Source organism: Amblyomma americanum, chromosome 5, assembly GCF_052857255.1.
Source record: "Amblyomma americanum isolate KBUSLIRL-KWMA chromosome 5, ASM5285725v1, whole genome shotgun sequence".
Lineage (NCBI taxonomy): Eukaryota > Metazoa > Arthropoda > Arachnida > Ixodida > Ixodidae > Amblyomma > Amblyomma americanum.
Genome location: NC_135501.1, coordinates 135,582,283 through 135,724,745, shown reverse-complemented (window position 1 = coordinate 135,724,745; position 142,463 = coordinate 135,582,283). Strand labels below are relative to the sequence as shown.

The following is a 142,463-nucleotide window of genomic DNA, read 5'->3' as shown; positions in this document are numbered from 1 at the left end:
CTATGTCGTACTATATTTAGTTATTATTTCACCGATTGTTTAATGAAATCCTTCAACATCAATGCATCCGTGACGCGGTTTTATGTTAAATGTTTGGAAAAGAGGACCTTTGACCCCACCTCGAGGCAGAGAAAAATATATATATCAAACCACGCTTAGCGGCCGAACGATATCTATATGGAGCCACCATGGCGGGCTGTTTATTTTTTCATACTGCAGATCTTATTACAAATCTAAGCGGGATGGCAAGAACAAAATGAACAACTAGAAATAAAGATTCAGCGCGCATCACTAAAGGCGCCCATGTGCTGTGCGATGTCAGTGCACGTTAAAGATCCCCCGGTGGTCGAAATTATTCCGGAGCCCTCCACTACGGCAGCACTTTCTTTCAGTCTCTTACGGCGCGGTTCAGGTGTCCGCCGATATGTGAGAGAGTTACTGCGCCATTTCCTTTCCCCAAAAACCAATTTTCAATTTTCACTCTGCGCTGTCGTTGTGTCGACCAACTACACTCTGTTATGGTACTTGGAAAAGGGAAAATTATTAAGTATAAATTCGAGCAATGTACGGGTAAAGTGAACCGGGTTGATGGGGACTTGTGGGGTGTGTAGTCAGAAGTGATAGGATGCAGGATCAAGTGCCAGTTAGTTATTCCTTAGTAAGGAAAGAAATCCGTCACTGGCGTTCCGTCAAAGGTTGAGGCTTCCGCAAACACACATAACCCGGGTTTTTCAGCTTTGCTATTGAAGTAGTGCTTGCACACTAAAAACTAGAACTGGAGTAATACTAGATTGTAATCTCTAGGAAGGCGCATCTAGCTGCCGAGGAAAACGTTGCGGTATCGAATCCCAGCCGCAGCGGCAGAATTTAGATGGAGCTGAAATGCGCGCGCGTTCCGTGCGATGCGAGTGCGTTTTAAGGAGGCCCAAGTGGTCGAAATTACGTAATCCGCAGCAACATACCACTGCGTAGTCTCTCAAAAAGCTCACGCTGATTGTGGATATTAAGCCACGCTTACGAACAAAAAATAAACTGACTTCACACCAAGTTCTGATAATTTGGTCCGCCAGCATGTGGCGCGGAAACCTTAGAATATGTGGTGCGTATTAAGAGCTCCCAAACTTGTATAAAGTTAGGGCAAGTCCACACCGTTCGCCACAAGTCCGCCGTTCCATCGCATTCCTTGCATCGAGGGCTAAACACCTCGGGGTGCCATGTGTATAAAAGCTGCGAATTCGGAAAGACTCCAGTTTTGCAGTTTCCTCCACGCTACCTCTTTCTTGGAATGTTTACTGTGTGCACATCGGTACGACTGACGTTCCAACGTGCAACGATTAAGGAGCGTCAAGTCATCGGTCTGGCCATGGCTGCCGCAGCGATCTAAGAGATCCTGACCGCCGGCAATGGGGGGAATTCAAGCGACGGCTCCCCTGCAAATTCTCTGGCGGGTGCCAATAGTTATTTCTCTCCCAAACTTATGACATTTTTTTTTTTTTTGCGGCGAGGGAAAGCGACAGCTATTCTGCAACCCACACTCATCTTGCGCCCCACACACTCCATGATAACGCCAACTTCCTGACAAGCATGTTCCTGACTTACCTGTATCCTGTAGCTGAAAACGTAGGAGTTTTCGTTTGCGACGTACATCGCCGGTACATTGTGCTTAAGAGGCAGTGCAGCGCGAGGCCGGGATTACGTGCTGGGCGCTTGGCCCCGCCATTGGCGAACGAAGCGGCGGCGCTGCAATCGTTCGGCCTGCATTCTTCTGCGAACAGAATGGCAACTTGCGTTGCGGCGCACGCCTGGTGCACAAAACGACTAAATATTTATTTGCGGTTGCACAGCCAGCGGATTGACAGTAATTCGAAAGGAAAAAATTGGAGTACGCCTAAGGTTCGTCTTTAAGAGCGAGACGCGACAGCATGTTGCAGCGCTGCCAAGAATGCCAATCGGGTGGCCGGAATTAATCTGGAGCCGTCCATGGACGGCTCCAGATTAATTCCGGTTGTGCGGCACGACGCATGGCCCGTTGGACAATTTAAGGAAAGGCCGTCTGTCTCACATATATCGGTGGACACCCGAACCGGGCCACAAGGGAAATTGAAATTGGTTTTAAGGAAAGGAAATGACGCCTGTCTCACAATTCTCGCTGTACACCTGTACAGCGCTGTACGTATCCCTTCCTTTGCGTCGCGGTTCAGGTGTCCACCGAGATGCGCCATTTTTCGCTCACAGCCAAATACGCTAACGACAGCGGCTTTTCTGCGACACGAACTCCTTAATGCTGTCGCGTTAAAGTAATGCCGCTTAGAACACTCGAACGCCGTGGTGAAAACTGTTGAAAGCGGGCCCCTATAGTGGGGATAAACGGAAACTTGCGTCTGCTGCAGTGTCTGTTCTAGTTCACTGCACCGCCGGCAACGAACGGTGGAAAAGTGATCCAACTGTGACGGAGCCTGTAAAGGTGCCTGAACCACAAAGAGGTAAACGTGTGGCTGTTTATTGAACATTTCTAAATACAGGAAAAATTCGATTCCACCTGGTCCGAGTGCCATACATTGAAACTAGCATACTTCAAGCACTCTCTAGTAAAACAGTAACACCAAAGTTAAAACGAGAACACAGAAATGAGCAAAAATATTTTGTGAATTGAGCTGCTGGTGGCAAAAGTCGATCCCTGAGATTCGAAAATGCCAGAAAATGTTTTCTACGTGCATGGATGAAACATACAGAGGCAAAATGAGTTTGCCGATGTGTGCTTGGCCACACCCAACCCCACACAGGACCTCACTGGCGAAAATCACGCTATGGTAGTCTCCAGTGAAATACGAAACAAAATATGGCGGCACTGTTCAAGTTGTTTTTTGCACATAGGGCACCAGCTACAGCACGTTTGTGATAAACAGATCACCTGCAGTCTTTTTACCGTAAAAAATAATTGGGCCACAAATTTAACGTGTTTCTGGGGTTGTTATCGAGGCTTTCAGTGTTTGCATCTGGACGTTAAATATAACAAGGTAATGAAGAGTGCATAGGGCTCTCAGGTGCTACAGGTGCTCGGTGGCGTGCATTGGCAACGACGTCGATCCTATTAAAAATTCTGCGCTGTTAGACAATGTGGCCTTTCCTGAACTAACCTTATCCAAGAGACCCTGTTCGTTTCGTGAGTGCGTCAACGCATCTCAAGCCTACAGAAGACATAGAAGTCTTTCTCCTCTAAATTTCATGACTGTCGGAGCATGACTCTCACTCGATGTGCTATTTTTCCAGCAGAAATGGCAAAGGTTACCGCTCAAGTGCACTTTTCAAGTTGTTAATACATGGAACATCTTGGTATGTTATAATGACCACCTGATTCAGCTGTACTAAGAATGAGGAGGAAATTGCTCAGGCAAAACTCCTTAGCATAAATTCGGTAAAATTGAAGGAAATAAGAGTATGTAAGTACCAGACCAGTGAAAATCCTGGGTTCTTCCCAGTCAGTACGCGGTTCCATGCAGGCGCACGCGAACCTCCTCACACTAAAAAAAAAGACACATAATTAAATACGTTTAAGTTGATCTCCACAGTGAACAGCTGTGTTAGTGTTAAATGACTCCAAATGTTTTGAACTGGAAATTCTGACATCAGAAAAGCAGCTGTTTGTTATTCTCAAGTACTACAACTAACTTTAAAATCACAACCTTATGTGATCACCATAAAACATTCAAATAAAATTTTTCATCAACCGAAACATTACTCCATGCACCAAGTTTGACGGTTCGTCACTTCGTGCACAAAAAGTCTCAATGAAATTTTCAATTAACCAAATCGGATTTTCTGCTGGAGAGCCTAACGAGGCGTTTTCTCTTGGCAAACCCACGGTGGCAGCTTGACGGACCTGTTGCCAATCAGCACGCTCATGATGTCGAAAGCGTCGTCCTTTGCCAAGATGCTGTCAGCTCCCATGGAAGTGATGAATGACACGAACTCCTCCAGAGTCAGGGCCAGGAACCTCAGCTTGGGCAAAAAAGGAGCGATGGCTTTCTTGACATCCACGGGCTTCTTGTCCGTGGTGGCGTTCCTCTGGCAGTAGTCTTGGGCCCATCTGTGCACGGCCAGGAGGACACAGACCTCTGGAACATTTGTCACCTGCAGTTGCGGTGTGTGCAGAGCTTAGAGATTAAGGCAATGGATTGGATGTGCAGGGGCTGAAGAAGATGCGATGTAGCAAAGATAGGATGGGGTGAGCTCTTGAATTAATGTACATTTGCACAGAGAACGAAAAAAGCTTGAGGGGCAAACACATAGGCGACTCGCTGGTAAGAGAGAAAGAAGAGGGTATCAGGACTTCGCTGCAGAACCGATATTCCGTTTAACCGAGCATGGCGACCTTAGCATTCAAGCGATGAATAATAACCTTGCAAGAACGTTGGGGCCTTCTTGACCGCATTCTTAAAGAAACTGTTACATTTTAAGCTGGCCTACCCCAATTATTCCAAAAGAACCCCTAAAGGTTGGAAGAAGCCCACCCCAGGACATGGAACAAGGTGGATATGTGGGTTGATTAAGCTGAATTAATGGGTGGATTAAGGTGGAAGAGTGGGTCGAGTTGGTATAATCCCATACGATAATCCATGGGAGGTACTCAAACATTCTAGTCCTCAGATTTGTTATTATGGTGGTGCTGATGACGTCACGAGCCTCTCAACGAATCAGGGAATTTTGATAAGGAGACACCTGGTGGTTTTTTCAAGAGGCCAACCTGAATGATATCACATTCGTGTCATTACGGAGTGTGCACTAGAAATGGAGGGTAAGGCAGCTAAGCGGAACACCAGCGAGCTCTCTCGGGAGACGAAAGATCCGATTTAGTAACGCCAAAGCACGAAAGCCTCCAACCCCATAGATAGGATAGAGCTGGGAGAACTGCTTACAGTTCTTAAACTAATCAAGAAGCCTAAGATGACCGACATGAGGAGGCATAACATGTAGAGAACTGAGCACCAAGCAGCCAAGATAAAGCTAGGCACAGACAAAAATCAGATGTGCACAGTAAGAGATAGGAATGTCAGTGTCATTAGCAATATTGATAAGATTGTTAAAACAGTCAACATACTCTACATATAACCGAAAAGCAACCGAAATAACCAGGACGTCAATGACAGAGCCTGTAGTGCGCAGGAAATGCATATCCCGGGGCAATTAATGAATTGCAGAAAGGCTTACAGGCAATACAAAGGGGATCGGCGCCAGAGGAGGACCAAATAACTGCAGGTTTGTTAAGGATGGTGGCGACATTGTGCTAGAGATACTTGCTACCTTGTATACGCAATGCCTCACGACATCGAGCTTACCAGACGTCTAGGGGAATAGTCAAGTTATCTTAATCTACAAGAAACGGGATGTCAAGGACTTGAGAAATTATAGATCGATTACAGTCGCACAGGACTGACTGCCCCAGCACCACAGCTAATCGACCCCAAATTCAGAGTGTATTGGTAAAGGCCGGTCCTACTAAACAACAGAGTGAAACCATTCATCTGAAATATTGGGTCGATTACCTGTGCTGCTTGCGATATATACGCAGAGCTTCATTCTTCTGGTTGACCTCCCCGCCTTTCCGCTTGTACAGCCTATCTCATTCAAAGACGTTTTTTGATCTCTTGGTACTTCATCCAACAGAACCATCTAGGTTCTTGTTAAAGGACACAGCTTACCTTGTCCAGAACGTAGTGCACTGCCTGCTCATGACAGTCAGTGAAGGCATCCGACGCAAGCACTTGCTCAGGATTCTCCTTTAGCAGAACGTCAACCACTTCGTCGATGTTTCCACCATCGCTCAACATTAGGCAGTCGATCACGCGGCACACTTGTTCAGCTTTCACGTGGGCCTTGATGTACAGAGTACAGGCCAGCTCCAGCTCCGGGACCAGGTATTTGCCGGCAGCGGATCGCGTGTAGATCGCTTCCTCAACGCTATTGATATTGGGCTTTCCCTTGTACAGGTACCTGCACGAAAAAACTTGAATATGCACTCACGTAAGTTGAAACAAGATTCAGTGTCAACTCTTAATAAAGTCGTTTCATGTAAGGTAACTATTAAAAAGTGTCCAGCGCCGAGGGTTTCCTGAGGAACCCTATTACTGGACAACTACGGCGTCCCTATGGTTCCAAAATCACGGAGGGTAAGCAGATTATTGTCCTTCGTACTGCAGGGCTCTGGAGGTTCAGCGGTGCCATATGTGCCTTGTTGCACAGTTAACGGCTGAACTCAGTGTGCTGCATACTTTTGACAAAGGCGATGTAAATGGAGGTCAGTCAGGTAAATGGAGGTCGGTAAGGTCATCCACGCCTCTTATTTGCAGATCCATTTTGTATAGCATTAAGAGGCAATGCTGTGAAACAAATTTCTGAAATACTCTTGGGAAGAAACCATTGAAAGTAAAAGCTGACCCTCCGAATGTTGAGAACGAAATGTGAAATACGGTTGATCGAAATTCTTGCGTCAGTGGCTGAAGAATAGTGGAAGGAGGTGAAAATAGTCTTGATGTTTTACAAAAGTGGGTTATTACTACTCGTTCACTGAACGACTAAAACATGCCGCAGTTATAGCAGCTGACTTAGTTATAGCAAGACTTAGTGATAAAGCAGAAGGTATTCGAGTTTTGTCAAAAACTAACAGGAAATTTTGATCAATGAAATATAGTTTATTCAAGTTGATTAACGCAATGCTTGTTGTAACTAATGAGTCATTGAAAGGACAGACAAAATTTCTAAACTGTTTTTACAGTTGATTTCCCGAACACTGTATAGCCGCCTGAATGGAAGCGCCCTCGTTGATATTCGTTTAAATTGCGATTGCTTGTTATCGAAGGTAACGAATAGCAAGAAATATCACTTGTTTAAATTTTGGTCACTGGTAACAACATCCTGTAATTTGTATAAAACATCCTGAGTTTAAAGCATGTTTATAGGTCTACTTTCATGGGCACTCCCATGGGTATTGAAAAACTTGTTGCAAACAATCTAGGTGACGGGGAGTAGCTGCGCAGAAGTGCTTTAAGTTTGTCTACTGATTAGCCCACAGAAAACAAAACTTCATTTCGTTCTGCATTCCGATTAATGCACGTCAACCCCATTCTCCAGCACTTATTTGAACTGCCCCGTACGAACATGACAGAGATATCTTCCCGAATCTAGGATAGCTCTGCACTTCTGAAGAAAAAAAAACAAAAACAACGAGTGAACTGTAATAGACCTACTTGAGCAAACTGTAGAAGCCGTCAGGGTGGAGGTCTTTGATCACCACGGTGTCTTTTTCGGCGAGCGGGCCGTAAAACATGGCGCCGAACACTTCATTCTTCATGGCCAGTAGTTGTCGGTGTCCTTTGAATGTCTTAGAGACAGGATACTTCTCTGACTTCACATTGAAGTCCACGTCGGAGTACTGGCCAGTTTCCAGGAATTTCTTGAAATTGAACTGTCCAGCCCCGTACGTGTCGGGAACATGAAAGACAGCAGAAAATGCATGTAATCATCAAGCATAAACTTGAACAAAGCCTTAAGGAAATATTTTCGAATGATCCGACAGACACACGAAGTGATTAAAAAACAGGGTTCATGTGATTTGCAGAGTTCACTGAAACTATCCGTTCCCAAAGGCTTCCGCTTGATTTATATCCTTTCTCAGAATTATTCCCGCATGACGTATAGTAATGGACACAAGTTAACGGGTGCAGGCTCACAGAAAAATAAAATTCGGCATGGTTTAACACGGATAGCATTTTGACGAAATTCCGGGCCAAATTTGGAGGTCGCCATCACGCCGCAGGCCAGCTCACTTATGTGCAAATAAGCAAAGGTCAAATTTCGGGGGTGACTGGGCCAAATTTTGGGACTAACCAGGGCCAAATTTGGAGATTAATATCGTGATGACCATAGTCAAATTAGTGTGGAGATCGAGCTTGGTACAAATCGAAGGTGACATTTCAGGGGTGGGCCAAATTTAGGAGTGGCTTGGATCAAACTTGGAGGCTACAATCTATTGCGCCATTCAAATTAGCCTGGACATCAATTTTTGTCCAAATCGAAGGAGTCAAATTTCTGTGGTGGGCCAAATTTAGGAGTGACCCGGGCCAAACTTGGAGGCCAAATCTATCGAGCACATCCAAATTAGCCTGGACATCGATTTTTGTCCAAATCAATGGAGGTCAAATTTCGGGGTTGGGATGAGCAACATTTTGGAAACGATCCGGGTCTGATTTGGAGATGCCATCGCATTGACCACAGTCAAAGTATGCTTTGGCATATAACTTAAGTGTTTGCTGAGAAATCGCCCAGTTCGAAGGCCACTTCAATGCCATATACGCATAGGGATCGAAACTCGTGTTTTGCATTGAGTAAAGCTATCGCTCTTAAGTATTTCTGTGCGGTCGGGCAAAGCATAACCGTGCGTAACAGGAGGGCGGACTAGGGACACCGCACGAGATGCCTACGGTGGTATGATCACGTGGCCACCACGTGCACATGGCCTGGGACGCGAAGTGACTACAGGACGCTGCTGCGATTTCGAGACACGCCTAACGACTCGAGGCCACTACTATGAGTCACTTGAAAATTCATTCTTGTAGAATTACACAAAAACTAAAGCTGTTCTGCTCTGCCGCAAATAACAACATGTAATGCCTTTACCAATTTGCATTTCAATGATTCTGTAATTGAACTTTCTTCTGTTCTAAATCACTTGGTATTTGTTCCACGAGTTTATGGTGTGGGATCATTACGCTGATTATTCGCTGCGATGTTGACACTTGCTACCAACAAATCAAAATCGCTCACTCTAAAAGCACTTTTTAACTCACACTTGAGCTATATGTGTATGAAGGAAGCCAGCAGTCACCGGAACAAAGGAGAGTAGGAGATGTTTTTTATATATTTGTTGTATTGATTAAAAAGAAATAATGGTGTAATTATTTTTATCGGTTAAAGGTAACTGATCAGCAAGCGCAAGAAAAAACAACCACATGCCAACGGTGAGACCCGAAACCACTAAACCTGTGCACCGGACGCAAAACTCGGAGGTCATGGGTTCGGATCCCACCGGTGGTATGTGGTTCTTTGATGTTCTGCTTTCTGATCCCATCTTCTCTTACGAATATCTTTTCTACTACACCACATAATGTTGTGATGCCTGCCTGCAGCGGAAACTTCACTCAGGAACGACAACTGTACATTTCGCCTGCCCCCAGTGCCGAACGTGCTGTGCTCCGAGGTGAAGAGGCGCAAAGAAACGACACAACTTATTACAGCGGAAGAGCTCAACTATAAATTTTTTCTAGCTTTAAACAAAAATCTCCTTGATTAAATCACCCAAATTTAAAGACAATAAACTGCTAAAAATTACCATCCTTTGTTTCTAATTTTACTTGGACCAACTAAGGGTGATAGAAACGCCTGTTTATGGTCCAAAACGCACTTGTCTGCAACTTCAGTATTTTATTTCACTTCGATGTATTCAGTTCCACGAGCTATAACATTTTTATAGGTAATATACATTTAGAGAATTTCTTAATTTTCGAGAGGAAGTTGATGTTTCTTAAAAAAATTCGAAACAGTACAATTTCATTGTGAAAAAGAAATTGGAGAGGACACTTAAGCTCCGCCTCAAGGGTATGACGAAATAGCGTAATGGGCTATTCCCCATATATGCATAAGGTTATTGTCTGCCTCACATTCATAGGCCCCTGGGAGGAGTCACACCCCTCCTGCCCACCGATGGCAGGTGCTCCCAGTGGTGGGCCTTGAGCGGCCCAGCTCGCTCTTCCCGAGCCACCAATAATTTATTTAACAACCACCTGCCACGATAGGCAATTTTCTCACTATCCAGTGGGTAGGTTGTGATGACTCCGCAAGGGCACCTGAAAATCCGCCGACGCCGAATTTTCTACGTAACGGGGCCTTTTAACGTTATTGCATTCACATTTATATCGTCCAAAAATCCATCATCTGAATTATATAAAAAACCATAATCTGTGCAAATGCTATTAAAAGAAGTCTGTGAAGTGTTCTGTACACATTTTCAATTTTTTATCGATTATTGAACGGTGCCCGGTTTCATGCCTTTTCGAAACACGCAGACTGAGCCCACCTCACTAAGAAATATTTTTTGGAAAAAATATTTCAGGCTTGATTTACGCACGTTGCGAGAATTTTCCATGAATTTTTTCAACAAATTGGAGACGGTCGAGCACAACGTCTCGGACGTTTAGCGTGGAGACCCCAAAGCATGCGTTCATCATTGGCGGGGTTTAAATAGGGCATTCGCTCCAAGGAGGAAAGTCCGGTGAGAGAGAGGAGGGCGTGAAGTGGGAAGGTTGTTAGAACAGGGAGGTTGAATCTTGTCCAACCATGATGGCTGCTAGGATTAATCGGTGGACCTGCAAAACTGTGAAGTCATCCCTGGATTCTTAGCGTCAAATAATGGCTAATAATTTAGTACATTTTCAAATATACACATTCCCATTAGAGTGTGTTGAAAAGAGCCCACTCACAGCAAACATGGCTGGGCACCTTGTGAAAGGCCACTTGTTGCAGCACGCACTGAAGCCGAGCGATCCTGCGAAAGCCAAAAGTAATTTGTAGAGCACAAAGCAGATGCACACTCTAGTAATGACGCGCAACAGTAAACAAAACACGGAAAATAACAGCATAACATTATTTAACTCTTCATGCCTCGTCATACCAGGAAACGTGTACAACCGCCACTGTTCAGAGCATAAACAGTCCTGAACGGCGAACGAGAAACTGAGATAGGATTAAGAGTGCATTCGATCCGTATCATTGTGGGCTACTAGTTAACTATACTGGTTTACTATTTAGTAACTAATACTAATGTCTGAAAGGCCTTTAAGTCAAAGAATTTAGGGTGAATACGTTTATGAAAAAGCACACGACATGCGTGTACATAAAAAGTGCATATTTAACCAAGTCACCGCCCCTCTTCCGGTTTGTTTCGGTCTGCTGACATCACTTCCAGTTTGACTTCCGGTTTGGTTGACGTCAATTCTCTGTCATCATCATGGAGACATCGTTCTCCAGGGTGCTGCTCTGAGTCTTGTGTCATTTTTGGCATTCGTGAACAGGATCTTTTAGCAGGACATAAGAACTGAGACACAGTAATAAATATTTTATTTAATAGGGTTTAACGTCGCAAAGCGAAGCAAGCTATGAGGGACGCCGCAGTGGGGGGCTCCGGATGATTTCGGCCACTTGATTTTTAAGAGCGTTAGCTCTTACTCATCACGTTTCTCGATTTCTTGGGGTCTGCTACCCCCTCCCTTCTAAGTCCGAGTAATTCAAGATGGCGGCCCACATAGCAAATCTTTATAGCAACCAAATTGGTGATTGACTAGTGATGTCACCAGTATAAAAAAATCAGTGATTGGTGACGCCACTTATAAATCCAAGATGTCGGCCAATAGTCGTAGTTAATTGATTATGAATTCTATTAAACCAAACAGCTAGCGCTCGTTACTTCAACATCTGCCAGACGGTGGCAGGATCTTTTTTTTTTAAACGTTCGCAGACATAGCACACTACAGGAATTTTAATAAATCTGCAAAAACATGTTTTGCCTAATTTATCTTGGGCGCTTTTCCTAAGCCGCCTTGCACGATTGCACGAGGGCATAAACATTTAGGCACCCTATTGTGCCTCTCAGTTTAGGTGAATGATTCAGTGAACCTCAGTACCATTCTCATAAATCAAAGCGCTGTTGCCGAAATCGTTCCCACTGAGGTTCTTTTGAATTTTTTTTTCGCCCTAAAAGCAGCTATCACGTATGAGTGCCTATGACAACCAACATTCCATGTCTATATACACACATGTAGGGAAAAAAAGATGCAAAACAACAACTTTTCTTGAACCAAATTTGGGCATAGTTAACAATAAAGTCATTTATTGTGAACGAAATGAAATATGTAACAGTAATCGAAAATTTTAAAAAGGCTGTACCTTTTAGACGGGCTAAAGAAAACAGCGGATGATATACAGTACTTTTTGTGCAAAGGCAGCCAATACACGTGTGAGCACGCCCATCCAAACTAAAAACTTCTTCGGGACATGAGTTATATCTTACTACCCGCCGCGGCGCACCAGTTCAGGCTTGAGCATTCGGCTGCTGAGTGCAAGGGAGCGGAACCCTAATCCGAGCGGACGGAGGTGAAACACTTAAACGCTCACTTGCTGTACTATGTTATTGCGAGTCAAATATCTCCACCCCGCAGGGGGGCGCCTGCAGTTTGCAGGCGTCGCGACGGTGAGTGGCGACACCGCGGGTTTCCGAGCATCCGCAGGGACATCTCCGCAAGGGGATGATGGTGAACTGTGCATCACCACGGACCCGAGCACCCGCGCCTCGCCGTGCATGGCATCGCCGTGTCCGGGGAAAAGGGGATCCTGGTGGTTGAGCCGATGCCGAGCGTTTGGACCCTTAAGGCCCCTCGGCGGAGGCAACACACCACTTCGGCCCCAGCTTCCTGTAGACGGGACCTTCGGCCTGACCCGACCGGGGGAAATCGGCAGTCGCCTTTTCCTATTCTCCACTTCATCTTTCACTTTCCTACCCCTTTCTCACAACTCTCCTGTCTCCCACTCACTTCTTGGTTTTTTCCTTTTTCCTGGCGGCGAGGGTTAACCTTGTGTGGCTGACGAACCTTTGTTACGCCATATTTGGTTATAGTGATGGTGTACAGCTGGCGCAGACAGGGCTTTTTAAAGGCACCTGTCCCATCCCCATGTAGGGCTCCATGGTGGGTGGCTGCCACCATTGCCGAACGAAGAACGCATTCCATGGCTTCTCATTTTTTTCAACCCGATCTCCCTCGAAAAAGAGGGCGCACCGAGACAGATAAATTCTTCAAAAAAAACGCTACAAGCTTCCCTCGATTCCACGTTGTTCACAGCGAACACGAGGAACAAACTGCTAGACAAGTGTCACCATTCATTGTTACCAGGACTTTAACAAGTGCCATAGGAGAAGGGTACAAGATCAAAAAACTAGCAAACGGAGACCTTCTTTTAGAAGTTTTATACAACCACCAACAAAAAAAATTGTCAGAAGTGAAGTCATTCGGAGATATACCGGTCACAATCAGCACACACCGATCTTTCAATACTGTTAGGGGAGTTATCTCAGATGATGACCTCAAATATGTAACTGATGAAGAACTTCTGGAAGGTTTGAAGGAGCAAAACGTGACCAACGTGTACAGGATAAAAATGAGACGAGATAATAAAGAAATCCCCACAAAGCACATTGTCCTGACATTTGCATCTAGTATCCTCCCCGACTCCGTAGAAATAGGCTACATAAAGCTCCAACTAAGACAATACATACCAAACCCACGACGCTGCTTCAAATGCCAATGTTACGGCCACAGCTCTCAGAGTTGCCGGGGCCAACTCACATGTGCTAAATGCTCTTCCCATGAACACGATTCCGAAAACTGTGCAGTTGAACCACACCTATGTGTAAATTGTGAGGGCAGCCATCCTGCATACTCACGCACATGTCCAGTTTGGAAACAAGAAAAGGAGACTGTCACAATCAAAGTCAAAGAAAACATAACATTTAGGGAAGCGCGAAAGAGGGTAGCTTCAATACACAAACCTACTTTCTCCGATGTGGTGCAAAGGGGCACAGCACCACAGCCGCTTTTGGCTCCCACTCAGGCCACACGCAGTGAGCCTGTAGTGGGGCCACCCGTGCCCAAGGTGGCAGCAGCTAGCGCTGCGCCACCACCCACAAAACAGGACGCGCGGACCTCCAGGTCCGCGGACCCCAAGGTCCCTCCCCACACGGAGAGGCCGAACATGAAAACAAACGTGCGGCTTGCATGTTCGTCCAGCGTGTCGGAGGATGCGATGGACACGATGGACACAAGTCAAAGTAGTCCTAAGGCGTCGACGTCGAAAGGGCGGCGGGGCTCCATAGACCGAAACAAAAAAGAAAAGCCCCGAATAAGGGCGCCTGAAAACCCAACCTAGTTCCTTTCAGTACCCACATAATACAACATGGCTTTTATACACTGGAACTGTAGGGGACTCTTACATAACCTAAGCGACATAAAAGACATATTAGCCACATACTCACCTGTCGCCTTGTGTTTACAGGAGACAAATTTAGGCTTTAAACACGAAAACATTCTAAAACACTATAAGGTCTTCCGCCGTGACCGAGAGCAGGTGAGCCGGCTTTCGGGTGGCGTAGCCATCATTGTTAACAGTGGAATCGCAGCCCGAGAACACAAGCTTAAAACCAAATTAGAAGCTGTGGCGGCCATCCTGCACACATTTAAAACACTCACAGTGTGCTGCGTTTATATTGATCCACATTTTAAAATAACACTCCAAGACTTACAAGACCTTTTAGTGCAACTACCAGAACCGTTTTTGATGGTCGGAGATTTTAACGCCCACTCCAGTTTTTGGGGCAGTAACAAAACCGACACTAGAGGCCAACTGATCGAGGATTTTATACTGTCCAATAACCTTTGCCTCCTGAACACTGGCAAACAAACCTATTGTTCCCCTAGCTCAGGAAAATTCAGTTGCATAGATTTGTCTTTTAGTTCGTCCTCGATTTTTACAGATTTTAATTGGGATGTCTTAGATAACCCATATGGAAGTGATCATCTACCCATACTAATTAGCTTAGCACATTCACCCGAAGTAATCCCAACTAAACCACAACGATGGAAACTGCACTTAGCCGACTGGGCACTGTTCCGTGAAAAAGCCAGCCTAGATAGAATAGTTTCTGACGACGGGAGTGTAGACGAACTAAACGAATGTCTCACAAACTGTATTATTGCCGCTGCACGCCAAGCTATTCCTCAATCCTCTGGAATAGTAAAACAAAATCACAAATACTGGTACACAAAAGAATGTAAAGAAGCAAAAAAGAAACAAACCAAAGCCTGGGGCATTTTTCGCAGATACCCCACAGAGGAGAATTTTATAAAATTTAAAAAGGCGAGAGCAAAAGCTCGTTATATCCGTCGTAGTGCAGAAAAATCTTCTTGGAAAAATTACGTGTCGTCGATAAACAACTCAACCACATCAAAACAAATGTGGGAGAAGGTCAGAAAGCTAAAAGGCAACTACTCTCCGTTCACAGTCCCCCTTCTTACCGCCCCCGGTGTACAGACTAGTCTAGAACAACAGGCAGATATTTTAGGCGAATATTTTTCCGAAGTTTCCAGCTCATCCCACTACAGCGATTCATTTTAAAATACAAAAAGACAGCAGAGAAACAAAGACTGCCGACAGACTGCGGTACAAACGAACCGTACAATAGTTTAATTACAATACAAGAAATCCAAACAGTACTTTCTGCCGGTAAACATACCGCCCCCGGCCCAGACCAAATACATTACCAAATGCTAGCCCATCTTTCTGAACCTGCCGTAGAGGCGCTTCTAAAGTTTTTTAACAAAGTTTGGGTATCAGGAAAAATACCCAAAGCTTGGAAGGAAGCTATTATTGTGCCGTTTCTTAAACCCGGGAAGCCACCAACCGCTCCGAACAGTTATAGACCCATAGCCCTTACCAGTTGCCTCGCCAAGTCCTTTGAAAGTGTCCTAAACATAAGATTAACTTTTGTCCTTCAATCCCGTGAACTTCTCGACAGCCATCAATGTGGTTTTAAAAAAGGATGCTGCACCACAGATCACCTAGTCCGCCTTGAAAATACTGTCAGAGATGCGTTTATACACAGACAACAATGTCTTGCAGTCTTTTTTGACTTAGAAAAGGCATACGACACAACCTGGAGGTTTGGGATTCTGCAAGACCTTGCCGAGCTTGGCGTCCGCGGCAGGATGTTAAATTGCATAAAAGACTTTTTATCCAATCGCTCATTCCATGTGCGCCTAGGCTCGACCTTTTCAAAGAATTTTATTCAGGAAAATGGGGTACCCCAAGGCTGTATTTTAAGTACAACTCTCTTTGTCGTAAAAATGAATTCTATTAGGAAAATAATCCCAAGGTCCATTATGTATTCTGTTTATGTTGACGATAGCATGTACATCCTCAAACATATCCACTTGCGAAAGACAAATACAGCTAACAATAAATAAACTGGCAACATGGGCAGACAGGAATGGTTTCCAGTTCTCTCCACAGAAAACAGTGGCCTTACTTTTTTCACTGAAACGGGGTCTACAGACAGACCCCACATTATACCTGAACGAAAGCCAGTTACCTTTAAAAACTGAACACAAATTCTTAGGCATAACATTTGACCGAAAACTAACTTTTCTACCTCACATAAATGCCTTGAAAAAGAAAGCTTCTCGATCGCTGAATATACTCAAAGTGCTTTCACACAAACACTGGGGTTCTGACAGGGCAAGCCTTCTACACATCTATCGCTCTGTGGTACGGTCCTGCTTAGACTATGGCTGCCTGGTGTATGGTTCTGCAAGGCCATCCTACTTGAAACGACTAGATCCAGTGCATAATTTGGGGTTGCGTCTTTCCACTGGCGCTTACAGGACGTCGCCCATAAACAGTCTTTATGTCGAAACAAACGAACCATCACTTACAGATAGAAGAAGCATGCTTACATGCTCATACGTCCTAAAAATCCGTTCCCTTCCAAAACACATCTGTTATGAAATAGTTACAAAGTGTCCATCCAGAACAATCTTTAACAACAAACCGCAAACCACCAGGCCACTGCTCTTGCGCTTTGAAGAGATCTGCCAGAATCTCGGCATACTGAACACATTACCCAGCATTGCGCAAAGACGAGGTCCACTGCCTCCATGGTATGATTTTCCTACATTCTGCGATTTCACTCTCACACAGTTCCGCAAAAAGCAAACTCCACAACTCCAAATGGTACAAGAATTTCTGGCACTTGAGGAAAAATACAATGGTTTCACAGCCTTTTATACTGACGGTTCGAAAACGGATACTTATGTAGGAAGTGCAGTGGTGCGAGGGAATTCGGAGACAACAATACGACTTCCACAGTGCGCATCCATCTTCACTGCAGAATGTTACGCAGTATATGTGACCGTAGAAAAAATACTCAGCGAGAACCTCGAAAACGCTATTATTTACACAGACTCTTTAAGTATACTTACAGCCCTCCACTCAAGAAACGCAATCACTCCTATACTTGGTGACATTATACACAACATAGTAACAGCCACAGCTAGAAGACAAAACATTAAACTCTGCTGGGTCCCGAGTCATGTCGGTATAAAAGGCAATGAGCGAGCAGATTTCTGTGCTGCTCAAGCTCGTGGCAAGGAAATAAAAAAAGTAAATATACCCTTGAATGACTGCATGAAATTAGTACAAAGGAAGTTAAGGAAAAAATGGCAATCGGCTTGGAACAGCGAATTGAATAATAAACTACACTTAATAAAGCCGATTTTAGGTGAATTTAAGTCATGTGTGCACCAAGAACGTTTTAAAGAAGTGATTTTATGCCGTCTCAGAATAGGCCACACGCACCTTACGCACAACTTCCTGCTAACAAAACAAGATAAACCTGTTTGCGAAGAATGCGGTGGTGAACTTACAATTAACCACATTTTATTCTCATGTATAAAACTAGAAAAAGTAAGGAAAAAGTACTTCACTCAATTTTATCATGAATGCATTCCTTTCCACCCTACATTGCTTTTAGCTGATAATGCCATTGTTAACATACCTTCCATTTTTAGCTTTTTAAAAGCAGCAGGCGTACTTGAAAAGCTGTAATTTTTTTTTTTTAACCACTGGATCGCCTTTATACATGATATACCTCAGCCACTTTCTCATTCTTGAGAAGTAGGCTGAGGCTGTTTATTTGATTGGTTGGGAGCCTCAGGATCCTTGCTAGCCAAGGAAAGTCGCTTAGGCTGCCTGACCATCTTTAAGGCTTTTACCATTAGCCATTTCCAAATTTCTCCCCTTTTATTACTAGGCAGTACAATCTTTTTAAGTCATCTGCACCATCGCCTCTTTTTTATACTCCAAAACATTCTGTAGAAAAGCAATTCTATACCTTGTGCTTGGCGCATGATGGCCTTAGCTGCCTATGTGCCATAAAACCCAACACAACACACAAACACTCAAATAACTCCAGACAGTAAAAACTAAATTCGGAGTCCCCCGTTACGACGTTCTTCACAGGCCCAGGATGTGAAACCCCACACACCGCGCCAAAAAAAAAAAAATTGCAAGCGCTACCAGATGTGCGTGGCACCGGAAGTCGGTGAACAGAAACTTTGCCGCCTTCCCTGCCAGGCGGAATTCGAGGGCGTTCATCTGGCGACGCATCTGCTCTTGAAAACGTCTGCCATAACACGGGCAGCCATCATCGTCGCAGAGTCCCGAGCGGCACTTCAAACCCTGCGCCGAACTCCCCCCCCCCCCCCCACCCACACACACACATTTTAATAATCACAACGTGTTAGCGGCCAAGGCAACGGCTTATGTCATAATGCCCAAATAACTGTCCGATCCTCTTTACCTGCTAGTTCGACTGGACCGAGGCGCCCGTGCAGGCTCTTCCGACGTTAATAACCTCCTCACAATGACCTTCGAAGTTCGCTAGGAATGAAATATGAAGTGATCACCTTCGTGCGAAGCCAGTTTCGAGGCAGGAATTCTAGGTGCTTGCGAGTGTGCATGTTGCGTCGGCTACACAGGTTTCGGATCGACGGTGCGTGCAATTTCGCCATGCGTATCGTATGAATGCTACGCAATACGCCGAATTTAAGCTACGTGTATTAACGCGTCATTTCAGAAAAGCGTAAACTTCAAACCTGCAGTGTTTAACCCCAGCGCAGGGAGTACATAACGAACACTGCACATTCGAATGATTAACAATCTATACGGACACAAACTACGAACACACAACGGCATCCGACTAGAACCATTATCTCTTATTAGGAGCCTTTTGTTGATCTTTGCCCCACAACACACGTACCGAAGAAGCGGACACGGAGGCGCAGGTGAGTGCCGCGAATTCGGTACGCTTCTTTGGAACGAGATGTGAAGACCGCGCCAGCCCATTCACGAGATGAAGTAATGGAACTCAACGCGAAGCTTCAGAAACGGTGCGCTAAAAACGACAGGGAGGCGACGCAGCATTCACCCAACATCGCCAGACTACATTACCAGCCAAGGGGAAAGGGGACAACAACAAGCGAGAATTGCTAAATAAAAATGAGTTCGCACCAGTTTCCAAACAGAGAGGGTTGTGTTTTCAAGCGGCGCCTTCCGACCCTCCCTTCAGAAAACCGACACGGACCGCAAGCATCACAGCACAGAACAAGTGAAAGCGATGACGCGAGCGCGAAACACGAAGGACGAATTCATCCAGAGCTACGGATTCAAACGAGCACACGGTAACCAGCCTGGCAAACTGTTCGCGCGGAGGTTACGCGGTTCCAAGCCCAGCCGTCCTCTTGGGTCCTTGGCGGCTTTGGTAACTACGATTATCGAACTAAAGAAAAGCGCCCCGCTCGATTTCCGCGCGCGCGGGTACAACACGCCTTGCTGACGCAACGTCAGTCAAAAGCGGAACTTAACGACGCTTCAAGCGTGTGCCAATATCAGCCGTCGAGCGCACACACTTGCCTGTTCAGTTGGGGATACGTCGGAGACCTTCGGGGGGGGGGTCACGACCGCACGGCGACTTGTACGGTACGGTGTAGCGAAGGCAGCAAGCACCACGTGGGAAATCGAAACTAGAGAACCTGCAGGGCAACCGAGAAGCCCGAGATGTGCGCCGCGCTCGCCTCACGCTCACCTCCGCTTTGGGCGGACAGCGCCGGCAAGCGAGAGCGAGCTACCACGGGGGCGCTACTGTAGAGCTCGGTGGCCTTGGAGCCCCTCATCCGTCCTGCGTTTCGGTTTCTGAAACGTGTTGAGTACCTTTGTCCGCAGGGATGCTGGCAGCGCCGTCGCGGCGTGGGATTGAGAGGCTGTAGCTTACTTGGGCAAATGAACTGTGGTTCGCTAAGCTGTCTCAGGAAACGAAGCATTATGTGTATTGGAAAGATTTCTAGCACCAAATAGGAGATAGCTGGGCTGACAGCTGAAGAGTGAAGACGACGCACGATGACTCACTGCCAAGGATTTCCTTATTATTATTACATTTTTTTTTCGCATTTATTCACCTAAGCGATTCAGTCGCTGTAGGATTTGGGCTGTTATTCATGACTTTGCGGGTGTGATCGTGCCGCAACAGGCTCATTACGATGGACCTAGGCGACTTGTAGAGATGCTCATTTAGTTAGGTTTGGTCTAGGTTAAGTTGTGTCCTTCCATGGCTCCTACTTCAGCCAAATAGCACTTCCATGCAAATGCACCTAATGACCGTTTTATGTTTATATGCATTTGTCCATATGGTGTACGTTTTAATAGTATATCAAGTGTTTCGTCCACAAGACGTTACTTCCTGTTACTACAATTGGTGAACTAATATGGCGATGGCAACCGTTTTGTATTTTGAATAATTATTTCTCGCTTGAAAGTTGCTCGCTTATTGTTGCCGCGGTTTAGTGAATTGCATTTACCCAGTCTTTCTTCAACTGCGTGCGACGTATTGTCACATCTCTTTTCTTTACTGTTGTAGGCTATCTTTATGTTGGGGCGCGAATTAACGGCAGGATGCCTTATTACTTTTTCAAACTGTTTATTAACAAGGTTAAGTTTAGAGTGATTACATGGGTGCGTACGGTTCAGGGTCCATCTTGCGTCTCTAGTCCTCCTCCCCAGGGTTCCTAGCCGCCTGCTCGCCCAGGGTGCCCGGACAACTGCGCGCGATCACCGCGCACCGGAAGGTCCGCTAACATTCGGCCATTCTGGCATCAGAAGCGCCCTCGCTTTCTTCCGAAGTCTCCTCAAAGTCTTCAACATCTTTGTTCGACGTGGACCATGTTTTTAGCGAACTGATGTGAGCCGTTGTTGCGTAGTGCCTGCTTCGTGTCCCCTTCAGTGCCGCTACTCCATACGTGTCATTTGGCTTAACTTCGGTGACAACCAGCGGCCCTTTGTAGCGAGGCTCCGTCCTTGTCGGCTCGCCGGTGTGCTCGGGCGCACCTCGCATGACGACTGCGTCGCCAGCCTTGAGCGCGTCTCCACTGCAGTGACGCACGTCGAACCTTTTCTTGTACTTTGCCAGAGAATCCAGTATACGCGTTCGCATTTCAGCTAGAAGTTGTTCTGGATTCGTCCCGGGGACATTAACTTCTGTCTCTGCAATCTCACGCAACGCTCCGTCGTGAAATTTCGAGTTGTAGCCATAAAGCACCTCGAACGGAGTCCTTCCGGTACTCTTGCTGTAGGACGTGTTGAGGAAAGCTTCGACACCCTTTAATCCAATGTACCATTTTCGCTGGTCGTTTCCGTCCATGGTGGTCATGATGGTCGGAACAAGGGTTCGGCTGACCCTCTCAACTTGACCGTTCGCGCGAGGGTGTCTCGTTGAGTTCAGCACGTGCTGGATAGCCTGGCTTTGCAGAATTACTCAAATGCTTTTGATGTGAAGCACGTTCTTCGGTCGGTTGTTATACTTTCCGGCTGACCGTGACTCAAGGTGAAGACCTCACAAGACTTGATCACACTTTTTGCCGATGTGTCTCGAGAATGGAAGAGCTTCACGTACTTTGTCAGGTTGTCGATGACGACAAGGATGTACTTGTCTCCCTTTTTGCTTCTCACAAATGGGCCCAGGTGATTTGCATGAATGGTCTCGAACGGTCGCCGCCCAGGAGTGATTGAGTGCAGGAGTCCCTTTTCCTTGCCACTTGGCACACTGCAGATCAGGCACGCAAAGCACCATGTGATGTGCTCACGGACGTACCTGCGCATCACTGCGAACCAGTATGTTTCACTGACCTTTGCGATTGTCCGATCAAGCCCGAAGTGACCTTCCAAGTCGTGAAATTTAACACAAAGGCTTTTTCGCATGGACTTAGACATAACGTAGAGCAACTTTTTCTTGCCGTTTGCCTCTGTTTCGCGAAACAGTCGTCGCTCCTTCGGCACAAAGTTCTGTGCCAAGGCGCGTTCTTCTGCAGTTCGACAGTATGACTTTTTCTCTAGAGTGGTAGCTATCCGACGAATTTCTTCGTCCGACCTTTGAATTATAAAAGCTTGGTCGTGCAAACTGATTGTCATCCCCGTGTCCAGTTTGTCGGCGATGACGTTATACCACGGATCGCTTGGGTCTTCAACTGCAGCGCGACTCATTGCATCAACGTGCTCCATCTTCGAACCTGGTCGATGGCGTATATCGAAGGTATACTCTTGAAGCATGTCAAACCATCTGGCTATCTGTGGCTTGAGCGTCTTTGTGGCATTCAGGTAGATCAGAGCCTGACAGTCCGTCACAAGGGTGAACTCAATTCCAATCAAGAACGATCTCAATCTCTCGATGGTTCACACTATTGGCAGCAGCTCTAACCTAATCGAATGGTAGAACCTTTCAGCTTTGCTGGTCTTTTTGCTGACGTAGTAGACGGGGTGTAGGACTTCATTCTCGTCCGCCTGCAGAAGAATGCCCGCCAACCCGTTCGCACAGGCGTCGGTGGGCACCTCTGTTCTCGCCTTCGAATTTTAGGGCTGCAGCACAGGATGTGATGTCAATGCGCTCTTCAAGGCCTGAAATGCGTCCTCCTGATCCTGGTCCCAGTGAACTTCCTCGCCTTTTCGAGTTAACCTACTCAGCGGCTCGCTCAGCGCTGCGTAACGCGGGACAAAGCGTCTGAAGAAGAAGCTGGTGAGTGGCGTACTTCCTCCCTTCAGAACAATGTCCGTTTCAATAAGGTTAGTGCAGCCTAGCTCCTCAATATTCGTTGCGAAACACTCGCGGTGTTGGTTGAGGAGTTTGTGTAGGTCTTGGCGTTCCTTCGTCGTCACGCCGAACCAATTGCAACATCCTTTTCGTGAATCGGATCCGCGCTTGCCGTCTTCACTTCCGTTGTTTCACTTGTTGTACTGAGCTTAGCCGTGTCTAGATTTACTTCTTCTACTCGACCAAGGCTCACCCCTTTATTCATAACCTCGCAGTTGGAACTGTTTGCCACAGGTACACTGATCTGCTTGCTGGCAACATGAAACACGCTTCCAGTCATCGTACCCTTTCGCTGGTACAGGACGTCAGTCTCGCCTTCAAGGTCTACACTTGCCATGATAAAATTCACTGAACGTGCCTCGAGGGCTACGTCGTTGTTTGTCGTGATTTTTATGGCTTGGTTTTGGGTGAAGGGTTCGAGATGCCCGAACGTATCGTCTCTCTTGTCCATGATTTTGAAGGTGTCGTCTACCTTGACATAAGCGACGTTAGGCAACTCCGTCCACGTGCGACCAATGATTACCGAGAAGTGCTGTGCTGTGTCCGGCACGACATGAAACATGACGTTTTCGCCTTTCACGCCATCTATCTCTATTGTTGTTCTCTATCTTCAAAGGCATTTGACAGGGCTTTGGCCAAATCTATACAACTCCAGGTTGTCTTCTTCGAAGCAAGAGCAACAACCCATGGTGTCGGATGCCTTGATCGTGCAGACTGAACTTCCGGTGTCGACGAGCGCATCATAGCTCTTCTGGTTGACCACCGCAGTCTTCACGTACTTGATGTTGGGTAGCTCGCTACTCGATGACGCAGACACGTATTGCGATGGCTATCCAGCCCCCGGCATTGTGGTTTCCTTGTTGGTGCGGTGAACAGGCATCGGACAGTCTTTAATAACGTGACCATATTTCCGGCATCTGTAACGTTTCTGTTCCGTGGCCCTTTCAGCGCTACCGTGCGCGGTCTGCTTCGGCTTCGTTTCCACGCCTTCTGGTGAGGCCGACACACGCTTGCTTCCGCCCTGGCTGGGTGGCCGGTGGCTTCCATGGGAACTAAGGTAGGCTGCCTCCCCTGCTTCGAGGCTTTTTGCCGCCTCAAGCAGCTCCAAGGATGTAGTGAACCTTGCTGCTTTAAGCCGCAGTATTGCAGCGTGGTTTGCATTCTGCAGGCCCGCAATGAACAAATTCTTCCATTGCAAAGTGTCCTCCTTGATGTCGCACTTTGTGCAGAGGTAACTCTTGTCGAAAAAATAGTCGACAACGGACTCGCGTGGACCTTGCGTACGGCGGAGCATTCTTTCGTAGAGGGCAAGCGGGTTGCTCTCGTCGTCGGGAAAGACCTTCTGCAGCTCCTCCGCCCATTTCTCCCAGGTCTCCAGCTGCTTCCCCCTTGCTCTGTGCCACTTCAAGGCAGTCCCGCTGAGCTTCGACGCTGCAACAGCGAAAACGACACCGTCCCTCCAGCCGGCCTGCCCCGCCGCCATCTTGACATTCGATATCCACTCCCTTGCACTCTCTCTCGCTCCGGTCCACGCAATGGCGGTGCCCGAGAAGGCGGGTATGGATGCCGACAAGTCCGGCATTGCTGTAACTTGTGCATTGCCTTGGATTTGGGCTGCCGACAGCTGTACGTGGGCTAGTTGTTTGGTGAGCGTCGTCAGCGACTTGATTATTTCCCTGTCTTGGGACATGGCGATGCTGTAGAGGTTGCTGCTATAGCTGACCGCTTCACTTCGAGGAATCAGAGTATTGGAAGGAGGCTCACCGGTGCCGTCTTCACGTAGTCGGCGTCGTTGCGGTTGCCTTTTTCCCGTTGCTCCAGGCTTTCGGAGGCGGTAATTCCACTTCTGATTTGTAGGCTTCTCTTGTGTTGGGGCGCGAATTAACTGCAGGATACCTTATTACTTTTTCGAACTGTTTTGTTAACAAGGTTAAGTTTAGAGCGATTACGTGGGTGCGTACGGTCCAGCGTCCATCTTTCGTGTCTCGTCTTCCTCCCCAGGGTTGTTAGCCGCCTGCTCGTCCAGGGTTCCCGGACAACTGCGCTTTTTACGCTGCGCGCGCTCGCCGCGCATAGGAAGGTCCGCTAACACTATTAGGATGTCCCCCAGTGTTTTCCTTAATTTGGGAGCTCCTCATGTTTTATGGTGTCTTCGACTGGTCGCTCCCGCGATCCGGTTTGGATCTGGCAGAGTGGGAGCCGCTCTCGCTCCGAGCGCATAGCGAGACTGGTCAAGCCGAATGGTCTGCGAATTCTTAGAGCGGAAGCGCAGGAGGCAGAAGGGGGCCGTCACTTCCGGAACCCCGCCGCGGCACCTGGCGGCACCGCTGGTGTCAACACTCAACAGTAGCCGCACGTGGTCGCACTCAGTCTGCGTCGCAGTCGCCGCTTCTGCTTCACACAGTGGCACGCTGAAGATTTCTTTAAACATCGCCTTGTAGACAGCACTGTCGTCCTCGTCTGAGCTGCTGCTGGAATCGCTGTTGTCATGTGCTAGATGTGACAGCAACACAGACGGCATTCCAAGCGTAGTTAACCGGCGCCTCTTGGACATTTTTTTTTGTTTCACACAGCGCGGCCCACGCAAAACACAACTCAGCAAGGACGCTACAAATGCGTGACTACACCAAAAGCCGACACTTGCTTCTGCCTACGAGTAGGGAATGCCGCGGTTAACTCGCACCGCTTCCGCGACGTAGCGGAAGTGGCTCTGTCACGTGAACACATCTCGGAGCCGCTCCGACTTTTTTCTCGGAGCGCGTCAGAGCGCTCTGAGCTGGAGGCGAGCGCTCAGAAACAACCAGCCGAATGTAGTCAGAGCGCCCGGTTTCGACCAGCCGAATGTGCGGCCGCCTCTCAGAGCGCTCTAGAGCGATCTAAAGCGACCAGTCGAAGACACCATTAGTAAAACAAATGCGCAGTTGTTGTGTGGGCGCATGAAAAAAGAAAACTAGATTTGAGCGAACTGCCTCCACTCTCGGTGGACACCTCAACCGCGCCGTGAGGAAAGGGGGAAAGGAGGGAGTGAAAGAGAGAAAAGAGCGTCGTACTGGTGGGCTCCAGAATAGTTTTCACGACTTTGGATGTTTGGCCTGCACTGACACCGCATAGCACACCGGTGCGTTTTCATTTTTTCTCCATCAAAACGCGGTCGCTACGGCAGGGGTTCGATCCCGCGTCCTGGCACTCAGCACTGCTCTTCCGCGGCGCATCCTGGGATGGAGGAGCTTGAGAATAGACTGAAAAGTAACAAATAGGTGTACTACTTTGACGAGCGCTCCCGGCGTGTGCTTTTCATGAATTCTGTAATACTTGAGTAAACGCAAGCTCAGCCCTCCCAGGCGGGTCAGGCTTCCATCTTTTCGTAAAGCTTGTTTCTTGTCTTACAGAGACTGCTGTTGCTCCCTCAACCCCTTAGATCGTGGTCTCGTCATCCACATAGAGGAGTAACGGGGAACTGTGCGTCCGACGGCGCCCGCCAGTCGCTGCTGCTATTCTATAGTACGATAGAACTCAAGAACGAAGCGGCAGATGCTCTTCAAAGGAGGCCTTCCAGCCAATGGCATCGACCGATTTTCGTGACGCCGCGGTCGATCCTATTAGGCCTTGGTTTTCCCAATTCATCTGCCAACCCCTGCGATTTCACGCTTGCAGGTCAATGGGGAGAATCGGTCGACGCCATTGGCTGGAGTGGCTCCATTGAGGGGCATCTGCCCCTTCGTTCTTGAGTTGTGTCCGACTATAGCGCCATGCTCCTCTGCCACAGCGTTGCCTGGCTCACGTAAGTGTGTGCTGACAGCCTGGCTGATCGGAGTCGTAGCATTTCTGCTCCAAGACCCGATAGGAAAGCCGGCTACAACACATCCAGGTGCTGCATAAGTTTTAGCAAGTTGGTGCGGTGCAAAGAACATGCGGTGCGCGCCATCGAAGCTGTGGAAAGACGCCTTCAGCATCAGCCGCACAGCGAGTCCCGCACGAGCCGAAGAAAGGCGAAGTCGGTGGAAAGCAGGGGCCGAAGAAACCACGAATGCACAAGCAGCTCCGTGACAGCCCGCTTGGTTACAGTTCCTCTGTCCGTGATCCTTTGTGGTTTCCAAACAACCTAATAGAAGGTATACGAAACTGCTTGAAGGTCTGCCAACACCGGTTCCGGTTTTCATCTTGGCTCGGTCGAGCACGGCGTCTTTGGCTAGCGTGCTCTCTTGATATCAGTTAAGGTGTCGTGAACCTCAGAAGAAGAATTTCAAAATCCAAGCTTCAGCCGCTACACTCTTTATGCCGCTGATCGTTTGACAAATGCAGGTCCTTTCTCGTTTTGTAGCCAGCGTCAGCATGCTTCTACCGCATCTTCTGCGTCGCTTGAAGTGCGGCACTGAAGATGGCAAGAATCGGCACCGGGAATGAGTAGAAAATCCGAACTCAATGCCGTGGTTCTCCTGATGTGCGCATTTAGGCATCGGTTCAGGCACCGCGCATTATCGCCGCTGTTTTATTTTCTAGCGGTCGAGCGGTTATTTTGTGCAGCCTGTGCCCATGCGTCCCTTACAAAAATATATTTAGACGGTCTATAGACTGTCCACAGACTTCTGTCGATAAAGTTTATTGACTTTCTATAGAAAAATCCTATAGACTAGTCTATTGGCAGTACAAACCCTATAGACAGTCTACAGACAATCTGTAGATTTTTGGCCATACACTTTTAGTAGACTTTTGTTCATAGACATTCGACTATCAATAGACAAAAGGAAATATCCATAGGAAGGTAATAGATCAATAAGAAGTCTATAGACAGTCTATAGACCACTTTTATATGTTGGCCGGAAGGGAATTCTATGGAACTGCGTACTTTCATGTGCTACAGCGTTATGCCGCATGCAGACCCCTCCGCAGCACAAGTTATCGGCCAGATATTGGAAATATACCGGTAAAGGACGGTCCTACATACGTCCAGAGTGAAACCGTGCATTTCCGATATTGGACCGATTACCTGTGCTGAGAGACCGGAAGCGGGTAGAGTCGAAATCAAGAGGAAGAAATGGGCTTGGGCTTGGCATGTAATGCGAAGTCAAGATAACCGCAGGTCCTTAAGGGTAACGGAGTGGATTCCAAGAGAAAGTAAGCGTAGCCGGGGGCGGCAGAAGGTTAGGTGGGTGGATGAGATTAAGAGGTTGTGGGGATACGGTCCGCAGCTGGCAAATGACAGGGTTAATTGGAGGCACATGGGAGAGGCCTTTGCCCTGCAGTGGGTGTAGTCAGGCTGATGATGATGATGACCTGCGCTGCTTGGCGCAGTGTAATCATACACGACACGTGGCATGCCGCTTAATGCCGTCCCTTTAAGTATATAATGTGTGATGCCCATCCGCGTTTATCAACACCACCGTTACAGAGCCCGGCGCAGTTATTTTAGTCTAGCGCCACATTTTAAACAACTTGGAAGACGTGTGTAGCAGATATTGCAAAGTTAACAGCCAATATTAGCAATAGGAAACGAAGCGTTTATTGTTTGCAGCATTGCAAGGAAAGAGGAAAAATTGAAAATTGGTACTTGAGGAAAGGAAATGACGCGTTAACTGTCTCACATGTCTCGACAAACACCGGAATAGCGCCGTAAGGGAACGGATAAAGGAGAGAGTGAGAGAAGAAAGGAAGAAAGAGGTACCGTAGTGGAGGACGCCGGAATAATTTCGATCATCAGAGGATCTTTCAAATGCAATGACATCGCACAGCACACGGGTGCCTTTTGCGTTCCGCTTTCATCGAAACGCGGCAGCCGCGGTCGGTTTCGAACCCTGGTACTCCGGCGCAGTAGACGAGCGTTTTAAGCACTCAGCCACCGTGGCGGGTACAAGCAAAGAAGCAGATTTTTTTTATTTCCTTCTTGCGATGTTGTAGCGACATTCCCTGCTGTCATGTAAAGCGCACTTGACAAAAAAAAAACAGCACACAGTTTTTGAACTTGCATCGCGTGGATGTCGAGTGTAGGAAGCCTGAGGTAAAAAATTTGATTTTTACACAGAGTATTTACATTACAAGTTTTGCAGTAATGCGCATAACACGCCGGCGATCGCACAAAATTAGCGGAAAACAGTGTCTGGAACCGTCCGATAATTGCACTGTCAATAGCATTGCTATCACTGAAAAATAACTAAACAGGGAAGAGTCTCAAAACCTGAACACGTTATGGGCTCCGTGCGCTGGTATGGTGGCGCCAGCAGCGACCACATCGTCAGCGCCGCCTCGTGGCACTCGCCGCGTTTACCGGACGCTCAGTCACGGCCGGTCTCTCGAGGGAAAGAGCGCGCGCGCCCCCTTCGAGACTGGCCGTGGTGGCCCTGCGCCTTCCTCCATGCCCAATGCGTTAGCGCCAGCCCGGCCGCATAGCAGAGGCGCACTGACCGCGATGCCATTCTAAGTCAACGCCTTCTTCTCTGCGGATTTCAACGCATTGAAAGCCTTGACGCCACTACTGCTGCATTTCGTTTTTGGGCTGATCACCGATTCCGTGCAACCATGATTGTGTTGCAGTCCCGACGGCACTGCAATATCTGGCAGCGCAGTTGAGCTCATTGAGATTAATTAAGTACCTTTACAGTTTGAGAAACAAGGCTCTGACCCAAATAATGAAATCAGCTATGTAATTTACATCCACTGTGACATCGACTATGTGAATGGTCGGCTAGAAATGCGAAAAACGCAAACTTACTACACATAAATATCAGATGATAGTGCTCTACATCCTGCACGATTGACCCTGCTTTACTTTATATATTTCCCTCAGAGGAGCATAGCTCTAAGCATACAAAAAGACGATGGGTTACTTGGTAAGTATCATCCACAGTTAGAGCAGTTTCATTTCAGGAATTTCATGAAGGCACCAATTACATGAATTGTTTTGGTCGTATTTCTCTTTTGGTAAATACTTAACTATAGAAAGGCCGCCGCGGTGGCTCGGCGGTTATGGTGCTCAGCTGCTGACCCAAATGTCTCGTGTTCGATCCTGGTTGCGGCGGTCGCATTTCGGTGAAGGCAAAATTCTAGAGGCCCGCGTACTGCGCGATGTCAGTGCACGTTAAAGAACTCCAAGTGGTTGCAATTATCTGGAACCTCCTACTATGGCGCCCCTTATAGTCTTCGTTGCATTGGGACGATAAACCTAATTAAAATCAAAAGATTAATTCCCGAAATTAAGGGTTTAGTGATGTTGTGAAATCCAAGAAATATATAGATAAATTTGAACCACTCTTTATTTTTCTTTTTATTCGTCTAGAACAGGATTTGAGATCTCATAAATGCAACAAATAAAGATACAAAATTTTACACCACTGAAGGAAATAAAATGATGCAAATAAATACACAAAAGCTTAGGTGAAACAATGTGAAAAACGACATAAGCACTCTCAAAAGTACGACGTCGCTCCCACTGCATACACACACGCACGAAAAAAAACTAGAAACAAAATTGACACGCTGAACCACAGATGAGCATAACAAACGAAGACTTAAACTTCAGATGCTAGCTCCAAGAACTTCACCGTAGGCCATTTCCTGTGACTGACTGAACGCATTCCTTCACTCTACATAAAGACATAAAGCAGCTCCTACCAATGATGTCACGTTCGAAACACCCCAGTCAATGTAAACCATTTCCCAGTTCACTACCATGAATTTAATTCCACAGTGCACTCATTTCCAGCATACCCTCTGTGCATGAGCGAGCATGCACGATGTCCAAGAAAAGCGTTTAAATATATTCGGTACTTTGACTGCAGTATTTTTATAGCTGTTATGACATTGAGTAAAGACAGCAGTAAGTAGAGCACCCATAATTATCCAAATTTGTTCTCGCCTCCGGACGAAACACCTCACCGCTCGCCTCGCGCACTGCAAACTGAACCAGAGAGCTGCGTTGGCTGCGTCCGCCTTTCGCCACCGCTGTTAACCAGGTGGCGCCACTCGCGCGCGCCAAACTGCAGCGCACGGAGCCCATAGAGAACTAAGCGCTAACCGGCACATGGTTCTTGGAATGCAATTTAGCATACGTCACGGCTCGACCGATGTACGTTTGCAGATGGAGACGCATTGAATGTGCATGGTCACAATTTACCGGCAAATTAAGCAACACCGCTTACGCAGGTAGGAAATAATTTGCCACATCTAATTCGTCGTTCAAGTGTGTGTCGAGATGTTTACGTCCTATTGATCATGCGCTGGCTGAGAGTTACTAAATGAACGCGATTGGCTCCTTTTCTGGTCAGAATCAAAAAATAGTCTGGTCCATACCGTAATTTAATAACATATCATATGTGCGACTTTGTGACTGATGAGCGCAGCAAACGAAAGCTGTAAAGGGGTCGACGTGCTTCCACAGGATACCTCGCCATGGATGTGGTGTTATTAATATGTTCGGGCAGAGTATTAAAAAAAAGGAGTAATCGAGAAGACGAAGGTTTCCGCACGCATCTTAATATCCTGGCAGAGTGCATGGCGTGGAGGTATGGTGCATTCACCTTTCCCACGATGTGCAGCAGTGTTTACCCAACGTCAGGCCGGCGGTTTCGTTTTCTCGACCGGACCAGCATGACGGGCCTAGTTGTCAAAGCGCTAAGAGATGGCACTAAGCACTTTGCATATCCGCATATGTGGAGTTGCGGGCACGGTGGCTGCGCGTATGTGCCATATTGCTCCCCCAAGCATCCACCTTCTGAGAGAAAGCCGCAACTCTTGCATGCAAGAGGCGGACTTGTTGCAGTGATAAGAGCGAGTGCACGGTCAATCCGCTTGATTCTGGCTTCCAAACTTGCTTGATTCTATGCAGATTACTGCTGCATTTATGGACACAGCTTGCTAGTAACGCGTCGACTTCACCAAGGCCTACCTCAATGAGTTACGAACGAAATACTCGCCATGTCGGTGGGTGGCGCCATCTGTTGTAAACGCCACAAATGACAAAAGTTTTCTTTTTTTGCAACTAGCGATCACCAGTGACAAAATTGCGCGTTATTGATCGTTTTATGCGAGCATGTGCACACGGGCAGAATAAAATGCCGCAGAGCACGATAACAGTAAGTGCACGAATGAACTGTCAGCAACGGGCTAGTGCTAAACGATGCAAAGGATTTGGCTTCTCAGCAATACTTGGATGTTTTTCAATCATACGATCGCGTTTAGCCAGTAGAGGTGCGAGCGATGTAAGGAAAAAAAAAACGCACTATTCTATAGGTACGTATACAGTAGCCCTACGCATACCGTCTATTGAAACTCTGCACGCGCTCACGCTGAATTGCGCACTGCATTAGCGTAAACATAGAGTCAAATTTTGAAACATCTCAGATCCTGTTTGAACGCTGTGGGGTCGTGGTACATACCAGGAACAGGTTTTTTAGGGAAGCCCGCCACTAATCTTTTAAAAGCTTTCTTTAGGTAAATAGAACCTTCTTGCGGCATAGTAATACAAGTGTTGGCGGACGTCACAAGGAGAAGCCTTGTCTTGCTAACTAGTAAAGGTGACGAGGAGTGACGAGCACCACGCGGGCGGGGCAGGGAATGCGAGACGCATGTGCGCCATGGAGCGACGCTACTCGATGGACGTCAAGCTGCGCTCTCCGATTTCGCGCGGTTTTCGAAATGCGCGGTTAACGGCCCAAATGTATTGAGCCACAGTGGCGAGGGTAATCGCGTTTTCGAAACTCTAAAAACTGACACAACTATTGCTGTGCCTGTCTGCAATGGTTAGAAGTTAACTATTAGAATTGATATGATCTCTCTCTCTCTCTCTCTCTCTCTCTATATATATATATATATATATATATATATATATATATATATATATATATATATATATATATATTTATATATATATATATATATATATATATATATATATATATATATATATATGTATATATATATTATTATTAACTCTCTCAAGGTTACATCAGCAACAGAGGAGAGAGGACGCAAGGCAAAATGCTGCGTTGTTGCAGCTTGAGAGCCACCCTGCGCCCTCTGCCGGGGTGCATAGCCCAGCAGCTGATCACAACAACAGTGGAAGAGCGCACTCACAAACACAAAAGAAATACAGCCATAAAGTATCTACATCTGACATTTGCATGAAGGTACGCCTCTAGTATCATTGGACGTTATTTCACAAAAACTACTCCATATTTCTATATACAGGAAACATTTGCAATCACCCGAGATACAATGCAAGTAAAATGAAGGAGGTTACACAAAACTATATATATATATATATATATATATATATATATATATATATATATATATATATATATATATATATATATATATATATATATATATATATATATATATAAGTCCTGATCACGAGCTATGTACATTCAAACATAGGAATAAGTGTCACTCATTTACGCCGTGAAGTCTCTTCAAGTATTACGTTGTTCTTTTGCAGAATATTGAGGTAATGGGATAAACTATATGTCAGTGACTGCTTACGGTGTGTACTGCGGCAGAAAGGTACGCACCATGACATTTTGTTCCGTGTATTGTAGAATGGAATCGAACGAGTCAGGTTGAAACTTGATAAAAGGAACTCATTATTAGTGGAAACAGCGTTTTTGTACATAGATATTAACTTGAATGGGAATAACTCTGAGATTGTCATGATATTAAACCTTGCAAAGTAGGTACCCGTATGAGTACACCATGGCACATTAGCTATTAATCTAATTGATCGTTTTTGGGCAATTAGAATTTTCATTTTATTTTGCGTGGTGGTTTTCCCCCAGACCATGAGACAATAAGTTATATGTTGCAATATAAATGCACTGTAAATTAATATTTTCACTTTAGTGGGAAGTGTGTGCCTTTAGTGGGAAGTGTGGTTATGATGTCTACCATGGAGGACACTAGCAGAATAACTTACAGCATCTTGAATTTATTTCCATGCACCAAAATTCCTATGTCGCGTGCGAATTCTATGCGCAAGCCCAGGAAATCTGGACACACACTTCTAGCTTGCACACTACGTACTACATGGCGCTGAATGCTCAAAATCACGGTATTTCGAATTCTCGGTGAATTCCAATGATTTTCTTTGGCCATCGGAAATACTTGGCGTGAACGCAGGCAGCAGTTCATAGGTTGAGTATTGCAGCAAGGAGGAAGGGCCTGGCATGCATGATAATCACGATATTCTAGCAGAATTTCTCGGGACTCTCTATTTTTTTTAAATATTACTTGTTCAAAATATCTACGTGAAATTACGCGGTTCTCGCATCTGGCAGCCCACAGATAGCTCTAGTTTCTGAATATCTAGGAAAGCTGAGCATGGATACGACTAGGATTAACGTTCCCACTGGTTCGCTCTGTAATGCAATTTGCAGTTGAGGAAACACGCAATGTGCGGCATTCATTTGCGTATTCTAAGTCGTTCGGTTCACAATTTAAGATTTACATTTCTTGGGCACCGCATGCTTTACGTCGCCTTGTTTTCTGCGATAAAACAACTCCCTACCACTTGCATCCTCTGCCCTCGGCACGCCTCTTCCGTATCCACATCTCCTTTCCTCCTCACTTGTTGTCCCTCCCTTCGTCACGCCTTCCCTCCCCATTTTCTCCTCTAACTCTTTATTCCCCTCTGATCAATGACAAAGGCGACGGTGAATAGGACTCCAGGACCGCTCCCTGTAAAGGAACGTAAAGTGGTGTAGGCAGGTTAAAAAGAAATGAAAATAATCGTGTTCAGACCGCACTGGATGTAAAGGAACAGTTCCAAAAAGCCACTCGCTCGGCTATATTCCTCGACCCCCCCCCCCCCCCTCCTAGTCACGGAGGAGGAGGAGGAAAACTTTTATTTCTATTTACAGTGAGATGTCGATGGGGCGAGCCGGAAGGGCCCGTCCCTTACAAACACTAGGAGGGAGCCCTAGTCCGGGATCCCTGTAGCTTCCGCAGCGGCCGGGCTCTAGCTACCAATGCCTGTTGGGCATGGAGTTCAGAGCAGCCGCGCAGGGCAGCTTCCCAGGCCTCTCGAGTGGGGTGGAGGTGGGGTGGGTAGGCAGGATTGGAAGGGCATGCCCACACCATGTGGTAGGTGTCCGAAAACTCCTCCTCACAGTGTGGGCACGCGCCCGAGAAAGAAGAATTGAAGTGCTTAAGTACTGCCGGGCACAGTACAGTATTGGTATAGAGGCGGAGAAGCCAGCGCTCCTCCACCCTGGTGAGGCCTTGACAGGGAGGGGGATAGAGACCATGAAAATTTTGATAAAGAGAGGTGATCTCTTTAAAGGTGATGGCCGGATTGAAATTGAATTCCGGATCAGGCTGCGGATGAGGCGACGCCCGGTGAGTAAGAGCGCGGGCGGCAGCGTCGGCTGCCTCGTTCCCCTCAAGACCCGCATGAGCCGGAGCCCACACGATGGTACGATGGGTCGGAAACCCTGTGTAATCGCATGCGTGGAGAATTTTGAAAGCACGGTCTGGAATGTACCCTTGCTCAATATTGCGGCAGGCGCCCCTGGAGTCCGTAATAATGACTCGGGACTCTGGATCTGCGGCGGCCAGTGCAATGGCGATCTCTTCCGCAAATGTAATGTTTGGGGCACGGAAAGTAAGGCCCTGAACTGTAGTGTTTTGGTGGATGACGGCCGCCGTGTACCAACCCCCATGGTGTGGGCCGGCCGCATCCACATAGAAGACACCTGGCTTGTGGCCATATTGTTGAGAAATAGCCTCCGCCCGCGCGATACGGCGACCATCATGGGTGTCTGCAGTCATGTTCTTCGGAAGGGGTCGCACCTGGAGTGCAAAGCGCCAGGCTTCAGGGATGCGGACCCGTTCTTCTGTATGTGTTGCGTAGGAAATGTGTAAGCGGGTTAGAAGGCGGCTCCCCGCAGGTGTTTTGCTTAGGCGCAAGTATTGATTGTTAAGATGAGCTTCTCGTAACTCCCCAAAGGTGTTGGTCATCCCCAGACCGAGGAGACGCTTGTTGGACGTCGTTATGGGGAGGTCGAGCGCTCTCTTATAAATCTTGCGGAGAACTACCTCTAAGGCATTCTCATCGCATTTGCGTAGGTGGAGGTAGGGAGCCGAATATAAAATCCGGCTGGTCACGAATGCATTGGCTAGCCGCAGGGCATCTTTGCATCGTAGTTCCCCCTTTTATTGGACACCCGGCGGAGCATCCGACCCACCTGGTCCCCCACCTTACGTAACTTGTTTAGGGTAGTGTCTATCTTGCGCCTATGATGAATGAAAAGCCCCAGTACCCGGATCTCCATGTGTTCAGGTATCGGTCCGCTAAGTAGGGAAAGGGCAATTTTGGTTGTGCACTTTGAGTTGGGGCGTATGTGCACAAATTCAGATTTGCTCGGGGAGCATTCAAGACCACAGCGACGAGCGTATTCGTCCACTATAGCTGCCGCTTGTTGCAGGTTGGTCTCGATGTCTCCAACCGATTGTTGTGTTGCCCAGATGGTGATGTCGTCCGCATACAGAGCGTGCTGCACACCGGCGACCTCCGCCAGCTGGGTAGGGAGCTTCATCATGGCCAGATTAAATAGTAATGGCGAGAGGACAGCTCCCTGTGGGGTCCCTCGTGTACCAAGTTGATATGGGCCATATTCTGTGTCTTGTAGCCGGATATAGGATTGGCGATCTGTAAGGAATTGTTTGATATAATTGAAAGTATTGCGCCCACAATGTGTTTGCGACAAGTGGGATAGGATGATCTCGTGGGTCACATTGTCGAAAGCCCCCTGCAGGTCAAGTGCGACGACTACTTTATCATTGCTGGGGTGCTCGACGGGGTCGAGAATCTCCTTGTGAAGTTGCAACAGGACATCTTGTACGGACCGGTGTGGGCGGAAACCGTACATGGTGTCTGCGAAAATGTTTTGTTGTTCCAGGAAAGCCGACAATCTGTCGCGGACCATAGTCTCCATCAGCTTCCCCACACACGAAGTGAGGGAGATGGGCCGGAGGTTGTCGGTGTTAATGGCTTTACCTGGCTTGGGAATGAAAGTTACTAGTGCCGTTTTCCAATCTATGGGGAGTGGTGTGCTTCCAATCCAGATAGTGTTGAAGTAATCGAGGAGAGTTTCGTAGGCGGGATCTGGGAGGTTGGCAATAAGCTTCACCGTCACCTTGTCCCGGCCTGGTGCTGTACCTCGTTTCATTTTAGCCAGGGCTGCTTTTAGGTCATGGAGCTGGAACGGTTGATCCAAATCCGCGTTCTCGGAACCGGCATACGAGTACGCCTGACCACGGGGATCCTGGTGTATACTCAAATATTGGTCGCGGAGCGCATCGGCCAGTTTGGCCGTGTCTCCAGTGAAGTTATGTATAGCCCTTTGAAGCTGTTTTTGTGTCTCAGTACGGGTTTGTGCCGGATCAATAAGAGCGCGGAAGAGGCGCCACGTACTCCGACTCGACATTTGCCGAGCTGCAGTGTTGCATCGGTGCACCCAATTGGAGTCGGCGAGTTGGGCCGCGTATTGTGCCGCCTGTTGGGTGATATCCGCAATGCGAATTTTGAGTTTCCGATTGTGTTTTTGACGACGCCAGCGGCGGACTAGGCTGTGTCGTGCCTCCCAGAGGTGGAGGAGGTGGTTATCCACCGCCGGGCTCGCCTCTGAGAGTTGAACACTTTGCTCGACTGATTTCAAGTGGGATACTAGGTGTTGGGACCACGTTGAGTATCCTTGGTCCATTATCGATTGAGGATTGGTGTAACTGTTCCTAAATTTGGTCCAGTCGGGTAGTTTTGCATTGGCCTGTGGTCTTGTGAGTGGCTTGGTATGGATTGTAGTGGTAATTATGCAGTGGTCACTACCGAGGGATTCCTCGGTGTTCCTCCAATCTGCATAGCGAATATTTTCGTAAAGGTGAGGTCCGGACACGTATCGCGTGTAACGGAGTTACCTATACGAGTGGGTTGCGCGGGATCCGTGTGAAGAGTAAGGCCCAGTGTGGAAACAAGCTCCGCCAACTTGCGTCCGCGTTTCTCTTCACGTGTGTACCCCCATAAGGTGCTGGGAGCATTAAAGTCCCCAACGATTATGAGGGGATCCCGATTCGCGACCTTCAAAGCCCGGCTGAAGATATCTGCGAATGTAACATTTGGTAGCTTTGGGGGACAGTAAATGTTGAGTATGTGCAATGGGGGGTCCTGTTTGCGTAGCGGAAGGATCGTCACCATTACATAGGAGAAAGTAGCGCTAAGATCCAGGTCAACCTGGGAGGCCGTGTAATTTTTATGTACGCAGAGGCAGCTATGCGCATCCTGCTGGTACACCGTGTAACTGGCAAGGGTGGCGCCATTTCCTGGCTCCTGAAGGGCCACCACAGCAGGTAATTCTGGGAACGTTGTAAGGAAAAGGCGTAGAACGGCTCGCTTTGTGCGTGCCTTGAATCCGCGACAGTTCCACTGTACAATTTGAATAGGGATCGAATTGCGTCGCGGATGCTTCCTATTTCTAGGGGCGCCCGCCATGATCAAGGGTAGAGTTGTGAGTTTGGAGAGAGGAGGCTTGAGAGCCAGTGGCTCCAAAGAGAGGAGCGTTCTCTGTACTGAGGATGGCACAGGGGACCTCTTCTTCTTCTCCGGCGATTCGACGCCTAGACGCTTTGAGCTGCCGGCCTGCGGAGGTTTTGAGCGGGCCAGCGCGCTTGGGAGCGCGGGTGAGTTGAGCGAACTGAGCGGTTATGAGGTTCGGGATAGATGCCGCAAGGTGGCTAATTTTGTTGAGTGCCGCCGTAAGTGTGGCATTGATTTGCGTTTCCAATGCGGATATTCTGTTGTTAACTTGAGTTTCGAGCGCGCTCACTCTCGCCTCGAGTGCCGTGAGGGCATGCGCAGCCTGTCCTGAAGGGGTTGCGTCGCTTTCCATTGCCTCTGCTGCGGGTGAGGCAGAGGTGTGGTTGGGGGAATTTTGGCGGGCCTCCGCTATTGCGAGGCGCTTTTGAAAATTTGCAACCTGCTCGCGGAGAGCAGATATTTCTTTTTGTTCGGCAGAGATTGGCCGTTGTTGGGATTGGGAAGGGGGAGCGAAGGGAGAAGCTGCCCTGCCGGCGCCGCTCACCTGGGAGTGTTGCTTGACAACGTTTGCCCACGTCTTGGAGCCGCCGTTTTGGGGAGGTCCGAGGGGCTTCGCTGCACCGGCTTGAGGCGGCGGTGGCGCAGCTGGAGGTTTCCCTTGGCTCCCAGTAGAGGAATTCACAGGCTGGTCCATGGCTTGGTCGGCAGCCTTGGCCTTCACGGGATTGAAGCCCAGCCATACATCGCGGCGCCATTCAGAAGTGGCCTCGAACGCGAACAGTATCCCCTTACATGAAGGGAACAAAACCGAGACGCCACATTAACACCGCACGGCCTTAAGTGGCACGTCCGCTGTGAAATAGAGATGGCTCCGGCACTCGACGACCTGAGCGGTAGAGGCTGGCGCCGACGGGGAGAGGAGGAAGACATTTTACAAACATCGGGTATGGGTGAAGAGAGTCGTAGACCGTCCTGTAAGGACACTTCATGTACTCAGCTCTCTAATACAGTTCTTTTTCGTTTTCCCCCCAAAAGAGTCTTTAAGAGCCAGTGCATGATTAAGACATCCAACACTCCCCTCCGCCTGCGTTTATGGACTTCGCCACGTGTTAACAAAGGGAAAGCGAAGGCCGATCCCTGCTGCTCCTGGTTCGAATTTCAGTCACCCCTGAAGAAGAGACCGAGTTGGTCTCGAACTGTTGGGTTGAAAATAAATTACTTCTCGGGGTCGGCATTTCTCAACTTGTGTTGTTCAAAAACCCAGTGAGGCGGATTTTTTACGGAGATGTTATCGTTGCTTTGACCACATGCCATAAACGTAATGCGTCATACCCAACAATTTTGGACGAAAGCATATTTGAGTAGTAAACCGTTTATGTACGCGTTTCTTTTTTCATATAATGTAAGTTTTCACTGTAACAACTAACATATCCGCAGATCACCTGACATAAGTCTTGCATATTTTTCTATGAACTTTTTGCTGTCGTCAAAAGCGTTCCCCATTGGTTTTCTGTGGTTGTCTTAAATGTTGGATGCGTTCGATGGACACACTTTGAAAGAAAGAAATTGCTGCATATTAGAAGAATTTCATTAAATTTTATTTACTGTTTCCTTTAAGGCCCGAAGGCATTACATAAGGGGGGACATATTGGTTTGCAACGGTGAAAGTGATGTGAACATGCATAAAACAAAATCAAACTTACAAACATAACAGTGGCTGTATTCATGTCACGGTTCAACAGCAGGCGATACACCACTCTTCAAAGACATATTAAATAATATTCGCTACAAAGTGCGCAGAAGCGATCAAAATCAATACGAGATGAATTTTTATTTTCTCGTGGAGGTGTTAGTGATCACTGATCAGTGCATGAAGCAATGTCGTTAGACAGTGAACTGCAGAGTGCTATTGCGTTGGGAAATAATGAGTTGTTGTAAGCAGACGTGTGGCCACTGCTGCGTGCTATTTCGGGTCACCGTAACTGAGCCGGGAGGACGTTCGTAGTGGGACGGTTAATAGCGGCTGTCGTGATCTTGTGTTATGATAAAATGTATGAAGTAAACATAGGCGGGAAACGACACGGCGTGATTCTAGTGTTGACGGACGGAGGGTCTGCTTGAGGGCGGTGACACTGACTTCCTTTGAGTAACAAGAAGTGATCAACCGAATGGAACATTGCCTTCAATGTTTCCAGAACACTATCTTACAATTTTAGAATTTTCAAAATTTTTGTCCGAGATTGTTGGACGTGAGCAGAACAATTGTTTTTTACACTGCAATCAATCATTTCTGCGCGTACTTACATTAGCGTGGAAACCTATCCGTCTGCTCTTCCAGGCAGGTGTAATAGTCTGCGTGCAACACATGCGCCTGTCTTGTTGAATTTTTTGCGCAGTTTCTCAACGGTCTGTCTGTATGCATCGTGGAGTGAGATATGCCACTGCAAGATTACTGAGGCTACCCTCTTAATCAGGTTAAAGATAGGTCGCTTCCATTTACATCTTTCTTCCACAGATTACTTCTTTAACCTCAGTTTTTTGCTCGTTTCAGTGTCTGTATGTGCTCGGTTGGTCTGTTTTTTTTTTCGGAACAGCATGCGATTTGCTCCTACCGTTTCGTCTATGCATGACACACTACGGTAAAATATATCACGGCATATGCACTAATTTAAGACATGGCACGTGTTCATCTTAAGGCACGTCGGTTCCAGTAAAGGCACCAACACTTTGTATTTATTTATTCGAAAACTGTCAGCGTTCCAGTGATACCCGTGTGCGCTGCGCAGACGAAAATGGAGTTGAAAAGGAACGGCTCCATGACTCGCTGCAGTGGCGGATTGGAGGAAAAAAAACGATGGTGTTTTGATTCAGATGAACTGTATTTTACTCCCCGTATGAACGACGTCAGCGTTAGTGGGGCAAATATGGAGGCAAGATGATACACTAGAGTAGACATTTGGGCTATTTGGTGTGGGTTCATCTTTAAAAACATCGCAAAAGGAGTGGACGAGACAGAGACAACAGGACGAGCACGGACCGAGTTGGGTTGTGAAGAGCATGAGAAACGAGAGAAGTGAACACACTCTTGTGCATTTTATTTCTTTTACATCGGGCCCTTTTCCTCGCGCTGTTTTTTTTAAAGATGAAGATGATATAATTTTCAATAAGGGTCGAAGGAATCTTGAATGAGATTGCACATAAACGAGTGAATCTTTTCGCGCTCGCGTGGGTTTTTCAGAGTTGTCAGAAGAAGAAGCAGAAGTGAAGAGGTTCCCATGCTTACTAAGGAGAACAAGAAGAAGAAGAAGAGGTTGCCTTCTACGGCTAGGGCGGAGCGATGGCTAACTTCACCGAATTTGCCGATTTTGCTGATCCAGGTACGGCCTTTACCTGGCTCCTTTTCGTAGACATCTGTGGTTTGTGACGAAGACAAGCGAAACGCGGGCGCAATGCCGCTTTACCAACCGATAAATGTGAACCCTCGCGAGGAACAGGCGTGGGTGCTCTACAGCGTTTGGCCTTTTTTTCTTTCTCCGTGCTGAGCGGCGCATGCGGCGAATACATAAGTTACTGCCGCCTTGTGGAACAGTTCTGAACTGTCGTATTTACCACAAAGTATATACTGTTACAGCCTTCAAACTGGTGCCCGCGAAGAAATGGTCTAATGGAAAGAGAGCATGAGTTGGGTACGCTGTCGCTAAGCTGAAGAAAAACGCTTACAGGCGTGAGCTACGCTTATTCTCCCTAAGTCATGACACATTCTGTAGCAATTTGGTTAAAATCTCGCCGGGTGTTGCATTGCTGCACTGCTCCCTATACCAGTCATTCACGTCCATGAGACGGTATAAATATTTCGCGACTCACTTTGTGGAAAGGTACGTAGGACTTCTTGCGACGACGGAAGCTGTGTTCCGGTGAAAGGTACGTAGTAGGCACACCCTATGGATATCTGGCATGACCGATCGAGTAGAACTCCAAGCACGAAAATGCAAATGCCCTTTGTCAGAAAGAGTTTTAAAATCGAGTCTTTTATGTCACAGACGCTCCAACGATGCTTTGCGCCCCACTGCAAGCACATGGACTGATGACTATAACCGCGCTTTTGCACTGTGCTCAGTAAACAGGCTGTATAAGGAGGAAACTCGTTGCAACCCATGGACTCAAGTTGTCGCATATAGTTGTCGCATATACATCATAGGTATATGAGGTGCCTTGGCTGACAGTATAATGCGAAGTTTGTGGAACATCCCTGGGACGTGTGGTGTTTTCATTAGGGATATCACGCTCTCTTCGAGACAAGCCCTCACGAGAGCACCTGTCATTTGGCTCCGAGGCTATGGGGAGCTCCGCTGCTCACTGTGTTAGGACTAATACGGTTTTGGGCAGAGGTGCTCGTCCACAACAGCAGTGTTCACGTAAAGTGACTTGTTTAGGCACCAGCTCTAAAGGGGTTCATGTTGTGCAAGGGAGTCATGCGAGTCATGTAATACACCCTTTGGCCGGAAGTCTTGATGCCTCATGGTTGATTCTCATCTGTGCCATGCGGAATGTATGGTACGCCTGACGCTACAATTAAATACCTGCAGGGTGACAAAGGGCCTCGTCTTTACATTTTAGGACATTTATTCCTTAGGGGTGCTGAAGAACTCCACTGTATCGCTCAAACCAAACCACGTGGCCCGAAGCCTTTCAACTGATGCTATGTAATTAAGGCAGCTAAGCCTGTGTGTAAAGGGTTGAATGGGTCCTATGATCTACTGGCATTAATGGGCTACATGGCCGTTGATGACGTCACTGGTGATGGTCACTTGTTGATGTGTAATTTTTTGCAAATGGCACCATATCAGCACAAGAAGCAACATCTGGGCTGTAGTATACCTACGTGCGTTGGAATTGGTTTGCACATTAAAGAACCCACACTTGTCGAAGTTAACAAGGCGTCGTTGTCTGAGCTGGCGTATCTCACAACTGGATGTAACTTGGTGACGCAAAACTTTGTATGTTTTAACTATGGCAGTTAATTGCATTCCGGAATATAGAATGCATTGTTTTGGTGCAGATTATTATTGCACAAAGCCCTACAGGTGGCGTCAGGAAAGAAAGATAAAAGAGAAAACAAAATAACGCAGCTCCCAGCACAGGTACTGCCGCGTAACGGTGTTTTCACCTATAGCGTCGTGTATTTCTTCTCCAGATTTCGTCACCTTGCAGCCGCCTGCACTCGGAATCAGGAGGAGGCCTGTGTTCAGCATTGGATTCCACGACTACCTAGAGAGGCCTAACGGCCTTATGAACCTCATGGAGATAGTGAGCCTTGCATCCTGCACTTTGACGAAACGGGCCTCGCCTGACCTCTTAAGGCGGTCAGCCAATAGTCCGGGCGGATTAAAGAGGGAGGTTGCACCCCTGGGAAGCAATTTTGATCGGAAAAAACCGCATTAGCCCTACTCATGTCGAACATCCTGGGAAAAAAAATGAAAATTATAAAATTATAACATAGTGTTATAGAATTATTGAAGTGAACTGTCCATTCTATTGATGCATTGCAATATCTTTCTTATCAAATGTTTCCATCTAGCGCATCGAACAGTTAAGACTGACGTAGAAAGCCAATGGGGAAGGAACGCTTTTCACGGTATCAAACACGTTAATAGAAAACAAAATGCAAGACTGCTGTCGGGTGATCTGCGGATATGTTCATTCTTGTAGTGAAATCTTACATCATATGAAAAAATCGCGTTTATAAACGATTTCCCGCTCAAAAATGCTTCTGTCCAGAATTGTTGGGTATGACGACTTTAGTGGACGAAGTTCAGGAAATACAATTGATAATTTGTTTGTTGCTACTGGGCTGAACGTGCTGATCTCTTTGCTCGTTTCATCCGCCGTATGGCTGCGCCAGGTGGGCGGCGTCGCCCTGTACGTGCTGATGACCACCGGCAAGAGGGACTCGAAGGCGGTGCGCTTCCTGGCCGGCACGGCCTGCACGTTCGGCTTCAACGGCGTCTACATGATGCTGTCCTGCATGATGAGCGCCACATCGGCCTATTACCTGCCGCGCCTGTTCTACGTGAGTACGAATTGCTGCCCAGTGGGAGGAAGGTATTCAATTCGTTTTTAAGAGCGTTCAGCTCTACTACTCGCGTTTCGGGTCTCAGCGTTATTGTTATAGCGCAAATCGTAACCCAGTGGTTCCCACGGTAACCGAGGTGGTTGCATAGAATAAAGTGTTAACAGGCGGCAGCGTAATGCCCGGGAACAACAACATGGAGGCAAACTATCTCGATCCGGTATAGTCCCTTCGGTTACGAATTAAAGCGAAGTAAAGGAAAATTATTCCACGTGCTTTTTCTACAAGACGATGTTCCGAAAATGGAAATTAAAAAAAAATCCTTCCCGGGTTCGAACCCGACCGCGGTGGCTGCGTTTTTATGGAGGAAAAACGCTAAGGCGCCCGTGTGCTGTGCGAGGTCAGTGCTCGTTAAAGATCCCCAGGTGGTCAAAATTATTCCGGAGCCCTCCACTACGGCACCTTTTCTTCCTTTCTTCTTTCGCTCCCTAGCTCCTTTATCCCTTCCCTTACGGCGCGGTTCAGGTGTCCAACGATATATGAGACAGATACTGCGCCATTTCCTTTCCCCCCAAAAAAACCAATTATTATTATTTTAAAAAATCCACTTGAAAGTGGATCCGGTATGTCGATCCCTGTCTAGCAAGCGTCAAAGTCAGGCCACTTAGTCCCAACATTGGTGTAATATTTGTGGCCGGAATGTTCGCCGCAGAATGTTTCGGATGGTGGCATACGGTTGAAAGTTTCGTACAGCATAAACTTATTTGTTTAGGCAGTGCCTAGCTCGCGGCAGGTATTCGAACCGGCAACCTATGTACCCCCAATTCCACGTCTTTACGAATCTTCATAAAACTGCGGCTCAATCGCTTGTCGGTGCGTACAGTGTGGGGGCGTACGATCTGACGTCTCGTGCAGCATAAATTTGCTAGTTCATTTAGAGTCTAGCTGGGGGCAGGGATTCGAACCGTCGACCTACGTTAGGTGTGTTAACGCTCGACATTCGATCGCTGCCTCAACGTCGGCTCATTTTTTTTATTCGGGGGAGGAACGTGCCTGAATGACGGAAAATGAAATTTCACGCTCCTTGAAGAAAAATTAACGTATATTTGTCGATCCTCAATTGTCCTCTATATGGATCTGCACAAAGTTCAAGGTCTCATTTATGCCCGTTCTGACTCACTTCGGTGGGACGAAGCCACTGTGCAATCAGTTCAGCTTATTTCAACTCATTTAAAGCACACTTTAAGAAACCGAAAACGGGTGCCCTTCGGGACCAACGCTCACGTTAAGCGCGGAGGTGCCCATCCTAGAAAGCAGTGTTCTGCGTTCATTTCACATGCCTAGGGGGTTTCGCGCACCCTGTTGCAAAGGTTTCTGAGTGTTAAGAAAATTTATATCGTAAATAGCAGGATTTAACGTTACGAAGCGAGACATGGGCTGTGAGGGACGCCGTAATGCACGGATCCGGATTAATTTACACCGCCCCAATGTTCTTTGACGGGCGCTTACATCGCACAGCAGACAGGCGTTTTGTATTTCACCTCCAGCAAAACGCGGCCGCAGAGGCAGGGATTGGAGCCTGCGACCTTGGGGTGCGTAGCCGAACTCTAAAGTCACTAAGTCACCGCTGCGGGTCCTAAATGTAAGTTCGAGTCGTTTTGTGGTATACTTCAGCTGTGTCTGTCTTTACCTCCGTCCGTCGTCTTCTTCCCGGCGCTGCTGTTCTAGGTATGCAGTATACCAACTAGCCGACACCTTGCTCTTGTGAACTTCACTATCCAGCAGCAACAAAAATCTATACAGACAAGTTATTCACACGCATGGCACCTCTTTCTTCCTTTTTTTCTCTTAGACCCTCCTTTATTCCTTCCCTTACGGCGCGGTTCAAGTGTCCACGGATGTGTGAGACAGATACTGCACCGTTTCCTTTAATAATAATAATTGGTTTTGGGGGGAAAGGAAATGGCGCAGTATCTGTCTCATATCGTTGGACACCTGAACCGCGCCGTAAGGGAAGGGATAAATGAGGGAGTGAAAGAAGAAAGGAAGACCCCAAAACCAATTTTCAATATCAATTTTCACGCGTGGATGCACCGTGGGCGAAGCCAATGTTAGTGGTAAAGTCGGCAGTGCCGACATTAAGCGTCAAAAGAGTTTTTTTCCTCGAAAGAACCAATCCAGACACCGAATTTTGATGAAGTTCCCCTGTAATTGTAAGTTCACCCAGATATATTTCCCCTGAAAATGTATCAAAATTAAATTATTCATAAAACTGGCATTTTAAAGTATATCGCGTAAGACATTCCGATGCGTTTCTTCGAATAAAAAAAAACGCGTTGGCCTCTGTTCCTGTCCATTGGTGGATTTGGCACATTTTGAAAAAAAAAAAACTCCTCAAATATTGCCTAGTTGGTCTCACGTGCTTGGATTAATGGTAGGTTCACATTTAATGTTTTTAGGCGGGAGTAGCGAGTGAAATGGCGGCTGCGAATCCCGTCGCTCTTCCGCCGGGTATTCATATGCGAATGTGCACAGTTGCGTTTACTTCCGCAAGAAGGCTCAAGGGAATTATTTTATCGCATATTAAGCTGCCGTCACGTTAAAAAATTTAAGTGTCCTTTTTGGCCGAAACTGACGCGATCGCCTTGAAATCACGAATGACTGTATCGTAAGGAAGGGGCGCAGTGAGTTTGAGACCGGCATAAGAACGACGCCACGCAGCCTTATTCTGAGCACATCCCGCGATGAATGAACTGCACTATACACACAAACTGCTTAATAAGGGAGCACAAAAGGAGTAACCAATCCTCTAGAGCCCTCCCTAAATGAGGCCTGGTATGTTGCCCAACCCGCCGCGGTGGCTCAGTGATCACGGCGCTAGGCTACTGATACGGAGTACCCGGGTCCGAACCCGACCGCGGTGGCCACGTTTCTATAGAGGCGAAACGCAAAGGCGCCCGTGTGCTGTGCGACGTCAATGCACGTTAAAGATCCCCAGGTGGTCGAAAATATTCCGGAGCCCTCCACAACGGCCACCTCTTTCTTCTTTCACTCCCACCTTCCTTTCTTTCCTTACGGTGCGGTTCGGGTGTCCACTATTTCATTACTGCAGGAAGTGAGCATATAAGCAGGTATTGGCTTGTGGAGTTTTAAAGTACCGAAGCTTACACATGTGTGAACGTATGGAAACTGCGACTGAAAGAGAGAGAGAGAGAGAAGTTGTTGCCAGGAAGAAAGAAAAGGAAAGTGCACAGGCCTGCTCACTGGCTCAAGCCGAGCCACAATCGCTACCACGTGCAGATAGTAGGACAGTTGGAAGATGGGATAGAAAGACAGGATAGTAAAGACGCGCTAAAGACAAGGCCGATTCCGGAGGCAGTGCAATACTGGGCCAACCGGTGGCGGGATTGAAGCATCCTTCAAGCTCTCCGCCACATTTCCAAAAATAAGTCCAATTGGACCCGTAACAGATACTCTACGGGGTCCGGACAATCGTAATGCGACTGAAACTAAATAGGCGATGCTTTATATTGTGAAGACAGGGCTCTCCCTTCCCTCATTATGGTGCCTCCACATGTTGTCACGCGCAATGTGGCCTGGGGTTGAAAGGAAACGAAAGTGTGCCTCGAACAGCCTCTTCAAACCAGCAAGCGCGTATTTTAACCCAGAGAACTGCCCTTTAAAGTAAACCCGATCGTAGCCATTAAAACAGCACTCAGGTGCTTGTATACGAGCGGAGTACGCGTCCAAGTACACGGGGTCAGTGCATGTTTTGGTGTCTCTTCCCCACGACCCCCTCGCAGTACATCGTCTTTCAAGGAACCGGTGCCGCCTGCTACCTTGTCAGCTCGCTGTATATTGTGCGAGACAGCCACCAGGTGGCGGTGCAGCCTGTGAGTACATACTGACTACACAACGCTTCAACCATAGGTACCGATGCCAATGCTTTTAGCGTGGTTCCTTCTTTAAAGCGAAAGCTCTACTCTTCGCACTCCAACTCTCAAGGTCAAGTTCGGTGCGCGTTTGACCTTGAGCCGGCGGGGCGGAGCTGTGGCAACTGACGTCATACCACGTGACTCGGGGAGAGGCGCGCAGCTGCGTTCGCTCGGATCCTCGCCGCTGCTGTACCACGTGACTAGCGAGGGTGTAACAACTGCTTCGCTGGCGCTCGGTCGCTCAGTCTCGCCATAGATTGGGGGCGCGCCGGGCGGACTCCAGCGCCAAACCATGCTTAACCATGCTCAACAGAACTTTCTGTCGTATCACTAGGTTTACCAAGCGATAAACCACTGCTAGTTTTTTTTTTTGTCCAGAGTGAACTCTGCTTCAAGCCGATCCTCATGCACTCGGGTTTGCCGATGATTCAACTTAAGCGAGTTAAAATGTGCCTTTTTAGCATCCATTGCTATCCAACCCCCTTCAACCCCCAGAGAAAAGAGGCACATTTTGTCACTTTGTTTCTCCTCATCTTAGCAACGCATTTCTTTATGTTGTTGAGAAGATTTCTCTAGCCCTTGTACACACTCAACCAAAAACCTTCACACCACATGATTTGTTCTTAGTTTTTGCTGTAAGCAGCTTGTGGCATCCCCTAAGCTCTAAGCCTATCTGGAGTGAGAAGGACCCTCGTCTTCACCTTTTGGGACGTATTGGTTTTCAGGGTTGCCGTAGGGGCTCCACTGAAGGGTTCAGTACGGAATCATGCGGCCCGAAGACTTCTGACCAAGGCTGTACATGGGCCGTGGCACAGGCTGTCTCTGTGTCAGTTTCAAACCCGATCGAACCACTTGGGCACCGGGGTATTTTAGCGCTATTACTTCAGTCACATTCAAATATATTTTTCCGTCAGGCCGCCGCGGTGGCTCAGTGGTTACAGTGCTCGGCTACTGACCCGAAAGACGTGGGTTCGATTCCAGCCGCGGCGGTTGAATTTCGATGGAGGCGAAATTCTAGAGGCGCGTGTACTGTGCGATTCCAGTGCACGTTAAAGAACCCCAGGTGGTCGAAATTTCTGGAGCCCTTCACTACGGCGTCCCTCATAGCCTGAGTCGCTTTGGGACGTTAAACCCCCATAAAACCAATACCATATTTTTCCGTCATCGCTGGTATACATTAATCGCAGGCCCTTCCTAAACTTAATGCTTACAGTTACTAATTGCCGGATTAGATAAGCCAGATGTTCGGATTAAATGAATTGACATTAAAGACTATAGACCACATATTTTGCTTGACATTGACAATATTACTGCATTGCTACAACCAGACCTCGACGAAATCTCTTGCGGGTGTTATTAACGGCACATCATGTCGAATGCTACTAAGTGCTAAGTAGTGCGGTTATCACGTTGTAAAGTCATAAATCTACCATTCTATTGTATTATCAATGCGTCATTACAACCATTCACATCGAGTAAGCACCTTTGTATTGCGCTTACCCCAAGCCTCAGTTGAATAGATCATATTGACCACATTTTCACGAACTCCGATCGCATTCAGGGAGATTTAAAATTTTCATATATTCTTGTACCAACTAATATACCTTATTAATTTTTGATTCGTAGTAAGGTAGAGTATACATTTTCAATAGTGGACTGTCTAATTAACGAGTTTATAGGCGCAGTTGAAACAACGCAAAATTACACCGTTCGCTTCATTCTTTCTAATAATAATCGTTCCACAAGCAGAACGCTCATGAATCATACCTTACAATTATCATCCCTTTAGGTACGTAGGACGATTTGTCACGACTGAGCCCTTTTTTTAATATTTATCATTCGAACACAGGTCTAAAAAAAAGTCCTGTTCGTACCCGACCTATTTACATTACCACCCGTGTTTGATTACCCGGACAAAGTCGACCAGCATTACTGCTTGCTTCGCATCTGTCAACCCCAGGACATCATCGACAGCTTTACTTACTACTAACAGCAAAAAACGATTTCGAGTTCATTTTGTAGTTAATTAGAATGCGCAACTTTTATTTTCTTCACGGTGTAATCATATAAGGCGACGCCGATTTCACACTTAGCTGTCTTATTCTTGCTGCTGTGAAAGATTTAGACACGAAGTTTTCACGTGCAAATTTTTCTTTGGAGTTATGCGCTGAACAATGGTATGCATGAGACACGATGTAGAATTCACCTATGGCAGCTGAATAATTTATAATTGATTTTTTTCTCGTATCGTTCCGGTTTTGGTTTCAAAAGCCGAACAGCGGCTGTGACATACAAGATGCTCTCAGGTCCCGTGAGGCGTGCAAATACTGCGATATAATCTTTGCTTGTCCATTTTTTGTCATTCCAATTCTGCAGTTGGTTTGCGTAAAATTGATGTGAAATAAGCCGCATGAAGCAGCGACCATATTGCAGTTTTTATATGCCTCATGTGACCTGAACGCGTCTTGTACGTCGCAGAAGTCCTGGCTGTTGAAACCGAAACAGTATGGGAGAAAAAATTCAATGATGACTTATTTACCTATTGCTGGTCCAATCCACGTGGCTTTCTGATGTTTTCTGATGTGTTGCGAATCATTCTAAAGGGGAAAAAAACACAACTAGAATTGGATGGCTCTACTGCGGTAATACAACTTGTAGGTGGTTCTTGCTTACTGTACTGTAAATTATTTATATTATAACCGCTTTTGTAACAGCTTCCGAATAATCTTAACCTTGTAATACCACCTTGCATAGTTTTCTTCACACGCTCAAATTTTAAATGCGTTCTGCATAATATTTATAGTACATAGGCGGCTTTATCAAGAGCGCCACTATCTTTGGAAGGTGCTGCCATGCCGTGTCTATAGGCCAGTCCCCATCGCCATGTGCGAACGCAACAGGTCACGGGTAGCTTAACTCAGTATTTCGGAGCTTCCGCATTCATTTTTCATGTTTTAAACGTTCCCGGCTGAGGTAAAAGAATTTTAAAGCAGCAATGAAGCCGTTCGGTGTAACAAGTGATGGCCTGAACTTGGGTGGATGATGGGGCCGCAGAAACTTGGCTGACGTATATAGTCATAAAAATCTGAATAGCAGTTTTCGTGTGACATGCATGGTGCAAAGCGGCGGTGGAGTGCAGCTGACGGAGCACATGGTGGCCCAAACGGCCGTAAGGCAGGGCTAATTAAAGGGATTTGCGAGATACATTTGTTCTACCGTGGACGTACAGTTAAGCTTATATGATGGTGATGATGTACGATTTAGCATTGCTGAAAGCTGGCGAAAATAGTCATCTCTTGACTGTTTTAAGTGCGATGTTTTTGCACATATGTCGAATAGGCCCATCGTGGACACAATCAGAGTACTTTTGAAATAGTCACAGAGATCAGCTCGTTTCGTGAATTCCGACGCGGATATGTGACAATAGAAGTTTCCACCGTGTTATCACAATATGAATTGAAGGCCTTGCGGCTACAAATCAATTGCCCCGCCGAATAACGGAAAACATGGTAGAAGCAATTACGACACTCAAGGTGTGGCTTCCAATAGGAGATACAACTGTGTCCTTTTCAAATGTACAAGCGACGATGTGGGACAAGTGAGCTCTAGTACAATGCTTTCTTGAGCTCAATAGTGCGGCGGAATTTGAAAGTGATGAAAAAACGCATGGAAATAATTCCTGCAAGAGTTCACGAACGCAATGCCTTGGCATGCACTAAACGAAACGAGGCCCACCCGTTTGTGCATTGAGCTCTCTTTTTTCTCTCGGCACGTAGGCAGTTCTCACCACACTTTCCAGCCGAGTTTAATGGGAGCAATTTTTACCTGCATGCATGGTTATTTTCTAACGTACCTTATGTTCGACCGTTCGCATGTTTCGGGGATTAATTCGCTGTCACGTAGTAGGCACACATGAAGCCAAGCATGTCCGACATTCTCGGACAAAAATTATAAAAATTAGAACATTGTACGATACTCTTATGGAAATATTGAAGGCAATGGTCAATTATTTTGATATGCGTCAAATTCTTTCTTTTAGATGTTTCCATCAAACGCATCGAGCAGTTAAGGCTGCCATGGAAAACCAATGGGGAATGTTCTTGACAATACCAAAAACGTAATATATATAAAAAATGCAACACTTCCGTCCGGTTATCTGCGGGAATATTGCTTGCTATAGTGAGATTTTACATTATATGAACAAAAATGTGTTCTCAAGCATTCATAAAAATGATTTTGTCCACAATTGTTGGGTAATGACATATATAGCGAAATGTTTCTTTTTCACGTTCCACGTCACATTTGCGGTAATACAGGCCGTACTACGTAAGTCACCATGAACGAGGCTGGCACTGGTGGACACTCAAGGTTAGCTTACACGCAACATAAATACCCCCTTAAGTTACGTGGATATTTGCCGCCGTAGCACAGTTGGTAGCGCACCGGACGCGTCATTGGGAGGTCGTGGTTACGTATCACAGCGGGGGCTAGCGGTTGTTGTTGTTCTACTTTCTTATCAGTCATCATTGAGCCATACAATAATTACGCTGTCAATTTCCGATTCATGAGCACCGGATGTTAAAAATCTATATTTCCCTATTGTTTCTTTGGTATCGGTGTCGATTGGCTTCCTTCATGCCTATGTCATAACGAGCACCTCATTTCCCCTCCTTCTCTTGTCTTTGACGCATAGTCACATGAACACATACTACCAGCAGCAAACTGTAAAACACTGACTCGCAACCAAATCGCCTGGCAGCGTTAGTACCAGCAGGTGGAGTATGCATATCCTCTCATACCTTCATAAATTTCAAGCTATTGTCTTACGTGACTGCACTGAACTTATTTTTCCTTCAACCGGCACTGCGTAACTTTTGCTGCCGACATTTCTTTCCACTCTTAGGCCAGCTTTAGCATCGGTACTTGGTTTGTGACCGTCCGTTCGCCACCAACGTACGCAGCATCTGCCGCCAGTGGGCCGAAACGTTTTCCGTTGACGCGTGCAACACATGACGATGATGGATGTTCATGACGCAAGGGCATCTGTGACCAGAGGGCGCCCACAGAACAAGGTGTTTTCGTCGACTCAAAGCGCCGCAAAGATGTATTTCGCAAGCATTTCGCCCGAATGAAGTAGTGCGCTAGTCCAGGGGAAAGCTTGTACCCATTGTAACACAGAGGGGTACCCGGCGGTACTGGGGATCGAACCCCGCACCTCCCGTATGTAAGGCGGGTGCTAAAACCAATACGCCAGCGCTGTGGTGCACGCTTGCTATGCAAAGATGCCGATAGTATTTTTTATCCAATGGAAAGAGGTGCAGCTGCAACATCTTGCACCCACACACGTGCCGCGGCTGGCGACGCAGTTCGCGTGGTTCTGTACCTAATTTTTTTTTCTTCATGCGTCGATGTTGCTTCAGCCGACAAGAACAGAGTGGTAGCCGGAGGACCTTGCATCTCGACTCATAGCGACATATTGACTCAAAACACTTTGCAGCTACTTCGTGGCCCAAACGCCTGCGTAGCATGCTGATAGCTATTCTAATGATGGAGTAAATACTCATAAGCATCCGCACAAACGCAGCCATACGGCTGCATAGGAAACCTATACACCTTCCACAGAAACTTCGTAGTTTAAGACAAAATTCATCCTGGCCCGGGGTTCGAACCCGGGACCACCGCCACACCGGGCCAGTCGATCGACCAATTGAGCTGTTCGGGATGGCTAGAACGTCGTTTGGCGAGAGCGCATTCAAATTGCTTGAGCGAATTTACTCTCTCATTACAAATCTTCTTCACTTTGGGAGATTCCCCTAACTCTTTCATGTCGCGATGCCCGCACATGCCAGAGAGGAGGAGAAGGAGAAGGAGAGGAGGAGGAGCTGTGCGCACCTAATCAGTTCCTCCGAGAAAGAAAAGGCCCTGCACTCCTCCACTGACGTCATTCACCTTGTCCTGTTGACCATATTCTCCCATCTATTTAGACCACAAGGCCCAAATAGCGACGGTCGCCGTACCTTGGCAACCGGGCAATGCGCGTGACGTCACAGGAGGAGTGCAGGGGCCGTTTCTTTCTCGGAGGCACTGGCCGGATAAAGGCTATTTGCCTCCTGTCCGCGAAAACAGTGTATAGTCTGCATTCTCTTTACCCCGTAATCCAGTACATTCTTGCCACAAAATTTCATGTACATGCTTTAGTTTTATTATTGCAAATAAGCAGTTTTCTGAGCATTGTTCTCGTTCACTATTTTGTAACTGCTCACTTCCCTCTCTAGTGCCCTCATGGCCATGAGAGAACCTGAAATAAATAAATAAACAAATTCTGACAGTGAAGTTTTTGTTGGGCGCAGATCATCGGGTTCTTGACGGGTGGCGTGCACGCCATGCACTTCGCCTACACGAGCTACAAGAAATACTACGCGAAGAGGGACACCGGCTGGTTCTGACGAGTCGGCGCCCTTCCAGTGGCCGGGATGCAGTCGCTGCCTCTGCCTCCAGAAGCCTCCCGATGACGTCACTTGCTTGCGTCCCTTCTCTGTGCGCAGAGGGCGCCTGTCTACAGCTACTAATTTCGAAATGGAAGCCCTGAGACTTTATAAGCTACGCGGCCTTGTGGTAATGTGCAGCCGCTGCATCTACATTACGCGGGCTGCAATACGTTCATTAACTCGAAAGGCTAGTCTTGCAGTAATTTTGTTTGTGGCAGAGTTCAAGGGCGTACGCTCCTTCACTTCAACACACACATACACACACACGCGCGCACGCGAGGTGGTTTATAACCCGGCCCATGGTCAGACTTCACGAAGCCCTGGGGATGAGCCGCGTAATGTGCCAAGTGCCTTTAATTTCCCCATCTTTGTATCGCAGTTTTAACGTCTAGAAATTGTGCACTCAAAGAATATAGGGAGAGCCCTTAAAGTTCCGCGGGTAGCCGGGAACACTCAAGTTCTTCATGAGCCACTGCCGAAACCACTTAGCTAGTGGCCTAGGTCTTACCTTTCGGAAACGAAGCCGTGAGGGCCTCCACTGCAAGTTGACATTCCTCGCGTTTCGTTGAGCTGAGTACGGCTTTGGCAGAAACGCATTTGCCCGTAGTGGAGCATTTGGAAACAGATTATTCTAACCACCTCCAAGTTTTCACCGATGGTTCTGAGGACAACGTTAGCGCGGCTATACGCGGATACAACTCAACAACGAAGCGGCGTTTCCCGTCAAAGGACTTCATTCTAGCCAAGGGCGACCGGCCAAATGCTAGATTGACAATGCAGAGAGGGCACTGTCCCGGAGCATGGAGGGAGGGGACTATCCCCTTTTATCTACCACTCCCTGCATTGTCACGCTAGTAGGCTCATGAGAATCCGCCGACTCCATAGGTTGGAAGAGGGTTCTTTAACGGCGAAAAGCCGCTTCGTCATTGAGTTGTATTCGCCTATAGCACATTGGCATTTCATGTTTGATCTTTGAATACTGCCTGGTCTATCTTCCTTATTCGAGTCGTGTCTTCCGCAACTGCTGACAGCGTTGCTGTAGAGGCGGCCTTTTGTCTTGTCCGGCTCAGCGTGGTGTCATATGACAGATCCAAAATCTGCCCTTCAAAGGCAAGAGAGTGGACTCCCCTCTGAAGTGCTGTCTCTTAGTTCTTTGCGCGTGATGCCCAATCTACACAGCAGAGGCTTTTCTATAGGCTTCTAACGAGTCCCCTTGCACATATATGTATCTCAGCCAACGAGGGAGTGTCCGGACAGCCTAGCCTATGAAGCGTTGTCTGTGAATCCCTCAAGTAAAGTTCCTCAAAATGTCAAGACCTTCTTCGAAGAAACTGTGCTGAGCGATTTCAGATCCCTGTGGGGTCCATTCAAGCAGCCGTGTGTGACGAAGAAACTAAAGAAACTTCACCCCACTCTGCTACACCGGATTCGCACGGGCTCGGCTCGTACCCCAGCGTGGATGAACAACACTGGTCTCGCATCGTCTCTGCCGCGTCGTTCGTGCGGTGTGTGTGGGAATGTAGAGCACTATTTTTTGTTAGGTCCGGATAACAACGCGGAGGGTTCTGTCCTACGCACTTCTAAGGATAGGAGCGTCACACTGTTCACTTCAAGATATCGTTTATCCGCTCTGAAACAGGCGGCTTCCTGCCTTCTAAATTTCACCATAATCATCATCATTATCATAACCATCCTCACTACACCCACTGAAAGACAAAGGCCTTTCCCATGTCTCTCCCTGCAACCCTGTCCTTTGCCAGCTGCTGCCACTCTCTCCCCGCAAGCTTCTTAATCTCATCCTCCCGCCTATCTTTCTGCCGCCCCCTGCTACGATTGCCTTCTCTTGGAATCCACTCCGTTACCCTTTGGACCATCGGTTCTGTTCCCTTCGCATTAAACTCCATGCCCACGCTCCTTTAATCTTGATTTTGAACAGGATTTCATTATTCCGAGTTTTTTTCCTGACCTACTCTGCCCTCTCCCTGGCTTTTAAGGTTCCATCTATCATTTTCCTTCCCCAGCCTTCTAATATTCCTTCAGAACTCTAATCCGGACTGCCGGGCCACAGATGTGTGCCTCAAATTACCGAGAGCAATCAGCATATCAGTGTCGTTATGGTAGAGCCATTGCTCGCAGAATAAACGCAAGCCACGTCACACATTACAACAGCCTCAACCCAACGTAAGTGGACTCCGTCGCTGCAGCATCGAAGAAGATGAGGAGAAAGAGGAAAGGAGGAACGTCGCAGTGCGTGGGGGAGTGGCTCTTATTTCTCCAATATGGCGCCTTGCAACTGGCGTTCGCGAGTGCTGCCATGAGCCTATTCCCACCGTCACATTTGCAATCGGTGACAAAACGCCACATACCGCACCTTTCAAAGAGCAATGTTCAAACTGAGCCACACAAACCACTTTTTTATGTCAGCGAGAATTGTAATCATGGCCAAACTTTTAACCCATACCACATGGTACGGGCATGCCAGAAGAATTCAGTCATTCCAAGAATCAATAACCCAACGTATGAGAACTGGGAGGTGGCAGTGTCCAGCTCGCATTTGGAAGACCAGCTTTTGCTGGTGAAGCGGGCAAGAGCGGTGGCAAAAGCCAATGGGCTCCTGAAATGATGCCCCACCCAACTGCTATTTCCTATATGCATTGTCATCTTCGTTACATTGTAAGCAGGGCCTATGGCATTTCGAAATATCTTCACTACTGTAAGTGGTCAAAGTATTCTTGTGGGCTAGCACACAGTCCTGTGTGCCAGAGGCCTTGCAGCTGCTGTGCGTTTAACACCTCGCACAAGACGGAAGTCAAAGTTCATTCGTCAACCTTCCCCTCTTGACGTTACAGAAACACTGGCGACGGGTGGCTGCGCGCTATGTTATTTAATCGCGACAATAAATTAGGTGAAGCGAAAGCGATCAGCGCGCCAGAAGAAGCCACTGTTTCGGCAGTGACGCCCGATGGTCCGTCATTTCTCGTAGTAATTCTTGTACGTCGCGTAGGCGCAGTGGAAGGAGTGTACGCCTCCGGTCATCAAGCCCAACGTCTGCGAATAAAAAGGGGGGGGGGGGGCAAGCTGGGTAAGGTGTATGACGTTGACACTGTTAAATGTATTACAGTTAACAATGCCGGAGTACAGAATTCTTGACTACTTTATATGATCTCTCTCTCTCTATATATATATATATATATATATATATATATATATATATATATATATATATATATATATATATATATATATATATATATATATATATATATATATATATATATATATATATATATATATATATATATATATATATATATATATATATATATATGCGATGTACTTTGCGATATGAGCGCACGTTGAAGAAGCACAGGTGGTCAAAATTTCCGGAGCCCTTCGCTACGGAGTCCTTTATAGCCTGAGTCGCTTTGGTATGTATCGCAATTAAGGATGTAACACAATTTGGTATGTATCACAATTAAGGAGGCTCGTGTAGCTTAAGATGGGTAACAAAATTACTGGTGGCGCTTATAAACTCGCGTACGAGCAATGCAAACACATTCTAATTCTATTCGAATTCCGTTCTAGTCATTCTAGTCATATTCCCGGTCTGTTCTGATTCTACTCCATTCCCCTGTGGCTGGTGCATTTTTAAATGCTAATACTGAATGAATGGATGAACTTTATTCCCGTCATCATAGGGCCTCAGGGTCGGGGCGCAGCAATTAGGAGGGGGTGCCTTCAGACTGGCTCTCAGCACCGGAGACCGCGGAGAGAGTCTTACAGTAAGCTGTCTCCGCCTGACGGATGAGGACTCTTTGCTGATCCGGGTCGTGACTCCGGATCAGCTCTTCCCAGGTGGTAAGGTCTGGGATGCATTGTGATTTAGCACCAGGAGAATCCTGAAACTCCCAAATTAAGTGATTTTGCGAAGTCATTCTGTGGCAGCTACTGCAGAGCTCAGGCACCCCAGTGTCTTCATCGTGTAGTGTAGAGTACGGAAAGAATCTGTTGACCTGAAGCCTCCTCCAGGCCCTGCACTCCTTTGGTGTAAGTGACCTATCCGGAAGTGATAGTGTTTTCCTATCCTATCCAGAGCAGCTCGGATGTATATTTCTTGAGCAAAGCTATGAGGAGCCTCATGAATGCCCTCATGAGCAGGAACCTATATGAGAGGGACCTCGCTGCTTGAGGGGTACCTTCTTAGTGATTTGGCGGCTTGACTGGAGACCACCCCCTTACAAAAGTTGTGAACAGCTGCCTTACTGTCAGGCAAGATGATCTTGGCTTTGGTACTGACGCGCGCTAGGGATATAGCAGCCTCCTCTGCCACTAACGAATTCCTAGTATGCTACAGTCACTTTCTCCCCATTCCCATCAACGACGGCAATGACCGCGGCGCCATCGGACCCACAGGCTGCGTCGCAGAAGGCTATCTTACCCGGCGGGTCCAGGGCAATATTGCTCATTATTGTTCGAGCTCTATGTCTTCTCCTTTCTTTATCATGCTCCGGGTGCATGTTCTTAGGTATATTGGCAATTCTGAGATGTTTCCGTATGTCTAAGGGAATTAGCTCTACAGTATACGGGGGTTTCCTCTCGCTCTCCCCTAGGTCATTAAGGATATGCCTGCCTACTATTGAGGAGCTAAGCCTCCCAATTTAAGCTTCTCTTACTGCCCTGGTGATCTCCGCACAGGCATTGTGGACTACCATACATATCAGCTTCTCCGTTGAGGTGTTAGGTGAGATACCGAGGGAGATCCGCCCAAAGATACCTATAACTTGGGCGACATAGGTGCTAAGCTTCTTGGTAGTGGTTATGTTACGTCCGTTCGTCTGGAGAAAGTATCCTAGGAATCTTACAGTGTCAACCCTAGGTACTACCCTGCCCCCAACGACAACCTCTATCGGGCCGTATAGGTGAGGGAAGCGAGTCTCTTTCCTCATCTGGTCTTTGGTGTTAAGCGAGAAGATCTCAGATTTTAGAGGGGAGCAGGAAAGCCCTCTCTCCAGAGCATAGTTTTCAACTACCTCTGCCGCTGCCTGCAGCCGGTATGAGATGTCAGCGTTCATTCCCACTGCTGTCCAAATGGTTATATCATCGGCATAAACGCTGTGCTTTAGCCCCTTAATTTTATGCAGCCTGTGGGACAGTCCTCTCATGGCAAAATTGAAGAGCATTGGAGATAGGACGGAATCTTGAGGGGCCCCCTTATTGCCGAGCCCAATCTGCTTTGAGGAGAGCCCTACAAAGCTTATAGTGGTCTTTCGATTGCTTAAGAATATTTTGACATAGTTAAAGCACTTGATGCCTACTCCGGCCTCACTGAGGCCTTCAAGGACCGCTCTATGTTCCACATTATCGAATGCTTTTGTAAGATCCAGCCCCAAGATTGCCCTACCCCCTTTAGTTCCGTCGGGATCATCAAGTATATCATGTTTAAGCCTTAACACAACGTCCTGTGCGCTAAGACGCGGTCTATAACCTACCATTTCAACAGGCCAGAGTCCCTCGCTCTCCATGTAGCGCAAGAGTCTTGTCGGCACCACCTTTTTCATGAGCTTGCCCAAGCAATACTGACAGCGTCTGGTTACCATTTCGTATTTACCCACATTTGATGACGTCACACCGTTCAGACCAATCGCGAGTTGTGCAACGCCGTCGCTTTTGGGCGACACCAGATTTTCGTGCCAATGAACTATCTACTGCTTTCGATTTAATAACTCCTGCAAACTTCCAGAAGCTTTAGGACAGCGATTATTTATAAAGAGTTGGCCGTAAAGGCGGCATGTGGGACAGCAGCGCACTTACGGGAGGTCCGCCCACTTCTTTGGAATCTCGGACGATCATGATGCAGGTGCAGATGTACAACAGGGCGGCTGTCCCATGGAACATGACATACTGCGAACAAGTCAGAAAGGCATCAGAGGGGAGAGCTAAAAAAGATAGAAAGCTAGTCCCTTGACATAGAGTTCTTCTATACTAAAATAATCACTTGGATTTTTATGCGCCAAAACTAAGCCATGGGCTCTGAGACCCGCCGCAAAAGATTGCTGCTCGCCAATGTCGGCCACATGCCTTAAATTACTTAAAAGCCAACTATGAGGTCTGCGGACAAAGGGCTCGAAGTTACCGGGCGCACTATTCTGATGAGGACATAGAAGGGTACGCACCTCATCGGAAGAGGGGGCCTTCTATGGAGTTCCCGCAACGGCCTCAGCGTCGGTACTGAAGCCGACAAGAATCCACCACATCGCGACACCGAGTCTCACCGACCAATCCTTCGTCATATACTGCTTAAACGGACCGAGTCATCGCTCTCTCCTCAGCTTCATTAGATAGGCCAATCTTTTTTTTTTATTTATTTAACCACTATTTTTCTTTACCCATCATTTTATACCTGTTTTATGTTCTGAGACAACAAATATTGCATGTAAAAAAATTCCTGCGTATCATTCTGGAAGGGGCTAACTTTTGTACATGTTTACCTTTTTCTACAGACTTCAAATAAGCGCCCTCCCTCATTATATATTTATGTTCTTCTGTATTTCACCTTTACACTCTCGCCAATGCCCAGTGCTGTTCAGGTGCGAGTCCTGCGCGCAGCCCAGTTCTCGCAAATGGCATCGCCTGCCTACTTCTATTCATTAAATAAATGCTACCATGCCGCATTGGGCAGAAAGGCGACAGCGATCCTCCGAGATCCATGCAACGCTGCGCAATTCTCGAGGACCACTGATAGAACGTGGGATCCACTGAACATCCTAAGAAGCGTTCCTTTCTTTGTAACCACAGGGCAGGTAATTTGCAGTCTCCAGTTTTTGCGAGTGGTCCACGCCTCTTCGCGCTTCCCAGTCCCGAAGAAAGCTCAGGGATACGAGAGGTTTGCTTCTCCGAGTCATGCTCCTCCTCAAGCAATGTCCACCCGGAGTGAAGCGGCTACTGCGCCTCTCCTTTCTTCCTAACTTCCTCGTACCCGGCTGTCGGCGCTTCAGAGAGCAGGGACTTACGTAGAAGGTGGTCGGCAGTATGTGGGCGGAAGTGTAGCTCAGGAAGCTCGTTATGATCATGAAGAGGCCGTTGAAAGAGTAGGTGTACGCAGTGCCGCCCAGCAAGCGCTGCATGCTGGTCTCGGCGGTACCCAGCATGAAGTAGAGAGCCCAGCCGCCGCACTGCGGAGAGATTTTTTTTTGTTTAGTGCCACCTATTATAACCGGATCTCCTCACCCCACCCTCTCATCCTTACCGTTGGGGATTTCGTGATGATAACGAACAGAAGCCACCATTTAGCAAGGTCACGTGACCTCGCACCCTTGGCATGCTCATGTTGAGGGACTGTCCAACCACGACCAGAAACGCGAATGGCCACTGTGTCGATGCAGGTGCTTCTGCCCGTGGCTTGAATCTACCCCACGAAACTCACCCTCCGAACGCAACTTTTTGTGACATTCGTTACTACACATTCTCCTTGCACATGCACCATACAACGACATTCTTGCCACATTAGGTTAATATTTAAGTTCTCGTTCGCAAAAATGTAACATGCATTTACAGCACTTTAGGACCCTTTAGCATTTTCTTTTATTAACTAAAACAAACATACATACATGTTCAATATTTGTAGAACACTATGTAAATTAAACCGCCGCGGTGGCTGAGTGGTTATGGCGCTCGGCTGCTGGCCCGAATGACGCGGGTTCGATCCCGGCCGCGGTGGTAGAATTTCGATGGAGGCAAAATTCTAGAAGCCCGTGTACTGTGCGATGTCAGTGCACGTTAAAGAACCCCAGGTGGTCAAAATTTCCGGATCCCTTCACTACAGCGTCTCTCATAGCCTGAGTCGCTTTTGGACTTTAAACCCCCCCTAAACCCTAAACTATGTAAATTATGACTTCGTACTAGGTTATTTTCAGTACAGACTGCAGTCCTGTTTAGCTGAAATTGTATCACTAGGAATAGAATTAGTCTATTAAACTCCGTATATCTTTGGTCGGAAGTGTTTGTAGAGATGGGAGGACTTGTCGCAAGTTCATCCACGGGTGGGTTTCATTGGCAGTTGATGCGCCGTGGGCCCGCAAGGAATTTATGATGAAAAAGCGCTGTTTCGCGTTTGTGTCAAATACAATAAATTACACGAGAACCAAGGTCGGACGCATCGGAATCTATTGAGTACAAACGATATCCTCCGGAACTGTAATTATTGCCTGCTAAGAAAACCAAGCCGCGTTCGCGAGCCGTCAGAACCGCACTCGATCGGTTCGTCGTCGTCAGGTGGGCTTCACGTCAACGCTTATGCTTTTGGTTGTTGGTGTAAGACAGCAGTAACGTATACTAGCAGCGGAAGGAGAAGGGTACAAAAGCACCGTATATTAGACAGTTAACGCTGGCGAACGACCAGGTGATGCATAGTTTCTAGCTTCATTTCAGGAGGAAACTTTTCGCGTCTCGCGCTGCCGAGATGAACTATTGATTGTCTGCGAAAGATAGCGACTATGGCCGTTATCTTTATGACGCTGGAAAACTACGAGGGCGCTTAAGTCACCTTAAAAGTGCAATGCGATAGCATTAGATTGCTCATTCGTAGAAGATTCCGTTGCAATTTATTGTGTTTGTTTGCGTTAGTTTATTTGCTATTGCCGGTCTTTCAAAAGCTATTATATTCGGATCGCTAGCTGCAGTAGCAGGTATTCACTGTATATACTGTGATAGTGCCGACATTTGCATGTGTCAAAGGTTGGGCTAGCTGCGATAAAGTCACAAGGTCATCTGAACTCACTCTCGACTAACCAGGTGATCCACCACGGCAGATTATGATGACGTTACAAGGTTCCGTGACCTTTCTCGACCAATGAGCAAATTTTGTGACATAAGACGGCGCATTTTGCTCCTTGTATACATGAACTCTGATGTTATCGCAGTTATAATCGTTACCGAAGATTCAGGCATTCTGCTTTGAATGCTCTGCGTGCACAGGGTCCAACCGAGAACCCCTAGAGAGAGCCGTCGAAACAGTGCATTTTTAGTGACTCTAGCCACGTGTATCCATTCTTATTCAGGCGACTGTCAATCACGGGTGTCGCCATGGCCACAACTGACGACCTTTTTTCCGAGTAGGCGCAATTACATGCAATAAGCTTTTTTTTAGCTTTCTCAAGGACAGCTTCTAAGCCTGTCCTGATCTTCTGCCTGCCGTCATGACCTGGTTCCAATATCCTATTTCTAAACGAGGAAATGGACTCGTTCAGTAGGTGCTAAGCGCGCAGGTCAATAGCAGTCGTGTTTTAGGACGACAATGTGAATCCCAATTTAAACAAACGTATCAAGGTCTACAGAGAGTCAGTGGAGAAAGATCAAGGAATTGACGGGGATAAGGTCACTGCGAATGAGGAACGGCACGCAGGACTAGTTGTAGATTAATCATATGCACGATATGTAGCCTATAGGAATAATACGGAAACGCAGAAGCAAAAATGAAAGTTCACAGAGATTCCTTAGACGTCAGGCACATCTTATGAAAATTACGCGAAAAGGAATGAAAGTTAAAACAAATAAAAATTTGCATACGGACCTATGCACAATTTTCCACATTTTATGCACTCTGTGCTCTATTTAATTCTACAAGCGGCATTCATATGAAACATTTCAGCAAGGATGAAGACATGTGTAGGCTTTTCAACGGCCTCCTCTGCGACAACTCTGCAACGACTAGTACCTGTTCGTTGCGCGACAGCGCAAGGTCCTCATCCTTGTTTATATTTTTTGTAAATGCTAACTAGTAGAAACCCCGTAACTTCTTTTTGGCAAGTAATTTCAGAGTTCATGTTTCTTCTCGGCCAGCTTTCCTGCTGGAATAAACAAATGCGCTTGGAATGCTTGGACTCAGTGTCCGCAGTATTTTGCGAATAAATAAATGAAATATTCTTAACGCTTACGCCTGTAACGTATAGTGCAGTTACCATTGCTACGGAGCAAGCCTTACCAGTTCGATGAAATTGAAGAGCCCGTTGACTGTCCCGACGTATTCGTCAAAGGATACCTCGAAGATGCGTCGACTCTTGGAGACCACCTCAAGCACCTCTGCGACTTCAGCCATTCTTGAGCGAGGAGATGAGGGCGGACTGTTAGGCTTGAAGTAGACGGGCTCTAACGGTATAGAGCCTCTCGATCGAGTGGGGTACAACAGAAGCAACGGCTGTAGTACAAGGACCAACACGCATGCATTTCCGTGAACAAACGAGCAGGGAAATAGAAATGAAGAGGCATGCATTTCAGACGCATCAAATGCCGCATCGTCCACCATTGCTGTCGTGGTGTTGTGGGCCACGTACGGCTTAGTGTAGCAATCGCCATGGACCGATTTGCAGACAATGTACAGCATCGTGGTTAAGCGGCGGCTCAACAGTCTTATTGGTCACCTGTCTCGGGTCTCTTAAACATAAACCCCATAGCGCCGGGTCGAGTCGGGGGTCGGGATGAGCAAAGTCACCCCAACTCGACGACTGCGTGTTTTCATGACCTACATTTTAGCGAGTCGAGACCGGTTCAGCTGCAGCGACACCAAGGGTCGAGCAGTGCAATGCTCAGCGGGCAATGGCGGCCTCCAAGATTGCGGCACGGCGCAGCTATCTCGGAGGCGCGACGGCGCAAGCGACAAACAGTATCCTCTCTCCTCTCGCTAACCCGACTCTTCGACTCGACAGCGTTTACATGCTTCCTGCCGGTCGAATCGAGTGAGTCAACCCACCCCTTGCAGCGGAGTTGACTGGACCCGACCCCTCCACTCCCGACCCGGCTCGGCGCGCGTTTACAAGAACGCAGTAAACAGTTTTCGACCCGACAACTCGACTCAACCCGGGCCTACGGGCTCATGTAAAGACCGCTTTAGAAGCGTGGGGCCAGCTGCAATTAGAGAAACTCGCAAGCAAGCGTGACATCAGAAAGAATCGGACAGCTCACAACCTCACCTTGTAACTTGATCTCGACCGTCCGGTTCAGATTCAGCGCAGCTTGCGGCGGCCAACTTCTCCCTCCTCTTCGTCACATACCCACGTGAGGGACACGAAGAAGAAAAATACCGACACGATATTTCAACCTTCGCTTGTGTAATTTAAAGGACCACTGAGGACGACAACCATTGTTTGCCTGTCTATGGCCATCTTAATTCTGGTTCGGCAGCGCAAGCCGAATTTATTGGTGAGAAAATACGATTGAAAAATAAACATTTTCTCCCGCTACTGGATTTAGGCTCGTGACGTCAGTTGTGAAGAGGAATGTATTTTTTTCGGTACCGTCAGAGCTACTCGGTTGGAAGTTGCATATGATAATAATGACGATGATACTCAGGGCCACACCCAAACGGGTCCACTTCACTGAGTATGCAAGAGCGTAAGTAAAAGAGCTTATTTCCGGTGCTTCTGTGGTGCAAAGATTACCACTTTATTATTCATCGCGTATGGCAGATGTTCGAACACCATTTTGCAAATTTATTTTTCCTCTACTTTTGTACCAAGTAATAACAGCACGCAAACCATTTATCATTTCCCTCTGGGGCATGTTTACTTCTTGATTTCATTTCAAGATGCTTTGGAGGCCATAATCACATGATAATGAGACGGCTTTTAATGGTCAACATGCGCACTTTAATGACGCGGTGCAGTGCAAGAAAGCTTCTAGCCGATGACTAATCCAAAACGAGTAGCCGAGTCATACTTGCAAACTTCTCTTATGCCAACAGCGCGAATATACGCGCTCTCTTCTTGAAAGATATTGGTTGGCATCAGTTTTTTTTTTCTCACCTTTTGTCTAGTCGCACCGGGGGCGCGATCAAATTATTCCCCATCGGTCATGGCGGGAAGACCGTGAATCGTGCACTCTGCATACGATCCTCACGTCTTCGAGCACCTCGCTAGAATATAATTCAAATCTGAGGCGCTTTATGCAACAGGAGTGCTGCGCCGAGCCGGCGCCAAGCTTTTATTTATCGCCGAATCTCACAATGTCTGCAGAACAATCAGACAGTGTGGGCAGACCAGACGAACGCCCGAGGACTTCGCCGACCGACTCGGAATTTTTCACTATTGTCACGCCGCCTGACGTGAAGCTACGGAACCAACAGATAGCTTTGAGGCAGTGATTTTGAACAGGTCCCCTGCGACTGACACTTGTTTGTTCCTATGTTCGCCTCTGATTTGGGGAGACTTGGAGAAGGTTTCGCAGGCTAAACTTACAGCCTTTCATCGGTTGCAGTTAAGCTGCCTTTTCTAGAGCTCAGTTCTGGACCGCATAGGTGGCTTAGTGGTTTGAGCATCAGCCTCGCATGGGGAAGGTGCAGGATTCGATCCCCAATGCCGCCGGGTACCCACCGGTGATACAATGAGTACAAGCTTTCCCCTGCCTGGTGCTAGGCTTCTTTAGCATGAATTGCTTAGGAAATGGTTCTTTGACCCCACCTTGAACAAAAGAAAAAACCTTGTGCCAAGGCGCTCTTTGGTCACAGATGCCCTTTTACCCTTTTATTGGTCCTCTCAGAAAAAATAAACAAACATAAATGAAAGAGAGAGGGAGCCCGGACAGAGCAATGCTTTACCGGGCTTAAAGCCAACACAAAAATGGAGCTAAACGCAAAAAAAGAACTTCATTTAATGAGAAAAGCAGGGAAATAAAACCAAAAAAAGAACAAGAAAACGTGAAACACTAAAGTCACAGAACAGTTAGAGGCACAGATAATGTCACATATAATGTAAGCGCAGATATTATCACAGGCACAGTTGGTCCAAGCACAGTGTCAGGCCACAGCGAGAGGCATTCATGCCCAGCAAAGGAACACAGAGCGCTTCTCTCTGCAGAGCTTGTGCAGGAGAAATGAGAATGACGATGAAATTCATCGGGAATGTGTATGAATTGTGCTGCTTATGAGGTGAACCATTTGAATTAGAACGGCACAAGCAGCAGGGTTATTCAAAAGAGAGGGGTAATTAAGTATACGGTGTAATGTCAGATGAGCAGAGAGACTTCAAACGGGAAACGAAAGGGACAGTAAGGGAACAATTTCGGGAGCAATGACTGACTTCTTCGCAAAACATACCACATAAACAAGTTGTCGATGGAGATAGGGCAATTTTTTTTAAGCAGAAAGAGAACCTACCATGCCCCAGTGAGTAAAGTAATAAGAGGACACCTAGGTAGATGGATGGAAGGAATATTGAGCGTATCAGGGATCCAGTTAAATAATTCTGTGCCGCCATTATTCTGTTGCTAATAAGTTCTCCATAAAAGAAGTGAAGTTCCCTTGCGCCATAAAAATTCATCGTCCTCACCAACATCATCTTGCGTGCGAGTCCCATTGGGCGCGTCCCGGCTGTGCAGGTTATCCGCCTCTTCTCGGCACACTAGAATCTGTTTGTCCGGAATTTCGACCATGACTTCCGAAATGAAAAAGTGTACGTGCACTGACATCGCACGGCACACGGGCGTGGTCTGCGTTTCGCCTCCATCGAAACGCAGCCGCGGCGGCCGCGTTTCGATGGAGGCGAAGGTGCAAAAGCGCGTCCGTGTGCTGTGCGATGTCAGTGCACGTTAGAGATCCCCAGGAGGTCGAGATTATTATAACCGGAGCCCTTCACTACGGCACCTCTTTCTTCCTTCCTTCTTTCACTCCCTCCTATATCCCTTCCCTTACGGCGCAGTTCGGGTGTCCAACGATATATGAGACAGGTACTGCGCCATTTTATTTCCCCGGAAACCAAATTTCATTTTTTTTCCCTACGGGCTGGAGCAACGCTAGAACTGAAGCGTAAGGCAGGGAGACAATGTCTGTATACATCTTTACACGACTACATGGACATCAATCACGTCTCTTCTATACTTTATTCAAGTTCTTTTATTCAACGGGGTTAAATAAAACTGTGAAGTGCGCATCATTTTCATATATAGGTACTGCAAATAGAACCTAAAAAGACAAAAACTCTTCTACTTAGTCATTCTTAAAGCACATTTCTATATGATGGTTTATTACACGTTACAGAATTTCTTATTTTATATTTAATCGTAGCCCACTTTTTGGTTTTTGTGCAAAGTTTCTATATTTTGTCTCGTGTCTAACGTACGCTGCCTTTAACGGTTGTTTTCACCTGTTAATCGAATTTGTTTCAATGTGTATTTTAGCCCAGTTAGCCCTCGCATTATTTGGCATATAAAATTTCAGTTCCATTCAGGCAAGATGTGCAGCGATGCTGGCAACAGTCGGGTTATGCCAATCGCACAGTCGAAAAACACAACAAAATTTTCTCTCGTCCCAACCGGTTTTGGAGCATTTTTTGCCATGATTCTTATAGTAAAAACACGTTCTTTGGTTTGGTTTATGGGGGTTTAACGTCCCAAAGTGACTCAGGCTATGAGGGACGCCGTAGTGAAGGGCTCCGGAAATTTCGACCATCTGGGGTTCTTTAACGGCCCCGCCGCGGTGGCTCAGTGGTTAAGGCGCTCGACTACTGATCCGAGGTATCCGGGTTCGAACCCGACCGCGGTGGCTGCGTTTTTATGGAGGAAAAACGCTAAGGCGCTCGTGTGCTGTGCGATGTCAGTGCACGTTAAAGATCCCCAGGTGGTCGAAATTATTCCGGAGCCCTCCACTACGGCACCTATTCTTCCTTTCTTCTTTCACTCCCTCCTTTATCCCTTCCCTTACGGCGCGGTTCAGGTGTCCAAAGATATATGAGACAGATACTGCGCCATTTCCTTTCCCCAAAAAACCAATTATTATTATTATTATTCTTTAACGTGCACTGACATCGCACAGTACACGGGCCTCTAGAATTTGGCCTTCATAGAAATTCCGCCGCCGCGAAAAACACATTCTTTGCAGTATTTTGCTGTCCCCTGTCAAAGAGGTGCTAGAAAGTACTAAAGAAAAATATTAGAGTGCTACATAAAGATATGTCCGTACGACAAAACGACAAAGAATTTTTCGAATTTTGGACAAAGTTCTGTTATTTTTTTCGACTGAGCTGTGTTAATCATAGTGAAACACAATGGCCTACACTGTCATAGTAATAAAGGCAGTGGAGTTGTTTTCTTTCTCGCCAGATGGTTGAATGAGCACCATCTTATTCTATTCTCAGGCCTGACCGCAAAAGCACATCTTCCTTTATTATTTACAATCCTAATGTAACAGGCACAGTCTCACTACTATAAGCTTTCTACGCCACCGCCACACACAAGCATAACAGCTCACAGCACTCGTCTCTCGTTGCCGCGCTGATATACGGAACCAAACATAGGCGGCCGCTGGACGCCAGTGTAGATCATCGCTGAAAGCCCTTTTGTCGGGCATTGATGAGAAAACCTTTGGCCCAGTGATATTAATAGCCAGAGGTGCCAAAGATCATTAATTTCATCTGTTGGGGAACTACCAGTAAAGGCCGCGTTTCAATGATGACAAAGTCTCACTTCTAAAATACTTGTTTTACAACCCGTCGCGTCAACTGTAGTCGGTGAAGCGAACTGCTATATGTCGCTTTTTTCTATGCGGGTTAAGAAAGTTAGTTGACACCAAGGCTCATAGGAGGCGCGTGCGTTTCTTAACTCGTGCGAATCGGGCAGTGGTGTTGGCCTGATACCTTAGAGGAGAGTTGGGCTACTGCTTTACGACTGGAGAGTTTGCAGCGCTAATATACGCATAGAGGCAACAGCCGTCCTATATCAGCCAGAAAATAATCGCTCAGCGCAGGAGCAACGTAAGCTGCGCGGTATTTCCATCTCCACGTCAGGCGCCACGTTAAATCAGCACTGACGGGCGGTGCCGTGCTTTGGCTGATAAGCAGACCGGGAGCGTCCATATACTAAAGAAGGCGAGGCAGGCCGCGGATGCAATATAAACGCTGCGCAGGCATCAGGTTCATCGCAGCCGGCCCAGCTTTCCATCGCAGCGCCCAGATCCCTGCGAGCGAGTCGTCGAGGCAGCTAGCGCCCTTCCCGGAGACCTCCAGTGTGAGTAGGCGCCTATCGCTAGGCCTATCGAGTAGAGATGTGCTGCTGTTAAGTGACTATTGCTGATCTAATGCTATGCATTCCTAGTGAGGGGCCAGTGCAGCGAGTGCTGTATAAAGGATTTTCTCCACGGTAGGTGGCCTCGTCGTAATACGGCGGAAGTGAATACTGGCGGCTATCTGCCTGTGAACACGAGTTTTCCATTAAAACACTCTCAGCTACAGCTGCCGTTGTATAATAGGGAGGAGTGCTCAGCCGCATTGAACTGTCAGTGTCACTCACTAGTAATTTACTCCATGTATGAAATGCATAGTACATTGCCCCGCTTGTTCAGTGGTGTTTCGAAAGAGAGCAGACCAGGCTGTACACGCTGCCCTTGCATACAACTGGGTTTAAACTCTAGTTTTGCTCTTAGTGGCTGCTGCGGTGGCTCGGTGGTTACGACGCTCGGCTGCTGACCCATGAGACGCAGGTTCGATCCCGCCCGCTCTGGTCGAATTTTCATGGAGGTGAAATTCTAGAGGCCCGTGTACTGTGCGATGTCAGTGCACGTCAAAAAACCTCAGGTGGTCTAAATTTTCCGGAACCCTCCACTACGACGTCCCTCATAACCTGAGTCGCTTTGGGACTTAAATCCTATTAACCATTAGCCATAGTTTTACTTTCTCCTGCTGTAAGGTGCGGCATCGCTTGTGATTTGTGACCCGTTTGGAAGATCATGCCATCAGTCGCTGAGTATGCACAGCCACTTTTGAAAAACACAGGAGGAGAATGTATAGGCCTCACCAAACTGGCCTAATGAACACAGTCAACTGGCGGAGACTTTTGGTGATTGCGTCAGTTTTTGCGTTGTAATTTCGGTATGTCACTCAATCAGTGAACGCCTTCTCGATATTGTACCGTTCTAAACTTTAATTGATCCATGCATGTTTTTTGAAACCGTGGTAATACGAACGAAAAAAACTGCCAAAAAAAGAAGAGGTGCTTCGGCTCACGGAAGCTCTTGCGCTTGGGGGGGGGGGGGGGGGGGGGGGGAAGGCGGGTATACATAGCGATTTGTCTGAAACGACACAGCATGGAGAGCGGACTCACACAGTTTCCTACAGGTATCTAGAGGGAAACGCGAAGATGCGTAACTTCATCTGCAGCAGGAATGCCTCGAAAATCTGGTTTCGTATTTGGCTTGACGATAGTGTTGCATCGAAACTGTGGATTCAGTCTCAACAATAGGACTTTTCTCGCGGCGAACCTCAGAGGAATGCATGGCTGCTTTATATACGAGCCTAAACATTCACTTGCGCTAAATGTATCGAAGAATTAAAAAGCTCCATTAAAAGAATTTAATCTGGTTCGGAGCATCCCGGCTGCGGTCGATAGAGCTGGCTACATTCCGGGGCATAATCCACGTTTTCGACCCAACGCTAGCCGAGCCAAGTACGGAAAAACATCTTCCGAGCATTCCAACGATGGATGAAGTGTTCTTTAAGAAATTCGCATAGACGGCGGCACCGCTTTCTCCTGTAAGTTATTTTGAGAAATTCTATAAGCCGAATAGCGAGCGTTCAATAATGTTCTCGAACCTGCATTGGTCACACTCTTGAAAGCCGGCCACACCAGTCTGATAAGAATTAGCGCTTGCCAAATCCAGTTGACGTGCTAACACCGCACCTTCAGGAGAATGGAAGCAGCGACGTTGGTTGCTGGAACGTACTGGATATTGCTGTAGCAGATAGCTGTCAACTGCAATTGGGTATGCATGAACAGTGGTAGTGACCGTAAAAAGTGCATAAGGAAAACCATGCAGCGATCATCTTCACTTTGTTCTACAATAGGCTACACCTCGCTCACTGACGTCACACCCCGTTCCTTTTGTGATCTTATTTTAAAGCAGGTTAGTAGCCGCCGTTACCCGTTGTCGTCGAGGTCGCGAGTCCCAGGGTTCAAACCGACGGCCTCCACATAAAAATGGCTTCGCTTCCGGGACTTCCGCAAGGACTGACCATCCAACAGCGTGATGCACTCGCCAAAGCGCGCAACGAATTCGGGATTCACTTCTCGTTCAGTGTGAGTACACGCCTTCCTGTTCTTGACTGCACGTTATTTTGAGCAGCTTGTAAGCATATAAAAAATGTAAATGAGTGTTCGCGTAATGTAACGCGATTTACTGCGTTTGCTGTTAATAGACGCTTTTAGCATACCGGAGACCTATACCGCTTTGCACGACGCCTCCTGCACAGACGCAGTGGCCCCGCCCCAACCACGTCACTGCGCGTGCGCAGGAGGCGTCCGGTAAACCGGTACAACCCGCCGTGGTGCCTCAGTGGTTAGAGCGCTCGGCTACTGTTCCACAGTAGCCGGGTTCGAAGCCGACCGCGGCGGCCGCGTTTCGATGGAGCCGAAACGCTAAGTCGTCCCTGTGCTGTGCGATGTCAGCATACGTTAAAGATCCCCAGGTGGTCGAATTTTTTTCCGGAGCCCTCCACTATGGCACCTCTTTCTCCTTTTCTTCCGGAGCCCTCCACTATGGCACCTCTTTCTCTTTTCTTCTTTCACTCCCGCCCCGCCGCGGTGGCTCAGTGGTTAGGGCGCTCGACTACTGATCCGGAGTTCCCGGGTTCGAACCCGACCGCGGCGGCTGCGTTTTTATGGAGGAAAAACGCTAAGGCGCCCGTGTGCTGTGCGATGTCAGTGCACGTTAAAGATCCCCAGGTGGTCGAAATTATTCCGGAGCCCTCCACTACGGCACCTCTTCTTCCTTTCTTCTTTCACTCCCCTCTTAATCCCTTCCCTTACGGCGCGGTTCGGGTGTCCAACGATATATGAGACAGATACTGCGCCATTTCCTTTCCCCAAAAACCAATTATAATTTCACTCCCTCCTTTATCCCTTTCCTTACGGCCTGGCTCAGGTGTCCGCCTAGATAAGTGAGACAGTTGCTCCGTCATTTACTTTCCTCAAAAAGCCAATTTTCAATTTAAACCGGTATAAGCCTGCGCTAATACGTCTCTGGTATGCTAAAAACGTCTAGTAACCACCGGCACTACTTTGTTTATGGGGATACCGGTGGTCACGTGTGTGCAAGGATATCAAGGGTCATGTGTCCCATTAAACTGGGTCATGGCACCGATGACAATGGGGCACGTGGCCTTGTCATGTGACGGCGTTTTTCATGAGGATGGCCCTTTATTTACGTCACTTATTGTCATGTGATCAATGATAACAGGTCATGGGGCCTTGCTGTGTCCTGTGGTCATTTCGTATCTTTCTCTCCGAGAAAGGGTCGCCGTCAAGGACGGAGGCCTGCAACGAGCAGCTAACTACATTTCTAGATTTTGCTCAGCTTTTTACGCAAGTAAACCATGATAGAGCATTTTAATGCAAATAATATGTGGCTGAAGTGATAACCTACACATTGATTTTGACTTGTGCTCTTATGTAGATGAGGCAGCTATGGTAAACCAGTTTTCTTCTAAGCTTTATTATTTCGGAACGCTACATTGTGTGTACATTCCCATGTGATATGATATAACGTGGGGGTTGCCCTGCACCACGGACATGTAACCCTATACTGCTCTGGATACATCTTATGTAGGACATGAAGGTTGTAGAAGGTCCCTGTTTAAGTCTTCTCCAGCATGTCGCCTCGTATTGTGTTAGCTGAGGGTGTGGCTGGGGGTATTTGCGCCTTCTGCCTTTAATGAGGTTGAGGATAGCTGCGTACGTGAGCTCCACCGTCATCCCCGGGCCGTCCGAGGCATTTGACGCACCAGCTGACCCAAATGCGGAGCAGTGGGAGGACCGGCTAACCAGCAGCCAGCTCAAGGTCCAAAGGGACCTAGTGAGCCACGCATGCCGGATGGCCAGGGACAGTGGTGCCTTGGACTAGGGGCGCCAACCACACTCCGCCTGGAAGACATCGGCAGTCTCCGGGCACGCAACCAAACCTCTCAATTGGAACAATAAAGTTTACTCTCTCTCTCTCTTCAAAGGTTGACCAAAAGCTTCCGCCGCGCCGTTATCCCTAAAGGCAAGGTTTTACGCATAGATGAAGGCTTTAAATTTAAAGGAAAACTGAGAACCACTTCATCAAAATTTTGCTTTCAGTCAAAATCAAATCTGTAGCCCTCCCCGGGTATGTTGATGTTTGTGCTCAAGCGACGCTTATGTTGCCGAGAAATTCGCACTTAAAAAATTATTTCCCAACTCGATTAAAACTTGTGACCTTTACAGCGAAAAGAACTACGTGGCCACCGTAGCCTCACCTCTGGTATACGCGCCCCCAAAAGATGCATCAACGCAACTCGCTTGATGTACGAAATCGGCTGATGGTGGCGACACCTGTATTTCACTTTTGGCTTTATAAAAGCTACAATTTCAGTGGGTGTAGCGTCTCTGTCGTTAGAATACGACAACCTACCGATAGAGGTCAACACCGATTTGCCCTCAGCGTCAATTTAGTGAGGAGGTTAGGCTTAGGTGAGTGCCAGCCAGGGCACAGACGCGGTGCAGGACTAGGAAGCGTCACCTTCCATATCAAACGAACTCACCGGGCCAGCCTGTGCTACGTTGTATCTGAGAGTTGTATAGTCCGGCTCACTTCATTCATAGTTATGTGTGTCCGTTTATTCCCACGGTACTACATTTACTTTTGCCGCTGAAGTTATATTCCGTTTTGCGCAGCGTCTGTTTGCTGTATGTTTGAATTCTGCGTTTCTCTTGAAAAAAAAACATTGTAGATTGTATTCTGCTTTCAGTGCTTTCATCGGAGCAGCAATAGAGCTTTATATCTTGTTTTCAGTTTTGAGTTTCTGGCTGAAAATCAATCCTAAGTTATTGTTCGTTATTGTATTCGAGTGTGGTTTTCGAAACGAATTCAGCTGGATTGTACTGATCTCAATAGTAATTCTGCAGGGTTGAAGTCGCAGCAACTTTTTTTGTGATGCACGCCTTATGCTTATGTGATTGACTGGATATGTTATATTCAATCAATGAAGGCTTAAGCAGCCCGTATATGTATTCCCGTCTACGTTAATAAAACAACAAACAACCGCTGGCTGCTCCGGTGAGTTGTTCGCAGCTATGGAGACAGCGAAACCGAATGGCCAGTTAATGGCTTTGCGTCTTGAGGACTGACGTAAAAAAATGATGCCTTTATGAGCGGGGTAACGCTGATATTCCAGGTTGTTATTTGTATGTCATTCGCCGTTTATACTATCGTCTGCAGAAAAGGTTACGGTAAGTTAGGTTAGGTTCCTGTCGTCACTTCTCAATAGTTTGGCCGCGGTAATACTCGAAGACACGACCGGACCAGACCATGCACACTTGACTTATGTTTGGACCGGTTTCCGCCATAGACGGTCCCGTGTTGTGGCGGGCATACTTTAGAGCTGATTAACAACAATCTGATTCACGACTTCACCCTCCTGTGGAATGAATTTTGAAGCGAAAAGCTTTACTACGCTAGTCAAATCTGCGCTTCGCGCGAGCCGGCGCATGTCGGAGCACGAGTGACGTCACATTTCTCTCTCTCTCTCTCGCTCCCTAGTCACTACTGCGCATGCGCCACTAGTAGCACCGAGCCACAGCTGTTCCGCCGCAGCGCAGCGCCGCGCCTTTTCTCAAAATACAACTTCCAATTTTCAGTTTTCTCTTCTTTCCGCTTTCTTCCTTTCTTCTTTCACTCCTCATTTATCCCTTCCCTTACGGCGCGGTTCAGGTGTCCAACGATATATGAGACAGATACTGCGCCATTTCCTTTCTCCAAAAACCAATTATTATTATATATTCATTTTCACGAATGGAAAGGCGCACAACCAGCTCCGTGAATCAGTGGAGACCTCAAGCTCGCTTTCATGTGTACGTGGCGTTGGTGTCCAAATGCAAAAGCCTGCTTTGATTGTGTTCCGCACACTGGATAGGCAGCGCGCCCTCCCTGCCACCCTGGGAGGTAGCATGCAGTTAATGGTTGATCGCGAGAGATTGATCACATTTGTGCGGCCTAGCTATTGCTGCAGTGCCGCATGTCAGTCAAACGCTGTCAGCGCTAATGTATTCAGGCCACATCTCTTCCTCTCACCACCGCCACATGTATCAAAGCACGAATGAGGCGTCCGCATATCCAGGGAGCCAGTCATGCGCCCTTCCTTTGCTCAAAGCCATCGCCGTCTATATTGTCAACGCCAACGCCCATGAACACAGTGAACGCAATCTTTCGCTTCGTATATCCTGGATTAGCTGAGCTAATACACATTAATTTTTTTACGAGTGGGGTGGGATTCAAATTTTGCATAAAATATATGCCTGTATTGCACACACACAAGAAAATATTTCAGCCTCGAGAGACGGTAAGTGGCGTTACACGTATATCTGGCTCTTTCACTTGGCTCTTTAATCAAATTATTCCCTTTCTCTGATAGATAGATAATCATGCAATTTCTGCCGGGTACCCGTAAGTCCACATTATGGCTCGACACTGCGTTGAGGGTTACGATTATAGTCCTTTTGATGCATTTCTGTAATTAGAAGTAATTATGTAAACGATTATTTGATGTTATTTCGGTCATTTTTAAAGCGCTGATGCATGCAAAACAACCCCGCAGGGGGGCGCCTGCAGCTTGCAGGCGTCGCGACGGTGAGTGGCGACACCGCGGGTTCCCGAGCATCCGCAGGGACATCCCCGCAAGGGGATGATGGTGAACTGTGCATCACCACGGACCCGAGCACCCGCGCCTCGCCGTGCGTGGCATCGCCGTGTCCGGGGAAAAGAGGATCCTGGTGGTTGAGCCGATGCCGAGCGTTTGGACCTTTAAGGCCCCTCGGCGGAGGCAACACACCACTTTGGCCCCAGCTTCCTGTAGACGGCACCTCCGGCCTGACCCAACCGAGGGAAATCGGCAGTCGCCTTTTCCTGTCCTCCTCTACATCTTTTACTTTCCTGTCTTCTTTCTGACTACTGTCCTGTCTCCTCGTCGTTTCTTGGTTTTTTCATTTCTTCATGGGTGGCTAGGGTTAACCTTGTGTGGCGAACTACCCTGGGTTTCGTCATATTTGGTTATAGTTAAGGTGTACAGCTGGCGTGGGCAGGACTTGCGTGCAAGTTGCTGTCCCGTCCCCATGTTGGGCTCCGTGGTGGGTGGCTGCCACCGCAGCCGAAAAACAACTTTTTTTTATGGATCTCTTTCCTTCAACAAATGATCGCCCTCATAAACGAGGGCGGACCGATGCCACTACGCAGTTCCAGCAAAAAACAAAAGAAGTTTTCCCTAGGTACCATGTCGTACATAGTGAAAATCTAGATCAACCAGCTAGGAAAATGTCCTCATTAATTGTTTCTAAATCTCTTACCGACGCCCTGGGCCTTGGCTACAAGGTGACGAAGCTAGCCAGTGGCGACCTACTCCTCCAAATCCGAGACAAAGTGCAATTTTCCAAACTCCCATCCATAGTGTCCTTTGGAGAGATTCCTGTATCCATTACTGCACATCGATCACTAAACACAGTGAAAGGAGTAATATCTGAACACGATTTCCTGAACCTTTCTGAAGAAGAGATGTCGGAGGGTCTGAAAGACCAGAACGTCACCGAAGTACATCGTATTAAAATCCGAAAAGATGACAAGGAAATAGCAACAAAACACATAGTCCTGACCTTTGCCTCCAGCCAACTTCCCGAAACCATAGAAGTAGGATATCTCAAAATAAATGTAAGACCATACATCCCAAACCCCAGACGCTGCTTCAAATGTCAAAGATTTGGCCATGACTCACAGAGCTGTCGTGGCCGTCAAAAAATGTTCGTCAAAAAATCATGAATCTGTGGACTGCAGTGCTTCACCACTGTGCGCGAACTGCGAAGGGGATCACCCCGCGTACTCGAGGTCATGTCCTACCTGGAAGAGAGAGAAGGAAATAATAACAATAAAGACAAAGGAAAACATAACATACCAAGAAGCACGAAAAAGACTCCCATCAGCTTTCCAGTTCACGGCAAAAACAAATTTCGCCGATGTGGTGCGCAGGGGCGGCACACCACACCAGGCTTCGGCCACTGCCCAGGAAATGCCTGAGGCAGGGCCACCCCCGCCCCCGGCAGACGCAGCGAAGGCTGCCCTGCCACCTCTGAGCAAGGGCCCGCCTGCCCCTCAGTCGGCCGCCCGTATGGCTTCCCCAAGTCGGGAGAAGCCCACAAACCGTACACCTGCGGGTTCACCGCGGAAGTCCAGAGCCTCTAATGAGGCGATGGACACAACTCAGATCTCGCCTTTGCTGCAGCAGAGGCACAGCTCCCTGGAGCGAAAAAGAAAAAAGACCCCGGTATTGGCACCCCCAAAACCGGTACCCTAAGTTTTAACTACACTAGTTAAATATGGCGTTCCTTATACAGCGGAACTGCCGAGGACTAATAAATAACTAATCTGACATAAAAGAGCTTTTAAACACAATGTCCCGGTGGCTTTGTGCTTACAGGAGACCAACTTAGGTCCAAAACAAAAAAATTTTTTAAACAAGTACAATATCTTTCGGTGTGACCGAGAGCAAGCAAGCAAACTGTCTGGAGGTGTTGCCATTGTCATCCAGAATGGTGTGGCAACCCGCGAGATCAAACTTATAACCAAATACTAAGCCGTCGCAGTCACCATTCTTCATTTTAAAACACTCACAATATGCACCATATATCTTGAACCACACCTAACAGTAACACTTCATGATTTAGAATCCCTTTTAGAACAGCTACCGGAGCCATATCTGCTAGTTGGTGATTTTAATGCCCACTCCGGTTTTTGGGGCAGTGCACACACTGATGCAAGAGGTCGTATTTTATAAGATTTTATTCTAAGTAATAATGTTTGCCTTCTTAACACCGGCAAAGATACATACTGCTCTCCGAGCACGGGAAAAATGAGTTGCATAGATTTGTCTTTTACTTCACCTTCTATCTTTTGTGATTTTAAATGGGATGTCATCGATAATCCATACGGCAGCGATCACCTCCCTGTATCAATAAGCATAACATCCCCACCACTAGTCACCCCAACGAAACCACGACGGTGGAAGTTACAATTAGCCGACTGGGAACGTTTTAGAGAAAGGGCCAGCTTAGATAAAATATTTTCAGATGACCTCAGCATAGACGAACTGAATGAAGCTATCACGAACTGCATTTTAACAGCTGCACGCCTAGCAATTCCTCGGTCATCGGGAGTAGTAAACCAGAATCACAAAATTTGGTTTACACAGGAATGCAGAGATGCAAAAAAGAAACAAAACAGAGCTTGGGGAATTTTTCGTAGGTACCCAACGCACGAGAATTTAATAAGCTTTAAAAAGGCAAGAGCAAAAGCTCGATATATTCGCCGTAATGCAGAAAAAACTTCATGGCAAGGTTACGTGTCCTCAATAAACAGCTCAATTACGTCAAAACAAATGTGGGAGATGGTAAAAAAGATAAATGGCAGCTACTCCCCATTCACAGTTCCGTTTCTATCAACCCCTGGCATACAGACAAATTTAGAAGAACAGGCAGATATTTTGGGTGAATATTTTTCTGCAGTTTCCAGTTCATCTCACTACAGAGAATCATTCCTGAAATACAAAAACGCAGCTGAAAAACAAAGACTGCCGACAAGTGGCAGTTCAAATGAGCCCTATAATAACCTACTTACAATCCAAGAAATTATTTGAATACTGTCCGCTGGTAAGCAAACTGCACCTGGCCCAGATGAAATACATTATCAAATGCTGGCTCATCTCTCTGAACCGGCTGTGGAGGCGCTTTTAAATTTTTTTAACAAAGTTTGGGTATCGGGGAGACTTCCCGAAGCCTGGAAGATGGCCGTTATTATTCCTCTATTAAAACCCGGAAAGCCCTCTACCCTTCCTAGCAGCTATAGGCCCATAGCTCTGACTAGCTGCCTAGCGAAATCTTTTGAAAGTGTATTGAACATCAGACTATCATTCGTGTTGGAAGACCGGGAGCTTCTGGATGTCCATCAATGTGGTTTTAAAAAGGCTTGCTCCACCACCGACCACCTGGTTCGTCTTGAAAACACTGTTCGTGAGGCTTTCGTACACAGACAGCATTGTCTCGCTGTCTTCTTCGATTTAGAGAAGGCGTATCACACAACGTGGAGATTTGGGATTATTCAGGACCTGGCTGAACTGGGCATCCGCGGCAGGATGTTGAACTGCCTTAAAGACTTTTTGTCTAACCGTACATTTCACGTCCGCCTAGGCTCAACCCTTTCAAGGAAGTTTATCCAAGAAAACGGAGTACCTCAAGGATGTATTTTGAGCACAACACTCTTTATTGTAAACATGAATTCTATCAGGAAAATAATCCCAAGGTCCGTAATGTATTCTGTCTATGTAGATGATCTCCAGATAGCTTACACATCCTCGAATATATCAACATGTGAACGACAGATACAGCTAACAATAAATAAACTGGCAATATGGGCAGACCAAAATGGCTTCCGTTTTTTTTCCACAGAAATCGGTGGCCATTATTTTTTCACTCAGACGAGGCATGCAGATAGATCCCACCCTACACCTGAACGAAATAGACTTAGCCGTGAAAAAAGAACATAAATTTCTAGGTGTAACATTCGACAGAAAGCTCACCTTCATGCCTCACATAAATGAGCTGAAAAAGAAGGCTTCTCGATCCCTGAACATACTCAAAGTGCTGTCGAGAAAACACTGGGGAGCCGATAGGACATGTCTGTTACAAATATACCGCTCTGTAGTACGCTCTACCCTGGATTACGGATGTGTAGTGTATGGGTCAGTGAGACCATCGTACCTCAAACGGCTAGATCCGGTACATAATTTAGGTTTACGTCTCTCCACTGGTGCATATAGGACATCACCCATAAACAGTCTCCATGTAGAGACCAATGTACCATCGCTTACAGATAGAAGAGCCATACTCACATGCTCATACATTCTAAAAATCCGTTCACTGCATAAACATCTATGTTACCCTATCGCCACAAAGTGCCTTTATAGAACACTCTTCAACAGCAAGCCGCAAGCTACTCGGCCTCTCCTCTTGCGATTTGAAGACATGTGCCGGAACCTTAGCATATTAGACGTATTGCCAAACATTGCCCGAAGGCGAGGTCCACTGCCGCCATGGCACAATTTCCCTGAAATCTGTGATTTCACTCTAACACAGTTCCGTAAGAAACAAATTCCGCAACAACATATAATACAAGAATTCCTCACACTCGAGGAAAAGTATACTACATGCACAGCATTTTATACCGACGGTTCAAAAACAGATGCATACGTTGGAAGTGCAGTTGTACAGGGAAGTTGGAATAAGATAGTAAGACTTCCACAGTGCGCTTCCATCTTCACAGCGGAATGTTACGCCATTTGTGTAGCCATAGAAAAAATACTAAACGAGAACCTACCCAACAGTATTATTTACACAGACTCACTAAGTGTGCTCACAGCCCTTCATCCTAGAAATGCAATAACCCCGCTGCTTGGCGACCTCATACACAACATTACAACAGCCATAGCTCAAGGACAAAACATAAGACTCTGCTGGGTACCAAGTCATGTTGGCATAAAGGGCAATGAAAGAGCAGATTTGTGCGCTGCTCAAGCTTGTGAAAAGCAAATTAAAAACATAAATAGAGATTGCATGAACTTAATACAAATTAATGCAAGGAAAAAATGGCAGTCCACCTGGAACAACGAACTAAATAACAAACTACGGTTAATAAAACCAGTCCTAGGTGAATGGAAGTCATGTGTGCACCAGAAACGTTTCAAAGAGGTCATTATCTGCCGTCTCCTGATAGGTCACACACACTTCACACACAACTTTCTGCTGAGGAAAGAAGACATACCAGTTTGTACATGCGGAGATGAACTTACAGTGAATCACATTTTAATTTCATGCTCTAAACTGGAAAGGCTACGGAAAATGTGTTTTTCTTCGTTTTATAACCAATGCATCCCTTTTCATCCAGCACTGCTCTTGAGTGATAACGCAATGGTGGACATGTCCTGTGTTTTTAGATTTTTAACAGAAGCTGGTTTTCTTAAAAATATTTAAATCATGACCCAGTACTTCGCCTGATACACCTCGGCCATTCCTCATTCCTGAGAAAAAGGGTGAGGTCTGTATTTGATTGGTTGGAAGCCTCGAGATCTTTACCCTGGTAAGGATGGCTGCTGAGGTGACCCGACCTCCTTTAAACGTTTTTAATAGTACCCATTTCTCACATCTTTTTCCTTCATCATCATGAGGTAATTTTAACTATTTAAGCACTCTGCACCAGCGACGATTTTCACATTTCTATAAAATCATCCAGAGGTTTCTCCTATACCTCCAGCTTGGCGCATGATGGCCTTAGTTGCCAATGCGCCATAAAACCCAACACAACACAACACAACGCATGCAAAACAAGCGAATGAAATCACATGTTGTCCGGAGTCACACAAGGGCTTATTGGAAGCGCGCAAATTAGTCCGTCATAAGAGAAGTTGTTTTATGCGTTTTGTGCCTGACATGATGTGATTCTATGTCGCCTGTCGCGAAACGCTCGAAATGTAAGCTCCTGCCAGTAATTATGTTCCAGCGGTATGCAAAGCCATCATCAAGCAAGTTATGCTCATGCATCGGCACACAGTGTTCCTTTATGCTGCCGCTCATCACTTACATTCTTTATGGTCTGTTCCTGCGTCGGATTGTGATGTTCAAAGAGCCCTGTCGAGTGAAGTGGGGCTGTGCCATATTCGATACATCAGAAATACCATTTCAGAAGGAAGCCCAGCTCCTTCAGCGTTCGTTGGGTTCTACGGGGCAAAACAATTACTGGCTAACCTAGGAGACACGTGGTGAGGTGTGTCGCCCTAATCGATTGCGAGCTACTGCAATAACAATTTTTTTTTAAATTTATATTATAGGGTGCCCTCAGAGCTTTCAAATTTTACTCGAGTATTCACAATGACCACCCCTACAGACCTGTTGCACTACAATATGCCCATCGAAATCATTTCAGGGTCCCTTTAAGACACCCGGTTGGGGTCGGAACTAAGGCGGTAAAACAAATTGCCAATTGAATTCCTTCGTGCCATTCAGAGCATGTTTTCTGTAATGGGCGATAACTGCAACCCAGGAAGCTTTGCAGTGCTGAGTAGCGTACCGCATATCGACAGAACTGTGTTTTCTTGTTGCTCACATAGTTCTGTGAGATTTGTTAAGCGTTGTAGGTAATGAAATTAATCAAAGGCGTTTCATGTTTCACGAATAATCCTTCAAAGGCTCGATTCTTTCTACGTTTACAGGAACCATTGGACGTGATGAACAAAGCCCTCAATATTGACTTTCCGAAGAAATGTCTCAGGGATAGTAAGGTCACAGTCCTCGTGAAAATTTCAAAAAAGTAAGTGCGACTGCAACTTACCTATGCGCACCTAAGCGCCTACTTTTTTTCATTTTTCTTCGTTGCCGGTTTCTGTTGGTAATATTGTGCCTATCAATGATTTCACAAAAAGCTGGCATTACGAATATCGCAGTGTAACCCGAGATTCAGCGACAGGTTTTTGAAGTGGCGCATATAATGTTGCTTATTCACTATTGCTTGTCTTCTTTAGTATAATATGCATTACATCCCTGCGATGTTACTTGCGACGTCATAGGGACGTCATAAAAGAAAGAATGTGCTAGCATCGAGCCGCCGGCAAAGTCCCTAAATACAGAGATGGTAGTGTCAATCTTTCATGTCGACACCATCCTCCTCGCTTGATCGCCTCTTTCTCTACCTTGTACATCAGTGATTTACTGAGTCCGCTTATGTCATGCGTGGCAAGTGTAGCGGTAATTCTAGTTTAGCTTCGGAAAAGGGTCAAAACCAAGTGGTTACAGTGCTCGGCTATTGAGCTGGAGTGCCCGGGTGCAATCCCGGCCACGGTGGCCGCGTTTTGGTGGAGACGAAACGCAAAAGGCGCCCGTGTGCTGTGCGATGTCGGCGCACGTTAAGAACCCCAAGTGGTCTAAGTTAATCCGGGGCCGTACTCTACAGCGTCCCTCGTGGCGTTGTGCTGCATCGGTACATTAAACCTCCCAACTTACAAAACATTAGCGTTTGCGCAATGATAAGGCCGCGTCTCAGCCGACTGCGCAAGCCACTGCATAAGTGTTTGCCCAACTAGCGGAATCAACTTTTACAACAAAGCCTGTTTATAATCGTGGCACGAAGCTATCATGATGTCTGACGTTTTGACCCGCCAACTTTTGTCTCTTACTGTTGGCGCTCGCAAGCCAAAGAGGTTTGAGTAGCGTGCCGGTAGGAAAAGGGGGATGTTTTAGACCCCAAAAGTCGGTGTACCCAAGAGCGATGTTTCTAAAGCGGTACAGTCCCGAAATTTCAAATACTTACAGAGGCTATCATTTACCTTAGCATACAGGAATGAGTCCCAGCAAGTTTTTGTCTGAGGCATTAAGTGGAGCGCTATTTAGTACGATGCACAGTCTTGGTCAAAAGTCTTAAGGCCAAGGGCTTTTCGCTTCAGCCGCATAACAGAGCCATTACAGCACTATTAAAGACCGAATGACCTTGAAATGCTAGCATAAGGTTTCTTCCTGCGGTTGAGAGGGTACCTGCTTGACTTGTGTTTTGAATGATCCGCTACACGAAGCTTCTAGGAGCATGCAGCTGAACGCTTTGGCCTTAAGACTTTTGTCCAAGACTGTACAAAATTTGCCGGCGAGCAGCTGAGACACTTCCATCCGCATGTTAATAAGTGTTGAGCGATGTGTTATTCAAGGGAAACAAAAATGCTGACGCCAGTCTGCATGTCAGTAAAAAAGAAATAACGAGGAGCAATATGTCAACCTGACAGAACAGCAAGCTTAACTTTCAGTCCTGCTGTCAACTTGACAGGCCTCATTGCGGCATTTCGTGCAGGCGTGACCGAATAGATTATCAAGACATAGAGCGGTATTGATTTGGTTGGGCGCTGTTTGTTGCAGGACGGGCAGTGAGAGGGGTTTTGTGAGTGGAAGATGGTGTACTTGTGCGGGAGGTTCGGGAAGGAGTTCGGGAACAGCGTCCGCTATTTATAGGAATGAGTTGGGTGATAGAACCGTTCCTCGTTGTAGTCTGTAGTAATCAAGGACTTTCGAATATGTGAGTGGTTCAGTCGGTAGTACGTCGTCGTATTGTGACCGCCCGTTGCCTGTGAGTTCTTGTGGCAGCGCGTGTGCGCAGTCGTTGCCAGGAAAGGCCGCATGCCTTGAGCCCAGATGATGCGTACCATGGGGAGTGCGCTGGGATCAGGGGTATTCTTCAGTATGTGTCGGAGACGGAGCATGGGGACGGAGCATGCATGGGGACGGAGCATTGTGCTCGCGTCATGTCGGCGTAATGGCGCGCGTAGTACGGCGAGAGTGACGGCTCCCTCTTCCATCGACCGGCTAGAAGTGAAGGGGACCGATGTGGCAGCTTGCTCGTGGTCATCTCGTTTGAGGCCACCAGGCACGTGGCCGGATTGTGGGAGTAACTGGCGGTGTCAGTATAGAGCATGGACAGATCAATTCCGCAGGAGAGCGTTGGCGCCTGCTCTCTAGTCCATCTACTGTCTCTGTGATGATCGGGATGCACATTGTGTGGAGCTGGTGACACCTGTATCACGGGGGCTGGTGGGATGGCGTATTGACGACCAGATTGTTGGCCTTATATATATTAGTGAGGGTTGAGACCCGATCCATTGGCCTGGTCATTGGCTGACTAGCCTTGTTACGTCTGTTTGTAGTGGCCAGTATGCGTATATGCCGTGTGCTTATACATGCTGGTCTCTGCTACAGTGGCGCCACCTGTATCTTCGCCTGGAGTGTGGGCGCCAGGGGCACTGGACCGGGCGGCGGAGAGTGTTAGGAGGGCTCTCACTGTGCGTGCGTTTCGCAGCCGGACGCAGTTGGCGGGTGCGCTATGCTTCGGTTAGATCTTGAATTGTGGATGCCTAGCCGGAGCCCGCGTAGCGTTGAGACGCATGGGGATAGTCCCGTCGAGTAGCGGCGGCCATCTTTGCCCGGGAGCTCTTAGCAATGGATAGAAACGACGTTATGGTAGCTATGGCAGGGTATATGTGCTACTTTTCCGCGGCTTCAGGAAAAGGACGTCACGGCCTCTCCTGCTTTTAGCAGCGGCAGCTGTTCAGGACGTTTCCCACCTATGCAGCGTCTGTGTCGGCGGGGTAACAGACCACGTGCGAGGCATCAAGCTCAAAGGTCGCAATGGAGTTAAGTTCCTGCGACGCGCCTTGCTGATTCTGATTTGTCAGAAGTAAGTGACCTCCGTCTTGGCGTCATGATTGGCCAGAGTGCCACTAACTGATTTGTCCCCAAAAAATGACGTTACCAGCGACTTCTGAGGCGTTCAGTATAGACGGTTATAACTCAAGAACAAAGCGGCTAATGCCTATCAAAGACGACCCTCCAGCCAATGGCTCCGGCAGACTGTCATGCCGTCACGGTTAATCTCCTTGTACTTGCGAGCGTGGCTAGCGGGTGCAAGGAGGTTCAACCGCGACGTCACGATAATAGGTTGGAACCATTGGCTGGAGGGCGTCGTTATGGTGGCTACGAATAAAGGAATGAACGCCCTATTAAAACCCAGGCAATGATCAACGTTTTGCCCAGACGGAGAGAAGAGCTTTTGTCAAAACGTTGGCAATTAAGCCCCTGGCGCTTCCCTTGCCCTTGTTCACTGTATGTTGTCAAGAAACCCACCTACCTGCCCTGTCTCTACCATGGACCCCTACTCAAGGCGACTAGACACACTTACTGACATCAGTGCTTACGTGCCCGGTGGCTCAGTGGTTAGAGCCAGAGTACCCGGGTGCCAACCCGGTCGTGGCGGCCGCGTTTCTATGGAGGTGTTACGCAAAAGGCGCTCGTTTGGTGTGCGATGTCAGTGCACATTAAAAGATCCCCAGGTGGCCCAAATTATTCCGGAGCTCTCAACTCTGGCACCTCTTTCTCTCTTTCTTATTTCACTCCAAACTTCCTCCCTTTCCTTACGGCGCAGTTCAGGTATCCACCAAGAAGTGAGGCAGTTACTGCACCATTTTCTTTCCTCAAAAATACGTCTTAATACACCAGTCAGTGCTTGGCGCCACCCTAGGTGCCGCTGAAATTCACATAGCCGCAAGGGTGGACTTGTGGTCACACTTTTTTTTCCTTCCTACATGTCTGGCTGCATAATAATCTGAAGGCATCGTATAGGAAACAAACAAATGGTGATTCTGAGACTGTCGAACTTCGTCTTTACAGCGGTTACATGGACCTGTGGTATCAGACGCTGGAAGACTGCAACAAATACTTGTACATACGGCGTGACCCGCAGGACGACAAGCTGTACGTGGGAACGAAGTGGTTGCAGTACAACAACAACCACCGTTACCACCTGAAGACCAAGGTCACCGGCATCGACCATGACAAGTTTCACGTCATCCAAATAGAGTGGAAGAAGGACAACAACCTGGAGGTAGGCCGGCAGTGATGAGCGCTTTTTGCAGCTTCAGGGCTGAGACACTTGCTGCTCGGAGATCGCTTCGTTAGCGCAGAATGACGTCATCTTCAAGATATCGGCGTCGATGAGATCATCATCGGTGCTGGGCCCGATTGATTACATTCGTGGCCGACGTGATTGATTGTCGCGCGACTAATTGTCAATAGGCCGTATGTGAACCGCTTAATCTCTTGTGCGTTACTGTGACCGCCTTGTATCTATACGGTGCGCATGAACTGCAAATCTGACAAAGGCGTGTCCCAATATGTAAACATCCTTCGACTTTTTAAAATTTTAACTGGGAAATTGTTTCCAGGGGATCACCCGCAATGCAATCATGGCGCATGACAGACGTCGCCGCCCGCTGGCGCATGAAGCCCGACCCACATAAAGCGATTTTCTTGCGAAAAACTGGCGAATGGCCGCCAGGCGGCATCCGCCCGATGACCGGCGGCTGTTCGCCGTCGATCAAGTAGAGCTATAGTTTGATACAACTTAAAAAAAAAAGAACAGCAGTTGGTAACACCGGGCCGCATTCTGGGGCGTCCTATATTACTCCGCTGGCCAATCAAAGCAGTAAACGAAATCGGATTTTAATAATAATAATGTTGATTTGCCATGGTACAAATATAGGACGGCGGCGGGAAAAAAGCTGCTCTCAGGCAACATGGCCAGCCCCCAGCCGCTGTGTTTTTTTTTTTTTTTGCAGTAACAGCACATCAAAAATGGACGAAGCTAGCACATCAAGTAGTAACATAAACGGGTTAAATATTGTTTCAAAAAAATTCTAAGGACAATACAAAGCACGGAAGAACAAGAAATCATGAAAGAAGGGTATACCCGCCTCCTCCGAGCTTTCATACCGTATATTTTTTTCACCCTGCCAAGAAAACGTTGAAGCACGGCCCTTCTTTGTAGCCAATAAAGACTTTATTCAAAAATTAGGTGCTATACGTAAGGCGAGGATTCCGGTAAGAACAAAATAAATCAAAATAAATAACTATAATAAGCAAACAAATTCAAAGATAAATTTTGAAGGTATGACTATATTCACGCAACAAAATTTTAGACCTTGCAACCTTTTTATTTGATTAGCTGCGTGTTTAGGTAACAGGAGAAGTTTTAACAATGGACTACTTTTTTTTGTTGTTGTGGAGGAATTCCGTGCGGCGGTCCTGAATACGGGCCGATATTCACTATAGCTATTGCTGTAACCATGGCTATGACGTCAAAGGTGGCTTTAGGGGATGTGAACTATGAATAAAACTCCAACATAATCGCTGGTATACCTTTTGCTGTCGCTGCAGCTCTTCTTTGCAGGCTGGTTTAACCGTTCTAATGAACCAAAGCAACGTATAGAGGATGTTTCATCTAAGAGTTTACACATTTCTTTAAAAAGGCTTTTTGAGTTAGAAGAGTGCTTTTTTCGGCATAGCATTATTAGCGGTGTAGTACATCATAATACAGCTAAGAAGTGCTGACTAGCAAGATCGATAACTAATTTCAGATAGTTAACTTATTTATTATTACTGTTATGCTCCTTATTATTGAGAGGCATGTAGGTTAACTAGCATAAATAATATCCATATCAGTTTTACAATTTCGAAAACATGGATTCTCTCGGCGCTGTGGCCGAACAAATTTTGGCTATTTTGACGAGTTGTGTGCATGGAGAGGTTGCTTTGCCTGCAAGCTTCTCGAAAGCACGTGCATTCATGCGCGTTGCAGCCAAAATTTGTTGGGCCACAGCGCTAAGGGCAACCGCCTTTTCGAAATTGTAATCACTGATATGGATATTACTTACGGGGGACTACACGCCTCTGAATAATTACGGAGCCTAACGGTAACAGTTAAATGTTTGCGATTCAATATTAGTCAACCATCCTGCTAGCACGTCGTAGCTATATTCTGATGTACTACACCGCTGACAATGCTATGTCGAAAAAGCGCTCTTCTAACTCAAACAGTCTATTTCTGAAAAAAATTGTGTAAATTCTTAGGTGGAACACCCTGTATATCAATAATTATATCGGTTCTTTCTGCCTCTCGTGACCTGAACTCACCTTTGACGTCCCAACCACCATTCGGTAGTTGAAAACAAACCTTTAAAAGCACGACAGAATAAATTCAATTATGCATAATTCAGCCGTGGTGAACAAATAGCACGCGGTGATTCAGGTATTATATCTTATGCATCATAGCAGGCAAGAAAACAACCAAATAAATTAACGTGTCTCTACTCCTTTCACACGTCAAATGACAGTTTTCTCAAACAGTGATTAAGGGTTGTGGATTATGAACCCCTCAAGGGCAGCACCATATCCAACATTCTTGGACAAAAATTTAGAATATTTGAAAATCGTAAGGTACTGTTATGGAAATATTTAAGGTAATAATCATTCTTACGATATGTAGCAAAATCTTTTAAAGCTTCTCCATCGCTTGCACGGAACAGTTAGGACTGCCAAAAAAGTCCCAGGGGAAAGCTTTTGACGATCAAAAAAACGTTAATAGCAAAAAAAAGTACATCACTGTCGACGGGGGTCTGCGCAAATGTTGATTGTTATAGTAATATCTTAAAAACATAAGATAGGATAGGAATAACTTTATTAAAACACCGGCAACGGACACTTTAACGCGTCGTGACGTTGTCCAAGCGTCAACCCAGGGTTATGCCCTACTCTGCACTACCCCAGTTCGGCCCGTTTGTGGTGGGTCTCGAGGCTTGTGCTTTTCGAGTGAACCCCTGCTGGACGGCCCATAGATGAGTGCCCTTGTCTGTAGACTACACTGCACTTTGCACAATATATAAACACAATTCGTTCATAAACTGTTTCCTGTTCAAAAATGTGTTTGTCCAGAATTGTTCAGTATGCCACTGGGCGCCTCGCGTGCAGGTGTACCTGAATGGTTCCGCCATCCTCGGTGAGAGAGTTCCCGGAACTATCATCAAAGACTGCGCTCGCCTCGCTCACGGCCAAGAGTTCGTGGGGGACGCGAGCAATAAGATGCGCGGCTTCCTAGTCTACGATGTGCACCATGCGTCAGCGGACAGGACAGTCCTCATGGACAAGGTGCGTATTCACGCCGCGTACTGTTATGATTCCCGAATGACTCTCTTCCCCACGCACTACCACATTTCGCTCGAACGATACCTCAGTTCGCGAAAGAGTGGTGGTGGTGGTGGTGTACTGTGTGTTACAGCGACAGCTGTTATACTCCTCTTCTTGGGCTTCGCGTCGTCGTGATAGTAGTAGTATTACGTCGTAGTCGTCGGCGTAACCGGTGGGAGTGTTGCCGTGGGGACCACTCGGAGTGTGGCTACCGTGGAAGGAAGAGGGTATGACGTGAGTGTAGGAATGCGAAACCGGTTGCTGGATGCCCCAGCAACCATCCAGAGGATGGTTACTGTGGAAGGAGGAGGGTATGGAGAGAGAGAGCGTATGAGAAGGCGCAATCGGTGTGTGATTGTCACCCGAGCCACCAGGAGAGCATTTGCTCTCGAAGGAGGAGGGCTACCGCGGAAGGAGGAGGGTATCGTGAGAACGTAGTAAGGCGTAACAGGAGTAACAGGAGGCGTAACCGTCCGGGAGGAGGTTGTCACGGAAGAAGCATGGTATGGAGAGAGGGAGAAATCCCTAACCGGATGATGGAAGCCGTGAAAGGAAGCGGTTCAGGTGTCCGCCGATGTGTGAGACATATACTGCGCCCTTTCCTTTTCCCAAAAACCAATTTTAATTTAAGAGGGCATGGAGAGATCGTAAGAGGCGCTACAGGTGGATGGTTGCCATGGGAACCGCCCGAAGGGTAGATACCCTGGGAATGGGAGGAGGGTTACTGTGGAAGGAGGGGGTATGGCGAGAGAATAGGAAAGCTTGACCGGAGGGTGATACCGGGGAAGGAGGAAGGTATGGCCAGACCGTAAGGCGCAAGCGGAGGGTGGTTGCAACGGAAACCACCTGGTGGGTAGTCACTTTGGAAGGAAGAGGAGGATCCTAGGAAAACTTAAAAGAGCACTCTAGAACTTTTCAGATATGAAATCGCTCCCATCTCTGCCGCAACATATCGCAAAAAATAAATGCCTTAACAGCCGTCGATGAATCTCGCGTTACACACTGGTAACCGTCCTTTCATTTCTTTTATTTAGCAATAATGCAGGCAGCACCACTGCGCCGAAAAGAAAAGTTATATATCATGAGTACCATTGCTGACGATTCACACATAGAAGCGTCAGCTCGTTCAACCTCAGAAGAAAACAGCTTAATTATTCGACGGTATTTGGAAAGAACAGCTTTGCCCTTGCAAGATACCGGCACATTAATTTGGAATGGCTCGTGACGAACTTTTTGTTGAGGGGAAGCAAATAGCTACCGCTTTGTTAAGCCCATTTTACGATGGTAGAGCAAGTACAATTTTTTGCACCTGTACTCTTAAGTAAAGCGGCTCCAGTCCAAGCTGCTTGGACTTTTGGGGCGCTGATGACGTCGGTCTCTAATGATGCTGGCAATCGCCCCGCCTGTGTCTCAAAGGATAAGCGAAATATGCCACCTCCCGCGACTCGCCAAGGGGGTCAACGTGCTCTAAAAATCTCCAGAGGTAGCCTCGCTACCGCGCCTCTTAGTTCCTGAACCTTCAGGGTGCACATGCAGTTGTCCGTCGGCATATTGCTCCTCCTCCTCATCTATGCTGGCGTCTCTTCGTTCATCCGCATCTGTAAAAAAAATGATGTAATCGCCATCGTAATCGTCAAGCAAATTAAGTCTACACCAGTAGGCTCTCGCCCATTGTTATCCATTGCCCAGTCCAACGCTATATAAAAGTAGCGGCTTATAACATCAATTCGTAACATCATCTCCTCTCCTGCCTGTCTTCCCCACTCGGCTTTGTTTCTCTTGCCTTGGCAGCCAATCTCTTTACTCCAACAGACTAATGAATGAATGAATGAATGAATGAATGAATGAATGAATGAATGAATGAATGAATGAATGAATGAATGAATGAATGAATGAATGAATGAAATCTGCAGCAGCTTCATACCAGCAGTTTTCCTGATTTTATCTCCCTTCCTGTCTTCCGGTTACGCTTCCCTTACTTTGTATCCACTATTCTGCTACAGCAGGTCGCGGGAACGAACAAATTAATGAGTAATATCCGCGGCCACTTATACATGTAAATGTCCCCTCGTCCCTCCTCATTTTAATCTCATCTTATCACTGGGCTTTCTTCGGCACTTCGTGGTTTCTCTTGCCTTCGTATCCAGTCTTCTAGCTTAAAGACAGCTAGGAATGACTGTGGGAATCAGATGATCGTTCTTAGCTTCAATGGGACGCCTTACCTCCTCGTCTTTCCCTTCCCTATATTCATACAGTTGGACCTCGTTATAACGAAGTTAGAAGAGTCCTGCGATTGCTTCGTTTCAGCCGTAGCTTCGTTATAGCCAGTGTTTACCGAGCTTCCAAGGGGATACGTCCTTCCTTCGTTATATCCATTTTTTCGTTGTACAATTATTTCGTTATTACGAGGTTCGACTGAATATTCTCTAGGCCACCCTCATTGTTCTCTCTCTGGGTACCATTTCACCTCTTTCCAGAAGTTATGCTAGTTACAGGCCATCCTTTTTGCATCGCCAATCCGGAACTCCGCACCGCCCTTTCGGGAGGAGAGGTTGGCAAGACAAAACTGGCCGCCCAAACTTAAAAGCGCAGTCTGATGGGCGAGTTGGTGTTGCACTGTCTGCGTCCTTCTTTGTGTTAGTTTGTGCGTGCTCGTAATGGTCTGCAAGCCCGTACTTGAGGCTTCCGACAGCCGCCTCCATCAGAGCACTGAACTTAGAGCACCGACCACCGAGCTCCGGCAAATTTTCCTTTTGGATAGAAGTTTTGTTTTTCTCCGCAACTGGCAGCGACACAGTCGTCAACACTATGCTTAGTACTGGCGGCATAGAGCAGTGCTAAGTCATGTGCCCTTGGTTGCTATCCTCGCTGGTTCGAGCCCCGAGTCTCAGGCTCAGTGTTGTCCACTGTGCACTTTTTATTCTTTCTCCATCTGTACGAAAATTTAGGAAGCCTAACTATTTTACGAACATTTCAGAGCGCTTATTAATTTTACGTTGGCTCCAGTAGGCGCAATCTAAAAAATATTCAAAGGTCACATGTTCTACTGCCTAGGGTTCCTAAACATCCACTCTGATAAAAAAAAACTAAAAGTGGTAGAGCTCTACCGTAGTTAAACCGAGCAGACGCGCGAAAGCACGTGTTTAGCTTGGCTGGCTCATGGTTTTGCTTTGCTGGGCCGTCGGCACGTCTGGCGACGATATTACACTCAGATTGAGCTGTTTAAGGTCTTTGGCCAGATTATAGGTAAAAAGATTACGGTGTTCCTCTTGAGATGTAAAAACAATTCACTCTCTCTTGTTTCATTCTTTCTGGTTCCGTATAAAAGCGCCACATCCTAACCAATAAACTCGAAAGTTTGCTTTTCTATGTATGCGGTATCTATATAAATTAACGCGACATCTCGGCTATGCTAGGGTTGGCCAGGGTCAACTTCAAGGTCAGTATTAAGCTGGCGCCACCTCTTCTCTTGTGGATAAGCACGGTGTCCGTTATTACTCGCAGAACCTGAGCTACACGCTTCCGCCGCAGTTCCTCGTGGCCACTGGTGGAGTCATCAGGTTCACCGGCACCTGCATCATGCGCGAAAAACCCACCGCTAAGTGAGCACACTTTCTATTCCTAATGCATAAATGTGGTCCTGGCCCCCATCTCGCACGCCGTGATTCGCAGCATCATCGTGTATTACGACAACGCGGTGGCGGCCAAGCTGGGGGGCCTGCAACGAAACAAGGAGATGACGGTGGAGCTCAAGTTCCACGCGGACAAGATCGTGGTGTCCTTGGAAGGGGCCCCAAACAAACTCACGCCAAAGAATGTCACCCTGAGTGACAACACCACTGTGAAGGCCATCAAGATCAGCCGGAATTTGCAAGTGCAGAACGTGTACATTGTGAGTTGCGACTCTGTGCGAAAGTCTATTCGCTCTGGTCGTTCTTGCCGAGTGGCATCTTCACGGGCGTGTTGGTTCATTTTCTTTAATTCATGCATTTCTTACGCATCAAAGCCCCGAATCCGTGATCCAGCTGTAGGGGGAGTCAAACGACGGACTTTTGTCTCCTTGGGTAAGGTGTCACGTGAAGTACATCTCTCTATTACCACCGCCACGTACCTCAAGGCGCAATTGAGGCGTCCACTGACCCAAGGAGCCAGTTATGCACCTTTGCTTACCTCAAAATCATCGGCGTCTAGAACGTTGTCAACGCCAACGCCAATGAGCACAATCAACGCTGACAGCTTTCTCTTTGTATATCGTGGATTAGCTGAGCTAATCCACGATATACAAAGTGGAATGTGGATTAGCTGAGCTAATCCACATTCTTTTTTCGCTTCTTGGCAGAATTTAACGCAAGTGAAAGTTGGTTGTAAGGCTGGTATGGATCATTCTCGGAATTTTTGGAGGCTCGCCTCGAAAATTGTGTACGGGTGCAGCTGAATCCACGTTTTCGGCCAAACGCTGGCCTTGCCAAATATGAAACCTTATCTTCCCGGCATTCCGTTGGTAGGTGAAGCGCAACGTCAGCAGCTTTCCCTCCAGGTATAAACGAGAAACTCTATGGGGCTAGTGAGATGGGAATGCTTGTGTGAATATAAAGTGATCGCAGCTGGAGAAGGTGAACATTGACTGGAGGTCACCACAAAAGCACATTGTTCTGCAGTGGATGCAATCCGGCACATGATATGATGATGATGATCATGACTGTGGTCACGGAGGAAGAGAAGAATTCAGAGAGAGGACGTCACGTCAGATATTTTGATTCTAGGCGTAAAGGTTACACCCCCCCCCCCCTACTTGGGTGCCTTCTCAGCGTGCTTGAGCATGCGCAGCAGACGATGCCGCTTCGCCAGCGTTACTATTGGCTGCGCGGTCGGCCAAAGCCTCCCAGTAGTCCTTGCTAAAGCACGCGTCTTCACCGATGCACCTTTTAGCCTGCAGCTTGGATAGCGAGGGCCTCCCCTGAGCTTTCCTTCCTCCATGATTATGCAGTGGCATACAACTCAAGGACAAAGCTGCTTTTTCCCCGTCAAAGGGTCCCCCTTCCAGCCAATGGCGTCGGCCGATTCTCATGAGCCTGCTAGCGCGACAAAGCAGGGAGTGGTCAATAAAAGTAGATAGTCCCCTCTCTCAGTAGTCGGGCATAGTCCTCCCCCTTCATTGTCTCGCCGCTCCTTGAAATTTCACGCTAGCCGGCTAATGAGAATCGGCCGATGCCATTGTCTGGAAGGGGGTCCTTTGTTCGGGAAAGCCACTTTTTCCCTGTGTTGTACCCGACTGTAGCCGACTGTGCAGGTATACGCGGAGATTCTCGGATAGAGCATACCTGGGCCTTCGTCAAGCTGTTCGTACAGCTTTTAGCCCAGGTGACCATCCAGATACTTGCTGGAAAATAAAAATATGATTTGATTTGATTTGAAACAATGCCCACGTAAATCTTGTTTGCCTGGAAAACGCCTCCTCGATTTTCATGCCAGCCAGACAATCCGGTTCCAGCAAAATAAATTCTCAAGAAGACATAGCAAGGCGACAAAAGAGGCTGGTTGGTATTGCACTGTTGTTTGGCTTGACTAGGGCTGGGTAGCTTGCAAGGACAAAACAAGACGACTGGACGTGGGCCGCGTCCAGATGTGTTTTGTCCTTACAGCTACCCAGCCCTAGTCAAGCGAAACAACGAGAAGACAGCGGCGAATGGACGTCAAAAGAGGCCCTTCAGCCAACGGCGTCGACCTGAGGAAAGGTAGAGAGACTGGCCTTTATCCCCGTGCCGTGGGGAGGGGGGGGGGTGATTTGTTAGTTGTTCGGGCTAAAGGAAAGTTGGAGAGACAGTGAAGGGTCGCAAGGGCTGAGGAGCTCACTGCCCATGGCGCGGGGACAAAATCAACCCAAAGGTCTCCTAATGTCAAAGGTCAACTGAAGGCCCAAGGTCATCTAAAGGTCATTGGTCAAGGGTTCGACATCCTAACTGTACCACATATGGTCATACATGGCTATCCTTGGTTGGGCTGAAAGTCTTTCAAGGCCGTTGTGCTGCCTGCCCGAATACTGCCTTACCTAGCGTAGTGAAGCTTTTCGCTTAAAAAAGTTGACTGGCGGACGCTGTTGGCTGGCGGACATCTTTTGAGTTCCATTCGCCGCTGTCTTCTTGGCTTGTATCCTGTCATATCTTACCTTGCGCTCTCCCAATCACCAGCCATCATATCTGATCAGCGAATACGGCGCAAGGGAGAAGGTACCCTTCACTTGCAACACACCTCGGGAAATTTGCAGAGTTGGGTTCTCCAGTTTTCCGTAACGCGGCACTTCATAATGTATGATTCACTGGCCATGGCAGCAGTGCTGCCAACGCCTTATCGAAGGTACAGCAGCAACTCGCGCAATTACGTTCTTTCAATTAGTGGCGTCACATTTCTACCAGTAAGCGAAGGGGGGGGGGGGGGGGGGCGACTGTGCCGCATAACGAAGCGAACCGTGTGGCTGGCACCGAAATCGAGCGTGCGTTGACCCCTGGGAAAGTTATCTGCTATCAGAATAGAATGATATACTTGACTGCCACCCCGGGCTTGGCGTCGGTTGTTCCTGTTATTGGTAAAAGGGAAAGGGGGAAGAGGGATGTAATGACTAACGAAGATTTTGCGGCTCGGAAAAAATGCTGGCAATCGTCTTAACTGGGTAGCAAATGAAAAGAACGAGAAAAAGTTCGCTAACATGAAGAAAATGACGCTAAGATCAGAAGACAAAAAAAATTGTGGGCTTGACAAAGGTTTGCGAAAAAAAATAGAGGAAACACTTAAGAGCTGTTTTCTGTGCCGTTTTCTCTCTCGCAGTTCACAGGTCTTGCAAAGTCATCATAATGAGGCGACAGAGGGGCGCACGGAGGTACTGGGCCTTTTGACTATAGACTATTGCGTGCCACTCGAACATCCCGCAAAGAAGCGTTTAATAAACGATTGCTCAAAGACAAGAGATTTCGCTCTTTTCATCCTCAGCTGCCCGTTAATAGTGCAGTTGTGTCATGCACTAAAGACAGATGCCATTGGGCATTGCTGCATGTGCGTCCGGTATTTCTGTAAGGGGAAAAATCATGGGACCAGAGCCTGGCCGCTAACCGTAGATTTGCGGCTACTTTGTCGCACCTAAGCCTGGCATGCGTGGCCGTAGAATAAGCTGAAAAATAAGGGAGTAATTACTCAATACCGCCAACCCAAGCGAAGCCATACGGCTAGAAAGGAAAGCTATATAGCTTCCACAGAAACTTCGTATTTGAGGAAGAAATCGCCCTGGTCCGGGCTTCGACCCCGGGAGCACCTCCTGTCCGGGTAAGTCGGGGGGACGGCAGCTGATCAAACGGTTTGGAGACAGCGAATTTATCAACAGCTCAGAGTAGGAACGGGGGTTCAATGTTTAGGGGAATCCTCCCAAGTGGAGTAGATATGCAATAAGGAAGTAATTACTCATTACTAAGCCCCTACCTGCACCACTGACGTATAACAGGCTTCATGCAATTTGAAGATAAAAGAAAACGCCCGAGGGCAATGACAATTTTACCACCGTTGGTGTGGAAAATGGAAAAAAAATGAGGGGGGAGGGGGAGGAAGCTACATAGCTACCCACAGCCGGGGGTTCGGGCCCGGGGAGACTCCCCTGATCCCCCCTGGGACGTAGCGGAGAGGATGGGTGAAATGGATAGGTTGTAAGGTTGTAGAAAAGGGGGTTATGGGCATAGGGATGGGAATGGGTATAGCGAGGTTTTTGCTGTGATCCCTCAAATGCCTTGACTCCACCGGCCTAGCCAGGACAGGGAGGACGTCAAGATTTCCCAATGGTGCGGCCCCGCTCACGGGATGCCCGAGCATCCATCAAGCGCAACGGGCTCCGACCGCCGGAGACAAGAGAACCTAAACCGGGGTTAACTACCTCGGGCCCCTCCACGACTCTTGTTTGTTTCCAACCTTCCAGCTACTAACCGTCTAGTGCTTTTCGCGGTTTTTAAGACACCGGAAGTATGTGGGTGGTGATCCGGCCAATAAGAGGCTTAGGCCGTCAGCCTATCGGCCTTCCGGCTCTCGGCACCATGACCTAACACCTCCGGAGGAACCCACCAGTGCTTCCAGCCAACCAACCATGCATCTATCTTCTCCCCTAGCTTCCTCCGCGCCTACTGAGGAGGGAGTGTTCAAGGCTGGGCTGACGGGCCACAAACCAAGAATGTGGCTTAGGGGGAGATGATTCGGGCCTTCTCCGCCGGTACTGCACAACATCGAAGGTATTCGCAGTGGTTGTACCACGCCCCCTACCTCGTCGTTCCGCAATGAACCCAATGGCTCCGCGGTCAGCCGTGAGGCTGCCTCCCTGAGGACATCGTTTCTGAGGAGCCTGGATCATCGGAGGAGGGAGCCGCACGGACCTGGTTTCTCCACTTCCTGAAACCGGCGTGTCGGTCGCCAGAGGTGCACACGCCCGCGTGCGGGGGGAAGTTGCATGAATTAAGGCGAAAGCCTTTAATGGCTCATTATCGCGGCCAATTAAGATCGTGTCCGTCCGTCCGTCCGTCCGTAACGCTTTCTAACTCGAATAACTCGGAAAGAAAAAAATATAGGAGAAAAAGAACAATTGCGTCAGATAGAGGAAGGAGAATGAAACCTAGGAGCCGTGTTATAGTTGTAGAGTAATTAGATATTTTAATTATAGCCAAAATTTCAAAACAGCGTCGAAATAACGCGGACGTCGATATAGCCACGGGAACGGTGTAACGTCACATCCACCGGAAATCATTACAACAAAGTGCAATAATTCGGGAACAAATAAAGATAGGAGAAAAATATGGTTGCATCGGAAAGAGGAGAAAAAAATGAACTTCGAAGCCAGGTTTCATGACTGTATAGAGTAAGCGTCAAGAAGAGTGTCAAGTGTTTCAGTCGGAAAAATAAAAAAACCCAACAGAAGATTACAAGTTCAGAAGCAACGTCAACAAGAGTAAGCGCCAAGTGGTTCAGCCGAAAAATAAAAAAGAATCATACCAATGCTTCGTCCTTAATGATAATTCACACAGGCAGCAATACTAACAGCCGAAGTCACGCGGAAAGGCTTTCTCCTCACGCAGTTTGGCGAGTTCAAAGGGTCCCTCGCAATTTTTTTTTAAAACGTTTCGACTTTTCACATGCCTTCCGTGCCGGATTTCGTGGTCCCAGCCTGGTGTCTCCTGGCCTACCTCCGCTCAGGCATCGGACCGCACGAGCGCGACTGGCCCTCACAGTCGCTTGGAAGTCGCTGCCACTCCCACTAGGGTTTCGCATCCTCAGAGGATGGGTCCCGGCAAACCCATCCCCACCACTGCGTTGCACCGCAACAAAGCCTAGTACCCGAAACTACACCGGCCCGTATCCGTTGGCGGGGGGGCACGAGCAGGCCGCACAGTCGGATTTGCCCCTATACTGCTTCAACAGAAACTTCATATGAAGAAAAATTCGTCTTTGTCCGGGTGTTAAGTTAGAAGCCTACGGCGCCAGTGGCTTCTTTCCCTTTCTTCGCCGGGAACTGCCGTCTCTGTGGGGAGTCGAGAGCGGTTAGAACGATGACAGCGCGTCGTTCGCTTCGGACTCTGTCCAAGGCCGTGGAAAATGGGAGCGCGACCACTAACAGCCATGTCAGGGTCGCAAATGGCCGACGACCATTTTCCATTGAGGAGGGACGAACTCTCAAGTGTGTGTGAGTGGGAAGGGGGGGGGAGGGTTCATTAAATTTGGCGACTTTTCAAACGAGTCGACTGTCCAGCTAAGCGATAGGTTTCTGTTGATTATCAGAGGAGACAGCAGAGCCGAAGCGGTGACGCCTGAATGGGTTGCAGATGTTTGGTTTTTGGTTTATGTGTGTTTCACGTCCCAAAGTGACTCAGGCTATGAGGGACGCCGTAGTGAAGGGCTCCGGAAATTTCTGGTTGCGGATGTAGCGAGCTACGTACGCGAAACCGTGCGCCCTGCACGTTCCAGGAGGGGCGGGGCTTCACAGAGCCGGGCTATCGCGAACCGTGGGCTCCGCCCTTTTGTATGTGCGGTGCCATTGTACTGCTATTGGTCGAAACTGGGCGAGAGCTGGTATAGTAAAGCTTCGCCCAATTATGGAAGGGTTTAAAGCTTGAGTTTGAAGAAGCGCGCCGAGTCTCAGTCTTGGCCGCTTTTAAACAGCCTTTCTTTTAAACCGCCTTTTCCTCACCTGCCTTGTATTTCGATCCCGTCCTTAATAAATCAGTTTCGTTTGCTAAGAAGTTGTAGTTGCTGCCCCAACTAGCAACGAGCGCACGAAGACCCGAATTTGTCTTCGTACTGCTATCCGGCGTGTATACGATCACTGGCTGACGTGCCATCATCATTCGTCGCTCGCGTCGAGAATCCTACCAGCCCAAACCGGCCATCAGGGTAGTTGCCGAAAGTTTAACTACGGGGTTCTCAACTTCCTGTGTGTTGTCGTTAAGGGGCCTTGTATGATTTTCAGAAATGGAAGACTTGTGCGAAAAATTGTATATTGCCAAGTAAAACGAGCATACCAGGCTGTGGTTTCTCAACGCACAAAAGCAACCAGTTTTCGCACTCACATTCTGGCACGCCCAAAAATGAATACCTAAATTCAAAATCATTCATGCTAATGCGGCAATTTCGCCTGATTAAATTTTAAGTGGTTCTGCGGGAAAGATTATTTTTTGTGGAGATAGACTTTGCAAGCCTTCTGCACATCGGGCTACAGAAATATGTTAGGAAACACCGCTTGTGGGACATTACGACGAATTGGTACTTTTTGCCGCGCTAACAATGGGTCTATTTCGTTTAGAAGCTGCATTGTAAGTGGTAAGCACGGAATTTCAGAATAAAATGTCTATTCAGTGCGGACCACAGCAGCCAGAAAGATTGAACGTAATTTCAGTCACTCAGCATTTTTTAGCAAATGTGTACCGTCAGTCGGTCACTTGTGCCATTTCCACACGATACATTATTTTATCCCCCTCAGTGTACGAGTTATGATCCCGACAGAAGAAGCCCTTCAATACTTCAGATTTTTCGTGTAGAGGATGCCTAAAGCACGCAGAAAAAAAAATTCCCTACCGGATGAATATTTACGTAATCGATGTCGGCTCCTGATATCTCCACATCATGAGACTGCAGTGTTTTCAAGATGTCAGTTGTACTTATTTTAACATATTTCTGGAAAAAGAAGTTATAATGAAAACAATTCACTCTGATGATGCGTTAGCATTACAACACCCATTATCGCGAAAAGTGTCCGGCGTCGGCGTGTGAAACCTCACTTGGCAGAAGGCAGTGGAAAGAGGGAATCTCTCTCTTCACTTTCAGGAGAGGAGAGTGAAAGAGAGGGAAGAAAAAGAGGGTGGTGGACGGCACATTGCGTGAGAGATACCGCGGGCGCCAATCAAAGTCGAGGAGCGGGGTGAGTGGAGAGGGGATGAGACGTGTCACACTGTGATTGACAGACTGAATAGCGCCGCCTGCTCGCACGGCGGTGCAAACACTAATGCCAGCTAATGGTAATGAATACTTTCCTGCAAGAATCGCATTGCGTTGAGGTGCCCGTGTCGCAGAAAAGGTGGGGTCGTCGTCCTTTACCGTGAGGGGAAAAAATGGCAGTGGCATAACATGGCTAACCCTGGAATTCAGCGAAAGGCAAGGACGCATGCTAAGCCTCTGAGGCTCGTCCATGTCTTGTGACCGCCGTTCTATATATACCCACACGACCACGTGGCTATGTCGTGGTATCACATGGTCTTACGACACCCCCATCGGATGTTCTTAATGTCAAAGGTCAACCCAATGTGAAAGGTCAAAGGTTAAATAAAGGTCAAGGTCAGCGGTCAAGGGTTCGACATCATAATTGTACCACATATGGTCATACAAGGCTAACGTGGCTAGGCTGGAGGTCGTTCAAGGTCATTCTCCTGCCTACGCGACGGCCACTTTACCTATAGCGTAGTGAAGCTTACCGCTTCAAGATCGCCAGAGAAGCAACTTAGGTGGGCCAGCCTAGATGGCTCATCTAGGTGACCCACCTAAGTTATCTCTAGGTGGCAGGTGGACCCACATAGACCACGTAACCATGTGGCGTCATCAACACCAGCCGACCGGACTTGAGCAAACTTGAGTTAAATTAATGAGTGGTCGCGAGAGGTTCCTTGGGAAGAGCAAACTGGGCCGCACAAGGCCCACCGCTTGGAACACCTGCCATCGCAGGGAATGGCGCATCGCTTAAGCCAGGAGAGTTCTGAAGAAAGACGAGAACCTTGAAAACCGATACCCGAACCGAAACCGAAATGAAAACCGGTGCGAGCGCACCTAATGCGCATATCGCCTAATTAAGCAAAATCGTCCGTCATTTTTTTAGTTTTTCAAAACGGTGCTGCATGCAAAACAAGCGGACGAATACACATATGTTAGGAGCCACATCTAAATACGGGGAGTCAGACTTTCAATTAGTTTCGCGCGCATTTTTCTTCTGTCTGACTTGAAATGGCTCTACGCAGCCTGTCGCAAAGCGCTTAAATATACGCCCTCTTATGCCTTATATTTTACTGAAAGCGACAGAAAACAAGTTATATACACATATCTGTACGCCCTTACTGAAATAATTGTGTTTATTTTATAACGCAGTTGGATAGGTTTGAATGTCTTAAATTTTGTTCATTCCATCGTCTTTTTTTTCTGCACGAACTTGATCGTGCGCTGATAAGGACTCTCAAAGGGAATGTACGCGCTTCACAGCAGTTCACCCTTAGCGCAAAAACAAAGATCGATCATTAAACTATCGCATAATGTGATACACTACGAGCAGTTTTACGTATAGACAATCAATTTCGGCACGGATCAATGAACGCAGTGAATATTTTGACTGTTAATTTGCGTGTAAATAAGGTAGGTTGCAGGAATCTGGCGATCTTTGGATTTGTATTTGAAGGCTTGCGCGAAATTCTCATGTTCAGGTGCAATAAGGCTAAGTGACAAGGAGCGATAGGGCAGGTGTAAGGAACTTGTTAAAAGATGACTACGGGCAATGCTTTATGACCACTGAAGTAGGCTGCAACGTGTTAAAAAATTCATATTAAAGCGAAACGCAAAAGGCGCCCGTGTGCTGTGCGATGTCAGTGCATGTTTAAGATCCCCAGGTGAAAATAATAATAATAATAATAATTGGTTTTTTTGGGGAAAGAAAATGGCTCAGTATCTGTCTCATATATCGTTGGACACCTGAACCGCGCCGTAAGGGAAGGGATAAAGGAGGGAGTGAAAGAAGAAAGGAAGAGATGTGTGCCGTAGTGGAGGGCTCCGGAATAATTTCGACCACCTGGGGATCTTTAACGTGCACTAACATCGCACAGCACACGGGCGCCTTAGCGTTTTTCCTCCATAAAAACGCAGCCGCCGCGGTCGGGTTCGAACCCGGGAACTCTGGATCAGTAGTCGAGCGCCCTAACCACTGAGCCACCGCGGCGGGGCAGGTGAAAATTGAAAATTTGTTTTTGAAGAAAGGAGATGGCGCAATAACAGTCTTACACATCTCGGTGGACACCCGTACAGCGCCGTAAGAGAAGGGGTAAAGTGGGGTGTGAAAGACGAAAGGAAGAAAGAGGTGCCGTAGTGGAGGTCTCAGGAATGATAATTTAGACCACCTGGGGATATTTAGTGTGCACTGACATCGCACAGCAGACGGACGCCTTTTGCATTTCGCCTCAATGAAACGCGGCTCCCGCGGACGGGTCCGAATCATATTGTTACGGGGATGTTACAGCGGTAAGTCTATATCGGCGGCTGCTCTGAGATGGCCAGCACTCAGCTCAGAACCGAGCGCCCAACTATCAACTGTCAACGTCGTCGTCGTTCAGCGCACCGCCACTTCTTCGTTCATGATTCGTCCACTTGTAACAATATTAATAATAATAATTGTTTTTTGGGGGAAGGAAATGGCGCAGTATCTCTCATATATCGTTGGACACCCGAAACCGTGCCGTAAGGGGAGGGATAAAGGAGGGAGTGAAAGAAAAAAGGAAGAGGTGCCGTAGTGGAGGATTCCGGAATCCGAACCATACCCAGGTGGTGGAAATTATTGTGGATCCCTCCCCTACGGCACGTCTTTCTTCCTTTCTTCTTTCACTCCCTCCTTTATCCCTTCCCTTAAGGCGCGGTTCGGGTGTCCACCGAGATGTCAGGCGATTACTGCACCATTTCTTTTCCTCAAAAACCAATTTTTCAATATTTTTTCGATTTGGCGCCAACCCACCGCGGTGGCTGAGTGGTTAGGGCGCTCAGTTACAGATCCGGAGTTCCCGGTTTCTAACCCGACCGCGGCGGCTGCGTTTTTACGGAGGCAAAACGCTTAGGCGCCCGTGTGTTGTGCGATGTCAGTGCACGTTAAAGATCCTTATGTGGTCGAAATTATTCCGGAGCCGACCACTACGGCACCTCTTTCTTCCTTTCTTCTTTCACTCCCTCCTTTATCGCTTTCTTTGCGGCGCGGTTCAGGTGTCCGACGATATATGAGACAGATACTGCGCCATTTCTTCTTCTTCTTCTTCTTCTTCTTCTTCTTCTTCTTCTTCTTCTTATTATTATTATTATTATTATTATTATTATTATTATTATTATTATTATTGGCGCTTACTGGTAAATCAGCGCAGGTGCTTGCCCTTAAGTACTGGACTAAACAATTGTAGTCGTCTCCTTATGAGCGTCGTTGACCAATCGAGGGCCATTTCTGCCGTGACATCAAAGTCGTTATGCAATGACGTCAGTGAACACTTGCGACGCGGACATAACGCTGAGCAGGCGAACCGTGTTACGAGGAAAAAGAATACGGTGATCAATACGATTCGTATAGATGGCACTACCTTGGTGTGTGGGCTCCGATTGAGAAAATTAATGCTTTCAGTGCGCTCCTTTGTCACATAGTGAAACAACACGGTAGACGAGAGGCCTAATAATATATGCCTTTGCACTGCCAATGGGCCCTATGATACAACCCAAGCAGCACAGGTAATCGGCCCAATATGTGACACGTATTGGCAAAGGCCGCTCCTACAAAGGACCAGAATGAAAGCATCCATTTGCAATTATAGGCCGATTACTTGTAATTAGTCCAATATTGGCAAAGTATTGGCAAAAGCCGGTCTTACAAAGGACCAGAGTGAAACCATTCATTTGCACTATTTGGCCTATTACATGCGCTGCTTGAGATAAAGAGACCGCACACGTATGTCGTATTTTACAGCGGGCGACTGCCCTGGTTCCGACTTCAAACCAACGGAGAGCTCGTCTCGTCCAGACACGCCTCGCCCGCCCAGCTAGTCCAGTCTCATTCGCATCACCAGCTGTTGCCTTTTGCCCCGTCACGTGTGCTGTGACGTCTTACTCCGCGCCAATCACCTATTTCCGGACGGTCGACTTTTTGCTGGTACATCCTTCTATAACCTCTATCATATGTACAGGGAGGTTCCTAATCTCTCAAATATGTGCATTCCGGAGAAAATATGTGTCATTGTTATGTAAGTTAAATTTGCTTTTAGGTTTTAGCAAGACTGATCACACTGATGTAGTCTGGGGATCACAACGTCACGTAGCTTTCCAATGTATCGAACTTTCGTAAAGATGTATCCTAACAAGCCACTTACGACTCCTATTCATGTAAGCTCACACCACAGTGCGGAGCTCGGCGTTGGCAGCCTTAACACCATGGGTAAAAATAAGCTGTGGCATAGCCCCTGTCACCTTGTACACGCACACACACAAATAACGCAGGTTTGGCTCGAATTCGGCTTTAAGATGACTTTTTATTGTTAGGCGCCGGAACCTACCCTTGGTGACAGAAAATACCCATTTTGCCTAAAGTAACCGAACCGCAGGTTTTTGCATCTAAACCGTATAACGGAGCCTTTACGGCATCCCTAAACACAGATAAGTCTCAAAACGTGAGGACAAGGGTTCACTTTACACAGATTCAGAGCTTAAGGGCTGCCATTTTGGCAAAGACTGTACTTATGCGATGCAGGAAAAAGAGGCTGCAGCAAACACATATAAGCTGTTGAGGATATGTAAATTCACATTAAAAAATTCCTGCCTAAGAAGGTGGGGTGAGCATTCTATGAAGAATCGGAATATACATAAGAAGGAAGCCTGCTTAGCTTACTTTGATCAGCAGAGCATATTGTTTCGTTCCGTACATGTACAGGCAACGACATACGCTGCACTGCTCCCGCTAGTACGGTCACCCAGGAACCGTGTAGAAATGCGTTCCCGGAGAGTAAGCTATTTGAACACTGCGTTTTGACATGGTTCAGGCCTTACGTGTGACAAGAGCTACGATTTATCGCGATTACCATTAACCACACACGCCCAGCTGCGTACGAACGCGAGGAGTGCAATCTGTGCAGACATAATATAATAATTGGTTTTTGGGGAAAGGAAATGGCGCAGTATCTGTCTCATATATATCGTTGGACACCTGAACCGCGCCGTAAGGGAAGGGATAAAGGAGGGAGTGAAAGAAGAAAGGAAGAAAGGGGCGCCGTAGTGGAGGGCTCCGGAATAATTTCGACCACCTGGGGATCTTTAACGTGCATTGACATCGCACAGCACACGGGCGCCTTGGCGTTTTTCCTTCATAAAAATCGGCAGCCCCGTCAGCTTTTTGCGTCTCGGATGACAGGTGGTGCAACGATCAGTACCCTCGGGGCGTATACTTCAGTAAAACTCTTGCTTGGGCTAACTGGACCAACCAATTACTATTAACTGGGTCAAGCTTGAAGATCTAATGAAAACGACGCGACGAAAGAGAACACAAGTAGAACACTTCTACTTTTGTCCTCGTTCGTTGCGCCATTTTCATTGCATCTTCAAGCGTATACTCCGGCCCGCATGTGAAAGGCTTGATTGTTCAAAGCATCATGTAGGTTCCTGAAAGCGGTAGCCACCAGGCTTGGCCGTCATGAAACTGCTATCATCGCGAAAAGAAAAGGCAGCGCAGACACGTGAGTTAATGCGCCAGAATCGCAAGAAAACCAAAATGCGAGTCTTTATATTTTTAACACAATTTCCTTACAGGCCTCATCGGGAAGAAAATGTGTCGTCAGAAGCTAAATTTGCTGATTGGCTACAGGGAAGTGACGTCATTTCAAATAAAGGCATCAACAGCTGCTAATGTTAACGGAACACAACGCAATTACCTGTACCTGTAATTTTTTAAGCCCTTGTAGGCGTTCATTTATTTTTGCATATGTCATACTGCTCTTCCTTAGCACCGCATGTACATTTAAACAGTTCAAGACTCAAATAAAGTGCCTTCTTTCCCTAATTTACAGCCTATTTTCGTCCCCACTACTCGGATCGTCTCTGGTTAGCGTTTACATGAGGTCGCAGAGCACAGCGCCACAGTTTTGCCGCTTTCATTTGAGCGGCATGCCGAGGCATCTAAACGCATCTACCTATCAGAAAGTGCCCCAAACAAACTAAATTGTTTTTCAAAGACGTCCGGATTAATCGTTGACGGCTTCTAATCTTCGAAACGCATGGGACGGTTCATATTGACGAACGGTTGTATTGGTTTGGTATACGGGGTTTAACGTCCCAAGGCAAACTAAGCCTATGAGAGACGCCGTAGTGGAGGGCTCCGGATAATTTGACCCCTTAGGGTTCTTTAACGTGCACTGACATCGCCCAGTACACGGGCCTCTACGAACTCGTCTCCATCGGATGATCACATCGGGACAGCCTTCAGCGAAGCGGAGCCACGGAATTTTATTTTGCCGTTCCAAGACGAAAGCCGACCGCAAGAGGGCGGAGAGTTTGGCCAACTGTGTGCACACAAAATCGCGTACGTCGACCATTAGCCGCAACCAGCGATTTGAATAGAAAGCGCGAGCATCCGGTAGGCAGAGCACGGCGTTGGAGTCCCAGCTTGCAGATGCTGCCGCTAGATGCCACGATGCATTAAAGAAAGAATAGAAATGATAAAAAAACTAGTAGTTATCAGTTTTAGCAGTTCAGCTGTCGAGTGCATCTAAAGTAACGGCGCAAAATTTAAATTCCGCGATATCGGCAAATAAACACAATGAGGTGTTTGTCCAGCAGTACGAATTTATAACCGTGCAAATTTCTAATGGTTAGGATGAAATCACCTGCATGGGCAGTTTTGAAACGAGAGTAATTTTCAATATAGTTGGGGGGGGGAGGGGGGGGGGGGGGGGGGGCATCCGCTACCGTCACCTGGGTGCTATCACGGAGCCCTGCTGTATCCACCACCGCGTCATTCTTTGTTGGGTCCCCCTTGTGTGCACCCTACTTTTACCTCATGAAAATTACGTTCGCTTACCCCAAGGATGCGGCAAATGATCAGTGAAGACAGCTATCTGTTCCCCTTCGCGTCACCTATTCCCATTCTTAGAAGTTTCTTCGCTTGATTGTGCCCGCTAGCAGCTGTTAAGATGGAAGGACACCTTAAAAATTGTTTTTGAAAATAGGCCGTAGAGCAGTTTTAAGGAAAGCTATGACTATAAAATTTGATAGCAACCTTCTAAATAGATGGCACATGCATTAGAGCTTAAAACAAGATTGAAATTTTGCATCGCATTTTTAATTTTGTTTTTATTTTCTCTGCTAACCTACTTTTTTCCCTCAAAATCTGCTGAGTGCAGTGTTAAAATTTTATATGAGAGAAGGAACGGTTACACTACACAACTGGAACTAAAATTAAGCGCTCCGAACAAAAATAGACTTAATATGCCATTTTTCATTCTCGGTGGAAAAAAAAAAAACTGCCACCCATGAATGTTTTTTTAGTCATAAAAGTACTAATAGGCTTGTGCTATTGATTCTGGTACCAGTCTAGTAAAAGGTACTGACTGTAATCTGTGAAAAATCGTCTGCTTGCGCTTTATAATTACAAAGACCTCCAAAAAAGCTGTTTTCAGAAAGTGCGAATAAAACCTCTGAATACTCCCACCTTTCCGCTCGACGGAACAAAAAAGAATCAGAAAAGCATTCTTGGAGATGCGAATACCAATTTCCTGACAACTAATGAAATGCTGATAGGAGGGTTTCATAACCGAAACATTAATTTTTTCGGCGAAACTCTCACCTGACCTTCACCCTTCAACGGATGCATTATTTTTTCGGAAATGGTAGAATGGACATTTAGTAGCCGTGCTGCCATCTCTCGGCGGACAAAAACAATGCTTTGGAGGAGCCCTACTCGTCTTTAACCGGACGCAATGTTCCAAAGCTGGACTTTTGAACAAGAAATTATAGTCTGCTGAATTCGACATTGCAGTTAAAAAGAACTATGAAAAAAATATATTAAGACGCGAATACGACCAGCGGCAGCTATGAGGGCTTGAAACCTGGCTTGCGTAGCAGCCACTCACGCCAAAGAACTATTCCATCCTTGCAGATGCCACTTCCATCTGCGCTCCTCATCTTGGTACGGTGCCGCCCCGCCTTCCTTGTACTGTACGTACTGTTTGCTCGTGCCGACCGCCGAATCCGCCACTACGCTCTAGCAACGCTGCCGCAGGAAGATTCCCATCCGCGCGCCGCTTCGCTGGCCTTATCGAGGATTCACCACAGCGATCGCCACATCTGGCGAGCAACTGTTCGGTCATGCGCAGTTGTGGTGCCTGCGCGCATCCAGATGAGTGGAAGAAAGCATGCGCACTTTAAATGGCTAAAAAAGGGGACGTAAAGCCCTAGAGGGTTTAAAAGAAGAACTAACTGGTGCTCTTTCAGGGCGCGTTAAATTATAAATGCGTTCGCCAGTCACTGTGTCCAAGCGTCAGTCGAGTCACGCGCGCCTTCGCGGAGGGAACTGCGACAGGGGTGAGTTGATCAAGAAGCCGTAGTCGTCGCTTCGGCGGACGCGGTAGATGCACACGCGGCTCAGTTTTAGCCTGCCCGCAGGCTCGTGAACTTTTTTTTATTCGAACATATCAGCTGCATACCGCGCGCAGTAAACGGGAAAGTTTATGAACACATTTTTTTCATATATTGAAAGATTTCACTATAACAATATATCCGCAGACCTCCCGTCGGCATGCAGGCTCGAATTTTTTGCTATAACGTTTTTGCTATCGTCAAAAGTTTGGTTTTCCACGGCAACCCTAACTGCTCGATACGAGCGATAGAAAGACTGCAAAAGAAAGATTTTACTACATATCGGAAGAATGGACCACTACCTTCAATACACCTAAACCAGTACCTCACAGATTTCCAATATTCAAAATTTTTGTTCAGGAATATTGGACATGAAAGGCAGCGTCGCCGCAGACAAAACTCTCGTGATTAGCACGCACTTAATCGACCGCAATGCGATGGCCTTGCGTTACCGAAAACAGCGTGGTAAAAGGACACAAGAAGACGTTATGCTGTGGTTATCTTTTCGCTGTTATGGACGGCATGCTTCGTTTTGTCTAGGCGCGGCGTTCGGTTTGTGTGTTGTACAAAAGCAGGCAAACGCACTAAGAATAGTCATAAGAGCCAATATTACGGCATTTTTTCAGTGATGGCTGAAGCAAAGCCGAAACTCGCGAACTACCGTACGCAAAAGAAAAAGGGCAATGAAATTGTGTCCCAAGACCGCGGCGTTCGGCTTCAGACGGCCTCCTCCAAGAACAACTGCTTGTACTTCGTGTTCATCTGGTCGGCTACTTTGTCGATGAACTCAAATGTGTTCAGGTAGTCCTTCCTCTGGACGTTCCCGAACCCCTTGACACAAAGGGCCAAGTCCTTGGTCATGTAGCCGGCCTCGACTAAGTCTAGGGCGGCCGTTTCTAGGGTCGTGGCAAAGAGGCTGAGCTTGGGGTTATCGTCCAGCTTTCCTCGGTGGCGGATGCCCTTCGTCCAAGTGTAGATGGTGGCCATCGAGTTGGTGGAGGTCTCGAGGCCCGCCTTGTGGCGCCGGTAGTGCTTGGTCACAGTGCCGTGGGCGATGTCCGCCACCAACGTCTTGCTGTCGGGGCACCGAAGCACGCTGGTCATGAGGCCGAGCGAGCCGAACCCCTGCGCCACGAAGTCCGACTGGATGTCGCCGTCGTAGTTCTTGCAGGCCCACACGAAGCCACCTTCCATTCTCAGGGACCTGCACGACGTAAAGAGAAAGTGACAAGCGTCCGAATAGGATGCCGCACTTGACAGCTGCCAGCATGGCTCGGCGTACGGGAAATCGTTGCGCTTCCTCGTCCTGGCTGGCCAGCAAGTCCTCCCACTGCGTCCGTCACACTCGGGTGGTCTATTCTAGGCTCTAAAAGTCTGCCTTACGGCAGATCCATGTGACATGCTCTAGTGTAGGTTTACCCTGGCACCACGGACTTTCGTCTGCATATTGTGTAGGAAAAATCTTGTGTAGTTTGTGCAGGTGCGGATAGGTACCGGTTTGTAGTCTGCGCCGGTCTACCGCCCCCTCTTTGGATAGCCTTTTGTATGGGGCTGGGAATCGTTTCCGCTGACCCCTGTAACGATCGTGTATGTCTGAGTACGTGGGGGTAACAGGGTCAAATGTGCCCGTGGTGCAAAGTGTTGAGTCTGCTCGGTTGACGTACCCTCGAGCTAACTCGTTTGCTGCCACGTTGCCCCTCATCCCCTCATGTCCCGGAACCCATACTATATTATGTTTAGTGTTTATGTGTCGTCTCAACGTGTGTAGAATATGATTGGCGATGCTGTCGATCCTGCCTCTTGTGTAGTTTCTGCATGCTTGTTTAGAGTCCGTCACAATAGGGAGGTTCTGTCCTGTTGCGTTGCCGTGCGATATTTGCAGAACAATGGCGGCCTCTTCAGCTGCCTCAATGCTTGGGTTGTTTATTGTTGCGCTGGGTATTCTGTCGTTCTTCTGTAGCAATGGCGATCGTTTTGCGTTGGTATCGGTGGTTTGCTGCGTCCGTGTAGACTACGGGTGCGGCAAGTGACGTCATACCACGTGACTGGCTGTGGAGCGGTTCCGCAGCTGCGCTCGCTCGGAGCCTCACCGTTGCTGTACCACGTGACTAACGGGGGTATAACAGCTGCTTCACTGGAGCTCGGTCGCTCAGTCTTGCCATGGATGAGGCGCGCGCCTGACCGACTCGAGCGCTAAACCATGCATATCGCTAGGTTTAACAAGCGCTAAACCTCGGCTAGTTTTTGTTTCCTTCGGCCTTTAGTGGTAGCTTTTATTCATTAAAACAGCGGCCACGAAGCTGCTTTTCTGTAGGTTTTTCACTATACTAAGGGAAGAATTGTGCGATGTAGCTAAACTATACTACGTGTTTCGGGTCACTGATTTCTAAAAATATGCTTTGAGTTATGAAGACTGTTTCTGCGGCGGAACAATTACCAGTGTCGCCGGACATCAGAAAACAAGTTTACTATAGCTAGCCTGTTAACGGATTTTTAATAATTCACTCTTTAACTATTAGTTAAACACCTGGTTGCAATTAGAGATTTGTAGCCGGTCCTTAGTAATAGTCATATGTTTTTTATAACTTCGAAAAGACGATTACACCCAACACTGTGGCTCGACAAAATTTGACAACTTAAAAACGCAACCTCTTTTCCCCGCAAAAGGACCCCCCTCTCCCCCCCCCCCTTCCTATTAGCGGCACCAGCCGATTCTCAAGACCCTGCTAGTGTGACAAAGCAGAGCGTGGTACATGAAAGAGCATAATCCCTTTCCTTTATGGCCCAGGATAGACCCCTCTCTCCATTGTGGCTCCGCTCCCTGCATTGTGACGCTAGCAGGGTCATGAGAATCGGCAGACGCCATTGGCTGGAAGGGAGCCTTTGACGAGACCACTGCGTTCTTTATTTGTAACAACTCTAGTTACTTGCCCTGGAAGGGTTGTATTGCCTTCAAGCATTTCGAAAGCCGATGTATTTTTGCGCGACGTAGCCAAAATTTGTTGCGCCACAGCGCCGAGGGTAACCGCATTGTCGAAATTCTAAAAACTGATATGGCTAATATTAACAACCGGCTAAAAATCTGACTGCTGCCAGTTGCCTGTGATAGTTCAAAGGTTAAATATTCGCCTGTTTTCTGATGTCCTTCGAAACAGGTATTATTCTGTGGCAGAAGCCTTCTTCATAACTAAAAAAACTACATTCAAAAATTAGTCGCTGGCTTCTCTGAAATACTGGGTATATCATATCAGTCACAAGAGATGCCATCGTCAGCGCGCTTCGCTTTCTAAAGGCATAGCTTTCATTGCTTCACAGCTACTTTTTGCGAACGGCTTTTCTGATACATAAATGTAAGAGAAACTTCTGCTTAGTATGAGCATCTGTGGTGGTTTGTCAGTTCGCTTGATCTCATACAAACCCTATACTATGCGAACCTTCGAAATGTCCAAGTTCGTTGCCTTATGGACAAGACACGGGCTAAAATGGAAAAAGCCTCTAGTTCATCCTTGTTTTGACGAAGCTTGCGAGCCAAAGTGTCGCCGCGATGGCTCAGTGCTCGGCTGCTGACCCGAAAGACGCGGGTTCCATCCCGGCCGCGGTGGTCGAATTTCGAGAGAGGCGAAATTCCAGCGGCCCGTGTGCTGTGCGATGACAGTGCACGCTAAAGAACTCTAGGTGGTCAAAATTTCCGGATCCGTTCACTACGGCGTCCCTCATAGCCCGAGTCGCTTTAGGACGTTAAACCTTCAAAGCTAAACTAATGTTGGTGGGGCAGGCTGGGGCTCAATATCTTAATTTTTGAGGGTAGTCCCAAACTACCGAATGTTCTCTCTGTGCTGCTGATAGTTTACCAAAATGGAGGCAGTCCAACTGCACGTTAAGTAAGTTCTCCTTCCCGTAGGCTATGTAGGTGCCGGTATCATGGCAATGTCGCGAACGAGTAAACGCTCACCTCGAACTCCAGATGCCTTATCAGAGGGAAGTTCTGCTTTATGGTCGGTACTATATTACTTCGGCTTGCATGCACCTACTCTTTAATGTATTCCTCTGTGACTTGTTTACATGATCACTCTGAAGGCGTTCGACATCTACTTCCAAGCTTGGTTCCTCTATATTAGATCGCTTGAAAATTCGTTGCTATCTTTGAAAGCTTAAGTTTTTTAAAAAAAAATTGAGTAGCGTGGTGGAACGGGCTGTTACCTTGCTACCATGTCGTCCGTTAGGCGGTGCTGAAAAAATATTCCTTGCTCCTTGAACCTCGGCCTATACTTCTTCTGGTAGAGGCGCTCGAAGATGTCCTTGAAGCGGCCGTCGTACTTCTTGAGGATCGTTTCCTTGGTGCTCAGGTAAAGGGGCAGGTTGCGCCGCTGCGCGAACTGGAAGCAGCAGTAGGCGAACTCTGTGATGGACTTGTCCGTGTTGCACATTGCCGCGGCGACGCCCGGCGTGTCCTGGAACTCGTACACCTGCAGGTGGTACGGCGAGCCGATGGTGGGGGTGAAGGAGACCTCCAGGGTGCCGGGGCCCGGAACCACGAAGTCCCTGAATCATGAAAAGCTTGTTTTGGCCTTTCTACAATCATGAGCGGAATTGAGCCAGTTGATGTGCAGCTTTAGAAATAAACCAGCATGAAACAGAGAATCTCAGGAGGCAGTGAGTGGCACAGAACACCTACCGGACAAATGCCTGCTACTGTCCTGAGGTTCAGTTCACAACTTCAGCAATGAATCAGGTAAACCCAAGGGTGATTGAAAGGAGGCTCCGTACACTGTGCAGTTTTGAAGGATAAGCTATAACAACAATCTCCAGATACAACATGGCGAGACAAACTAAAGAGAGTCCCATAACATTAACGCAGTGGAATAGTCGAGGCTTGAAATGAGGACTAAGAGAGCGGATCTTAAGATGCACCTGTCTACGTACGAGCATACTCCGGCAGTAGTGGCCGTACAGGAACCTGGCGGGAACGTGAGCCTCACAAACTACAAAACGTTCCAACTCGACCCCCTAACGTGCATCTTTGTGCACAAAAATTTCACTGCAAATTTGGTAGATCTGGAATTACAAACCAGCTTTTCGCACGTGATGGTGACTCTTCTGCCACTGAAAAAGGAGGATTCGCCGCTACACATCCTGAACGTGTACTGCCCACCTAAAGCAAAAAACGTAACCTTCTCCACACTCCTGAGCAGAGCTATCAGGGAAGCAGGACGAGACCCGCTACTAGTAATGGGAGATTTCAACGCGCAGAGTCCCTCATGGGGCTATCATCGAGAAGACATACGAGGACGGAAGCTAGCGGAGGCGGCGTCCGCGTTAGGTCTAACCCTACACACTGACCCGGCGTGCCCCACGCGGATAGGGAACTCGGTGCAGAGGGACACGTGTCCCGACTTTACCTTCACGAAAAACGTGAGGCGAGTGGAGTGGACGAATACGGAGGAAACTCTCGGTAGTGACCACTGCCTGATCACCATAACAGTCCTTACGAAACCCCTTACCAGGCCTACGGGGTACACTATGCTGCCGGACTGGACGAAATTTAGAAAGGAATACGAGGTAAGCTCCATCCAGGAGCAGGGTTATCAAGCCTGGACAAAACAGCTGCTGATCAACCTGCGTTCGACGGAGACGCAGGTAAAGCTCTCAGAGGCGGTGACGGACGTGGACACCCACCTCCTCCACCTCTGGGCAGCCAGACGCAGCATGGTCAAAAGATGGCGTAGACAGAAGCATAACCGAAAGCTAAGAGCTCGGATCGCGGCAATCACTAAAGAAGCGGCGGAGTACGCGGCGCAACTCGCGGACGCGAACTGGGTAGATAGGTGCAACGCGGCCGCTAGGCAGATGTCTAGCAAAAACACGTGGCGCCTCTTCCGGGCGCTCATAGATCCCAACCAGGCGCGCACCGAGACGCAGAAGCACCTGCAGAGAGCGGTACATGCATTTCAAGGAAATACGGCCCAGCTCGCACTGAAGCTTCGGGACCAGTACCTGAGCACGACCCAAGATCCAAGGGGAGAAGCTTACAGATACAGTGGAGCCCAAAATGCTGAGCTGGACGAACCTTTCAAAATATACGAACTCAAGGCCGCTCTAGCGAGGATGAAACGCGGGACCGCGCCAGGAAGGGACGGGATCTCGGTAAAACTCCTAGCCAATCTGCCGGACCGCGCATACGAATCCCTCCTAAAACACTTTAATTCGGTTTGGATGGGCGAAGCTCCACTTCCCACGGAGTGGAAGACGGCGCTGATAACTTTCATCCCCAAGGCGGGCAAGGCCATAGATACGGATAACCTAAGACCTATCTCTCTCACCTCGTGCGTGGGCAAACTGATGGAAGCTATGTGACTATCTGAGTACCTAGAAAACAAGCGAGTCTTCGCCGACTCGATGTACGGCTTCAGGCCAAATAAATCGGCTCAGGACATCCTGCTGCAGCTCAGCAGGGAGGTACTAAACCCGATCGAACATCCGAACGGGGATAAGATAGTGCTGGCCCTAGATGTGAAGGGAGCCTTCGATAATGTGACACACGAGGCGATCCTCACACACCTATGAGAGACGGGATGCGGCAGGAACGCTTTCGAGTACATAAAACGCTTCCTCACGGACAGACAGGCCTACGTGAAGATCCAGAACGCGGAACACGGCCCCTTTCTATTAGGCACGAGAGGGACGCCACAGGGAGCGGTGCTATCCCCCTTGCTTTTCAACTTGGCAATGAAGAACCTGCCGGTCCACCTGGAGAAAGTCCCGGGTGTGCAGCACGCGCTGTACGCGGACGACATCTCCATTTGGGCCACGCAGGGCTCTCTCGGTGAAATGGAGGCCAGCCTGCAGGAGGCGGCCACAGCGGTGAACGAGTACGCGAAAAGATGTGGCCTCCATTGCTCCCCTCAAAAATCCGAATTCGTGCACATTCGTCTTAACAAAAAATGCACAAACAAGATAGAATTGAGACTTGGATCGGAACCGATACCCGAAAGAAAAGAAATTAGAGTCCTAGGTCTTTTCATCCACCAGCGTCGGCTGGCGACGACCACGCTCGGCAAACTAAAGAAGGTGGGAGATCAGGTGGGCCGAATGGGCCGCAGAGTCTCGAACAAGAAAGGGGGATTGCGAAGCAAAGACGCCTTGCGGCTGGCCAATGTCTTTGTAACAAGCAGAATCCTGTACTCGACCCCCTATCTCCGCCTCAACAAACACGACCAGAACATCATCGAGGTGATAATACGCAAAATGGCGAAGAAGGCCCTCGACCTCCCGATAACCACGTCTAACCTGAGACTCCAAGGTCTGGGTATGACGAACTCCTTCGATGAACTTAGAGAAGCCCACCTCACAGGTCAATACACGCGATTATCGCAGACGCCGTCAGGATGCCGCCTTTTAGCCCGTCTGCACATAGAACACACGACTCTAACCGAGGAGAGAGTAAGACTCTCTCAGGAGTGGCGTTACGCCCTGCACGTAAGACCACTCCCAATTAAGATGTCCAGGGACGACCACGAGGGTAGACGCAGGGCCAGGGCAGAGGCCTTAGCTCACCACTACGGAAGGAAACCCGGGGTATACTACGTGGACGCATCCGGCCCGCACCAAGGCGGGTGGTACACGGCGGCAGTGATCCACGAGTCCAAAACGGTGAACGGGCTCACCTTCAAAGCCCGAAGCGTCACTCAAGCAGAGGAAGTCGCCATCGCATTAGCGGCAACACACTCCGATTCCAAGACAATCATAACCGACTCGCGAGGGGCGTGTCGGAACGTCCAACAGGGCTGGGTCCCGTACCTGGCCTACCGGCTACTGCAAAACAGCTCGTACGTAGGAGGTCCATCCCACCGCTTCATAGTCTGGGCTCCGGCCCACTCGGGGCTAGGAGGAAACGAGGCAGCAGATGCAGCCGCCCGCGCGCTCTCTAACCGGGCAACCTCGTCCCCCGCCTCCTCTGAAGAAGTAGCGGAAGCCACGCCGACCTACACTTACAAGGAAATAACGCAATTATACAAAGATGGACATAAACTGTACCCCCACCCGTGTAAAGGATTAACGAGAGCGGAGGAACGCCTGTTCCTCCGCCTTGTCACGAACACCATGATGTGCCCGGCCTCGCTAAAGCACTTTGACCCTGCCTTCTCCGGGGAGTGCCCGCACTGTGGGGAGAGGTCCTCGGACCTCTACCACATGGTGTGGGCGTGCCCCTCCAACCCTGCTTTTACTCCAAACCCAAACCCCACCCGGAAGGACTGGGAGGCGACCCTACTCGCCTGTTGCGACCTGAAAGCCCAAAAGGCGATGGTCGAACGAGCTATGGCGGCAGCGGAAGCCACTGGGGTCCCGTACTAGGGACTCCACCTAGTGATTGTGAGGGGAAGGGCACTAAGCCTGACTCCAGAGCACCATCCATGTAACTCCCTCTTTTCAGAGGAAATAAACGTTTTTACCACCACCGAGCAGCTCTTTAGATGGCTTTTTCTCTGACGCGTACTGACTTACTATGATGAAGATTATAATTTGCCTAGTCTTCAGCACACCTAATACGAACTGCGAATAGATAGTGGCCTCACCAAGTTTTAAAGTGTAGTAGGAGTAGAACTACATCCAGTGATACGCAGATAAAACTTTGCCTGCTGATGTTTTAGTCAGAGGCATCCCCTATAAGCTCACGTTAGAGGGCATTTTCCACTCAGTGCCATGAAGTGCCCACACTAAGTGAAAGACTTACTACAACCTTCCTTTCTTCGTAATCTAATATAACCTGAAATGATCTCCACTCCTTCATAGACTGGAGATTTCTCCCAAATGAAGGAATCATTGGGAGAAGAAACGGTATGTTTGTGGCCAATGATTTTGGGTTGGTATACAAAAGACACTGAGCACAGCACGCATCTCTCGTGCAGAAGTTCTGCCATGAATGTTTTTATGTCTAGGTCTTTAGTCCTGTTGCTTGAGCTAAACATACAAATGTGGCCCGTGTGCTCTCTTTCCCATGTAACAAACCTGCTCATGTCAGCCATTGTTTTTGTGCTCCGCAGTGTCGCCTTATATTGTGTAAGCTCTCTTCAACTACATCGGAACGCGTCCAAAGTTATAACCCAAAAAGATGCTTTACTTGATTACTACCTTTCAGTACCATCCATGCAATACCACTAATTTATAACCCAGGCACTTAGGAAGGCAATTCTCAAATGGGTATACATAAAGGTCTCACATTTTACCCCCAGAAATACTGAACACCTCGTGACTAATCTTTTACATGCCAGTTTATCCGTGGATTTCGGCTTCGGTTAGGATCAATAAGTAGTCATTGCGTGACTTCACGTGCGACCCGCGGCAGAGCCTGATCGCGTGGGCTTGGAAATTTGTGATCAAAGAAGGCCCTGAAGCATGCGCCAAGTTATATTTCCACATCTCGCGCCACGGACTGTTGACAGGTTTTAGGCTGGGCAGCCTAACATAACGTTGTGTTGGCAGAATAAAAAGAAATAACAATAATATTGCCCAGTACGCAGGGCAGCCTAACGGGGGAAAGACCGAGGTAAAACCTTTGTTTGATCCGCTTGGATACGACGAGAAACTGGACGCTGTAGACGTCGAACCTGCTTGTCGGCCGGCACTCAAATTCACATTAATAATCTTTCACTCATTGTTTGCGACTGAAGCTCTATGAGTAGCATTCGTCTACACCGAGAAAACAAATTATATTCTTCTTTGGCAATTGAAAATTCTTGTCTGTTCCTTCAAACGGACAGTGGCGGCAACTGCGTACAATTGTTTTTCTCAGTAAATATTGTACGCCATTGTTATAGGCGTCACAATATTAATGATCCGGCCTTTTCTGGTTATGTTGACGTTTATCCGGCTGCAAAAGGCTCATTGATTGCCACGAAAATTTCATTTAAAAGTATTCTCGCCAGTAACTTTAAACGCGTGAAATCCTTAACGAAGAGGACGGGTTGCCACCGTTTTGAAGTGGATGGCTTTGCAGCGTAGCCTCTGCGATCCGTTCCCAAAAATAGGCGTTGACGCTCGCCCTTTAGTTCCAAAATCGGCTGGTGATAGCGACACCTGCATTTGTTTATTTTTTTGTCTTCTCCAGCTTATAAACTTTTCGTTTTCTCACAGTGGTCTCTGTGATTAGAAAGCGGTACCTTATTAATACACGCCACATTCTAACTGCCCTTAGAGCTCCATCACAGTTCTGCCTGACAGGAATATCTCAGAAGGAAAATTCTGGCGATGGCACTTGCCTGCCGATGTGCTGGTCTCCGAACGCGTGTCGGGCGACCACGATGGGCTTGCGCCACTGCTTTACGAGTGGCGGCACATTGGCGCAGATGATTGGCTCACGGAAGAGGGCGCCGCCCAGGGAGTTGCGGATGACCGAGTTTGGAGACTGCCACATGTGCTTCAGCTGGTACATCTCCAGCACGTCCCGCTCCGCCGTGATGGTGGCGCACTTGACGCCGCAGTTGTAGCGCTTGAGCGCGTCGCGAGCCTGCAGAGTCACCATGTTGTCGGTCTCGTTGCGGTTGGCGATGGACAAGTCGAACACCTGCGGGAAAGCGTGCATTGGCGCGATGCTTAGCTGCTTTCAAGCAGCCATCCAATTAACAGTTATATCGTAGGGATCGCTAAGGAAATAAGTGTTGTCGCACTAATGGAAGTGAGGGGCGGAAGACGTCCATGTCTGGCAGGTGTTTCCGTCGACCTAAATGCGTGAGAGATGCAATAACGAGCTCTTCATTCAGATTCATGGACAATACCTGAGAATATGCAGCTCAGGCTGCGCGCGCTAGAAGAAAAGGGAAGCATAATTTGCTAACGTGACAATGAGCCAATCGCATAGTCTCGAACCAGACGGTTCGCGCTTGTATTTGGTAGACTGCAGCGAGTTGTTTCCGTGTGCAGCGTATAGCCACCCCCCTCACCCGCCCTCTTGATATGCCGATTACGGGGGAAGTGAAAGGGGAGGATATGAATGACATCCGAAAATATGGACGAAGAGAAACTTAAGGAGCATCACGGGGCGGACCACGGTGAAGCCCTTTCATGAAAAATTAACGGGGGAAAAAAAGGCGCCCCCCCCCCCCACGTTGAGAGCTTGCGGCGCATTTTATTTGCCAGGGCCGGGTCTCAGCTTTTAAGCGGGCCGGTATAGAAGAGGAATAATGGAAACGGCTTCAAGCGAGTTCGACTTGTCGAAGCCGGCTGCATGGCGTAACGCTCCCTCGTGAGTTTCTGACCTCTACGCTTACAAACGCAGAAGGATTTAATCTTTTGCTTTAATGATCCGCGAATGTGACACCCTGGTTGACGTCCGGGCGTGAAGTGCAACAAGTGCCCTCTAGAGAGCAAGCGAGGGGGCTCGGCAGTCCGGATAACGAGACAGGGATTCGTCTTACTAGCCGCAGTTGGCTTTGCTGCGGCAAGATGACTATGTTTCCATGCTTTCGCGCAAAAAGGACAAATGTGGCCGCTGTGTAGACGCGGAACAGCTCGCCATACCTTAAGGTCGATGTCCACGTAAGGCAGGATGAGCTTGTCGCGCACCAGGTCCCAGATGACGCGCGACATGTCGTCTCCTGGCATCTCCACGATGGGGCCACACTTGAGGCGCTCCATGGTCCTGGCGTCGTGTCCGAGCCTCCGTCGTGTCCCGATGCCTGGCAAAGAGATGGCGACTGCTGGCAACGGTGCTCACGAGATGATCGCGGCTCGCGGATGGGCGCACGAGAAAGGGCGCAGCATTCGCCACCGCGTGAAGGCTCTTCATTTTCTTCTTACTTCTTTCTGCCAACGCGTATACAGTAGCTAACAAAACGATATGATATTTCAGTTCTTTTAATTCAACCGTTTTGAAGTGAACGCTTCACTACGCTGGGTAAAACGAATTTCGCCGTGCGTTGCCGGTTGACCTTCAAGCGAGCCAGAGGACAAGCATGGCTGCCTTACCACATGTGGTCCGACATGGTGTCGCACCACTTGACCTTTGACATTTCGATTCGCCGGTAAACGGCAGTAGACTATATGCAGCATTCATTGGGTAACTAACCTCTCGCGATCAACCATTAATTTAACTGCCACCTGCCAGGATGGAAGGGTCAAGTGTGCGGAGCTCAATCAACGCTACAGACGTGAAGCCGCGTCTAGTTGCCCGATGCACCGCAGCTTTCGCTCTCTAACCAGGCTCAGCAGTATTTGAACCGCACCTAATTTATTGCAGGACTAAAATTTGCGCACGAGTCACTGGAATTACAACGGCAGACTGTACAAAACAGCAACCAATGCTTATCATCACATTAAGCGGTAGTTCCCACAGCAAATTTAATGAAGATCTGCTCTCTGCGTTGCGTGAAGGTATCAGTGATTATATGTTGTTCTTACTAGAAATTAAGTCACAATTCAAAGAACGCGTTAATAAAACAACCTAATACGTGAGTAATCCACGCGCAAGCCTGTTCCAGCGGTCACTTCCTGACTCCTCATAGATCCACGAAGCTATAGTGAACGTCTAGTCCATGTTTATTCTCTCCACTTTTGCAGCAGCTTGTCAACTTCGTGCTCAGCGCTGCTGGTTTTTTTTTATCCCCCTGACGACGCGCGGTGCTTATCCAAATATATTCAATTGGAATATAATCTTAGTAGCCAGGCTTGGCCACTCCGTAAGGCCTATCGTCCTCTTTTTTATTCAATCTTTCACAAGCCGTAGAAAAGTGCTTCTGGCCGTAATTCTTTCGAAACACATAATGAAACCCTATATTCTGGTGTGCATATATGGAATCATAACCTTTTCAAGAACGCCCTGATCAACCTCTCAGTTCTTATTACCTTCACTACACTCAAGGAGACAAACTCCACGAGCGGAGGATCAGCCCGGTGCCATTATGTTCCCGCCTCTGAGGTTTATCGTTGGAAGTTTGTAACTAGGTCCATATCAGTTACGGTTGGGCGACGTATCCGACAAATCCCATAATTCCCGCTCGACAGGAACTTAAATTTCTGTAATGAAATCACTCTTTTCCATTCGTCGCGTATCCATATACCGGACGTTCCTTTACTTACGTTATCTGCAAGCCTAATTCTTTTCACAGATGTGCAGGGTTAGCGGTGCGGTCCTGTCGTTCAGTTCAACGCATTAGCCGCGTTTACATAAATGCGACAGAAGTCAACTCCAGCCCATGTTTTGAGGGAAAGTGCGAGAACCCCGAGGAAGAGCGTAGAGGACGAGTCATACCTTTCTTTCTCAGTAACTGCTCTTTCCCTCAAAAAGGGGGCTGGAGTCGACTTCTGTTGAATTCATGTAAACGTGGCTATTGTACAGGACGTGTCACAGTAAATGGAGTTACTGCGGAGTCTGATAACAGGGTCAAATCTTTGGCAACGCTGACAACAGGCAGTGTATAGATTTTTTTAGGCTGGCACGAACAATGCCTCTCTCAACAACTTGGTTGGTCGTACTGGAGTGTCTCCTGCGAAGATTGAAAAACCAGACCTCCTCTGAACCTACCTCTCCGTCGATACTTGTGAAAGGATCGAGTGCGCAACTCTGAAATCCAGTCGAAGCCGACGGTGTTTCACCTCATACAATTAAGGCCGCCGATAATTGCCATTTGCGCAGCTTTGATTACGTTTTTTCTTTCAACCCAATGAAGAATTGCGCATCCGGTATATCCCGGTGCCGCGCAATTATATCCTGGTGAAACAGCTGCACCATTGCGGAAGGAGTGGTGTGAGGACTGCCAGCGACCGGCGAATGTAAAATCGAGAATAACCGATTCCAAATATATGGTCATTACCTCACTAACGCTATCGCGTCGTAGCCTTAAGGCGGAGCCTAAGTGCCCCCCTCCAATTTTTAGACCCACCGGTCAGCCTTTTCTGTCAAAGTCATTGATCATGCTTTGCTTTGGTAGGTAAAGCATTTTATTCAGTCTACCTACCTTTTCACGCTCTCAGCCCTTTGTTATAGCAAGACCGAAGCAGCACATGTAATCGTTCCAACGTTGGAAATGTATTGGCAAAGGCTGGGCCTACAAACGACCAGAGTGAAACCATCCGATTCCAATATTAAGCCGATTACCTGTGCTGCTTGGGGAGCGATGATCGCTCAGTACTCTTGTCAATGGTACGTACGTGTTAATTATTCGCCCTTTACTGTAGGAGAAAGGCCGAAATTTAGGGGGAAATTAATTACATTACGTGTCGAGCATGAGATAGCATTAAAGTACGATGTCCGCTTCGCCTGCTTCACCTCCTCGTTTATTGTTTCTCGCCGCATACACTGAGCCTGTATAGCCACCGATACACATTCTTCAGCGACATACATTTATGGTTGCCATCTCCGCTTGCGGGGATTTTGCCCAATGGTAGAGAGCTGTGATTGAGAAAGCTGATTAAGAAACGCCAGAGCATGAAAGCCTCTAAACTCACAGACGGAACAGAACTGGCCGAGCTATCAATGTTATTAAATAAGTGTAAGGTAGCCGACATAAGGAATTTTAATATATAGAGAATCGAACATGCTCTAAAGAACATAGGTAGCCTATAAGCGGCGAAGAGGAAACTACGCATAGGCAAAAAAGTATATATATATATATATATATATATATATATATATATATATATATATATATATATATATATATATATATATATATATATATATATATATATATATATATATATATGTATATATGCGCCAAGGGACAAAGAAGCAATATCGATACGACAGTTTAAGTAGCTGAAGAGTTGTACACAAATCTGTACAGTAGCCAATGTAACCAGGACGTCAGTGAGAGAGGCAGTAGCGCACAGCAATACGACATCCCGCCAGTAATGAAAGAGAAAGAAAGCTTTAGGAGTAATGCAAAGGGGGACAGTAGCTGGTGAGGATCAGATAACAGCAGATGTGTTGAAGGACTATGGGGGAATTGTGCTAGAAAAAACTAGCCACCCTGTATACCCATTGCCTTATGACCTCGAGCGTATCGGAAGTTTGGAAAAACGCTAATATCATTTTAATCAAAAGAAAGGAGACCTAAAGGACCTGAAAAATTGCAGATGTATCAGTGTACTGTCCCTGGCCTACAAGGTATTTACTAAGGTAATCGCTAGTAGAGTCAGGACAACGTTATACTTCAATCAGCCAAAAGATACTGGAGGTTTTCTTGAAGACCTCTCGGTGTGTGTGTGTGTGTGTGTGTGTGTGTGTGTGTGTGTGTGTGTGCGTGTGCGTGTGCGTGTGCGTGTGCGTGCGTGTGTGTGTGTGTGTGTGTGTGTGTGTGTGTGTGTGTGTGTGTGTGTGTGTGTGTGTGTGTGTGTGTGTGTGTGTGTGTGTGTGTGTGTGTGTGTGTGTGTGTGTGTGTGTGTGTGTGTGTGTGTGTGTGTGTGTGTGTGTGTGTGTGTGTGTGTGTGTGTGTGTGTGTGTGTGTGTGTGTGTGTGTGTGTGTGTGTGTGTGTGTGTGTGTGTGTGTGTGTGTGTGTGTGTGTGTGTGTGTGTGTGTGTGTGTGTGTGTGTGTGTGTGTGTGTGTGTGTGTGTGTGTGTGTGTGTGTGTGTGTGTGGCATCTACACACGCTCCGCTGTTCTCATTTATTTTTATCGAGACAGTGCGGACTGTAAACCGCTTGGCACTTGTTGTGGTTCGAACCGCGTACTTCCCGCATATGATGCGGATGCTCAAATGGCCTCCCAACGGAGGCATGGTCGGAATTTTATGTTCGAACGGGCATAACCAAACCTGGTCCTGAACCAAATATATTCAATAAAGGAGTTGCCATTATATTTCAGTTCAGTTCCCTGAATAATTAATTATTCCTGTCGTGTGCGAACTGTGAGAGACACGCACTGTACCTCTCACCCATCATGTTCAACATTCTTGGACAAAAATTTTGAGCTTTGGAAAAATGTAAGGTACTGATATGGAACTCGGCAAGATGAGTTGTTGGGCAACTTTACGCTACACTGATATGGAACTTTTGAACATAGTTCTTCATTCTTATGATATGTAGCAAAATCTTCTTGTATTGTTTTCATCACTCGCATCGAGAGTTAAGACTGCCATTGAAAACCAACAGGGCACGCCTTTGACGAAAGCAATAAAAGCTAATAGCAAAAAATGCAAGCCTGCCGACGAGAGATCTGCGGATATATTGATTGCTACAGAGAAATCTTACAATATATGAAAAAAATGCGTTCATAAACTTTCCCGTTCAAAAATGGTTTTGTCCACAAAATTGTTGGGCACGTGTGCGGACAGAAAACGAGACGCGATAAAGCAGTCACGCAGTACGTCGAACTTTAATATCAAAATAACGAAAGAAAAGGCAGGTGGCGGCGCACTGGCCGACACCGATGGTTCTTCCTCAGCTGTTCTCGTAGTAGATCTTGTGCGTGGCGTAGGCGCAGTGGAAAGCGTGGAAGGCCCCCGTCAACAAGCCCACCATCTGAAGAAGGGAGACAGAAGAGAGAGAGAATGGTCGTTCACTTCCAGATCAGTTTATGTATCGGAGGACACGCAAAAGCGAAGGCCCAGCATTTAGTGATGGCAACGAGAACCAAAATTAAGGGCTACAGAAAAAAAAAACCGAAGCATCAAAGCAAGGAGGATAAGGTATTCAGAATTTGCAAGGATGAAATTTGTATTTCCAGCGTATCGTTAAAAGTAACCCCACCCAGTTTCCTAAAGAAGATGCTGCAGTATTGCTCTGCAACCGTGCTTGAGCATGTGTCTTCTCCGTTAGAAGGCTTCTGCCCACCGAAGTCGCGTACTCAGCAAAGCCGAAGAGTAACTACTTTAATTTACTGACACTGCAGTCAAAATTTTGCTCCATAAAAAAGGCACAGAAGAAGGAAAAAATGATGATCGATTTGCGTAGTTATGCCAAATGCGAATTAGGAGTGCTAGCAGTTAGGTTTTCACTTTGGTTCCGGTGCTCACATCCTGTGTTCACGGATGGCAGTTGTTCGGATAGCGGCAATATGTTCATGTTCATAAATGCGGAATTGGCCATTCTATACATTCATAGATCCGTGGAAGTCTTCCTAGCGCTCCTGGCACGAAATGCATAATTTGAGAGCCGCGAGAATAAGCAGTCCAGGACCCCAGGTAGTATGCTCAGCATTGAAGTAACCCATGGTTAACATCTCGGATGAATGAGAGCGCGACAACACCAAGGCGTCTCCAAAACGGACAGGGCAAGAATCAGCCAAGTGAGAACCGTCACACCTATACTCCAAATAATCTTATGTTCATTGCGAACAGGAAAAGCGTGACGGCAGTGACCCTGTACTCACAAAATGTGCACACTGAAACATCAAGGTTCTCACAAACAGTCCCCGCCGTCCAGCCAATGACGAGACGAGAAAGAGACATCAGTTTTTTTTTTTTTTTCAAGTCTGGAGGGGATGCCGCGAAAACATAAGAGTAAGTGTCTAAGCGTACAGAGCTGGGCTAGTTGGTTCTGGGTATAATTGTGAGGCATCATTCCAGCGTACAGAAACACACGGACAAAGATAGTGGACATCACGAACGTCGGACTTCAACTGAGGTTTATACCACAAAATAGGCTTTTTATGTGCAAAAGGTTTCCACGAAAGTATTTCCACGACCAGATAACAATTATTCAAGGCAGCAGAAACCAAAATAAAAACATATCTAAAGGTATCTCGCCTCCTCACAACTCATCGGCGCGCCACAACAACGCCTACCTAGTCGACCCACCAAACACATTTGCCTTCAGAAAATATATTTCTTTTAGGTCAGTGTCCCCGCGTCCTCAATGGGAGACTCGGTCTTGACACGTCTCCGAGTTGAGGTTAAAATTCGCATGTCGGGGCATTAATGACTTCAACCGAAAAAGCTGCCTGGACATCACGGTAAACTCCGAAAATGCGAACCTGAGGTTTTCTTTCTTCCGAAAGACGCATGGTCATCGCCGCACATGTGACAGTATTGTCTTCAACTGCCGTTTTGAAGTTGTCAACCGAACTTCAATATGGAGCCACTGCTGTGATACCAAATACACAGAAAACATAGCGCATTAAGTACTGAAAACGAGGCGAGGCCCGGAGAAGCGCTTTCTCCTGTCCTCGCCGCGTCCTCTGTGGTTACTGCGCTATGCTTTCTGTGTTACGATGAAACAGCACGCCCAAAGATATTCGCTCCTGCTGTGACACCAAGAAGGGTATGACGCAACGTCACCGGTCCCATACCTATAGCGGTAGGATTCAATTTCAGGATATAAATTACGTCCCGTGCTGCGGTTATAGTCGAAACAGTGCAGGTCCTTAAACCTACAAAACCACTCTCGTGACAGACTGGAAGGGCGGCAGTATAGACGCCGCGGTCTAAGTAAGTATAAGGACCTGGCGCAGCATCTGTTTAGAAGCGTGGCTGCGCCAGTTCACCGGCAGTAGCAGGTATGGCTGCTACAACACAGAGCATGCTCGAGAGGACTTCACTCCGACCACGCTCTTTCGCAACGTCCGCTGGAAAGGCCACACACCGACGAAACAGACCTGCACTGACAATAAGGAACGTCCTACGGGTGACAAAGTACCTTCGAATGAGTATCATTATAACAATGTCGGCCACAGCAGTTTGGAATATCTCAGACTGATTTAAAAAGCGCACGGCCCTGTTAGGCAGAAGAGATCGGATAACGCCTTTGAGCACATCAAGAGCGCCGTAAGCGAAGCGCCGGCTGCAGGATCAGGGCCCCAGCAAGGAGGTTGACACAGCATGTGAGCAGGGTCCTGTCAAGCCGTACGAGGGTCATCCAGACACTCTCCAAGGCACCGGGGCAGAGGTGGTTCCTCAAGAACCTCTGCAACGAGCTTCTCACCACAATTACGACTCGACTGGGTACCGGGACACGCAGGTGGCCGCGGCAACGATGCCACCCACATGTGTGCGAGTGAGCAAGAAGCCATCCGATCCACTCCGGCCCGGACGTCTCAGTCCCGTTTGCGCAGTCGGTCCTAGTCGAACAGAAGGCTGCAGCCCACCAGGAAAACTGACGCCGACCGTATCAATGCACCCCCGTTAACCAAGCCCGTACCTCCAGGGCTTTTCCCGAGGCACTCAGGTCCTCATACACAAGGCCCGCGCTGGAGCGGCCTATACCTCCGACATCGTCATCAAACCAGGAAGGAAGCCAGCCCGCCTAACGCCACACGAACGAAGAATATTAGGCCTCCATATTGCCTTATCTTGTTCTACGTGTAACACCGGCACCACCCCGAAGATTTAACATTTTTCGAGGTAGTTTGTCGGGCTGCAGCAAATCCACGCCCAATACCTCACTGCCGATCTCTGCACCCTGCAGGGCTGGATCCTGCAGCGCAGCTTCACTCTCACCAGGTATACGCTTCTATCCTTGTGGGATTTTACATGCGTCAGCCCCCAATTGTGATCGTTCCTCCTTGACTCGCCCTCCCAATAAATAGGCCACCGAGCCACACTCATTCCAATTCGATTTCAAGCATTATACTTTCAGCCCAATTGCGACCACCCTCACTGCACAAAAATAAAACATACATTTTGGTTCAATAGGTTTAAGGGAATCCCCCAAGTTGAAGGAAATGTATAATAAGAGAGAAATTACTTATCAACATCCATCCAAGTACAGCCATATGGTTACAAATGGAATGTATAGAGGTTTCACAGGAGCTTCGCTGTTCAAGGAAAACCGTTGAACAGCGAAGCTCCTGTGAAACCTCTGTACCTTCCCTTTGTAACCATATGGCTGTACTTGGGTGGACGTTGATGAGTAATTGCTCTCTTATTATACATTGGTTTTTCTTCGGCTTCAAAGCTTTTGTTAAAGCTGCATAGATTTCTTTCGTAGCCGCATGGCGGTGCTTGGGTGGATGCTGATGAGTAACTTCTCCCTTATTCTGTTTTGTTCAAGTACAATCAGAACTGAGGTCATTCCTCATAAAGTTTTCATTACGAATTTCGTAGGCCGCCTATATTCAATACGAGCAGACAGCCTAAGGACTCTGAACTGAAATTTTACGAGTCATAGTCGTTGTCAGGCCGGGCACCGGCGATTGGCGCACTACTTACTGCAGTCATCTTGACCTCGTGGGCATCCCTGATGATTATGATGGAGGTGAATATGTACAGCACGCTGCCCGTGCCTTGGAACAGCACGTACTGCAAGAAGGAAGAAGTATACACATGGAAAGAGGCGTTAAAGGTACGAAGCTACCGGTGCTGAAACGGGGCTGCTAATCGCTCCGCTACTCTTGTAGTAAAGGTATGTAGAGTTTAACGTCCCGAAGCGACACATGTGCTACGAGTGACGCCGTAGTGCAGGGTTCCGGGTTGTTCTAGGCCACCTGGGGCTCTTCAGCGAGAGCTGACATCGCACGGCACAGGGGCATCTATATGCAGTTCAGGAGAGCAAGCTGCCGGGCTAGTTGGTGATGCATGTTGTTGATGCAAGCGCTCGTGAACCTGTTTTTGTGTCCCTTACTCTGTCCCTCGTCCAGGATTTTTGCGCTTCCTAGTTTACAACGGGCATCTATATATTTCGCCTTCGTCGAAACGCCGCTGCAGTCGCAGTCGGGATTCGATCCCGCAGCTTTGAAACCTGTAGCCGGACGTCAAGGCCAATGAGTTACCACGGCAGGTGCTACGCTACTGTTGGCGGAGAAGTCGACGGCGCGAGGAGTCCAGTAGCAATTCAGCCCTTCACTACACCCCAGCAGTGTTGCCTGAAGTTATAAGGCAGAGCCCGTGAGATTACGAACTTGTTCCTCTGCGAGTTTGAGCTCCGCGATGGAGGTCGAACACTGACCTTCGGTGCGAGATTTTGGTGCGTGCATTAAAACCCTTGGTAATCAAGCTCGATCCGGGGCTTCGCGTCATTGCATCCCTAAGAGCCTGTAGTACAGCTCTGTTAAGTAAAACGCATTCTAGCTCTTTTATTATTTACCGCATATCCAGCAGCTGCGCTGAAAGTCAGCTCTCTATGCAAATGGTTGTAGGCGTCGAAGCGTGGATACGATAATGCGTGGCTCACGGATGTACGGGCTTGGCGCCTAAGGCGCATGCGCGCTTACGACTCTCGAGAAGGGCTGTGCTAATTTATGCGCGATTTTTGAGGGCCCCTGTCGATAGGAACCATTAACCGCTGCCGAAGGATCGTAAACAACTATGTTAACACCTCTCTTTGGGCTAGTTGATGCATAATTGAATTAGAAAAAAACTAGCGCCAAACCGTACAAACCACATGCAAGACAAGAATGAAGACGGGACACAAACGCTATGCCAAAACAACTATGTGTTAGGTATAGCAGTGAGTGCACACGATGGTCGGCAGGTCAGAATGACTTGCCTCCGATCTCGGCCGCACTCTGTCGAAAGTGGCTGAGAGCTTTCCAGATAACACGCCGAAGGCCCCGCGAAGCGTTCCCAACATCGTAGAAGTTTCACAGTTTCACTTCCGCACAAAGAGACGAGGACTTCATGTTTTATTTTGTTTGGTTTTGCACTAACCAATGTAACGCATCTTTTCTTGCACGGGGTTCTTTATGCTACTTTATACTTTATATTTGTTGCCTTCCAAATAAAGACTGCAACTGTGTCATCGCGCTCGTGCGTGCATTCACATTTCTTTCGTCCTTCTCTGTATGCGCTGAAGTCAAATCATCCAGTCACCTCAAGCCACTCTAAGTCCAATCTAGGATACTTCTGCCGTAGAAGCTGTCGCGCGTCGAGATCGTTCCAGAGCGCTCAGGTAGCGGAAAAGCCGCATACTGGCTGCGATGGGCAAAGATATAAAAAACTAACATAGCAAAGCTTCTCGGAAGTGTAAAAGCCCTTTATGTTTTGCCTACGTTAGGTAAATATTTCGTCGTCAGCAGTAATGTCAATAACGTCCACTCCAGGACAAAGCCCTCTCCCATTGATTTCCAATTTGCCCTGCCTGGTACCAACTGCGATCATCCGCCTGTTCTTTATCCTAAAATTTCCAAATGTCTTCTGTCAGTGTAACTTTTTGCCACCACCTGCTACGTTTTCAACACCCTCGCAGTTCCTCGCAATCCACTACGCGTTACCGTAAGAGATGATCGGCTATCTGGTCTCTGCATCACAAGCCCTGTCCATCGCCATTTCCTCATCGTGATTTCAGCTAGGATATTGTTAACTCTTGTTTGTGCCCTAGCACAGACAACGATGTGGATGGGCATTTTCGCAAAGGCACTCACGTAGAAGGTTAGCGGCAGATAGTAGGCCGAGGTGGCGCTGAGGATGCTCGACATGATCATGAAGACCCCGTTGAAGGAGAACGTGTACGCCGTGGCCCTCAGGAAGTTCTCGACGCGCATTTCGGTCCTCTCAATCATCATCCAGAGCGTCATGCCTCCGCACTGAGAAAAAGAGCCGCATGTGCGAACTATGTACTTTTCTTCAGGATTTCCCTTCGCCACCCAGCAGGATACAACTTAAAAAATAAACAGCATTTAACACTGGGCCACGGTCCACAGCGTTCTGTATCACTCCGCTAGCCAATCACAACAGTACGCGAAATCAACTTTTCAATGTTTGAGTTTATTAAACAATCCAGGTATCAAAATTCTGGAGATAGTTTTTTTTCCTGTGATTAGCTTCTTTAGGCAAAAAGAAAAGTTTTAACAACTGACTACTTTTTGTCGTGGAGTAATTCTGTGCGGCGGTCTTGAACGTGGGCAGAGCTTCACTGCATACCTAAGTTGTATCCGACGCGATGAATTGTGCCACCGAATTGTGGCACTGAATTGCATCAGTTCACTGTGGCACTGAATTGTGCCTCTAAGTGCGCTGCGTGATTCCGCTTAAGAAATTGTCGAAGTAAGCGAAATCAACATCTTAATGTCGTACTTTAGTAAACAACTCGGAAGCATAGAAATTCTTAGGCTACTAGCTTCTTGTGAATAGCTTTTGTTTAGTTAACAATGAAGCCTTTAGTATGGACTAGTATTTCCTTGTCGTGGATGGATGCATGTGATGTGGTGGTCATGAATGTGAGAGGAGCTTCACTGCAGACCTAAGTTGTATCTGATTATTGAGTCCGTGTGTTAACGCTACGCATCAAGCCGAACAGGAAGTATATTATTTCACTTTCTTTCTCCCAACCCTAGGCAGTAACTCATCCATAAGGCTCATCAATAAGGTTTTCACCTACCTCTCCGTACAAATAGTTTCCAGAGCAGAAAACTTGTAAGCATCAGAAACTGCTCAGATGGGTCATTGTTAATGAAAAGAGGCAAATTATTGTTCCTGCTCCTCAACAATCGTTTCGATTCACATTTTAGGCGGCGACCGCGTTTGGCAGTAAGTCTTATGCAATCACGTTCGACTTTGTCGCCGCTTCGTTTTCGACATATGAAGGAAAGCGTCATATCGACTACGCGGCGTAAAACACGCAAGGACGAGATGCATCGACGATAACGACGGGCAGCGCTCTTTAACCTCCTGATTAAAAATGGCAGTGCTCTTTGACCTCTTGATGAAAAATATGCTGTGAAACTTGTTGCGTACACACAATGAGGCGATCAGCAATAGATTCTACGCCCTGTATTTAATAAACACACCTGCCGGTTACATGGCTAAAAGCACCACCGTGACTGCCAGCTGCACGGCTGGCTGTGTATGACGACGTGTCCCTAAGTTGCCAGCGCTACACTGCAGTCTTAGTTGTAAACTCTACATTACCCAGTGCCAAACACCACAAAACTACCTGTATGTTCACGAGCGTAGGGAATATAATCGCCATACTTACGACTTCGAGGAAGTTGAATAGCCCGTTGGCGGTGTTGACGTACTGGTCGAAGGACACCTCAATGATGCGGTCCCGCGCCAGGACTGCCATGGTATCCGCAGTGTAAACCATCGTCGCTCTAGATATTGTGTGTGGCGGTTAGTGACCCCGATCGGCTGAGTTGTGCTTTGCTGTGACCTGGCTCCTGCGTTGGAGACGCGCAGCAATTTTGTTCAAAGTCAAGGCTAAAAGTTGTCATAGACAGGCTTCGAGAAATCTTGTTTAATGAAAAGAAACGCGCCGATATTACCGCGACTTTATTGGTATGTGGAATATGCAACTTCATTTATGCCTTCCCTCACGGCGTTGTTTAAATAACCATTGGGAGTGCCGCATTTACTGTGCATTTTTTTGCTCATGAAACATTTGCATCACATTATTTGCAACCTGCTGCGTTGACAGTGAGTACTTAGCATTCCCTACAAGATCTCGATGGTGGCCTGCCCTCTATTCCAACAACATGGAAAGAAGCTGTGGTTCACAGAAAGCAGCTACAGAGTGGCTGCAGAGCCTTCGTGTTGCGCACTACACACAATGGGTGCAGCTTTGGTGACGTCATCAGAAGAAACACCTCTTTAGAAAATGACACGAAAAGAGATGTAACGGAGTGGCTTGACAAGATGGGGCACGAGAGATTTAACGCCTGTGCTGGTGCGATCAGCATTAACGCGAACTCGAGTGCGGGTGTCTTTCACGTGTATAGCGCTTCACTGAGCTTCACTGTAGCGCCTACGTCGTCTGTTGCACTACCATCTCATCTGCTATGTGTTCCTCCTCGATACCGATGAAGATCTCTATCTCGCGATATAATATTGGCATATCATCGATAAGGACGTGTTTGAGGTCGGCTATGAGAGCTAGACGCCATGCTTCGACCATCTGTGGTCCCTTTAATGTGTGCCGACCGGGCACAGCTCACGATGGGCTTTGTAGCGATAGCCACATTACGGTAGCATTTCGAGCCTTCAGCGGGGCGGTGCCGCCACGCTGTCGCGTGGTTGGTCACGTGGTGCGGAGCAGTTGCCGGCGGCGCGGCGTCGTGGCTGATCACATGGTTCGTCACGTGGTTGGTAGCGTGACCAAGTTCCACTCGGCCAGCTGTAGCTATCGCGTCACTCCAGGTTTAAGCAATGCTAAACCACCGTCAATTTTTCTCATTCAGGCCTTATAGATCTGTAGCCGCCGCAACCAGGATCCGGTCGCATGACTTTGTACACAGCAGCTGAAAGCCATAACTGCTCAGCAGCTACAGCGAGTAGAGAAGAGTTTTCTCAGCTGCCTAGTTAGAAAGTACTACCTATTCTACCTATTTCAAAAATATAACAAGCCAGCGGGACTGTCACCGTGCCCGGTGACGCAAGTGTATTAGCACCCACCGGAACTTCCAAGCGATAGTGTGATAAGAAAAGTTCTTGTCCTCACACGGTTATCAGCGCTGCAGTTAAACACGTCCTCACTGGGCCAAGAAGCAATACCGGCGGCCTGGGAACACCCTAAGCGGACGGAAGCTGCCCCGGCTGGCTACCGTGCGGGCGGCAAGATGTGCCCCCTGGCAGGAAAGCAAGATATCAAACGATAAGAAGGACCTCCGCAGTTGGCGGGCGACAAAGAGTCGCCGAAAAGTGCGCCGTTTTAAAAGCGAAAAGCTCTATTTTTTCACCACCATGAGTCAGCACTTTCACTTCGGGGCCAGCGCAGGTTGTCTTCGCTCATAGGCATGCTGCATAACCGTCAGTAGCGAGACAAGTATTATGAGAACAAGAAACAGCACTCTAACACAGATGTTCTTGCGCAACAAAGTCCCGAGAAGAGCGCAGAAAAGAAAATTAGAGGGGACACTTAAGCCCCGTCTTAAGGGTACACGATAGTTTAATAGGTTACTTCCCTTATGTGCAGAAGGTCATCCTCTACTACGGATTCATAGATCCCTGCGAGTCCTCGTACCCCTCCTGGCGCATTGGTGCAGCGGTTAAGAGATGCGCCACTGCCCTGCTATAGCAGGTGCTCCCAGCTAGCGGTGGGCTTTTGCGGCTCAGGTTGCTCATCCCGAGCGACCAACCATTCACTGCCACTTGCCACGATGGGCAGTTTGCTCCCTGTACGGTTGTCACGTGACCTATAGATGGCCCACCTCCCTCCTAGGTCGCTCTCTGGACACCACCTGCCAGAGTCCCGCCCTTGATTTTTCGCTTACCATGCCCACGCCGAATTTTCTGGGCAACGGAGCCTTTAACGCCATCGCGTTCATAAGTGTAGAGCGGGTTGGAAGGCCGTCATCTGTTTGCGTCCTCCGACGGGGGAACTAGATTAAGCGGAAAAAACAAAGGGCGCATGGGTCACTGTCACAAAATTCGGCGCATTTTCGAAAAAAAAAACCGGTGCTGCGCCTAAGCAATCGCGCCCGCGCGCGGTAAAATAAAACAAAAACAGCGGGGAAGGACCTCCGGAGAGCGTGTAGCTTTGCGTACTGCTGCAACTCAGCTCGCCGGCGCGGCGCCGAGGGGGGCATGGCCGCGCGCGGCGTCGATTTTTCTCGAATGTCGAAGTTTTTGCCCGTTGTCGACGGAAGGGGGGTAACTTTGTGCGCACCAATTGATACCCTCCCCTCATTCGCTCTTGCACCGATGACTCAGCGTGCCGCGAATAACCTAGATTGTTCTAGAAGGTGGTTTCCGCGCTCGACCAAAGGGGTCGCGCGCCCGCGCAAGGAGGAGGAGTTTGTGCAGTTGAAGCTTCGTGTATGTGCGCGCCTGCCTTGGCGCGAAGAACAAACAGACGAGGTCCGCGCCTATAAATGAGAGGCTGCAACCGCTGTCTGTTAGGCCGAGCCGCCGTTTAAGCTTCCGAGAAGCGCGCCCGCTCGACTTCCGGGAGAACACCACTCGACCAGCCAAGGACCAGTGAGGCAACGTGCGCCAACCTGCGGGACGGCCCCGTCGAGCTCCTCAGGTCGTCGGACTGTCGCAGTGCCCGGTGAACAAATTGTGTTTTCATTATTTGTATCTCTCTCTCTGTTAGTGCACTTTAGGTGCAAAGATTTTGTTGAATTGTAATCTCTCTCTATTGTTACTTTGCATGAGTTGCATTGTATTTGTAAATCACTTCGTATCTGCTCGTACGAGGGATTGTGAAATCCTCTGTATCGTCTCTTCGCTGTATAAAATTTGTTTTGTTTTGTGAACCTTTGGCCCCGACCCATTCTCTGGCTTGCGACCGGCGAAAGCTGGGCACCAAACGACCAACCCCCTTGTCACTTGGTAGCTGGTCTCCGGCCGAGCTTGCCACGCTGAGTAGAAGGCATCTCCTTTGTGACCGAGACCGCTACCCCTACACGCTCTAAGGGTGTCTGGGAGCGCACGCAAAAGTGCGCGAAGTGGTGACAGTCGCTCACAGTGATGAGGTCTCAAAGCGGTTTAAGGCTTTGCTTGTAGCCACCCCTGAGGCTGCAGCCCGGTTCGCCGGCAGCAGAATATCAGTGAAAAGAGCGATCTGTGAGGCGCGATGTGTCGTGAGGTACAAAATTGAAAGAAAGCATCGCTCAGCAAAGGAACGTCGTGAAATTGCTGAATGGAAAGGAACTTGGTCCCTGTGCTTTAGTCTGCGCCTGCACGGTGTCTGCCCCCACTGAGCTCAAGATGCTCGATGAGCCTAAAATGAACGAGAAGCCGTGAGCTTCCAAACGGCCGCTGTGCGGTTCCTCTTACCTTGCGGAAGGATCGACCTTTATAACCAACTCGCTCGCGGGGCTTCCAAAGGTCGAGTGTTTCGTCGTTCTCTTTACTACCGCGTGATTATGGCGCGTGTATGTGGTGTAAGTCCCTCTGTTGTTACCTATAGTGGTCATTGTGAATGAAAATTGAAAATGTGCTTACTTATAATTCATTATTCAGATTTCGCTGCGGCGGCAGGGGAGTTTCAGGCGCCGTTTTTTGTTTCTAAAACAAATATTCTTCCACTTAAACAACACATTCAGGCCTCAAGAAAGATAACTTGTTAGTTTTTCAGCGCGAAATACCAGTGGGTATTTTTTTTAAAGGGCTGTGCGAAATTCCGTCAAAGTGTTATAATTGATGGAAATTTGAACATCGAAATGCTGGAAGACTCGTCAAGTAAACAAGCGAAGGATTGGGGAATAAGTCTCAAACATGCAAATTGTGTTTCAAATTGAGAAAATTAATTTGTTACCAATGGTAGCAAAATCTGCTTCCATAAAAATAGCGAATGACGTGCTATCACGCTCACTCTTTCGCGAAATGTTATTACTGCGTTCACTAAACGGCATAAAAACTGTTTTATTGGCGACATCATCATCATCAGCCTGACAACGCCCACTGCAGGGCTTAGGCCTCTCCCATGTCTCTCCAATTAACCCTTTCCTTTGCCAGCTGCGGCCACCGTATCCCCGCAAACTTCATCTCAACCGCCCATTTAACCTTCTGCCGGCCCCTGCTACGCTTGCCTTCTCTTGGAATCCACTTCACCAGCGGTTATCTTACATTCGCATTACATGCCCTTCCCAATCCCATGTTTCTTCCTCTTGATTTCGACTAGGATGTCATTGACCGCTGTTCGTCTCCTCACCCACTGTTAGGTACATGATGATGATGATAAAAATGACTTCGGTTTTGGTTTCTCTTTATTGGATTGCCTTTGTACTTGTCTACGTGTATGTTTACTTAATATTAGACGTTAATTATCATGCGGTCATTCCCCGATATAAACCCACCCCACCTTTATGAAACGTCCTTCGTCATGTGATCCTGAGTCGCGACTCATTGCTTACGGCCGCCCGACCGACATCACAAGAACATTTTAATTTGATTTAAAATTTGTGGTATGTCCCCCTATTCCGGAGTTCATCTGAGTTCTTTTGCCCTTACCGTCAGCCCCTGCTGAACTTTCAGGAATTAACTGGACAACATTTCCTCCCACCACTCAGCCGTCTTTTTTTATCTTTTCTATTTCTGTGTTATTTTGGCAGGCCTCTATGCCACTATGTGGGCATTGCGGCTGGGTAGATTGCTTGAAGTCTCTTTGGGAAATGAGTATGTGCTTGTTTGCATTCTCCTCACTGTTATTTTCTCTTCCTTGTCTACTTCTTCATCCGGTGGCGCGTATGCCCTTCCGAGGAAGTTCCGAGTATGTGGTTAGCACGACTCAGTGGCTGTTCTCGTCCGCGTGTATAGAGGTGTCCGGGTAAGAAGCGCCCTGGCTGCGGCTTGCAGCACTATTGCAGAAAAAAATCTGCAAGTTTGGTTTGTGTACAACTGTGTGCAAAGCTCCTTAAGAAGCTAAACTTCGAATAATTTTCACTACAAAAAGTAGAAAGAGGAAAAAATTCAAGAATTCATTAAAATAAGAACTAACAGGATGTTTACGAGTATTTAACGGCAATGGCCCAGCTTTAGCTGGCTTAACTGTGGCCACGAGGAAATGGAGGCGTATTAGAGTTGATTTACTTGAGTGCATGGCATCCGCTTCGTATTCGGGAGAGAGAGAGAGAACATTTAGAATAGAATAGTTCGCAGCAGCCGGGTGGTCGGGGCCCATAGTCCAGGGCTCCCCTGGCGGCAGCTGATTTGCGTACTAGCTGGATGATCCAGGTGCTGGGCTTCCGAAAGTGCTGTTTAGTATGTCGAATTAATTTTTAACTGAGAGTTGGGCTAGTTGGTGAAGGCCCATGTGCGCAAGAAAATAACAGCTAAAACAGAGACAAAGAGGCGACCAACACACCGCTGCAATTGCAATTGAAAAAAAGCGCTGCCTTTTTTTTTATTTGTGCCATTGGGTGCCCAAAAGTCCGGTTTTATTTCTGGGTGCTCGGCTCGCAGGCAGGAGATGTAATGTTACCTGCGGGTGCCGGGAAGTGCATTTGCACCAGTGGGCTATGCGGACGGCGCCCACCCGGGCATTCCTTATTCTCTCAGTGATCGCGTATAAACGGAGACATATATTACAGTAGATATATTGGCGTGGATCCTGTGACTACTCGGCCTCTGTAGCGGAGGCCTCGGATCATCAGTCTGACATTCGAGAAGAGCTGGAAGGTGAGGAGGAGCTGGGGGGCCAGTGGTTAGGACCCCCCGAGTTTCCGGTGGCGGGCTGTGCAAACACCACTGACGTCACATTTCTGGGCAACGTGATGCGTGACGTCACTGCATGCTGACCAATCAGCTGCACTTGGTGTTACGCTGACGCCCGAAAAACGGAAACGTGTCTTTAACAGCTATCGCTGAAACGACGTGCTAGTTTCAAAGTGCATGACATTTCAGACGTGTTAGAAAAAGAACCCACGTGCGTTTCGCGTCCCTATTCGCGATTTGCACATGTATTGAGGCCGATTCATGGCGACACAGCTGCACACTTGCTGCACCGCCGCAGAACTTTACGGTACTGTGCGGTGAGCGCTACCAAATCGAACGGATATTTAATTAGTGAAGCTTTGTTTTTGTAGTTGCAGACAGAATCGGTCTTTTTAATTTTTTAATTGGTTTTTGGGGAAAGGAAATGGCGCAGTATCTGTCTCATATATCGCTGGACACCTGAACCGCGCCGTAAGGGAAGGAATAAAGGAGGGAGCGAAAAAAGAAAGGAAGAGAGAGGTGCCGTAGTGGAGGGCTCCGGAATAATTTCGACCACCTGGGGATCTTTAACGTGCACTGACATCGCACAGCACACGGGCGCCTTAGCGTTTTGCCTCCATAAAATCGCCTTATCGTTTTGCCTCCATAGAATCGGGGTGCAACTCTGTTTTTATGCCTAACTTATATTCACTTAAATTAGAAAAATTTTCGCACAAGCTGCATATTAGCTATTGTTTTTTTTCTCTCATGATCCTCACATTTCTAAGTTGCAACCTACAGATTTTTCCGCTTTGCGATTTTTCTTGGGAGTGAAATTCCGCATTTACCTACTGCTTTAATGTCAGTTATTCAGAGTAACATTGATGTTAGTGTACGTGAAAGCATTTTCCATCATTTACGAATCAAATATTTGCAGAAAGAATAGCCTTGGTAACGCCTCCAAAAAATAGCTGCTTTCTGTGAGGCAGCAAATGTGCTTTTTTTTTTTTTGTAGCTAAAGGTATGTCAGTTCAAGCACTGAAACTTTGAGGTGCTTTATGCTATGCAGTGTCTTACGTATTATTACAAAGAGAAACAGGTGCTATTGAAAATTGATGTCTGTGCTCCTTGAATATGTGCTGATGTCGCACGGGCGCTTTAGCACTTCCCCTTGATT

General features: G+C 47.6%; 6 protein-coding genes across 9 annotated transcripts; 2 read left to right on the top strand and 4 right to left on the bottom strand.

Annotated features, from left to right (window-relative positions):
- Window positions 1–2,447: 2,447 nt before the first annotated feature.
- LOC144132711 (BTB/POZ domain-containing protein 3-like) lies at window positions 2,448–19,912 on the bottom strand. 3 transcript variants are annotated; one of them, XM_077665307.1, is made up of 5 exons: window positions 19,627–19,912; window positions 10,533–10,597; window positions 7,245–7,462; window positions 5,700–5,991; window positions 2,448–4,131 (listed from the first exon to the last, which is right to left on the bottom strand). In XM_077665307.1, the coding sequence occupies exons 2-5, from the start codon at window positions 10,539–10,541 to the stop codon at window positions 3,832–3,834; spliced, it is 819 nt and encodes a 272-aa protein (XP_077521433.1). In that variant the 5' UTR covers window positions 10,542–10,597; window positions 19,627–19,912; the 3' UTR covers window positions 2,448–3,831. The 3 variants fall into 3 exon arrangements, with proteins under 3 accessions (XP_077521433.1, XP_077521435.1, XP_077521434.1); XM_077665309.1 differs by having other exon boundaries at window positions 2,448–4,087; XM_077665308.1 differs by lacking the exon at window positions 19,627–19,912 and adding an exon at window positions 18,232–18,252.
- A 21,753-nt stretch (window positions 19,913–41,665) lies between these two features.
- LOC144134218 (uncharacterized) lies at window positions 41,666–46,167 on the top strand. Its single transcript, XM_077667177.1, has 4 exons — window positions 41,666–41,746; window positions 43,564–43,676; window positions 44,272–44,439; window positions 46,114–46,167. The coding sequence occupies exons 1-4, from the start codon at window positions 41,707–41,709 to the stop codon at window positions 46,165–46,167; spliced, it is 375 nt and encodes a 124-aa protein (XP_077523303.1). The 5' UTR covers window positions 41,666–41,706.
- An 11,652-nt stretch (window positions 46,168–57,819) lies between these two features.
- On the bottom strand, window positions 57,820–65,893 carry LOC144135062 (uncharacterized). Its single transcript, XM_077667822.1, has 5 exons — window positions 65,827–65,893; window positions 64,842–64,956; window positions 61,873–62,034; window positions 60,674–60,763; window positions 57,820–57,910 (listed from the first exon to the last, which is right to left on the bottom strand). Exons 2-5 carry the CDS (start codon window positions 64,953–64,955, stop codon window positions 57,833–57,835), a joined length of 444 nt encoding a protein of 147 aa, XP_077523948.1. The 5' UTR covers window position 64,956; window positions 65,827–65,893; the 3' UTR covers window positions 57,820–57,832.
- Window positions 65,894–70,767: 4,874 nt separating this feature from the next.
- On the top strand, window positions 70,768–98,442 carry LOC144135061 (uncharacterized). Of its 2 annotated transcripts, none has more exons than XM_077667820.1 (8): window positions 70,768–70,849; window positions 72,738–72,913; window positions 84,154–84,251; window positions 88,142–88,355; window positions 91,277–91,453; window positions 94,997–95,094; window positions 95,165–95,384; window positions 98,315–98,442. In XM_077667820.1, the coding sequence occupies exons 2-8, from the start codon at window positions 72,815–72,817 to the stop codon at window positions 98,339–98,341; spliced, it is 933 nt and encodes a 310-aa protein (XP_077523946.1). In that variant the 5' UTR covers window positions 70,768–70,849; window positions 72,738–72,814; the 3' UTR covers window positions 98,342–98,442. The 2 variants fall into 2 exon arrangements, with proteins under 2 accessions (XP_077523946.1, XP_077523947.1); XM_077667821.1 differs by having other exon boundaries at window positions 70,769–70,849; window positions 72,741–72,913.
- Window positions 98,443–111,991: 13,549 nt separating this feature from the next.
- On the bottom strand, window positions 111,992–123,100 carry LOC144135060 (isocitrate dehydrogenase [NADP] cytoplasmic-like). The gene is made up of 4 exons (XM_077667819.1): window positions 122,918–123,100; window positions 121,660–121,964; window positions 115,604–115,945; window positions 111,992–112,607 (listed from the first exon to the last, which is right to left on the bottom strand). Exons 1-4 carry the CDS (start codon window positions 123,032–123,034, stop codon window positions 112,121–112,123), a joined length of 1,251 nt encoding a protein of 416 aa, XP_077523945.1. The 5' UTR covers window positions 123,035–123,100; the 3' UTR covers window positions 111,992–112,120.
- A 4,675-nt stretch (window positions 123,101–127,775) lies between these two features.
- LOC144134217 (uncharacterized) lies at window positions 127,776–139,002 on the bottom strand. The gene is made up of 5 exons (XM_077667176.1): window positions 138,929–139,002; window positions 135,186–135,369; window positions 133,633–133,794; window positions 131,483–131,572; window positions 127,776–127,856 (listed from the first exon to the last, which is right to left on the bottom strand). Exons 2-5 carry the CDS (start codon window positions 135,294–135,296, stop codon window positions 127,776–127,778), a joined length of 444 nt encoding a protein of 147 aa, XP_077523302.1. The 5' UTR covers window positions 135,297–135,369; window positions 138,929–139,002.
- Window positions 139,003–142,463: the final 3,461 nt, after the last annotated feature.

What these genes read in the sequence shown, in the direction of transcription:
- LOC144135062 (XM_077667822.1), bottom strand. Translation starts at nt 64,955, where the DNA reads ATGGCTGAAGTCGCAGAGGTGCTTGAGGTGGTCTCCAAGAGTCGACGC. An exon ending in TCTTCAATTTCATCGAACTG is followed by an intron (nt 62,035 to 64,841) that starts GTAAGGCTTGCT and finishes ATCTCTCCGCAG; the next exon opens with TGCGGCGGCTGGGCTCTCTA. An exon ending in TACTGCCGACCACCTTCTAC is followed by an intron (nt 60,764 to 61,872) that starts GTAAGTCCCTGC and finishes ACTTGTTCGCAG; the next exon opens with TATGTCATGTTCCATGGGAC.
- LOC144134217 (XM_077667176.1), bottom strand. Translation starts at nt 135,296, where the DNA reads ATGGTTTACACTGCGGATACCATGGCAGTCCTGGCGCGGGACCGCATC. An exon ending in TATTCAACTTCCTCGAAGTC is followed by an intron (nt 133,795 to 135,185) that starts GTAAGTATGGCG and finishes TCTTTTTCTCAG; the next exon opens with TGCGGAGGCATGACGCTCTG. An exon ending in ATCTGCCGCTAACCTTCTAC is followed by an intron (nt 131,573 to 133,632) that starts GTGAGTGCCTTT and finishes TCCTTCTTGCAG; the next exon opens with TACGTGCTGTTCCAAGGCAC.
- LOC144134218 (XM_077667177.1), top strand. Translation starts at nt 41,707, where the DNA reads ATGGCTAACTTCACCGAATTTGCCGATTTTGCTGATCCAG. An exon ending in TTATGAACCTCATGGAGATA is followed by an intron (nt 43,677 to 44,271) that starts GTGAGCCTTGCA and finishes TGGCTGCGCCAG; the next exon opens with GTGGGCGGCGTCGCCCTGTA. An exon ending in ACCTGCCGCGCCTGTTCTAC is followed by an intron (nt 44,440 to 46,113) that starts GTGAGTACGAAT and finishes GGTATACTTCAG; the next exon opens with CTGTGTCTGTCTTTACCTCC.
- LOC144135060 (XM_077667819.1), bottom strand. Translation starts at nt 123,034, where the DNA reads ATGGAGCGCCTCAAGTGTGGCCCCATCGTGGAGATGCCAGGAGACGAC. An exon ending in ACGTGGACATCGACCTTAAG is followed by an intron (nt 121,965 to 122,917) that starts GTATGGCGAGCT and finishes GCTTTCCCGCAG; the next exon opens with GTGTTCGACTTGTCCATCGC. An exon ending in GGAGACCAGCACATCGGCAG is followed by an intron (nt 115,946 to 121,659) that starts GCAAGTGCCATC and finishes TTCATGATTCAG; the next exon opens with GGACTTCGTGGTTCCGGGCC.
- LOC144135061 (XM_077667820.1), top strand. Translation starts at nt 72,815, where the DNA reads ATGGCTTCGCTTCCGGGACTTCCGCAAGGACTGACCATCCAACAGCGT. An exon ending in GGATTCACTTCTCGTTCAGT is followed by an intron (nt 72,914 to 84,153) that starts GTGAGTACACGC and finishes CTACGTTTACAG; the next exon opens with GAACCATTGGACGTGATGAA. An exon ending in CTCGTGAAAATTTCAAAAAA is followed by an intron (nt 84,252 to 88,141) that starts GTAAGTGCGACT and finishes TCGTCTTTACAG; the next exon opens with CGGTTACATGGACCTGTGGT.
- LOC144132711 (XM_077665307.1), bottom strand. An exon ending in GGCTTCTACAGTTTGCTCAA is followed by an intron (nt 5,992 to 7,244) that starts GTAGGTCTATTA and finishes TTTTTCGTGCAG; the next exon opens with GTACCTGTACAAGGGAAAGC. An exon ending in TGCACTACGTTCTGGACAAG is followed by an intron (nt 4,132 to 5,699) that starts GTAAGCTGTGTC and finishes CCGCAACTGCAG; the next exon opens with GTGACAAATGTTCCAGAGGT.